Source organism: Momordica charantia (assembly GCF_013281855.1).
Source record: "Momordica charantia cultivar OHB3-1 chromosome 4 unlocalized genomic scaffold, Mcharantia_2.0 BLBB01000004.1, whole genome shotgun sequence".
Classification (NCBI taxonomy): domain Eukaryota; kingdom Viridiplantae; phylum Streptophyta; class Magnoliopsida; order Cucurbitales; family Cucurbitaceae; genus Momordica; species Momordica charantia.
In genome coordinates this window covers 24,795,859-24,935,390 of record NW_028275162.1, presented here as the reverse complement: position 1 = coordinate 24,935,390, position 139,532 = coordinate 24,795,859, and the positions used below count along the sequence as shown (strand labels likewise).

The 139,532-nt window shown below is 34.3% G+C and overlaps 18 protein-coding genes and 3 long non-coding RNA genes across 52 annotated transcripts; 12 read left to right on the top strand and 9 right to left on the bottom strand.

Annotated features, from left to right (window-relative positions):
- Positions 1–4,071: 4,071 nt before the first annotated feature.
- On the top strand, positions 4,072–7,479 carry LOC111006613 (Pentatricopeptide repeat (PPR) superfamily protein). The gene is made up of 2 exons (XM_022278635.2): positions 4,072–6,607; positions 6,936–7,479. Exon 1 carries the CDS (start codon positions 4,313–4,315, stop codon positions 6,206–6,208), a length of 1,896 nt encoding a protein of 631 aa, XP_022134327.1. The 5' UTR covers positions 4,072–4,312; the 3' UTR covers positions 6,209–6,607; positions 6,936–7,479.
- Positions 7,480–8,673: 1,194 nt separating this feature from the next.
- Positions 8,674–10,122, top strand: LOC111006610 (Ribosomal S17 family protein). The gene is made up of 2 exons (XM_022278629.2): positions 8,674–8,831; positions 9,449–10,122. Exon 2 carries the CDS (start codon positions 9,466–9,468, stop codon positions 9,889–9,891), a length of 426 nt encoding a protein of 141 aa, XP_022134321.1. The 5' UTR covers positions 8,674–8,831; positions 9,449–9,465; the 3' UTR covers positions 9,892–10,122.
- A 4,566-nt stretch (positions 10,123–14,688) lies between these two features.
- On the top strand, positions 14,689–17,416 carry LOC111006584 (uncharacterized). The gene is made up of 2 exons (XM_022278592.2): positions 14,689–16,504; positions 16,748–17,416. The coding sequence occupies exons 1-2, from the start codon at positions 16,283–16,285 to the stop codon at positions 17,114–17,116; spliced, it is 591 nt and encodes a 196-aa protein (XP_022134284.1). The 5' UTR covers positions 14,689–16,282; the 3' UTR covers positions 17,117–17,416.
- Positions 17,417–19,927: 2,511 nt separating this feature from the next.
- Positions 19,928–20,812, top strand: LOC111006491 (transcription repressor OFP13). Its single transcript, XM_022278464.2, has one exon. The coding sequence runs from the start codon at positions 20,074–20,076 to the stop codon at positions 20,719–20,721; it is 648 nt and encodes a 215-aa protein (XP_022134156.1). The 5' UTR covers positions 19,928–20,073; the 3' UTR covers positions 20,722–20,812.
- A 2,037-nt stretch (positions 20,813–22,849) lies between these two features.
- LOC111006748 (protein SMAX1-LIKE 3) lies at positions 22,850–26,191 on the top strand. Its single transcript, XM_022278836.2, has 4 exons — positions 22,850–23,595; positions 23,721–24,466; positions 24,579–24,684; positions 24,969–26,191. The coding sequence occupies exons 1-4, from the start codon at positions 23,068–23,070 to the stop codon at positions 25,932–25,934; spliced, it is 2,346 nt and encodes a 781-aa protein (XP_022134528.1). The 5' UTR covers positions 22,850–23,067; the 3' UTR covers positions 25,935–26,191.
- Positions 26,192–30,124: 3,933 nt separating this feature from the next.
- LOC148212058 (uncharacterized) lies at positions 30,125–33,877 on the top strand. The gene is made up of 2 exons (XR_015790429.1): positions 30,125–31,719; positions 31,924–33,877. It is a non-coding gene; the product is annotated as an uncharacterized LOC148212058 (long non-coding RNA).
- Positions 33,756–41,344, bottom strand: LOC111006101 (core-2/I-branching beta-1,6-N-acetylglucosaminyltransferase family protein). Of its 7 annotated transcripts, none has more exons than XR_015790423.1 (3): positions 37,866–41,344; positions 34,587–34,696; positions 33,756–34,171 (listed from the first exon to the last, which is right to left on the bottom strand). XR_015790423.1 is itself a non-coding variant. In XM_088123256.1 (2 exons), the coding sequence occupies exon 1, from the start codon at positions 38,971–38,973 to the stop codon at positions 37,894–37,896; it is 1,080 nt and encodes a 359-aa protein (XP_087979382.1). In that variant the 5' UTR covers positions 38,974–41,344; the 3' UTR covers positions 33,756–34,290; positions 37,866–37,893. The 7 variants fall into 7 exon arrangements, 3 of the variants coding, with proteins under 3 accessions (XP_087979382.1, XP_087979381.1, XP_087979383.1); XR_015790425.1 differs by having other exon boundaries at positions 34,626–34,696; XR_015790424.1 differs by having other exon boundaries at positions 34,587–34,672.
- A 5,407-nt stretch (positions 41,345–46,751) lies between these two features.
- Positions 46,752–53,720, bottom strand: LOC111006197 (uncharacterized). 6 transcript variants are annotated; one of them, XR_015790427.1, is made up of 9 exons: positions 53,076–53,224; positions 52,649–52,937; positions 52,467–52,540; positions 52,264–52,391; positions 48,328–48,462; positions 48,096–48,188; positions 47,244–47,338; positions 46,949–47,017; positions 46,752–46,844 (listed from the first exon to the last, which is right to left on the bottom strand). XR_015790427.1 is itself a non-coding variant. In XM_088123261.1 (9 exons), the coding sequence occupies exons 5-9, from the start codon at positions 48,567–48,569 to the stop codon at positions 46,971–46,973; spliced, it is 327 nt and encodes a 108-aa protein (XP_087979387.1). In that variant the 5' UTR covers positions 48,570–48,588; positions 52,264–52,391; positions 52,467–52,540; positions 52,649–52,937; positions 53,076–53,720; the 3' UTR covers positions 46,752–46,970. The 6 variants fall into 6 exon arrangements, 3 of the variants coding, with proteins under 3 accessions (XP_087979387.1, XP_087979385.1, XP_087979386.1); XM_088123261.1 differs by adding an exon at positions 48,535–48,588 and having other exon boundaries at positions 46,752–47,017; positions 47,244–47,306; positions 48,328–48,416; positions 53,076–53,720; XM_088123259.1 differs by having other exon boundaries at positions 47,244–47,306; positions 48,328–48,416; positions 53,076–53,720.
- A 984-nt stretch (positions 53,721–54,704) lies between these two features.
- LOC111006554 (uncharacterized protein At3g28850) lies at positions 54,705–56,281 on the top strand. Its single transcript, XM_022278560.2, has 2 exons — positions 54,705–54,884; positions 55,049–56,281. The coding sequence occupies exon 2, from the start codon at positions 55,114–55,116 to the stop codon at positions 56,116–56,118; it is 1,005 nt and encodes a 334-aa protein (XP_022134252.1). The 5' UTR covers positions 54,705–54,884; positions 55,049–55,113; the 3' UTR covers positions 56,119–56,281.
- A 713-nt stretch (positions 56,282–56,994) lies between these two features.
- LOC111006555 (Mitochondrial glycoprotein family protein) lies at positions 56,995–60,780 on the bottom strand. Of its 2 annotated transcripts, none has more exons than XM_022278561.2 (4): positions 60,568–60,780; positions 58,660–58,966; positions 58,192–58,529; positions 56,995–57,371 (listed from the first exon to the last, which is right to left on the bottom strand). In XM_022278561.2, the coding sequence occupies exons 2-4, from the start codon at positions 58,831–58,833 to the stop codon at positions 57,191–57,193; spliced, it is 693 nt and encodes a 230-aa protein (XP_022134253.1). In that variant the 5' UTR covers positions 58,834–58,966; positions 60,568–60,780; the 3' UTR covers positions 56,995–57,190. The 2 variants fall into 2 exon arrangements, with proteins under 2 accessions (XP_022134253.1, XP_087979384.1); XM_088123258.1 differs by having other exon boundaries at positions 60,605–60,780.
- A 4,344-nt stretch (positions 60,781–65,124) lies between these two features.
- Positions 65,125–73,668, top strand: LOC111006142 (nuclear pore complex protein NUP1). Its single transcript, XM_022277910.2, has 9 exons — positions 65,125–65,578; positions 67,210–67,256; positions 67,730–67,845; positions 68,161–68,356; positions 68,500–68,787; positions 68,882–68,980; positions 69,065–69,799; positions 69,988–70,679; positions 71,767–73,668. The coding sequence occupies exons 1-9, from the start codon at positions 65,323–65,325 to the stop codon at positions 73,220–73,222; spliced, it is 3,885 nt and encodes a 1,294-aa protein (XP_022133602.1). The 5' UTR covers positions 65,125–65,322; the 3' UTR covers positions 73,223–73,668.
- Positions 73,669–74,313: 645 nt separating this feature from the next.
- LOC111006087 (uncharacterized) lies at positions 74,314–80,550 on the top strand. 7 transcript variants are annotated; one of them, XR_015790542.1, is made up of 10 exons: positions 74,314–74,558; positions 74,658–74,869; positions 75,001–75,085; positions 75,280–75,409; positions 75,637–75,738; positions 76,985–77,024; positions 77,143–77,213; positions 77,465–77,500; positions 77,808–80,097; positions 80,196–80,550. It is a non-coding gene; the product is annotated as an uncharacterized LOC111006087 (long non-coding RNA). The 7 variants fall into 7 exon arrangements; XR_015790544.1 differs by having other exon boundaries at positions 74,398–74,558; positions 77,140–77,213; XR_015790546.1 differs by having other exon boundaries at positions 74,398–74,558; positions 77,126–77,213.
- Positions 80,551–82,448: 1,898 nt separating this feature from the next.
- Positions 82,449–84,651, top strand: LOC111006435 (uncharacterized). Its single transcript, XM_022278383.2, has 2 exons — positions 82,449–82,645; positions 83,468–84,651. Exons 1-2 carry the CDS (start codon positions 82,510–82,512, stop codon positions 84,502–84,504), a joined length of 1,173 nt encoding a protein of 390 aa, XP_022134075.1. The 5' UTR covers positions 82,449–82,509; the 3' UTR covers positions 84,505–84,651.
- A 1,981-nt stretch (positions 84,652–86,632) lies between these two features.
- Positions 86,633–93,661, top strand: NOL (NYC1-like protein). Its single transcript, XM_022278579.2, has 14 exons — positions 86,633–86,950; positions 88,044–88,112; positions 89,019–89,080; positions 89,234–89,320; positions 90,182–90,249; positions 90,336–90,384; positions 90,470–90,555; positions 91,000–91,057; positions 92,069–92,119; positions 92,432–92,482; positions 92,569–92,610; positions 93,001–93,111; positions 93,222–93,299; positions 93,388–93,661. Exons 1-13 carry the CDS (start codon positions 86,677–86,679, stop codon positions 93,267–93,269), a joined length of 1,056 nt encoding a protein of 351 aa, XP_022134271.1. The 5' UTR covers positions 86,633–86,676; the 3' UTR covers positions 93,270–93,299; positions 93,388–93,661.
- A 2,601-nt stretch (positions 93,662–96,262) lies between these two features.
- On the top strand, positions 96,263–101,857 carry LOC111006277 (putative inactive leucine-rich repeat receptor-like protein kinase At3g03770). Of its 10 annotated transcripts, none has more exons than XR_015790144.1 (10): positions 96,263–97,889; positions 98,344–98,474; positions 99,092–99,332; positions 99,477–99,679; positions 99,777–99,829; positions 100,167–100,278; positions 100,472–100,751; positions 101,115–101,161; positions 101,274–101,327; positions 101,433–101,857. XR_015790144.1 is itself a non-coding variant. In XM_022278114.2 (7 exons), exons 1-7 carry the CDS (start codon positions 96,539–96,541, stop codon positions 100,736–100,738), a joined length of 2,358 nt encoding a protein of 785 aa, XP_022133806.1. In that variant the 5' UTR covers positions 96,264–96,538; the 3' UTR covers positions 100,739–101,064. The 10 variants fall into 10 exon arrangements, 1 of the variants encoding a protein (XP_022133806.1); XR_015790140.1 differs by having other exon boundaries at positions 101,115–101,165; XR_015790142.1 differs by having other exon boundaries at positions 101,115–101,197.
- An 842-nt stretch (positions 101,858–102,699) lies between these two features.
- On the bottom strand, positions 102,700–107,556 carry SD3 (import inner membrane translocase subunit). Its single transcript, XM_022278113.2, has 9 exons — positions 107,306–107,556; positions 106,936–107,046; positions 106,245–106,310; positions 106,141–106,159; positions 105,620–105,780; positions 104,747–104,925; positions 104,578–104,626; positions 103,521–103,640; positions 102,700–103,334 (listed from the first exon to the last, which is right to left on the bottom strand). The coding sequence occupies exons 1-9, from the start codon at positions 107,417–107,419 to the stop codon at positions 103,176–103,178; spliced, it is 978 nt and encodes a 325-aa protein (XP_022133805.1). The 5' UTR covers positions 107,420–107,556; the 3' UTR covers positions 102,700–103,175.
- A 1,617-nt stretch (positions 107,557–109,173) lies between these two features.
- Positions 109,174–114,119, bottom strand: LOC111006275 (phospholipid-transporting ATPase 1). The gene is made up of 7 exons (XM_022278112.2): positions 112,069–114,119; positions 111,646–111,952; positions 110,816–111,524; positions 110,610–110,733; positions 110,286–110,505; positions 109,700–110,158; positions 109,174–109,610 (listed from the first exon to the last, which is right to left on the bottom strand). The coding sequence occupies exons 1-7, from the start codon at positions 113,690–113,692 to the stop codon at positions 109,388–109,390; spliced, it is 3,666 nt and encodes a 1,221-aa protein (XP_022133804.1). The 5' UTR covers positions 113,693–114,119; the 3' UTR covers positions 109,174–109,387.
- An 8,690-nt stretch (positions 114,120–122,809) lies between these two features.
- LOC111006285 (phospholipid-transporting ATPase 1-like) lies at positions 122,810–125,569 on the bottom strand. Of its 4 annotated transcripts, none has more exons than XM_088123061.1 (7): positions 125,296–125,569; positions 124,947–125,163; positions 124,599–124,827; positions 124,320–124,470; positions 123,964–124,188; positions 123,362–123,820; positions 122,810–123,170 (listed from the first exon to the last, which is right to left on the bottom strand). In XM_088123061.1, exons 1-3 carry the CDS (start codon positions 125,544–125,546, stop codon positions 124,822–124,824), a joined length of 474 nt encoding a protein of 157 aa, XP_087979187.1. In that variant the 5' UTR covers positions 125,547–125,569; the 3' UTR covers positions 122,810–123,170; positions 123,362–123,820; positions 123,964–124,188; positions 124,320–124,470; positions 124,599–124,821. The 4 variants fall into 4 exon arrangements, with proteins under 4 accessions (XP_087979187.1, XP_022133817.2, XP_087979188.1 ...); XM_022278125.2 differs by having other exon boundaries at positions 124,320–124,447; XM_088123062.1 differs by having other exon boundaries at positions 124,320–124,447; positions 124,599–124,824.
- Positions 125,570–125,615: 46 nt separating this feature from the next.
- On the bottom strand, positions 125,616–129,418 carry LOC148212057 (phospholipid-transporting ATPase 1-like). The gene is given in 7 exon segments (XM_088123064.1): positions 125,616–125,754; positions 125,921–126,141; positions 126,280–126,403; positions 126,486–126,796; positions 126,799–127,193; positions 127,371–127,683; positions 127,803–129,418. Coding segments are annotated over 7 exon segments (2,904 nt in total). The 5' UTR covers positions 129,289–129,418; the 3' UTR covers positions 125,616–125,700.
- A 2,435-nt stretch (positions 129,419–131,853) lies between these two features.
- Positions 131,854–133,109, bottom strand: LOC111006560 (uncharacterized). The gene is made up of 2 exons (XR_002600877.2): positions 132,474–133,109; positions 131,854–132,354 (listed from the first exon to the last, which is right to left on the bottom strand). It is a non-coding gene; the product is annotated as an uncharacterized LOC111006560 (long non-coding RNA).
- A 324-nt stretch (positions 133,110–133,433) lies between these two features.
- On the bottom strand, positions 133,434–138,796 carry NUFIP (GATA zinc finger protein). Of its 2 annotated transcripts, none has more exons than XM_022278552.2 (8): positions 138,635–138,796; positions 137,757–138,551; positions 137,218–137,309; positions 137,054–137,130; positions 136,441–136,510; positions 135,947–136,037; positions 135,782–135,844; positions 133,434–134,290 (listed from the first exon to the last, which is right to left on the bottom strand). In XM_022278552.2, the coding sequence occupies exons 1-8, from the start codon at positions 138,668–138,670 to the stop codon at positions 133,631–133,633; spliced, it is 1,884 nt and encodes a 627-aa protein (XP_022134244.1). In that variant the 5' UTR covers positions 138,671–138,796; the 3' UTR covers positions 133,434–133,630. The 2 variants fall into 2 exon arrangements, with proteins under 2 accessions (XP_022134244.1, XP_022134245.1); XM_022278553.2 differs by having other exon boundaries at positions 137,757–138,528; positions 138,635–138,791.
- Between the last annotated feature and the right edge of the window lie 736 nt (positions 138,797–139,532).

Below are 139,532 nucleotides of genomic sequence, written 5' to 3'. Positions count from 1 at the left end.
GTCTGTTGTACTATTCAATTTGCCAATTCAATTTCTCTCTTTTTGTGCATCTAATCACTTTCAAACCTTTCACCCACTCAAATTTGCCTTTAATTAATAATAATATTATTATCTATTTATTTTAATTTTTTCCATCCTCCTCTCTTATCCTTCCACAAACATAATTGGTCAAAATACCAACAATTTTTTAGAGGGAGAGAGAGAAAACCCACAAGATCTTCCCTCAGTGAATCTAATGGCTTTCCCTACTACTTAGCTTCTAATTCACAAGATTCTAATTTAATTGGAGAATTTTGACTTTCACTTTTTGCACGCTTCATAGTTGATGGACGATAGACTTGTGATTGAGTTCTAAGATGCTCGTTGATAATATGTTTATATTCTTTAGGACCATCTTTTCTTATATAATATTTGTACGGTTATTCTACACAAAAATCTTTATCTTTTGATTTAAATAACTGAATTGTTTTATTTTTATTTTTTTAATGCAATTCTTTCATTCTCTATCCAATCATATATTCGTAGTTCTATCAGAAGTATTAAAAATGAGTTTTTAATTGACTCCAATACTTTGGTCTAAAGTTCGTTTCTTTGGCCAGTAAAAAGTTCTTTGATTTTGTTCCGATTCAAATTTTGGTATCCCTTTTGACTTTATAGTTTGAAAACTATAGACTAAGGAATTATTTTGAAGAGTTGTGAAGTGGGTTTATTTAAATTTTAACATATTCCTAAGGGTAAAATTTAGAATATGAAAGTGATTTTAGATCAAGTAGATGAAATTATACTCCAAAAGCACACTGAAAAAAGCTTGATGCTCTGATGCTTAAGTACAAGTGGACTTCAACTGATGGCACCATTGGATTCCAAGTCAGAGAATTAAATAAGGTCATAAAATCACTAATTTCAATAATAATAATAATAATAATAATAATAGACTTTACTTTTTTTTCCTTTAATCTTGCTTTCATCTAAATTTCTATTTGGGAATAATTATCACTCAAATTACAATTTGAATCTGGATTAGGTCATATCATGTCATTGGTAGTAATCACATGATTTTTCTTTTAATATATAGTTTCATTTATGACTTTTTCCAGAAAATACCCGTCGTTTTTTTAACCATTCTTAATCGCAATAGGTTAATATTTCACCATCAATAAAATTAAAACCCGAGTTGTCTTTTCATTTTGTGGGATTGACACGAAATCTCCAATAATGTTGCATCAAAATTCATTTAGAGAAATGAAAGTTAGTAACGTGTAAAAGAATAATTAGCTTTTCTTCTATTTTAATTTAGTCTTTTCTAAGTCCCTTTTAGCGTCATTTTGTCGATTTGATTTAGGGATAAACAAGATTAGATATTTGATTAGCATTTTGCTTGGGCAAAAAAGTAAAAAGAGATACCATTGCTATTGCTTTCACTTTGTTGCTAGTGATTTAGAGAAGAAAGGCTCCTAATACCATTGCTTTAGCATGCCTTTTTGCACTCCTATTAAGTTCACCAAATGGTGTGTGATGTTACATTATAGTTATCCAATGAATTGACATCTTGATGTGCAAAATTATTATATAATATTTTCCAACTAGTATAAATGTACCTTAAATTATGATTAGTGTCCCGAATCTTGTCTGGTCTTTTAAAAGTCATTGTCGGTATACATGTTTAGACCTTTTTAAAAAGGTATCTATATGTGATCTTTCGAAATACATGTCGTTTTTAATTCATAAATTTCACTTGTATCTTTAACCAATGATTTCATTATAGGTAATCCAAAGAAATCCAGGTAACAAGTTTGTCATGACTCTGTTTTTAATTCATAAATTATGTTTATATATTTTTAACCCAAGAAAAATTTTGACATAACAAGTTGTTCCTGTTTTTATACAAGAAAAATACGCCTGACAAATATGTGATCAGGAGTTACATTAAACTCCAAAATCCAAAATCCAACGTCACAAAAGTGATTTAATCTTTCACTATACACATACAAAAGAAGACAAAAAAAAAAAATCCCCTTTTAATTTTTGTTCAAAATATTTTAAGTGGTTTTTTATTTTATTATTATTATTATTATTTTTTAATTTCACTTGTATTTTTAATACGGTTTAATTATAAGGTAATTTAAAGGAATCCAAATAACAAGCTCTATTTTTAATTCATAAATTCGAGTTATATATTTTTAATCAAAGAAAAATTTGAAGTGTAAGCAAGTTGTTGTTATTCTTATACAAGAGAAACGCGTGTGACAAATATGTTATTAGGAGTTACATTAAACTCCAAAATCCAACGTGACAAAAGTGACTTAACCTTCCTCTATACACATATAAAAAGACCGAAAAAAGGGAAAGAGATTCCCCTTTAATTTTTGTTCGAAATATTTGAAGTTTGTATATTTCATTTATATTTTTAATCAATATTCGAATCCAATAACAAATTATCAAAGCTCAATTTATACTTAGATAAATTTCATTTATATACTTTTAACAAAGAGAAATTTAAAGTAACAAATCGTTGTTGTTCTTATACAATTGAAATACGCATGACGAAGATGTGATTAGGATTTACATTAAACTTCAGAATCTAACATCACAAAAGTGACTTAGCCTTTCGGGATACAAAGGGAAAAATAAAAAACAAAAAAAACTTTTCCTTTAATATTTTTTCAAAATATTTTAAGTGATTTTTTTTGGGTAATTTTGTCTATTTGGGCAAACCCTTTTCTCTATGGAGCAAAGTGGGATGTCTTTGTCAAAATGAAGTAGGACCCATGTGAAAATGTTCTCTCTCTCATCACAATGCCCAAAAACCCACTAAAAGCCAATTCAGATTTTTCCCACCACAATTTGCAATCTCTCTTTCTCTGACTTTGTTTTGTTAATGAGAAAAAAATAAAATAAAATAAATAAAAAAAGTACAAGCCAAAAAGTGAAGATGAGGATACCAACATGATGAGAGGAGGCAAAGAAGAAGGTTTTGGATATCTTTTATTTTGGGTTTTTTTTTTTTTTTTTTTTTCACTTTCGGTTGGATCAAAAGCTTATTGGTGATTTGATCCTTCAACAAAATCATAACCCAACTTGTGAAAAGCACAAATCTAAAAAAAAAAAAATTGTGTGCAAGTGGGGTATGAGAGAATATATGTAGGGAGGAGTATTTGCAAGTGAGATTTGAAAATGAAAATTATAATATATGATATTGCAAATACGAGATTTGGAGATTATAACCTTGAGTGGTGGGAAATGATACTAATACTTTAACCAATTAAGTTACGAGTTTAAAATGGTGAAAACGAAGCTTTTAAATTCAAGAGAGGATTGGATTTGTTATGGGATTTTGGTCACATTTTACTGATGGTCAAAATGTGACGACTTTGATTGTTGATGAAGGATTTGGATCTAGATTTCAATGTCGAATACTTCGACGAATACTTGCACGCACAAGAGATTTACATACCAGCGTGGTACTAAACTCATTACTCTTAGATTCTTTAGTCAGACAAAATGGTATAATTGAGAGTAATAAAGAGTATACGGTGATGAAAAATATCCATAACTCTCCAGGTCTTTCTGACAGAGAAAGTCTCCTCGAATTGGCTCGGGTAGACTAAGTTGAGTCAAGTCTAGTATGATTTGGTAGTTTGGCCTGGTCACTTGACTTAGACGGTTCAAATCACATCACTCATGTGACCTCACTCAGACACACTTGGTACATTTCATCCGTAACATTGATCACAACAACCAACAAATACAAAAATAGTCAACTTGCATAAAACTCGTAGTTAATAGATATAACTTGACAAAAAAAATATGAGTTTGAATCCTCTGTATACTGTTGTACTAAACCAAAGAAAAATAAATAAATAAAAAATATATATATATAAACTTGTATCCTCGGTAAATAGCTCCTCTTTATCTTTTTTTGGGTTTGTTTTTAGTCAATAAAAAATATTAAGGTAGCTCTATTTACATTTTCAGACAAGTTTTATTCATGAAATAAAATTTAAAAAGTTTGTTATTAAATTCGATTGTATTATTATATACAGAAAATGGATAAAAATGATGAATTATCCATCTTCGAATCGAGCTGATTATTAACGATCCATTTCCCTGATCCATTATTAACGATCCATTTCCTCTGATCCAGTAATTATTTTGCAAAGGTTCAGACTGTGGACTCTTTGAAGAGTGCTTATTCTTTTTAAAACCAGAGCAGAAAAAGATTCAAACAACAGTTCTTCATCTACACAGTAATTTGTTGTATCGATAGCTCTGGGGCAGCTGCCTGAGATGTTCTGTTCTTCGGAGCAATTTAATGGGATTTCTCCATGTTCGCAATTTCGCAGCAAATTCAGGAAGAAACAGAGAGAGGCGGCTCTTTTTACTTCTCAGAGTTCGTCTTCGCACCTGCCAATTTTCTGCAGCATCATCATTCATTGTTGAATCTGGGAAAGGAACCTCAGAGGATTTCTACGCTACCCATTTCTCGTATGTGCACGAGCTACTGAAATTATGTGCCGAAAGAAGATTGCCCATACAAGGGAAGGCTTGCCATGCCCAAATTCTGCTTATGGGGTTGCAGAAAGACACTTCAACGTCAAACATTCTTATCAACATGTACTCGAAATGTGGGTTAGTTGACTTTGCCCGCAAGGTGTTTGATGAAATGCCCAACCGAAATTTGGTATCGTGGAGCACCATGATTGGGTCGCTTACACAGAACGGAGAGGAGAATCAGGCTCTTGGTCTTTTGGTTCAGATGAAAAGAGAAGGAATCCCTTTTAGTGAGTTCACCATTTCGAGTGTTCTTTGTGCCTGTGCGGCAAAATGTGCTCTCTATGAATGCCAGCTGCTCCATGCCTTTGCTATTAAGGCCGCGATGAATCTGAATGTTTTTGTTGCAACTGCATTGCTTGATGTTTATGCAAAATGTGGTTTGATGAACGATGCGGCTCGTGTTTTCGAGTCCATGCCTGAGAGGAGTGCTGTCACGTGGAGTTCGATGGCGGCGGGGTACGTGCAGAATGAGCTATATGAGGAAGCTTTGGCATTGTTTCGCAAAGCTCAGGGAATCGGGTTGAGACAGGACCAGTTTTTTATGTCATCTTTGGTTTGTGCTTGTGCTAGATTGGCAGCCATGATTGAAGGGAACCAGGTGAATGCTTTGCTATCTAAATCTGGTTTTTGTTCAAATATTTTTGTTGCTTCTTCTCTTATTGATATGTATGCAAAATGTGGTGGCATTGAGGAAGCTTATAAAGTGTTTCGAGATGTAGAAGAGAGAAATGTTGTTTTGTGGAATGCTATGATATCTGGCCTATCAAGACACGCTCGTTCGCTTGAGGTGATGATTTTATTCGAGAAAATGCAGCAGATGGGCTTGAGTCCAAATGATGTAACTTTTGTTTCTGTCTTGTCTGCTTGTGGTCATATGGGTTTGGTTGAAAAAGGACAGAAATATTTTGACCTGATGATAAAAGAGCATCATTTGTCACCAAATGTCCTTCACTATTCTTGCATGGTGGACACTCTTAGTCGGGCGGGGCAGACCTTCAAGGCTTATGATTTGATGAGTAATATGGCCTTTAATGCCACTGCTTCTATGTGGGGTTCCCTTTTGGCTTCTTGTAGGACCCATGGGAATCTTGAACTTGCTGAGGTTGCTGCAAGAAATTTGTTTGAGATTGAACCACACAATGCGGGAAACTATTTGTTGCTGTCGAACATGTATGCAGCACACGGGAAGTGGGACGAAGTGGCAAAGGCAAGGAAGCTCCTTAAAGAAAGTGATGTGAAGAAAGAGAGGGGCAAGAGTTGGATTGAGATCAAGGACAAGGTTCACTCGTTTATGGTTGGAGAGAGGAATCATCCTAAGATTTCTGAAATTTACTCAAAATTGAATGAGTTGATTGAAGAGTTACAGAAACTTGGTTACAAGGCGGAGACCGAGCACGACCTTCATCAAGTGGGAGAGAGTAGAAAACAAGTACTTCTGAGGCACCACAGCGAGAAGCTTGCTCTTACTATGGGGTTACTGTTTTTATCTCCCAATGCACCTATTAGGATTATGAAAAACCTTAGAATATGTGGAGACTGCCACTCTTTTATGAAGCTTGCATCGAGATTTGTTCGGAGGGATGTCATAGTCAGGGACACCAACCGATTTCACCATTTTAAGAATGGGAGTTGTTCTTGCGGGGATTTTTGGTGAATTCAGATTCTTTTGAAGTGCACCTATTCCTCTTTTAGTTTGTCAAACGTGCAAGTGCAGTAAAAAGCTTTGGAAGTTTAGAGTTTAAACTCTCTCTCCCTAATGTCAACCTCAATGCATTTGATCATCCAAACTCATCCTTGAAGATTGACCCCTGCCACCAGTTTCTTGCTCATAGCACGACGAAATTCTCAGATTGTGGTCCGACATGCTGCGTCGATGGCTCGATATGACCAGCTCTACTAACTTTTATGTACCATCCAGTTTGCAACCCCTACTACAACCACTCGCAAGACCTTCGTAACTAAATTTATTTTTATCATTCAAGCCTTATGTTTAAGCTACTGCAGGATTGATAAGATGTGGAAATGGTGATAAATCCTACAAGATTCTTTCCAGGTAAGTTGATCCCATTTTATAGTTGATTAGTTTCTTTGATATCACAAGCTAGAGTAAGTCGAGTTGCGCCCCAAAGGTTGTGCGGGAGCGTGATTTAATATTTTGGGGGATGCTCTTATCAAAATATTGCTGATTCATGAGGTACGCAATTGGTTTAGCGCCAATTGCTAGATTCTATTACTATCCCAGAAATATAGGAGCCATTCCATAGATTTTGGACTGAATCTTTGAGGTTGTACCGAGCAAAAAATCTTGGTATAAACCAAGAAAACTTGCAACTTAAAAGATACTGTTGTTCTGTTATGAAGAGTGCTTTTTTCATTTTCAGAGCATCTGACTACTTGATCTGCACTGGGTTTTAAGCTCACCAGATCCCACTTTCAGTCAAGACTGGTTGGGGCTCTAGAAAGGAAGAATTTACATCGATCACGATGCGAGCACAAGGACATATTGTCATTTGTAAATGCACTAAGAAGAAGAAATGAAGCCAAGCCAAACTTTTCCGACTATTCCCCATCAAGTACTTGTTGTTCAATATCTTGGCTAGTTCCATCAAGTACTTGTTGTTCAATATCTTGGCTATCAAAAAGTTGAACTAGCAGCTCCTACCCAACCCAAAGTGGATTGATGGAGAAGGGAAGGGCAGGTAGAGCCTCACCTGACTGAGAGAAAGCGAATACGAATAGCACACCTTGTCTAGTATATGTTAGGCTCCGCTTGAAGAGGTGAGTCCAACGTAGAGAAAGACATTACGTGCTAGCTTAGTTAGCTAGCATTTTTCAACTGGTTGTTTTGTTACTTGTAGTGGACATAAAATGTTCGTCCATGAAAATATTACTTCTCTTACACAAAAGTCCTTTAAGTTTCACTTATTTAACTCGACGCATATACGGGAAGCTAGGATATGCATGCTATCGTCTTTCTAATATCCTTCTAATATCCTTGGAAAGATTTGAGAGAAATCATGAAACCAGCCTTCATAGGGAAGATGTTTTAGATCTGCTTCTTATACCAATCTGAAGCATACACGAACATGAACATCAGTATTTGCTTCAACTTTTCTTCAGGTTTTGCTTATTGACTCCCCTTGGACATATTGAAGTAACATCACTATTTGCTTATAATAGGTTAGCAAATACTGATGTTTCTAACTTTAAAATATGTTATTAAATATATTTATTATTTTTAACTATAAGTAAATATTTAACGTGACAACAGCAAGTTTAAAATTGATTGATATGACGTTAAAATAATTTGAAAAAAACTTATATACTTTAATTCAATGAAAGATACGTATCCACCCACAAAATTAAAAAATCTTCCATAACATATTGTGTAATATCTTACCTTTTTTACCAAGTCCAAAACTGATTGAAAATAGATAAATTAAGAACGATATTATATAGGTAACCAACAATTTTATTAATTTGTTTTTAAATTCACAATGACAATTACAGACTTAAATTTTAAAAAAGTTTGGCTATATATATATTTTGAATGTTTTTTTTCCTTCAATTTAGTCCAATTATTTAAAAAGTTTCAATTTAGTCATTTATATTTTAAAAGTTATTTCTTTTTTAATAAAATACTATTGACGAATATGAAAATGAGTTAGTGATAAACTTATATAACATAATAGTTTATGAATTGGTGAAAATTTAAAGAAAGAAAATATCATCTGATAAACACAACACACAACATGGACTAAAACACTTATTTAACCCAAATTTTAAATGCATAAAAGATGAAATTAAATACTTAAATAAAAGAAATTAAATCTTTAAAAAGATTTAAAGATAAATTAAAAGACAGCATAGTTAAGATTTTTTTTTAGTACGACGTAATTAAGAATTAAATTATATATTTAGTCTTTTTTTCCCTTTTCCTATATAAATGTAAATCGTAAATAAAGAAAGAGGTAGCACTAAAAATATGTATATAAAGAAAGAAAGAAAGAAAGAAAGAAAGAGGGAAAGAATAAAATGAACTGTGAACCGTTAGATGCAAATCAGAGTTCAAGAGTGATGAGGTGGCGGAATCCGAACGGAGGAATATATTAAAACCTCATATAAATGACCACACAGAATCATTCCTCCATTGGCAAGAAACCCTAAGTAACCCTTCTCTTATATCTCCGTCTCTCATATTAGGTTTTTCTCTCAAGTCGCAGCGGCAGCAAACTCGCGCTCTCTGGTACTTCACAACCCTCTCGTCTTCCCTTCAGGTGAGTTCTTCTAATTAGGGTCTCTTAATTTTCTTGTTGATCGGCCGTGTTATGTAATGGTATGATCATTTCAATGTCGAGTTTCAGTTATGGAGTTTGTTAGACTCTATTTTGTATTTCCACAGGCTTTTTCGGCCAATTAAATAGATGATTGATTGATTGATTGATTTTACCTCTTGCCCTTTGTACCGTTTTCGATCATTTGTCGAGGGGTTTTATTAATCTGTTTAGTGGTTGATGAATAAGAGAAGTCTCTGTCGTGTATTGTTTGTGAAGATCGGTCACTTGTAAGCTTGTAGCTACCTGATATCGAATATACATTTTCGAAATATATACATATGCATACGCGCACAATATTTTCTTCGAGACATAGGGTTGAATAACCGGTGATTTTAATTTAATGATAATGCGGGAAGAATGAAAAGGAAAAGTTAGGGCTATTTTAGTTGTTGTGTATGGGAAAGCACCTTCCAGATTCAAAGGGTTTTGAACTGAGTGGATTGGTTTGGATAGTTTCTATGATCTTGTTTGACACAGTCATGTCTCTTCCTTGGTTGCTATGCTAAAGTGGTGTAATTTAGGTTAGGTTGTTTTTTCTCATTCTTTTTTTTTTTCAGGTAAGTTTCGGTAGAAAATGGGTCGTGTTCGCACGAAGACTGTGAAGAAATCTTCACGCCAGGTGATTGAGAGGTACTACTCTCGAATGACTCTGGATTTCCACACAAACAAGAAGATCTTGGAAGAGGTTGCCATCATCCCCTCAAAGAGGCTGCGGAACAAGATTGCTGGTTTCTCAACCCACTTGATGAAGAGAATTCAGAAGGGTCCAGTCAGGGGCATCTCATTGAAGCTGCAAGAAGAAGAGCGTGAGCGTCGTATGGACTTCGTGCCAGATGAATCAGCTATTAAGATTGACGAAATTAAGGTTGACAAGGAGACACTTGATATGCTTGCTGCTTTTGGCATGTCAGACATTCCTGGACTTGTTGAGGTTGAGCCACAGGCTATGATTCCACCCCAAGCTTTCGGCAGGGGTGCAGTTGGCCCAAGGAGATACTAAGGTAGTCGAGACTACGCATCGTATGGCCATGGTTGTTGGTAGTTATTTTCAGTTTATTAATTAAATGTGGTACTTTTCTTGTTAGTTTCAATTTTGAATGGATGTTTAAATCATTTTGGACATGGATAGTTATACCTTTGTTCCAAGTGTTGGAGATCTCTGAAGTTGAATGGTTTTGCTATTAGTCAAATTTCATAACTTCGAATGCAGTTTTCTGAGTTTGCCCTGTTATGAGTGATATCTTTTGATGAACCATTTGGATGATGATTATCCAAATGGTATTGGTCTTAGTGTGCCATTTACCATATTATCCCAAGCAAATGGCTGTATTTACTTTTGAATCATAGTAATATATACATTGAGTTGCTTTCAAGGGGCACCTTTCTGTCAGTATGACCTAGACGTCTTAGGTTCGAGCCTTGTGGTGAGTGTGGGCCTCGATAGCTATTTGCTCTGACTCCCAATTATGAAAAAACAAGAATTATGTACAATGAGTTACTATGATCTAGGCTTAATCTTATTAATTTTGAACCTTCAAAGTTATTTTAGATTTGGTTCTATTTGGAACTTCAGGAGAATTTTAAAATTGTGTTGCATAGGTTTTGATATTATGATGCTTTTATTCAGGACTATATATAAGAACCAGAGTGAATGTAGGAAGGTGGGTCGGGTTGGGCTCGCCTAGTAATTTTATGAGAAATTTCACCACAATCATGATTCTTTTCTAAATGATGTTTTGCTTTTAACTAGGTTAATTTTAAAAATTATTTTTCACTACAATATTATTTCTTTGAATATTTGGAACTTGAGATATATATTTAATTGAATAATAAAAGACATGGTTGTGAAATTGTAATTGAATGAGGCCAAGATTAGTGTTGCTGTAACTGATTAATCTTGTAAGGTTTTGAATTCTGATTTGTGTTTCCTGATACCTAATGTTTGATTGTCTATGATAATAAAAGAAAGGTATGATTGTAATGTAATCAAAAGGTATGATTGTAATTTTTTTAATAATATAGTTTGAGTTCATTTGTTAATACACTATTTTACCATTTAAATGTAATAAAAACAACCATTTTTGTTGGTTGTTACAAAAAAATTCCGACTATTAAGCTATAACTTTAAAAAAGTATTTTTTTATTCGTTTAATTTGTCTTTATTGTTATTATTTTAAAAAGTAATTGGGCAAACTAATGTCAATCCAATTAAAATCTCAAGAACATAGCTTAAAGTAACCCTTTCGGATGTTGAAAAAAAAGCAACCTTTCGTGAGGTTATGAATTCAAATTTTCAGCTCATTAATAAAAGATAAAAAGAAAAATAAAGTTAATCAAAATTGATAAAAGATACTAGGAACAATTTGATTGATCAAATAATTTCACTCACACATAGATTAAATTAAGTTGGTTGGAGTTGTTTTCCCTTTTATTTTGAGATAACCTATAGAAAAACTTATTTTAAATTTAATTATCAATAAACTTGTTTGTTTTTTATAATAGTTAAATGTAAATAATAAAAGACTTCGAGGGAATGAGTTCAAACCATGGTGGTCACCTACCTAAGATTTAATATCCTACGACTTTCCTTGTCAACCAAATGTAATAAGGGTCAGTCGGTTGATCCGTGAATAGTCGAGATGCGCGCGAATATAAAAAAAAAAAGTTAAATGAGAAGTTTATGTGACTGTTTGAGAAGTATATTAAAAGAACAAGTAATTCTAGTTTTGGTCCAACTTAAATGATGCAAAATGTAACTTCGTCTTTATAGATATATTTCATTTTATCCAATTGTTTTTAATAAATTATCAAAACAAAGATATTATATTCATCTTAATTGTTCAAATAAATAACCAAATCTTTGCTCTCAACTCATCGATATTATCTTTATTATAAAAAGCACAATATTAAGCGATATCTTTTGCATGAAAATTACGTTGAACCAATATGACGATATAGTAATAGTTATTTTATTTATGCTCTTAATTGTCTTTCAATGTAATGCACGTTTTTTTTTTTGATACAATGTAATGCACGTTGATACTCAGAAAAATGATGGCTCTAAATTATTGTATTGTTTTGGCATGAGAAATTTGGCTGAAAATATAAAAGAGACACTTTTTTTTCGTACTTGAAGAAAAAAGAGTGTCATTTAGCATTTATCGATTTTATTAATCACAAATTTCCGGATCCCAATCTGGGGTTTGCGGCGAAATGGGTACTTTTAGCGGCAATCTCAACACTGTCCTCTTTCCCACTCTCTCCTTCCATTTTGCTCATCAAATTGCCTGCAATCGCTCTGGAAACGAAAATGGAAGTGGAGAAATCCATGAAAGGAACAATCGGATTGTCTTTTATTCCGATTTCTGCCAATGGGTTCGCGATTCTTTTACCCATAGATTATCTCTATGAATTCTGGGTCATCGGCGTATATGGCTTATCGACGGCAGTCAAGTCGGCGAGGAGGGGAGGGCTATGGTGCTATGGCCGGCGACCTCTTGATTGCGTTTTGTAGACGATCAGGAAGGTACTGCCCCTTGAAAACATCGTTTCTTTTGATCATGAGTATATATTTTTTTGGAGTAACTTTTTGATCATGAGTATGGTAATATTTGGATTCTGGAGTTTGTCTTAATGTTGCTGAACTTTTGGGTGAGAGATATGAACTTATGGAATCGTGGGTGGAGGATTATTAGAATAGAACAGTTGGATTCAAGCTATTGATTTGATTAAAGCTTTTGATGACTAGAGTTTAGCGAGATGTTAATGCTGGTTTTGTTGTTTTTAAGAGCTCCAAGAATGTTAGAGACCCACCTTAATTGACAATTATTCTATTAGGTTCTCTTATGAATAACTTTAAAACATGTAACCTCGATTATAGCTTCTGGAGAATGCAAATAGGTGGGTGGTTTGAATCTTTGATTATGTAATCTTTTTTGGAACGACATTAAAGTTTTACCTTCCTGCTGCCAGATCTAAAAGCATGAATGTAAATCATAGGGGTCAGAGAAAAGGAAAAGGAAAGAAGGATAATGCAACTTTTGAATGTACATGAGAAAGTTAAGATTCAAATAGCCGCTAGTAAGCTATTAGTTCATACAAATACGGGTGATGGGAACCTTCATTTGACTTTTGGGGTAAATGCTAAATTAAGATGATTAAATAATATTTACCTTTTGGCTCCAATCGATATCTTTTTTTAATGATGACATGTGGGGAAGATTTGTAATGTCTTGAGGATTATTACTGGTTTTGAGACAGAGAGTAGGCATATGCCATAAATGAAGGCTTGAAACAATATGTAGAAAGTGAATGGAAGTTCAAGATCATTTAGCCTTCAGTCAACTCATATGTTATGGAGTACAAAAGCGATGGTGCCTATCATCCCCAGCTATAGATATATGACACTTATATAATGGACTCCATAGCTTGACAAACAAATTATATAAACTTAAAAATTATTTGTGGAGTTACTGATGACATTATATTTAATGTGTTAGCATCTACTACATGGTGTTTCACCTGTTACAAATTTAGTACAGAAAATAACATATCTTGTCATTAACAACTTTTATGTATATTGTATATATGTACATGTTAGCATCTACTATGTAGCCTCTCATCCTCTTCAAAATCAATGGTTCTTTAAAACACTCATTAAGATTCAAGAAGTTTTAAGATGTAGGATTTAATTTCTTGATTCAACTTAATGTAAAATTTAGTGTTGTGTGATTCAGTTCTTAAGTTTTGTTGATAATGAATGTAAACATGATGTTGTATAGCATTGCTTTTTCATGTTATGAACTTGTGATACACAAACGGATATCAAGAGATGGGCATAACTGAGTATAGAATAACCCAAATGCTAGTTAGTTTCTAACTTTGATTTTTAATATGGAATATATTTGCATTATGAAACTTGTACTTTGTATTACTTAAATAATTGCTATTGTCAGGATATTATTGAGTATTTTACGTGTAGTATCAGAACTTTTACTAATTATCCATCATAATAACTGGAAGTTGGATATTGAACTCGGTTAACCTTTATCCAAACAATCAGACTGGCTAATTACAAGAAAATGATGGGTCCTAAATATGCTTTAATCTCGTGACTTTAGTTGACATCTGCATGTGATCTATCTAGGTTTGAATTTATAATCATGAAACATTGAATCAATAGGTTGGCTTAGTGGTCATTGGGGCAAATGAACAAAGTAAAGAACTTTGGGATATAGGTTCAAACCCATGGTCACCTTTCAAAGATATTAAATTTCTACCAGTTTTCTAATAGTCAAATATTTTAGGGTTAGGATCGCGTTGGGAAATTAGTTGAGGTATGCATAAACTGGCTTAAAAACTCGTGTAATCAGAAAAAAATCTATGAAGTCTCAGGCCTGGGAAATTTATCCGTTCTAAGGGAATGATCCAAACTACCTTAAATTATATTATTTCTCAATGCTGCCCAGTGCTTATTGAGCAATACTAAAGACAATTCTGAGATTTAATATTCAAGAAATGAATGTATCTTTCTAGGACATACATACGGTGATATGGCTGTCGTCATTTTTTTTTGGCCATGATTGTTGATATTATTCTTATTACTATCAATTTCTTTTATTCGGTTTCTATTTTATTCTGGGTGCTTCGGTAAAGTCATTTTACTTTCCTTTTTTTTTTTGGTTGAATTTTGAAGATATGTTTTCCTAATCAAGTTTTTCTTTCTAAGGTTTTCTCTCTGTTATTATGAAGCCGAACAAGGAAAAACCTAGATGAAGAACTTCTCTTCTTGGTAACAATCTTATCTCTATTGTTTTGTGCTTCAAGAGGTTAAGTAGCATTCACTACTAGAAGACAAAGCTATTAATTATAATTCTACCAAACAATAATGGCACCAGATTGGCTCCTATATTTGCACCAAAGGAATCACTTCTTTTTTGTACATAGTTTAAATGGTGCAACGGTTACTAAAATCTTCATGCCATTAACCTTGTGGATTTCATTGAAGTACTAAATTACAGAATCTGTTGAAGCATTTTCCTAAAAACGGCTTGTTATACTTCTACTTCCATTCATTAGTCTCCTTCTCCTTTTGGTTTTACCTTTAGTATCTTGAGTTTAACAAATATACTGTAACAGTGTAATTGTTGGTTGATAAATTCTGGAGAATCATATATTTGGCTGCAAGATTTTCAGTTTGATTCTTATTTAAATTCATAGTTATAAATAGTTTAGATTAGATTTAAGTTTTTTCTTGACATCTGATATCAATTGAATTAGAAGCGAAGTACTAAATAAAGCTCCTGACTGTTTATGCTTACTACAATGTGTGATCTTTCTCTCTCTTGTTTACTTGTATTAATTGAACTTTACTTCTATTAATGTTCTTGCCAGGACTTCAAACATAAAGAAGCCTTAGTTTCCATATTGTGTATTGAAATTTATTATCTATACCACTTCACTCTTATGCATACAAATGATGGGTAGAGATTTATCCTTCTCAAACGGAACAAATAAATATTCCAAATGTTCCCACGCATAAATGCTCCTGCTAATCTTTTAATACATACCATATCATGTATAGTTGCTTCTGTTCATCATATTGCCATCATTTTTATTATTTCCATGTTATTGCTTTTGTTATCGAATATTTAAGTTTTATATTTTACAAACTTTTGTATAGGCAGCATCTATATTACTAATATTATAATTGTTTAGAAATTTAATTTATTGTTCTAACGTTTCGTTTGTTAGCATCTCGACTTCGAGAAAAACTTAAATGATAGCTTCTTTTCTTGGTAATCAATTTCATCTATTTTGGAATGCTCTTAAAGAGGCTAACTTCCATCTACTTGTACAACTCAGAGTGTTTAATTTCAGTAATCAAAATCGACTTAGTGGTAATGGTAACAGATATTCCGACTTTTACATTTTATAAATTTCTATTATCACTTTATTCTCTAACATTGTAACGGTTACTAAATTCGACGTGACTATCCACGCAGGCTTGCATTTTAAAATTAATTGTGCAGACTCTGTTTAACACTTACCTAAATACAGCTTAACCGTGACGGTTCGCTTTCCTCTCCCAACATTTAAGACCTCGACAATTTTTTTTTTTTATGAAACCATATCTCCAGTGTACAGATTTCAGTTGAGCATCTATGTATACTGGTACCGATCTGCATCTAAGCATTGATTTTACTATAAGTTCTTCTGTTTTTATTTTCAAAATTGCACAATCTTACATTTTGAATTGATTCAATTAATTTTTTAAGGCAAGTTCTAGATCCGACTTCACCTTATGAATCAGTGTACTGAAAAAACCACACTCCTTTTATATAAATTGAGGAAATTTGTGGAAACTAGTAGTCACCTCTCTTGTTTCTGCTATGGCTTCAATACCTCAGGAAACCACTAAATATCTGGTGCATGCTACTGGTGACACAGAAAGCCTTGTTCATAGCCTCGAGGAGTTCTACTCAAGCGTGGATCAACTCAATCAAGACTTTGACAAATCTCTCATTCTTAAAAGTTTGTTGGCTTATTCGTCCCCAGTTGAATTAATCGAGAGTTCGAATCTGACCATGAAGCAGTCAGGAGTTCCTGATAAGGTATAATTCTTCTCCAACTTGTAAAGATCATAATCTGTGTTTTAGATTTTTTCCCTAAATGATTTTGGTAGTCTTGTTTTGATCTTTATTTTTTTTCCCTTTCCAAGAAGATTAGGATCTCTTTCCTTTCCCCACATAAATTTTTTTGCCTATTAAGGAAAAATCTAGACATGATCTAGGCATATTTGGGTGAATGCTAATATGTTTCTTATTTCTTGTGGGGTGTGGGGTGGTTCTTGGAAGAAATTCCAAAAGAAGGAAACTAAAAGAAGGTATGCTGTGGAAATGGGAATGACTCCTAATGAAAACGATGCATATTTGGATCTCAAACTGTCACCTCCAGGGCTCTACTTAAGAGGTAAATCGTCTGATGAATCAAAATCTTCATCCCCAAGATCTCAAGACTCGTGCGTGTCTGCGGAGGTCGAGTCAATTGCCAACTCGGAGAATAACCTTCGAGTCGAAGGTTCATCGTTGATTGCAATGGGATGTACTTTTTGCCTGATTTACGTGATGGTGACGGATGCAGATCCCAGATGCCCTAAATGCAAAAATCCTGGCTTGCTGGACATTTTCCGTGGAAATCAGGCAAAGAGATCTAGAAAGAACTAGTTTTCTCTCAAGAAGCTAACATGGTGGATGGCTTCTAATTGTTCCAGTATGCTCTGAACTGATCCACCCTCTGCTTTTTTTCTTAGTGTTCTAAACTGTCTTCCTTGCTGCTGATTCTGCTGCTGCATGCACCATCTTTTTACTTAGAGAGTCAGAATAGTTATCTTCAATAAACATTATAGTTTATGCTTCTGGTTTGCTCTGTAGTTTTTCCTGCCTGTCTTGCCCTTCTATTGAGAAGACAAATTTCTTTTGGTCTTCATCAAAACAGGTTTTTATATAACATATTAGTTACAGTGAGCCAGTTCTTAAAGATAGTTAAAATTTTCCTTTCTTTAGGCAAATCACAGGGAGTTTGTTTCTTTTTCTGTGCATTCACTCTGTTGAAGACCTTTTTCTGTGCATTTTGTTGTTGTTAAAAGAATAGGATGGGAAGAGAAAACTGTGGTTGTTTTGGTGGCTTGTCTGGGCGGTAAGACAAGGCACGGTGAATCGTCTTTCCCGAGTTCAAATCCGGGGTGCTGTGACCCTCTAATCGCCCCAAGCTCATAAACTAGTACATCATTCAGAAGAACAAAGAATTCAATAATTTACTGGGTGAGCCTGTGCTGGGTATCTGTCTTCACCTTTTTACCATATATATATGCTTGTTTTGAGGAATTTTGAGAAGTTACAAACATAGTATTGTAACTCTAGATCTCGACATTTGATTTTTATTTGTTTATTTTCCTTCGAATGAGGGGCGGGGTTAAAAGTATTCTTAAGGAGGAGTAAAATCTTACCTTCTAACTTTATATGTATATAGTATTTCAATTCTAAAAATTTAGGCGACAAATTATGGAGGAAATTTTTCAATCTTAATTTTTTAAACCTGAGACGAATTAGCAGAGGGTAATTGTGTGCCCCTTGTTTCTTCTTCGCTCTGCCCCTACTTCCAAGTATATGAATACTGGGTAAGTAAATGTACACATAAGGAATTATGAAAATGAATTAATGTGGCTTGTTCTGTAACTAATTGTCCACTTAATAATGGTTTATAACATTAAATCAATATTTGACTACTGTTTTGCCCATAATTACAGGTTAATTGGTGATTAACAGAAGGTACAAAATATCATTTATGTAATTGTCCACTTAATAAGAAGTTAATTAGATCTTCATTTCAAGAAGAAAATCTATTTTCTTTTGATGGTAGTTTTATATTAAAGTCAAATGGGTCCCTTTTGGGTTCAATTTGTGAGTAAATTGAAAAGAAAAATGATGGATTATTTATTAATCCACCTCAAAATCTTCGGGATATAGCAAAATAGGTCAGAATAGATTGAAATGGCTTTAAGTTCCAATATTTAATGAGGAGTGTAATGTATAAAAATACTAAATTATAGGGATGTAAAAATATTAAAAAAAAAAACAGAAACAAAATAAGGTTAAGAAAAAGAAAATTAAAAACTAAGATTAAAAAGGCAACACTGTTGGTTCATAATTGGTTTAATGTATGAAGAGAAGTGCACGATTATTAAAATGAAAATATTCTTCATGTTGGTTAATTTGTATTTTTAAAACAAATTTTTTTGATATGTTTTTTTAGTACGAAGTAGAGATTCAAACCCACAATTTTTCGAAAGAGGATAGATGTTTTAACCTATTGAATTATGCTTACCTTCGATATGTTTGATTGATGCATGTATTTGAACCAGTTGATTTTAATTGAATCGTCCACATTATTTAATTCTAAAATTATATATATAATAAACTTAAATTTTTGTATTAGAGGATATGTGGACATTAGAATAAAAATGATAATTAAAATTTTGTTTATAATTAGGGGATGTCCAAACCCACTCATATTTCTTAAGAAAAAAGAGAGAAATATGATAGAGATGAAGATTAAGAATCTCCCTAAGGTTGAAGACAAAAAGAAGACATCTCTAACTTTGGTCACATTTTGTTGTTATTCGTTCTCTTAAGATGATTAGGTATTATAATCATTGGTCGATCTAGTTTTTTAATTCTCGAATTAAGGCTTAATAATCACATTTAGGTCGCCATTAAAAAGGGTCAACTAAGCATGTGCAACCACATAGGAGCTCATATTTTATATCCCATAAAACTTGGTTGGTAGGGGACAATAGGCCTTATAATAAATACTTAGAAAATGATCAACAAATTAAGGGCATGATTTGAAACATAAAGATCTTTTATTTCAAATGCCATAAGATTTTTCATCAATTCTTTTTTTGGGAAGTTGATATTCCTCATTTATTATTTTATGAGCCATTCATTAGCATATATGAATCTTTAGAAAATTCAATGAACTTTTTTGGTAGCTTTCCTATGCATATTAAAAATTAGGTTCAATCATTCCCAAAAATGTATATATTATTCTTATGCTTTAGAGACATTAATGTGTCTTGATTGACATGACGCTCGTTCAGTCAATATATTTTTAACGTCCATTAGAAAAATCATCTAGATTTATAGATTAAAATACGAGAATGACAAAAATGTGAAAGTACAAGAGTGAAAAGTAAAAATTACATAAACAAACATAATCGAGCATGCTGACTCAACTGCACTGTGTCAATTTAGCCAAATTTTATATAACAAATATATTTCTTCATTGTTTCGTCAATTTTGGACTAAAAAATATTAACGATATTCATGTATCTTCTACTGACCACCGTTAAAAAATTGACAACTAAAATAGATGTATACATAAAGAAAGAGAGAAGAAAATAAAGATAAATAGCATGATGATTTTTTAACATGGTGAGTAAAGAAGATAGTTATTCATGAATAAATACCTAAATATTATTTAAATAATACCGGAATTTTATTTATTTAATTTTTTTTATAAGAAGTATTTTTCATGTGCTACTATATATACTATATATAGAGCAGAGAAGGAAGCAGAGTTGGGAGTTGCAGAGGGAGGGTTTTCAATTTCCATAGAACAAATGGGGAAGAAGATGAAGTTTCTTCCTTCTTTTTTCAAGAGTAGAGAATCACCGGAGCGGCCATGGCAATGGCCGATATGCGGAAACTCCAGAACTCCTTCCTTCAGAGCCGCTGGCGATGAGATTTTCAAGACGGTAAACTCCGTCTTCTTCGACAATCTTCTTTCCGATCCGATCCAATTCCAAACGCCTGACTCTTGGTTTACGAATTCCTCGATCTTCGACTCCGACGACGAGTTCGAGGTTGTGGTGCGAGGCGCGAAATCAGAGAGGCTGATCTTCGAGCCTGGCGAGACGGATTCGATTTTGCAGAAATCGACGGACGGAGGAGATCACCGCGAGGCGATTCGATTCGAAGGAAGCGTGGTTCTGGCGATGGAATCAGAGGATCCGTACCTGGATTTCCGAAGATCCATGGAGGAGATGGTGGAGAGTCATGGAATTAGAGATTGGGAGTGTTTGGAAGCGCTGCTGAATTGGTACTTGAGAGTGAATCGGACCAAGAATCATGGATACATTTTAGGTGCTTTTGTCGATTTGCTGGTTGATCTCGGCGGCGACGGCGGCGGCGATGGCGCTTCTACGGATTCCACTTCCATTTTTTCCGATGAATTGGTCATTGAGACTTCTCCATCATCGATTGCGTAAATTAAACCTTGGTTATTGAAGCAGCGGCGGAATCGCGTCTGAAAGATGCGATTATTTTGTGAATATATAATAATATATATTTTTTGTTCCATTTGAAATTTATTTTTATTATTAGATCAAAAAAAGAAACAATAATAATAATTCCCATTAATCTATAGACAAAAACTTAAAATTATGAGTATTATCCGGTAATTATCCAATTATCCATAGTTTATAATGTAATATTAAACATTTATTTAAAATTTTACCATTATCACACCGTTCAACATGAACATCTATTTCAATAAAATAAAATAAAAAAAGAAAAAAAAAACATGAACACGATACAAGGGTTAAAAGTACTTGAAATTTTTACTTCTAGTCTACTACCAACATTTTACCATCTTTAAAGTTAAAATTTTGGGAAGATTACATTTGTCAAACTGAAAATAATAATAATAAATCACGGTGCTCTCAGTCTCAGCATTTTGGAGGTTCATGATCATCAACTAAGCCCAAAAAGAAACAGGGCTCAGGAAATTTGGGCTGAAGCCCAAAAATTATTTAAAAATGAGATCGGCCCATATGAAGGCTGGGCCCGTATATGTTGCAACGGACTATTTGGGCTGGACTGGAGATAGGGTTGAATCATTATGGGCTTCCGACGTTGGATCAGAAAAGTTGTTGCCTATATATAATATATAGATACCCTTTGCAGAAAGATGTATAGATACCTTTCCAATTATACCCTCATAAAAAAAAAAAAGGTAAAAAGATACATATAGATACCTTTCCAATTATATCCTCACAAAAAAAAAGTTAAATAAAATTGTTGGGTCTATTTAATTTTATAATTTTACAAAATCTTAATTTTGTCATTCACTTATTCTAATAAGTCACACTGACGAGCAATGATGTGATATAAAAGAATATGTCAACTAGATAAATATAAAGACAGATATACCAAAAGATTTATTGGGAGCAAAAGAATTCACTTATTCTAATAAGTCACACTGACGAGTGATGATGTGACATAAAAAAATATGTCAACTAGATAAATATAAAGGCAGATATACCAAAAGATTTATTTGGAGTAAAAGAATATATTTTTCATGATGAAAATATATTTGTTTAGGATGATGATTTAGTTGATCATCCTACTCTTTCCTTCTATCCAGTAACTAGGGGTTAAAATCTCTTTGATAGTTTATAGAAGTTAGTGTAAATTATGACAAGTCACTCATGATTTATAGAGCCTGTTATTGTACCAATGTCTATATTCCATCCTAAGAATAAAGTTGATCCATTATATTACTATGACTAGTTGAGCGTAGTGATTGCTGCCTTGTGTTTAAGGGCATATTGAAGCTTTCAATGTTTTGTATAAAAGTAAGTACCTCATTAGCATTATGCAACAACACGAAAAGAACTCGAAATACTAAAATACTCAAAGAAATAACTTTTGAAATCATTTCAATATGTTGTAAAAAACAAACCGATATATACAAATATAATTAAAGATGTAAGAGCTTCACAAATACATAATCTTGATTTATAAGAAAGATAGTTGTCAAAATCAACAGCCTCCAATTTGAAATCAAAGAAAAGAGAGCCTTAAAAGAATAAAGACAACTTTATGGGATGGATGAAAGAGTGAGAAGAATGTTTTGTTTCCATTCCATATGGATTGCCGATGTAAATGGTTTTTTTTTTTCTTTTTCTTTCACTTTTTCTTTTTCTTTTTCATTGATATTGTTGTGATCTATTTTGCAATCAATCCTAAAAAGGGCACAAAATGAAAATATTATTCCCATTTCTTTAAGAAGAAAAGAGAAAGAGGAGGCAAGCTCCACAGTTCCCAATCACTTCAAATGGACAGATAGTCCTACTTCTCTTTTCACTTTAAGCCCTTTATAAATTATAATTGCCAGAATTGCCCTCCCTCTCTCTCTCTTTTTCTTTTTTCAAACTTTTTCTTTTCTCTCATTTGTCTTTGATCTTATTCTTAACAAAAGTTTAAGCCTCCTACTTTTGATTATCCTCATACTTTGTTTTGTGAGAGAGAAAGTTTTGCATTATCACATGCAAACCACTTTTGTTTTTGTGTTTTTTTACCCTTCACCCCCACATCTTATTAAAGCCAACAATTTTCCCTCACTAACAAGAAAGGCACAAACATACTCTCCTATATTACTCAACAACCCTCTCTTCATCTTCATCCTTCAAATATAACCTCTTCTTTTTCTTATAACTGCTATATCTCTCGTGTCTTGCTTGTCTGTATAAGAGTACGAGTAGAAAAGAGAGAGAGGGAAACAAGTTCAAACCAAGGAGAGGAGAAGAGAGAAAGAGAGAAGATTTACGAAGATGAGAGCTGGAATTTGTACTATACAGCTCCAGGCTCTGAGCATTGAGGCTGAAGCCACGGTGAAGCAAGCGGTTGGCCTCGCACGGCGACGAGGCCACGCCCATGTCACCCCGCTCCATGTGGCTAGTGCCATGCTCGCTTCCTCCTCCGGCCTTCTTCGGAGAGCTTGCCTCCATTGCCACTCCCACCCTCTGCAATGCAAAGCTCTCGAGCTTTGCTTCAACGTCGCCCTCAACCGTCTCCCGACGTTGACGCCAAGCCCGCTTTTCGGGCCACAGTATCCAAACCCTTGCCTTTCCAACGCATTGGTTGCCGCCTTCAAGCGGGCCCAGGCGCACCAACGCCGCGGCTCGATTGAGAACCCGCAGCAGCAACAGCAACAACAGCCCATTCTAGCTTTGAAAATTGAGTTGGAGCAGCTCATCATCTCCATCTTAGATGACCCAAGCGTTAGCAGAGTGATGAGAGAAGCTGGTTTCTCAAGCACACAAGTCAAAAACAGGGTGGAGAAAGCTGTTTCCTTGGAGGTTTGTGAGACTTCATTTAATGCAATCAATTACACAATAATCAAAAAAGTATGTTTCCCAACCCACAATTATATTTCTCACAACAACAATCACTAACACATAATTTTCCCCCTTGTTCATTACAGGAGTGCAACAATGATAGACAATACTTTTATGACAAAAAGTGGAACTTCCTACCCACCAACACTCCATTAATCCACAAGCCTCACTTTCAAGATTCCAAATTAGAAACCACCAAATCCCCAAATCTTGGCCTTTTCAGCCATTTTGGACTCATGTCTCCCACCACAAAACTGTTTGACAATGTCCCCAATGAAGAAGATGTAACAAGTGTTCTTGAAGAGCTATCAAACAGAACCCAAAGAAGAAGCAGCAACACAGTGATTGTAGGGGAGAATTTAGGCACAGCTGAAGCTGTGGTTAGAGGAGTAATGGAGAAATTTGAAAAGGGAGATGTTCCAAAAGAGCTGAGACATGTGGAATTCCTAAGCCTTCCTCTGTTCTCCTTGAGGAGCCTCTCAAAGGAGGAGATTGAGCAGAAGCTTTTGGAGCTGAGATGCATAGTAAAAAGCAGCCTGGGCAAAAGGGTCATTTTCTATTTGGGAGATCTCAAATGGGTGTCTGAGTTTTGGTCAAATTATGGAGAGCAGAGGAGCCATTACAGCCCTGTGGAGCAGATAATAATGGAGATCAAGAGAATGTTATTCCATGGAAATGGTGAAATCTATGGAAGATTTTGGGTTCTGGGAATTGCAACTTTTCAGATTTATATGAGATGTAAAGCTGGCCATCCTTCTTTGGAGTCACTTTGGTCACTTCATCCTCTTACAGTTCCTGTGGGCAGCCTCAGTCTAAGTCTCAACTTTGAAAGGTAAAAAACTCAGACACAAACACACAAATTATTAATTACTTTTTACTGTTTTTCCATTGAATCTCACACCCTTTTTTTTTCTTTTCTTTTGTTTTAATCTCAACTATTTCAGCAAAGAATGTGATTTTCCGACCAATTCTGCCATGGGTTTCCCTTTATGTCTCCAACAGTACAAGGAGGATGCAAGAAAAAGTGCTGTAATTTCCAATAACCAACAGGTTTGTTTCTCAAAATCTACCATCTCAGCAGACAAAATGTTAAAATCTTTCAATTTTGCTAATTAATTAAAACCCGTTTGATCGCTATTTTGTTTTTAGTTTTGTCGTTGAAAAGTAAGCCTAAAACCACTATTTCTCGTCCTTTTATCGACTTTTATCCAAGCTAAATTTTGAAAACAAAAAGGAGTAGTTTCCAAAAACTTGTGAAAGACATGCTAAAACAAGCATAATTAGCATAATAATGGGGTTTAAAGTTTAATATTTGATGTGTTTCTCTTAAACAGGATGATCAGTGGCTAAGTTCAACACAAAAAGGAGTAAACTTTGTAGATAAATCTACAAACTTTTCTCCTCCTTCAGATTTCTGCCACCATTTTCTTAGCCCCAAACACAAACAGTCCCCAAAAGAGTACCAATTCTGGGCCACAGAAGAGAAAGAGGCAGAACAAAACGGTGTCGTTTCAAAGCCAGAACTCCTCTCAAACCCCAACTCAAGCCCCAACTCAGCCTCCTCAAGTGAAGTGGAAGAGGACAACTCAGGGGATCCCCAAAACCATCACTTGAAAGAATTCAATCCCCAAAACTTGAAGCTAATTTCTGAAGTACTTCTAAAAACAGTCCCAAATTGCCCAAAACACAAGGCCTCTGAAATCTCAGCCACAATCCTCCATTGCAGGTCACAGAGAAGCCAAAAGCAGCAGCAAAGTTGCAGCCTTTTGTTCATGGGCAATGAGCAGAAGCAAGAGGCCAAGGAGAGGACTGCAAGGGAATTGGCCAAGCTCTTCTTTGGGTCACAGACAAGGGTGATTTCCATTGGATTGAGCAGCTTCAAAGATGAGGAATTTGGGAAGAAGAGGGGGAGAAATGAAATGGGGTGCAGTTATTTGCAGAGATTTGCAGAGGCAGTGAATGAAAATCCCCATAGAGTGTTCTTGATGGAAGAATTTGAGCAAATTGATTACTGTTCCTTGAAGGGTCTGAAAGAGGCAATTGAAAAGGGGAGGGTGAGGCTTGCAGATGGAGAGCTTTGCCCTTTGAAAGATGCCATTGTCATCTTCAATGGAGAAAGGCAGATTGTAAAACAGGAACTGAAGAATGAAGAAGAAGAAGAAGAAGAAGAAGAAGAAAATGAAGAAGAAAACAGAGGATTTGTTTCACTGGATTTGAACATAGCCATTGTTGAAGATGGAAATGGGGACAGAATCAGATCAATTGTGGAATGTGTGGATGGGAAAATTTTATTTTCATAGTTAAACAGCTTTGATTTTTAGAGTTTTTCTTCTTCAATGGTGGGTGGGTGACACTTTTTTTTTTTGGGTGGGGGAAAAAATCTCTTGTTTGATAGGGAGGGATGGAGGGGTTGGGTGATAGTTTTTTTTTTGGGGGTTTTTTTTTCTTTTTCTTATGAGCACTTTTTGAGAATGGGAAATGTAGAATTTGGGAGTAGTTTAGTCGTAGGAATGTAAATGTGTAAATTAATGCATATCTCTGTTGGGGTTTTCAATTATATGTTAGCTTGATCCGGTTGGGTAATGTTTTTGCTTCTTGTTTCTATTTTTTCATTTTAAATGAAGAAAAATAAAATTGCATATCTCTAACACTCGTAGATTTAAGAATGATAAAATAATATTTTTATTTATGTTTTGGAACAAGTTGAGAATGAGAATAAGAAACAAAAAAATTGTTTTTGTTGTTTTCAAGATTTCTATACAATTTTGGGAATCTTTAAAAAATGAGAAGCAAGAAACATAAATAGTTTCTAAAATGCTTAGGTTTCTCAATAAAATTAGAAATGAGAAATAAAAACGAAAATGTTATCAAACGGGTTCTAATGACTTTCTTTATACCATTTTTCTTAGATGAGAAGGGTTTTTAACGGATTAATCTAAACATAGTTCAATTATTTAAGATATGTATCTCTGACTAAAAGATCGGAGATTCAAATCTTCATCTTCATATATTGTTGCACTAGAAAAAGAATTTTAATTGAAGTGCTTATGCCTCTGTTCGAAGACGATAATGAAAATTTAAACTAAATTATTCAAGAGAGATATAATAATTTTGTTGAACAAAAGAAATGATAATGTGTTATGATCCAAAGGCTTGAAGTGTTAGCATAATGGCGACGTGATTCCTTTTGCATGGGAAGCATGGCAATGGCAAGACAACAACAAAAAAGGGTAATGTTCTGTAAGAAACTCATTTTAATAAGCTGTTATTTTCTAACATAATCAAATCTCATTCACATGGGCAAAAAATAAAATAATAATAATAATAAAAAATAAATAATTGAAGACTAGTATCCTATTTTATAGTAACATGTCATTTAGATGAGTCATTTATCGTACATTGAAATATATACGACTCGAAATGTGACAAAATTACTTTCTCTCGCTACCTTAAATGTGGTGGGTTTTGTGCCAAAACGAGCATAGCTCAGCGGTAATTGACATATATCTCCAATCAAGAGGATGTGAGTTCGATTCTCACCCCAACCTATTGGATTTAGTCCGAGAATCTGGTGATAAAAAAATTTATTTGGGTGTTTTGAATTTTCTAATTATCTGTTATATTTCACTTTTATAATAGCCATTATTTTACTCCTAGCTTATATTTCATCAAGTTCCTTTTTTTTAGAGTACAAAGTATTTGATTTTCTCTTATTCTATTTTCTACTAATATAATTTTGTGCTCCTACTCACCTTGAGGATTTAGAAGTATTATAATAAGTTTGGTAATCAAGATTAATTAGATCATAATATTATCTAAATACCTTTCAATTAATTTCTAACACCATTTTTTCTTTGATTCCATTTTTCATTGTTATTTGGAGAAGTATTCAAATATTCTATCATGATGAAACCTTATCATAGAATAAATTTTCTAAGAAGCTTTTATCACATTCGGATTCTTAAAAAAAGTTAAATGAAAGAAGACAAAGAAATGACTATAATATATAATATATAATATATAGTATGTGATATTATTAACAACTAGGATATAGGATAAATCAAGTTAGGAGTAAGGAAATAAGAAATTTCATTGTAAATTTATTTTTTTAATATTAAAGAAGTTATAAAATATAATATTTTCTTTGTAGCCCATCTCTATATATCACTAAACTAACTGACTAGATTATTATAGTCTATTTATTTTAAATCATTAATTTACATAATCGATTATTGGTTTTGAAAAAAGAAATGTTGATATGCTATACAACAATGAAAATAATATTGCTTTGCTATGCTACAACAACGTCGTTTTTAGTTAGTGCTTAAAATGAGTCATCAAACGGCAGCGTCTTCGACTGCGACATAATTTTATTTCATTATAAATACTAAAAAATAAATACATACCTGTTAAGGATCCCACATTGATAGATATGGACTAATCCTCTCATTGCCAATTGGTTTTGAGATGAAACCCATGAATATTAATAATACCATATTTTGTTTATTTGCAATGTTTATGTATTTTGTCGCAGAACTTGGATGTAATCCTTTTACCTCCTCGCATCATATTTAAGACATTACATTTTCACACTACAATTTTTATGCAGTTATATAAATTAGAAGCGTCGTTGCTGTGCAAAACCGTCACAAGGGTTCATGTACAAGGAACAGTCAAACCCTTATGGGTTATATCCGAATACATAGAAAGGGATGTTTTTATGTGGAGCCCAAACTCATGGAATTATTAATCTTGTAGCAATTGAATAAAAAATAACAGGGATTTCACGCAAAAATCCAAAATTTGATATTTTATCTTCTCACCGAGGGTTAATAAAATATTTTCTATTACCACTTATACTAATTTTCGTCTCATAAAGTTAAATTTGTCGCATAATTATAGTCCTAATCTAAGAAGCAAGTTGGTACAAAAAATATTGAAAAGGAACACAAAAAGTTACTGTTGATCCCACTTTTTCCAAAATGGAAAAGGATGAAATTGAATTTCTTTATAATATAAATACATATCTATAATTTTGAAATCTCTCTCAACTTTGAAAAGTAATGGCGCGGATGATTAGGAATCTAAAAGTACAAAAAAGAAAAAAAAACATGAAAAAGAATTAAGAAGCATCCAAATCTTTATTTCATAAAGATATTCTTACTTTTACAATCACAAAAGGAATAATAAATGCTTATTATTATACCCTTAATTTCACTCTTTTATTTCAAATTTTTATAGAATGGATTAACCATTATTATTCATCAGCTCAATTAAATATATATATATATATATATATATATATAAAAACCTAAATTTTAAGGCTAGTTTGGTATTGTTTTTGGTTATTTATTTCCATTGAAAAAAAAAGATACATGTTTTGTAACTCTTTTCTTGTTTCTAGTCCTCTGTAATTTTAAATTTTAAAAAACTTTATTTTTTAATTAAATATTCAAAATTTTACATTTTATTTATTTTTAAATATTATAATAAAATAATACTTTTATTTATGTTTTGAAGAAAAAAACATAAACAAAAAACAAGAAACAAAAGCTTACATTTTAAAAAAATTAGAAATAATAAACAGGAATGTTATCAAACAAAACCTAATTCTATTTAGCCCGATCCAAAAAGTGAAAGCAAAAGAAAAAAGAATTGAGGTCTATAGTGACAATAGGGAGCGATATTGACTGATATCGTTTATTATTTAGGTTCAAATTAGGAGTTTTCTTTTTTCTTTTTTTTTCTTTTTGTAAAGATTAAGAAAAAAAAGGATGAGAAAGAAAAAAAAAAAGAGTTTGGGCTCTCAAAAATTGAGAAAGTTTGATTGTTTTGGAAGGTTAAAATATGCCTTCCTCTGCCAACAAGAAACCCAAACTAAAGCAATACATCAAAGTGAGAAAGTTCAATTAAAGAATTATAGAGTCAATAAAACATTGGGATGGCTTCTTCCTCATGCTATATATATTTTTATATCTATTAATTTATAAATAATATCAAAATAAAAACCATTATAAAGAGAAAAAAAAAAGTGTTCAAATTTGTCAAATAAAGACAGGACCTCGAGCTATGTTCCCATTAGAGAATAAAGGACAAAATTCTCTCTCTCTTCTCTTCTAGCCTTTAGTTCTAATTCCTAAATCTTTCTTAAAAGAATAATAGGGTCTTAATTACATTTATAAAATGCTGTTTGTGGTTAATTACTTACCTCATTAATTAGAAGTCAAACCCTACTTCTCAAAAAAGTTTTAGTGGGTAGATGAGAACAAAAAGGGAAAAAAATAAAATAGGAGTCATCAAAATGTCTTGTTGAGAGTTTGAAATTGGGACCCAAAAAGAAAAATGAAAAAACTATATATATAAATAATGTTACTCTTCAAAAATTATATAATTACATTGTCACATCAAAACTACACCTTGTAGCAAATAGAATGTCTTAAAAAAAGAAAAAAGAAAAAAATACATATAAATATATAAATAGCCAGAAAACTCAATATTTGACTATGGGTTGGACGTATATCTAAACTTAATTCAGTAAATAATAATTCCTGCTTGAAAAATAAATGGATAGTAAGTTGAATCCACTAGAGAGTTTTTTTTTCTTTTTCTTTTTTGAGTACAATATGTGGGAATGAGAGATCGTACATACCAATTACCACGAAACAATACCCACTTTTGATAAGAAAGAAGAGACAATGCGTAATAATCCCACCATATTTTAAGTAGTAATTTTTTATTGAACATTGATTCAGAGATTTTATTTTTTCGAAAGCATCGATTTTACCAATCACATGAGGTTATTGTATCCCATCTCTAAACTCACTAATAAACCAAACATTGATCATATAATAAAATCCATTCATGCACAAACAAAATTTACCATATGTATAATAATATGTGGTTTTTATTATCCCAAAGTCTAAAGTTCAAACTTAAAGATCTAAGTCAGTATGACCAAAATACCCCAACTGCCTCTTCGGAGCTCTTATACATTTACTTTTACAAATTATAAATATATGACGACAAACCAAATATGAGCTACAATATAATGAAGCTCGTTCATGCAAATCCTGAACATATACCATACAATAAATTCAAACTCTCTAGCTTTTAACTAAAAAGAACCAACCAACACACTGACCACACATAAATTCATTCATACAAAGAAATTTTATTAATTTACTTCTCTCAATCCCATGAATTACACAAACCTAAAGTTATTAATATGTCATAACCCATCTTATTTTCACGAACAGATTACAAACACCCACAAAGTCGTACAGACCAAGTACCGACAAGACAACATCGAAAGTCCAAAACTCATCCGTGAAAATCCCAGAGCATATGTTATACAACAAACCAGACATTCTAATGAACCACTCTAATAATACATCCAATCATAAGACAGTTGGTGGCATAAATTGACAGACAGTAAAACTCTGAAAATGGACACATGGGTAATCTTTAAAGGTAAAAAAATTAGTTTGATGGCAAACCCAAGGAATGGGACCATGAGTTGAAAGTTGGTTTAGGATGAGAGATGAAAAGAAACATATAGTAATGAAGGAATTAAAGCAAAATGGATATATTTGGGGGAGGAAAAATGATTGATTATTGGATTGGACATCGATCCCGAGGAGCAAAGGATTCTTTTGGAGAAATGATGATGGGATGGATCGATCGGATCCATGGGATCTTAAAATATACGATCTAGAAAACGATCATTGCAGAGTTTACAAAAAGAAAAAGGAAAGTAGGCATGAAGGAGAGTGTCTGGTTTCTATTCTTTTGAGGATGTCCTTAAAAGCATTCAAAATGCAAATAATTTCCAAAGGGGTGGTATTGCTTTTTTCTAGCTTTTCTCTGCAATTCTGTCTCACTGGAGAGGAAACCCATCTCATGCATCTCTGAAGAACTCTGCCAACTTAAAACAAACAATGGTGGGTTGGGTTCTAGAGAGAGAAACAGAAGAAAGATTATTAAAGGAGTGGCGATGGGAGAGAGAGAGAGCGAGAGAGAGAGAGAGAGAGAGAGACAAAGTTTCCACACAGCCTGAGCTTTTGCAGTGTCTTTAGGAGAAGAAAGGTAAAGCTAAATTGTGCAGCGTTTTTTATAAACGCCAGCCCCTCCAATTAAAGCACTTTCTTTTCTGCTTTATGAGTGTGAACTTTGCATGAAAGTAAGGGATTTCTTGGATCTCCCACCCCTTTCAATAATCACTGAATAATTAACCATCTTTCTCTCTCTCTCTCTCTCTCTCTCTCTCTCTCTCTCTCTCTCTCTCTACAGGATTTGAACACAGCTAGGCTAAGTTTTAAAGGCAAAGGAGGGGTAGAGAGAGAGAGAGAGGTGGGTTGGTTTAAAGGGGGAAAGGAAAGGAGGAGGAGACTGTGGAAGACCAGTCAAAAGAAGGATGAAGTATGAAAGTTAACAAGAATAAATTTACGAGTGATCCAATGCTACCATCATGTTGTTTTCAATCATTGTTTGGTCGCTATCTTTTATTCATCCCACTTTGTTTTCTTGCTTTCTTTCCCTTCCAAAAGAATAAATGAAATAAAGTAAAGTAAATATTACCTAACCAATCAACGGCAAAAGATTCTTGGGTACTCCCATTGTACCATTTATACTACTTCCATTAACATTTAGTTGAAAAAATGGCATCAGATTCTTCTCCAAGAGAGGCAGTAAAAAAATACAAAGAGGAAATGGTAAAAAAAGATACCTGATTCACCTGTTATTAGCATTTGGTAAATAATTGATTAGCTACTGAACGTGCAAATATATAGAAACATGATAATTCTGCACTGTTGACTAATAATTAATTGTCATGTAATAACAGTGAGGTAACAAATAACAAGACAGTCATAATAATGAACATTAATAGAGAAGTAAAGACAAAATGATACAGGCAAAAAAAAAAACGTGTCAACTAGTTTAGTTAGTGACAAACTATTACTAATAAATATTATATCTTCTTTAACTATATGTTATTTTAACAATATAAATACTACAAATGAGAAAAGAGGATTGAAATCTATAAACTCTAAGAGAAGACGCCGGTACCCCAGTCATTTAAACTATTCTCAGATCACTACCTAGAGACATGCTAAAAACCTAGACCTACCCGACTATAACTATTTTAAACTTTAGGTAGTGGAGTATGGATGATTTAATCCAAACCATATATACCTTTTTTTTTCCACTGAAGTTCAAAAATTGGAAGTTTCACATTCACATCTACGAGTTTCAACCATGAAATTGTTAAGGATTTGATGACTGCTGTCCCAATGGAGTTGCAATATCCTATAAAAGAGATTTATAAGAAGGATTTAAGAGTCAATACCAACTAATACGAAGGTGTACTCAGTCAATTATTTTGAACAAACAGAACAATTTTTTTATTCGAAGATCATTGTATTGAAGGAAGGTAGCAACAACCTTTATTGCCTTTGTTCTTTAAAGTTTGCTCTAGTGGCTTTTGTCTTCTCTTATATTGAAGATTCCACATCGTACAACTTCGACTTTCAACATCTATTGATCGATAGAGAAATTCCTGATATATCTTTTCTACTTTCTTTGTTGGATAAGTTTCATTGTCACGATAGGGTTATGATGGAAGCCCTCCCTTTTATGTTATCTTCATCCTCTTGTCCTCTCACCATTTCAATATGTTGTTGGGTTCACATTGGTGCGTGTTATGTATAAGAGTACTTGTCATAGAGAATGTCATCTAAAGTTTGAATGGTGCCTAATAGATCTCGTCATTCAATGATGAAGGTGTTGTTCCATCTGCTGCTGTTCTTGAGACAAGAAGAATTCTTCGGTGTGCAACTCGAGAAAAATGTGTACTTTTTAGAAGGCTTGAAAGCCCAAAGGGCAAGGTGTGGGCTATGACTAAGTTTTGTGACCCCCTAAGGTGTTGGCATCTATTTTTTACTCTCTACCTATCAGTCACAACAACTGAAACTGAAGCCCATTTTAGGTTGTCTCCTATATATGGGCTCCTTTGGAAGTGGGCTTTTGTTTTCCATGAATATTTTTCATTTTTCTTTCAAAAAGCAACCTACAAGACCCATAAAAATAGAACCATCATTCCAGTATGAATAACATCAACACCATATGGGAATTGGGAAGTATATTGAGCTTCTCTGGGTTGTTCCAGATGAAACCAACTAGAAATTGAAATTTTCATGTACATTACATAGAGAAAAATGAAAAAAAAAAAAAAAAAAAAAGGAAAGAGATGAACAAAAGCCAGTGATTCTTCACACTGCTTTTTCCTCTACCCTCAACTCCAGAATCACCAACACTCCCCCCTCCATTTACATTTTGAACGAGGAAAAAAAAAAAAAAGATGTACAATTATTCAACTGGAAAGCTATGAACTAACTATACAGAAAACACGGTACAAACTATAGAGTTATAAGAAGCTCACTTTCGGGTTGGGTTGTGGCCTTCTTTCCACGCTTCAACCATTTAAGGGTTTCCCCAAAGAAAAAAAATCTCCCCAGAATCAGAGGACAGCCTTCAGTCCCTGCCACCAGACACCACCGGTCAGCATCAAGAGAAGAAAAATTTGCCAACTTTAGTAGTCTCTGTCTCAGTTAATCGTTTCACATGGTAGTTCCATAAACTATGTTGATGTAAACTTACCTAACCAAGTAAAGTTACAGAACAGGTTGTTCAACATTCCAATTCACAGCAATAAATTCCACTTGAATCAATGGATGTTGTTTAGCAATCAAACACCATCACCCAATGCTTTCATGTTTTGTCAATAAAATTTAAAGACTAACATATGATCGTCCTTCATTTATACAATGATTTAAAACATCAAATAGTCTGTAAGATCAGCTAACAATGTATAACATACAGCTTGACAATAGACTAGCTCATTTCCCAACCACCTAAAGACTGTACTTGAGTACTTCATGGAGGATAAAACTAACCGTTTTTAACATAAATGGAAGTATGAAAGAGAGGACTACCAACAGATGTCCAAAGGCTCAAGAGTCCACTATCCACATGCTAGTCACTGGGCTTTGGTTAAAGAGGAACTCTATGTAAGAAGGAGAACAAGACGAGTAAATGCAAAAGTATTCGACAAAGAAAATGGGTCTCTTTCCAAATGAAAATTGCAGGAAAAGGAGAATCATCATCATCATCGTCGTATATATACACATATATATGTATATATAAAAGAAAAAAAAATGGTTCTAGAAGCCAAAAGACAAATTATGGAGGGAATCAGTGCAAATCCAGTGATCTTACCAGAATAAAAAGCAATATCTAATAGAAAATTTTAATGAGTTATTGCAACACAGGATAAAATGGGAGATGTTTTCCAAGGGCTCTGAATGTGGCTTTAATCACAACAAAGGTAATGCGCCCAACAAACTGGCAAGTGGCAACCACACACTTGATCATAACAAGTATCAAGCTAGAGAAAAGCACCACAGCCATTAGTCAGGAGGGGAAAGTTCTTGCTCGCCACCTAACAAGCTAAGACCTTCCATACTCAAGTCCTTCCCACAAACAAATCTTCATAATCTTTCCCAATTCAGGACTACTGGATGAGCGATTCCTGAACAACGAAAGGAAATAGATAGGGATCCCATTAGGGACCAACTGAATTAATTTTAATCTCCCACCCCTAGGGAAAAAAGGTTTAGATATTGTATTTGTACAAATTTAATTTCGGCCACCTGCTTTCAAATAAAGAAATTTCACACGTCTCTTCTTTGATCACCCTACTCGTGTTTTCATCTAGGTCTATGATATTTGTTTACGTAGTCACAATCCTTTGAGTGGGTTTTCTTTTGCTCCTGTTACTCTATCTTCTGTGGTTCTCTTAATCAGAAACTCTCTCTGTTTCCCTGAAGAAGGCAAGATTCACTGTTTGAAAACTCTTACCATGAAGGATTAATACTATTAGTTATACTTAAAATGGATTCTTCCATGTTGCCTCAGAGGTGTATTTCGTCCAAAAACACTTCAAAGAGTTGGGACTTTGTGCCTCGAATATGTAACTATCGGCAATAACCTGACTATTGGGATACTTTTTTGGAAACCTTTGGTGTGCTTTTGGCACATAACGGATTGTGTCGCTCAAAGTTAGAGGAGGTGTTGTTCCATCCGCCATTTAGGGACAAGGGTTGCCTTCTGGATGGTAGCTTTTCTTGCTATCTTGTGGAACATTTGGCTTGAGGGAAATATGATAATTGTTAGAAGGGTGGAGAATCTTTTGAGAGGTGTGGACTGCGACAAGGTTCAACACTTCCCTATGGGTGCTTGTGACCTAAGAGTTCTGCAACTATCTTTTGTCTCTTATCCTCAATAATCAGAATCCGTTTTTTCTATTTCCTTTACATGAACCAAATAAAACTCAAAAAGCTTTTTCAATCTAAAAACAAAGAGAAATAGTTTTAAAATATTAGTTAATTTTAAAAAACAGTTCTATAGACTCACTCAAAAAGCCATGTTTTTTTAAATAAATAATTCATCTTAATTTCAGTTGAGCAATTAGCTTAGCCTTTCACTATGTAGCATCAAGGTCAAGGATTTAAAGAAGAAAAAAGGAGGAAAAGAGGATAAATATATGCTTTAAGAATACGGAATCAAAGAAGTAGAGGACCAGAAGAGTAGGGTCACATGGGAATGAAAAGAAAAGGCAGCAATGGGGTCACATGAGATATGGGGAAAACCAAGAAAACATTAAGCAGGGGCAGCTCCCGTAAAAAAACCCAGCATTAAGCATAAACAGCAGCAGGTAGAATGTTTAAATATTAATATTCCTTGAAGCTATTCAAAAAGAGTCCACTTGAGGCTAAGGGGGTCGGGGCCTACCATTAATAATATAACATAACATGCGCCTGCCCTGCCCTGAAGTGCAATCCTGCAGACGCGGTTTGTTGGGTTTCGTGAGGCTGTTTTGGTTTGTTTATAAGAAAACGACAAAACGGTTCTTATATCCCACTCCTCTCACCTAACCCACTCCACTCAACCCCAGGATAGGAAAACTTTCACCGCTCAAGAAGTATAGATGCTATCTTCATTTATTATTTGTAAAAGAAAGTCCACTAACATTAAAAGAAAAATTAGTCGGACTAACATTAAAAGAAAAATTATAGCCCAACAGCCATCCAGATGGATTTTTAGATATGTCAAGTTCAAACCTTTTTGTAAGCTTAATATAAAAAATATTTAATGTCTCCCGCGTCCGGACTATCGGAAAGGCGCGGGTACCAGAAAAGCTCCGACGGCTAGTTATAAAAAAAAACACTAAAAGAAAATTTATGGAATAAACACAGGGAGTAAGCAAGCATTCACGTGGTACTAAAATTTTATAGGGTACTCACATCCATTTAGCAGAAAATTTCTGTAATACTTCTATTTATTGTCAATCATGTGACATTATTTTAAAATAAAATGGCCCAGTAGCACTATTTAAGAATGAGATAGAATCTAACAAAATTAAAAAATAATGTCTGAAGGAAAATTCCTTATGTGAGTTAAGCACTTAACCAGTCCAGTACCCATTCACTCAATAAAAATCTAAGAACTAGTCTGAGGATGCAATTAACATTTTTAAACCAAATACGTGGCTTTGATTTTTCGAGAATTTAGATCAATTTCCCGTTTCTTGTCAGTTTAGTCAAACTTTGTCCTTTTCTGTCCCATTTGTGGATTGAGGACAATCAATTTCATTCACACCTTTCCTTTTCTTAATCAATATTAAATAAAGATTATAATTGCATTTTCATCCTTCCACTTTTATATCTATTCTAATGCGACATTTATACTTCCTAATGCTCGAATATCTTTAATTAGTTTTCAAATTTTATATAAAATCGAAGGAATCTAATTAAAGCTAAAGCACGCAGGAGAGTACCCACAATCAACAATTTCTATGAAAGCAAACCAATCAACATCTTTTACCCAACCTACTTCATTCAATAGATTTAATTAGCTAATTGTATTTTAGGGTTTACTAAAAGGTTAGTAGTTCAATTCATCCTCCATTTTGACAAATTTAAGAAAAATGAAATCCCACGAAAAAATTTCAATTTTATATTTTGTGAATCCAGATCGACGATTTTTCCAGCTTTGATTTCTACCCTAATTTTTACCCAACCTAAAGATCAGACATAGTATATGAACCTAAAACAAAATTTGAGCTTAATAAAAAAGTAATAACGAAATTATAAGGAAGGATGAATAATGCTTACCCGTTGGAGAAAACAACAGGCAGACGCTTCAGTCCCGGAAAATGACGTCATCGGCGATTTGCATCAACGGCGTCAAGGATTCCGGCGAGAACTTCCTGGCAAATAAGTAAGAGTAGCTGGAATTCGATTGCCTCAACGTGTGTATGAGCGCCGGCGAGACCTCCTCCGGCGTGTACAAGTGTGGATGCCCGTCCCAACAACCCGTCCAATTAACCCTAGTCAGGGTGTAATGGCTGCAACCTTCCGGATCCGCCATGGACAGCAAAGTCGGGAAGTAATGCTCCTCGGGGTAACACGGTTCCTCGTCCAAGCACGGCAGCTTGAACTTCCTCCATAGTTTCCTTTCCTTCACCACCAGCACCGCGTGCTTCCGAGTCAAAATGAAGAACTGCGATCCCACTCTGAATCGCTCGAACGGCACTTCGGGGAGCATCGCGGTGGCGCCGCGGGCGACGTATCGCGCGTACAGATTCGGCTCGTCGGAGAGGATTTCGATGTAGCTTTTGTAGTTAGATTTCAAAGAGAAGGATCGGAGCGAAGTAATAGAATTTGTAAACAAGAAATTGTAGATGAAATCGAAGGAATGGATAGGGATACAGCGTTGGGAGACGAGGGCAAAGTAGAGGTTCAGAGGATCGTCGATGACCGCACGAGCGAGAAGCCTACGCGCGGCGGAGATGAGTGTCGGCGACGCACGCGCAGTCTTCCCGGCCCGAATGAATCGGCCTTCGAAGACACCGCCGGGAGGGTTGATTTCGACGGAGGGATCGGCGTGGATGTAGATGTTGAAGAGCAATCCATGGCCGCGGAAGAACCGTTCCCACAACGGGGCGAAGAATAGATCGGAGTTAGTGAGGAAGAGAAACGCAATCTTGGGCTTAGGGTTTCGAATAGTACCTAATCGCGAAACGGAAGAAATGCCGCCGCCGCCGCCACCGGCACCGCCACCACCGCCGGCATGGGATGACTGTAGAGTGGCTCTGTGGAAGAGAGCGATGTCCTGGAGATCGCCGAAGAAGGAGAATTGGGATTGCTTGAGAGGGAAGACGAAGAGAAGGCCAAAGGAAAGAAAAATTGCAAATGGAAGAACAAATGGGAACGAAACCATGGCCAGAAACAAACCCAACAACGCCAACGAACAGAGATTGAAACAGAGACAGATTTTGGGGTTTATTCTTTTTTGTGTTCTTCAGGGCTGAAACTGGATAATGAGATTTTTCTGAGATGGGTATGTTTGGGAAGTGGGAAAATGGACGAAATTGGTGTTTGGATGGTGGGGAAATGATGGAAAGTGAGGGAGAAAAGATGAGTGAGATGATTTTTCAGAGTGGAGGAGGAGTGAGAAGCAAGAAAGAAATTGCTAATCAAATATATCTCTGGTGGAGTGGAGTGTTCTATTAGTGGGCTTTCACTTTTGCTGCCCCTCAAATTTTATTACCATTTTATAATCGACTAAATTAAATTTTGGAAGATATTTTCGTGATACTTCCTTATTATTATTAATATCGACCTAATATCAATACTAATAACTTTTAATTTATTTGAAACTAGTGAAATATTTGTATTATTTTCAAATGTTTGTTACAGTCAAAGCGGTTCAACAGTAATTTCCTACCCAATCAATACAAAATTGCAAATATTATAATAAAATTTAGTCCCTCTTGGTAACAAAATGAAAGCATATCGTGGTAGATAAGACAGGTGATTATTATTTTAAAGGTGTACCTTCAATCTCCTTCACCTTACAAGTGTTGTAGGCTTAATTCACATCATCTGTCTGCACTGTGGTATTAAAAAATTGGCAAAATAAAAACTATAACTGATAAATTTTAGTTGGTAGATTTTAGAATAGGGAGTGATTAGGAAATTATTAGTATGCCAAAAAAATGATCGATTGGTCTATTGAATTAATTTTTAGTTTTAAAAATAGATAAAAATACAAGTCTATATAGAATACGAAAAAATTGGCTGCAGAATGGGAAATAGGAATCCCACTTACCTTATCACTTAGCAAATATATCCACGCGCTTACCATATTTAGTGCATCCAGAAAAAGACATTTATGGTCAGAAATATTAGCTGCTATAATTTAGAATTACCAAACCGTAAATTGTGTAATTACTTTAGACACAGCTTTGTCGTCGTCTTATAATTATTGTTTTGTAAGAACTTTGACAATACACGTGGATGAATCCACAGGTGTCAGAGGGTTCAAGGCCCAATATTACTAAATGGGCCAAGGAGGGTGAGCCCATGCGTTCAAACGCTCTACTTTTCTTGAGCAAAGTTCTTCTAACGAGATATCCATTCACTTTTCTCAAGTATGAATACGATCTCACAGGTCTACTGTCAAAGTCAGTGAAGAATCTTCTATCACTACGACCTAGATTGTTTGGAGCACATTTTCCCATCTTATCATTTATTGAAATATGAGTCAAACCCTTTTCAAACATAGGTAATATCTTGCATCTAACTTTTTACTATCTCCTTCGCTCTTCCAAACTGAGTAATGACTAGGGGTGTTCACGGGTTGGGTATGGTCAAGTTCAGGACATTTTTTGGACCAACTCGAAATTTCGAGTTGGACTGTTTCCCCACCCGATGGAATCGACTATACTAGCCAACCCAACCCAACCCTATATTTTTCAGGTTGGGTCGGTTCAGATCATCGGATTGCTCTACATTTTGTTCTTTCTTTTCAAATGAGGGTTTGGACGATGGAACGGGTAGCAGACGAGAAGGAACGACTAACAACAATAAACAGTAGCAGACTGAAGGATGCAAACGACGACAAATAGAGGCAAACAGATGCAAAGGGTCACAAACAGAGGTGAAGGGCTGCGAACAGAGGCAAATGGCTGAAAAATATGCCAACAGTGAACAGAGCAAACATATGCAAACGACTGTCAACAGATGCGAACAATAACCATGAACGGCAAGAAACGAGACTTGAGATGGTGAGATTGAGAGAGGTGGGATGATATTGTGAGATATGGGATGAGATTGAAAGGAAGATTGAGAGAAATGGGATGAGATTAAGAAAGAGATGAGAGATGGAGGTGAAGAGGCGACTTGAGAGGGAGATTGAGAGATGAGAGGCAAAGAGGTGGCTAGCAAAACCCTAGAAAACTTAATACATGCATATATACGATTAAATCCGATTCGGTTCGGGTTAAACTAATTTTTTTTTCTCCTAACCCAAGAACCGAACCAAACTGATTGGTTCTTAAAATCTTAAACCCAACCCGAACCAGACATTTACTTAACCCAACCCAACCCTCACGGTTTGGGTTGGGTTCTTCGGGTTACCGGATTATTTGAACACCCCTAGTAATGACTTAAGTTTCATAATACACTAAGCAGAGCACTTAGTGCAGAGTTCAATTTTGGAAATATCTTGCACGTAAAGAGTCTGCCACGTTAGCACAACTAGATTTCAAACATCAACCATTATTAATATTAGTACTAGTAGTACAACAACTACGAAGTAGATATTTTTATGATATATTAAGTTACAGTTACCTAATCTATTTGAGCAAGTTGGAATTTATCAACATTTAAAAGATGAATCATCCATTTACGTAAATAATTGCATATAGATGTATATACCAAAGATTAACCAAGAAGGTAGACATTAAAATCTAATGCAACTTAATACATTTTATCAATTTATTTTTTTACAATTAGTTTATTAAAAATATCTTAAAAGTTCCTCTTAGCGTTGTTGTATAATTAAAATCAATTTCTATTTTAACAACATATAATGGCTTCTTCTAAATAAATGTTTTGTATAAAATTTAGCTTAATAAAAATTAAATTATTTTACTAGTTTGCATCAAATATCTCTATAATATTTCTGCATCATATATCATACGTATCTACAAGTGTCAGTTTTCAACTAAAATTGAGTCCCACGTTTCCTTTTATTTTAATTGAATTGAATTGAATTTTTGGTACAATGCCTATTTTAATTCAATAATAGGTAGGAGTGGACAGGGGAAGATCCACGTGCCTCTGGATTTTAGTTAAATATAATGTAGATTATTTCACTATAAACAAAATTCCATTTGGCAGTCCCTGAAAAAAAAAGCCATTTGGCCGGGTGTTTTCCCTTCCAAAGTTCAAATCTCAACTCTTTGCAACTTTTGTTTTTCTTCTTTAGCGATTTACTCTGTATTTAATTTTATTTTTCTTTTCTAAATATATTATTTGGCCGGGTATTCTCCCTTCCTCCGGACTTTTCCGACCTAGGTTTGATTCATGGCTAGCGCAATCTTTTCAAGGGCATTTTTCTCTCCTTTTATTTAACGAATTTACTTTATCTTAAATTTTCTTTTTTAAATATATTTTTATCGTGATGTGACTGAATGCAAACCTATCTTGATTTTGAAATATTGTTTTTTAGCCAAATGTATTTATCATTTAAAATAAATAATTTTAACTTATGTCTAATTAATTTTTTTAATAAATGTAAATGCATAATCATAATTTTGTATAAATTTCATAATTTTATCCCTAAATATTCAATAAAAAAATCTACAAAAGCTCACTAATTTAATAAGAACCAAGTAAATTGATTAGTATACAAAATCTAGTATTAAATAACTTTGCCAAAACTTACAAATTTAAGCTAAAAAAATCAACTATAATGTCAATTTTTTTAAAAATTCTATCAATTATTTAATACCAAAAACTTTCTTTTTTATTTGACACATGAGAATATTTTTCAACAAATTTTCAAGTGAAAATTGCAACAAATTTAAAATTTATATTTTTTTCATTAGGTTTATATGTAATCTCAAACATACTTGCTACTTCTAAATCCTATATATAACGAGTATGTTTGAAATTACAAAAACTGTTAAAAAAATAGGTAGAGATATAAATTTATTTGAAAAAGAGAACAAATTTATAGGGGACCACTTTAAAATTATATATTAAATTCTAAGCATGATCAGAGTAAAAAGTTAGAGAGGACAAAATATTTTAATTCAGAAAATTTATAAAATGGGACAAAATTTGAGAATAAATTTATGTCTACCTTTTTATTCATCTTATAAAATATTTTGAAAGTTGCAAGTAAATTAAAAAAAAATATTTGACAGAGCTGGAGTGAACAATTTTGGAGAACACAAGTTTAAAGAGAGAAAAAAAACTTATAAAAAGGAGGGGCAGATTTTAAAAAGAGATTTCTTTCGGGGAAGAATGGTTTTAGACAGGTAGAAATTTTTAGAGATTAAAAAAAAAAACTAGAGAATTATAGACAAATTTTGGAGATTTAACCGCATATTTACTAGTTTTTTTTTTTAATAATACTATTTTCAAAACTAATTTCTAAAATATTTATTATAGCTTTCAAACACGAAAGAGAGAATAATGAGAGGGAAGGCGGGGTACACGACTACATCTATCTTATGGAAAGAAAAAGAGCAAGATAAAGACAACCACCAACGAACAACTACAAACACGGACACAAACATTATGTAACTAATTTCTCGCAACAAGAAATGCAAGAATATCAAAGACCAAAAAATTTAAAAGTTTAAACATCTATCATATGGAATGGAAAAGAGCAAGATAAAGATGACCACCAAAACCGAAAAACAAACAACATAAAGACACAAACATAAATAGATGTTTAACAAACACGGACACAAACATTATGTAACTAATTTCTCGCGATAAGAAATGCAAGAATACCAAAGATAAAAAAGTTTAAAAGTTTAAACATCTATCATATGGAAAGGAAAAGAGCAAGAGAAAACCGATAAACAAACATAAAGTCACAAACATAAATAAATGTTTAACAAACACAACCATAAACACGGACACAAATATTATGTAACTAATTTATCGCGACAAGAAATGCAAGAATATCAAAGACCAAAAAGTTTCAAAGTTTAAACATCTATCATATGGAAAGGAAAAGAGCAAGATAAAGACGACCACCAAAACCGAAAAACAAACAACATAAAGACATAGACATAAACAGATGTTTAAAAAACACCACAACCATAAACACGGACACAAACATTATGTAACTAATTTCTCGCGACAAAAAATGCAAGAATATCAAAAGATCAAAAAGTTTAAAAGTTTAAAAATGTCGGGATCTCCTTGCACCAATCAGGTTACCTATGTTATTTTGAAACTCACCATTGTAATTTATGAAGAATAATAATAGTAATATGTACCAGAACAAGCCAACTATGACTAAATCTATCTAATTAAACAAACAGAATTAATAACAAATAATATTGGAACACAATCCTCAAGCGAGGGAGGAAGAAACGGGGGGGGGGGGGGGGGGGGGGGGGGGGGGGGGGGGGGGGGGGAAAGAAAATAGAAGGGAAGAGAGACAACACCAAAGACCAAGTACTCCCTCCAAATAATAACAATAAATTATATGAAAGCCAACCGCACTACAAATAATAGTAATATGTACGATAACAATAAATGGAGAAAGATATTACGTATTTCTACCCCCAAAACAAAAAATTCAGACCTCATATAGACTCTATGAAAACCAACTGCTGTATAAATAATAATAGTAACATGTACTAGAACGATAAATAGAGAAAAATGTTTACGTATTTCTAATCGAAAACAAAAGATTTAGACCTTATATAAAGACTATGAAAGCCAACTACTCCACAAATAGTAATCCTAACCAAAACAGCTAACCACTACTAAATCTACTTAATTCAATAAATACAAACATTGAAACATGATACTCAAATAATAGGAAGGGAGGGAAAAAGGAGGAGAGGAGCGGAAAGGAAACGGGGAAGAGAGAAAAAGGAAAGAGAGAGGAGGAGGAGACAGGTAGAAGGGAGAGAGAGGAAAGACAGAGAGGAGAAAAAGGGATGGAGAAAGAGAACCAACCACAAATTAGTTTAAGAGAACCCAGTAAACCAGAGCAATCAACAAACCAACCACAAATGTAAAAACAGAGAGGAGATAGGTATTAGAACAATAAATGGAGAAAAAATATTCATATAATTCTCATCTAAAACAAAAAATACAAATACAAGCCTTGAATAATAATCGTAACCAAATAAGAAATCATTCTAACAAAAACAAATCCTCCTAACCAAATAACATTGAAACACAAATCCTTAGATAATACACAAATAGGAGTGGAAGGAGGGAGGGAGAGAGGGAGAGTGAGAGAGAGGCAGAAAGGGACGATGCTGGGGAGAGAAAGTGAGGAAAAAAGAAAGGGATGAAGATAGGGAAGAGGGAGGGACAAAAGACATAACAAAAACCAACTGGAGAAAAATAAATGGAGAAAAATATTACGTATTTATAACCCAAAACAAAAAATTCAGATCATATAGACCATATGAAAACCAACTGCTGTATAAATAATAATAGTAACATGTACTAGAACGATAAATGGAGAAAACTGTTTACCTATTTCTAATTCAAAACAAAAAATTAAGACCTTATATATAGACCATATGAAGCCAACTACTCTATAAATAATAATCCTAACTAAAACAGCTAACTACTACTAAATTTACTTAATTCAATAAATACAAACATTGAAACACGATACTCAAATAATAGGAATGAGGGAAAAAGAGGGAGGGGGAGAGAGGAAAGGAGGAAGAGATGGATAGGGAGAGAGGGAAGAAGGAAGATGGATTGGGAGAGAGGGAAGAAGGAAAAGGGATAGGAGAGGAGAGGGGAAGGAAGAGAGAAAAATGAAGAAACAGAGAGAGAGACACGATAAAAATCTCATGACTATAAGTATTAAATCCAAGCAATCAACAAACCAACCACAAGTGAAGAAACAGAGAGGAGATAGGTATTAGAACAATAAATGGATAGAAAAATATTCATATAATTCTCGTCTAAAAAAATACAAATACAAGCCTTGAATAATAATCATACCAAATAAGAAACACATTGAAACACAAATCCTCAAATAATACACAAATAGGAGTGGAAGGAGGGGGGGAGAGAGGGAGAGTGTGAGAGAGGCAGAAAGAGACAGATGGAGGGGGACGAGAAAGAGAGAGACGAGATAGGGAAGAGGGAGGGACAAAAGACATATAACAAAAACACTCAACTATAAAGAAGAAGCAGGAACAAGAAGCTAGAAGACTGTAGCTATATGAAGACCTTTCACACTCACTAGATGAAGACCTTTCGTAACAAATGAAGAATAACAAAAACAGTCAATGTCTGTAATGAAGCAAGAACAATAATTGTAGCTATGGACTATATGAAGAACTTTCACACTCACACTGTAGAATAGAAGCTGCAACCCTCCCCACATCCCCTCCTCCCTCAAAAAAATAATAATTTAACAGACATGTAGACAAAAGGAGTGAGAGAAAGAGGAGATAAGGAAGAAGGCAGGAGGGGAATAGAAAGAGAAAGGGAGGAAAAGTGGATTCAATAGCTTGGTTGCTATTCAAAGAGATTTTGGCAAGACACCTCGACATAGAGAAGCCACTAAACAAGCAATCAACAAACAAACCAACCACAAATAAAGATAGAGACAGAGAGAGGAGATAGGTATTAGAACAATAAATGGAAAGAAAATATTCATATCATTCTCATCTAAAACCGAATATACAAGCCTTGAATAATAATCATAACCAACAAAGGTACAATTATAACCAAAAAAATCCTCCTAACCAAATAACATTTAAACACAATACTCTAACACTCGGGTAACAGGAATGGAAGGAGGGAGGGAGGGAGAGAGGAGGGAGAAAGAGAGGAAGAAGGAGAGGTAGAGTGAGAGGAAGAAAGAGAGGGAGAGGGAAAGGGAAATAAAGATGGGAGCAGGGGAGCGAGAAAAAGGGAGGAAAAAAGAGAGGGAGGGAGGACGAGGAGAAAGAGAAAGGAGTAGGGAAGGAATGAGGGAGCTTACTGGTATTCCATGCATATATATATATATATAAATTATGTAAAATTTCCATGTTTGCCAAATCAATTAGGAGTTTGAGCACTCACCAAAGTCTGCAAAGGGATCAAAACAAAGTTTTGGGCAATGAATTGTGAAAAACCACTGATCTGAGTAATTGAAGGAAATAGATCTTTGTGCCAGAGTATTATCACTTCACCTTCAAATCGACTTCAAGAAATTCAGTCATAAGAACATAATCTTTCCACAGTCCTTAGAAGTTGCATTCCTGAAAGAATAAGGCAATCATTAACACGTAGGAGTATGTTTTGCTTTATGTGTTGCTTTAAAAACAATGGCTAGTTTGCTATGGATTTTCGTCATTTATCTATTTTTGCCACTACGCTTTTGGGTTTCTTTATTAGTAAGAAACTGAGAAAACCCCTCCACAGTAAGTTCGTTAAACTCGATTATATTGCAATGATAAATGAAAACTTTGGCTACATCAAACCTACCATTAGGGCATAGGTGACGCACGACAGTTCCCAAGAAAGAAACATAAGATGCATAGTGTTGAACTGCAAAAAGTATTAGAACTTTTCAACGATGCCTATGAGACAATTAGAAAAGAGAATTTGATTAAATTGTGAAATAGTAATTAGGCTCGAACCAAAAAAATAATCATGTTTTGATATAGGAAAGAAAATATACACTCAACGCAAAAGTAACCATATGAACATCATTATAGGAATTAAAAATCCCAAAATACCATGCTGCAGAAGTAATATGAAATTGTATGGAAATTATTGTAGAAAAATAGAATTATTTTCTTTCTTCAATCGACGTTTGAAGAAATGGAAAAAAGTGAAACATACTTTCAACTTAGCCAATACTACTACTCCTAGAAAAGAAATGAAACATACTTTTCAACAATGCATATGAGACTATTATAAAAGAGAGTTTGATTAAATAGTATAATAGTAAAACAAAAAAAATCATATTTTGAAATACGAAAGAAAAAGATAATACTCAAAGCCAAAATAATCAGATAAACAAACATTATAGGCAATTAAAAATAAAAAAATACCATGCTTCAGAAGTAATATGAAATTGTATGGAAATTATTGTAGAAAAATAGAAAACTAGTATAATGACACTTTTAATTTCATAAAGTTATTTTCCTTCTTTAATCAATGTTTAAAGAAATGAAAAATACTCCTACTCCTAGTATCTCCCACCAGCAAGTTGGATTGGAAAACGTAGATGCGATGAGAACAGAGTAAATGCAAAAACTTTTTTAAAATGTCCCTTTTAAGTTTATAACATTCTTTAATAAATGTTTGATGAAAATAAAGCCAAGGATATACCCTTAAACTCACTGCCAATATTCCTAGCATTTTTTAGCTCGCTGTCATTCTCAAAGCAGTGCAGAATTCCCCCGCAAGCTGAGTTCAAACAACCTAAATGCAATAAAAACAGGGAGTATAAAACTTTTTTTCTCTGGAGGAAGGGGCAAAAAGTAACTTCGATACCTTATAATAAAGTTTGCATGCAATGAAAACAATAAAATAATACAGCCAACTGGGAAGAGTTGCATACTGATCCATTTGCCTAATTGACTCCCAATTATTTGTAATTTTAAGAAGCACTCAAACTGCAACAGATCTCGAACATAATAATCTTGTTCCCTGAACATGAAGCACCAGTAGGTTTGTTTATTCAACCATCATCCATCTGAAACATAATGTTAAAAGTTAAGACGTATCATATAAAACTAAACTAATGGTAAATTAGAAAAGAAATAACTTCGTTCCCCGAACACGAAGCACCGGCAAGTTCATTTATTCAACCATCATCCATCTGAAACACAACGTTAAAAGCTAAGACGTATCATATAAAACTAAACAAATGGTAAATCTGATTGCGAGAATGTAAAAATCTCATTTGTCGACATGAAAAATAAAAATTAAAAAATAAAAAAGAATCTCCAAACACTCTTATATAAAACAAAAAGCTACTGGAAACAACCACTTCTAATTGCAGAAAAAGATAAAACTCCCCTGCTGGAAACCACCACTTCTAATTACAGAAAAAGATCACAATCCAGTGCCACCAACAATAATGCTATAATAGAAAATACCCTTCTTCCTAAATATGTTCGTCTATGGGTTTTTGAACCTTCAATTGTAGAAATACTTGTAGGATGTCAACAGAACTTTCTAGACCTGCACAAGAGAAGTTAATTCCTAGGCTCATCCATGCCTATTCTACTAGATCGCCAACAACAATAATGCTCCAATAGAAAATATCTTTTCCTCCAAAATATGTTCATCCATGGGCTTTTGAACCCCCACAAGTTTTGGGAAAAAATAAAAGAGTGAAAAATATTTTAGGGAAAGAGAGGTAAAATTGTTAATAGAGAGAAGAAAGGCTGAGCCAGAGAAAAAAAAGTTTGAAAGATGGAGAGGATTAAAAAACAAAATTTTTGTAGAAAAATCATAATTCTTAAAATATTTATTAAATTGTAAGTATATTCATTAAAAAAAAGGAATTGGAAAGTTTGAGGAAATGAATTTAAAAAGAAAAGATGTTAGGAAATTGACCTATAAAGGAAAATTTTAACTTTCAAAAAAATTAATGTACGCAATAAGGTGAAATAGGAAAATTTCCGGTCAATTAATTTTCCTAAACTCACCTCACATCTACTACTCCAAAAATCATTTTGAAAATCGCTTTCAAATGTAAGAGATAAAAAATACTTGAAAGTACAATAAATTTGGAAAACAAGTATCATTTTCGAAAATTACTTTTCAAAATCGGAAGAGGAAAAATTCTTCAAGAGAACAGTTTAAGAAATGGACAAAATTTTGAAGGGAGAAAAGAGGCTGGAATGGTAAACTTAAGAGAGTGAAATAAAAATTTTGCAGAAAAAATGTTTTGAGGAATGAATAACATGCTACCTTAGAAATCTTTAAAACCAACAACGTGCAAAAGAGAAAGCTCAAAACAGACGAAAAGATTTAACCGAAATGAATAACATGCTACCTTGACTGAGTAACTTCGAAGTAGAAAATAAATATATAAACATCCCTCATATTTATCATATACAAATAAGACTGTAACCAAACTTCAATTGGTAAATAAATTTGGAAGGAAGAAAAAAAGTGCATCTGCTCGTATGAATTTCGAGACATTGAAGAATATTGAAATGGACACAATTTGAAACATAAGAGAAAACAGAGATTTGGGATAAGAAAAAAGTACATTTGCTCATACAAATACAAGGGAGATGACGAACATGGAAAATGAAACATACTAAAGGAAAGTATACTTGTTGACATGACAATGTAAGTAGGTTTTTGCATAGGTTCTGGTCTATTTTTGAATGTTTCCTAAACATCTCTTATAGAGGAGTCTTCTTGGTCTTAACAGGATCGGGTGTAAAGTGGAATCCTTCCCTTTTAGCTACTTGGGATTTCGCCTTGGTGGTAATAAAAAATTTAGGCCTCCTTCCCAAAGGAGGAAGGTTAACCCTCGTGCAAGCGATTCTTAATAGTATTTCCCATCTATTTTTTCTCCCTAATGAAAGCCCTGGTTGAAGTAACTCAACAGGTCAACAAAATGATGAGGAATTTTATAACTAAGAAACAGGTGAACAAACCACCCTCTAGGAAATTCATACTATTTGGTTAAAGGCAAATTTCATGGGTTAAAGATTCCTAATGTAACCTATTGGTGGATCTCAAATTGGGTGGATTTTTTATATGAATTGAAGATCATCTTCCGCTAATCTTCATACTCTACAAAAAATCTATTCAATATGAGATCATCCTAGGGGTTACATTAGAAATCTTTAACACATGGAAAGTTTAACTCTCCAAGAAAAAAATGGATTCCATGAAGAGAATGGAATATTATCTCCCATTAACCTTCAAATTCTAAAAAGTTCACTCAATTAGATGACAAACTCCCGAAGAAGATTAGGCAATAAATCTTAAACTGATGGCAAAACCGTGTCCAACCCAATGACATGAACTTCATAATGAATTGAAGACTTCATAATGAATTGAAGACTTCATAATGAATTGAAGACTATAACCAACAAATCTTTAAACCTTATAAAAGATCCACTCTCAAGAAAATTCATACTATTCGATTAAAGACAAATTTTCCACGGGTTAAAGATTCCTAATGTAACCTAAAGGTGAATCTCAAATTGGATGGATTTTTTCTATGAATTGAAGATCATCTTCCGCTAATCTTCATACCCTACAAAAAATCCATTCAATATGAGATCAACCTAGGGGTTACGTTAGAAATCTTTAAGACACGGAAAATTTGACTCTCTCCAAAAAGTATGGATTCCATAAAGAGAATTGAAGATTATCTCTCACTAACCTTCAAACTCTAGAAAGTTCACTCATTTATATGACAAACCCCTAAAGATTAGGCAATAAATCCTAAACCGATGGCAAAACTATGTCCAATCCAATGACACAAACTTCATAAGGAATTGAAGACTATAACCCACGGATCTTTAAACCCCATAAAATATCCGCTCTCTAGGAAATTCATACTATTTGGTTTAAGACAAATTATTCATGGGTTGAAGATTCCTACTGTAACCTAGAGGTGGATCTCAAATTGGCTGGATTTTTTCTATGAATTGAAGATCATCTTCCGCTAATCTTCATACCCTACAAAAAATCCATTCAATATGAGAGCAACCTAGGGGTTACATTATAAATCTTTAATAACCCATGAAGATTAGGCAATAAATCATAATCCGATGGCAAAACTACGTCCAACCCAATGACACGAACTTCATAAGGAATTGAAGACTATAACCCACTGATCTTTAAACCCCATAAAATACCGCTCTCTAGGAAATTCATACTATTTGGTTTAAGACAAATTTTTCATGGGTTGAAGATTCCTAGTGTAACCTAAAGGTGAATCTCAAGTTGGCTGGATTTTTTCTATGAATTGAAGATCATCTTCCGCTAATCTTCATACCCTACAAAAAATCCATTCAATATGAGATCAACCTACAGGTTACATTAGAAATCTTTAAGACACGGAAAATTTGACTCTCTCCAAAAATTATGGATTCCATAAAGAGAATTGAATTAATTATCTCCCGCTAACCTTCAAACTCTAGAAAGTTCACTCATTTAGATGACAAACCCCTGAAGATTAGGCAATAAATCATAAACCGATGGCAAAACTACGTCCAACCCAATGACATGAACTTCATAAGGAATTGAAAACAATAACCCACGGTCTTTAAACCCATAAATGCAACAAAGAAAACAGGTTAACCAATGAAATACCTTCTATTTTCGTGAATCCGAAAATGATTTCTATAGTATGTTGAGAAAACAGGATTTTATTTGTCTAACTTCTAACTATATTTCAATGCAATTAGTAGAGTTAACTTGGATTCAAGATTACTGATCCCGAAAAGTTGGGGAAAACAAGAAAAACAAAAATAATTAAAACAGAACAAAAAGGAAGCTGAAATTGAAAACAAACCAGCACAGCAGCAGCAAGTCCGAAGCATATTTTCCGAGATCCCGAGGCAGGAAGGTAACTGTCCACAACCATAACACGAAAAAACTATTTCGTGTGGCTTCGATCCAATGTCCACTCACAAAACCCATCTGTGCAACCCAACAATAATCATAATGCGGTTGCCTCAAAGAAAATAAAAGAATAATCTAAGTGGAGCAACATACCGATTGACAAATCCACAATCTTCGGTCTTTCTTAACTGGATTCGATTATGGGTCCTCTCTCTGAATCTACCAACCTAAATAATAATAATAATAAATAGAAAAGACATCGCCATGGACATGCAACCCTAAAATCAAACAATAATCTAAATCCTCTCAACTTGAAATCAAAGACAGAAACAAACCTCCTGTGTGGAACGATCTGAGGATGACGGCTGCGCCCTGGGATGGCGGTGATGGAATTTGTCTCCGACGGTAGAAATTTTAATCATTCGTCAGATGCCGTCGAGGTAGGATCGAACACTTCCACTACGTCGACATCTCATCGTGGGTGATCGAGGGTCTGACTCAGTTGGATCTAACGAAGAGAACGATTTAAAGTTCCATAGGGATGTGATCAAATGAACAATTTAGGGTTCTGGCAGGATCTGATCGACCAGAGGATTTAGGGCTTCGAAGACAGAGACGATGGAACTGGAAGGCAAACAGAGAAAAATAACGGATTATTCAATCAAGGACAAAGAGAACAATTTAGAGTTTCATCGGGATCAGATCAAAAGAACAAATTAGGGTTCCGTAAGAATCTAATGATTTAGGGTTTCGAAGACAGACCTGAGGAAAGGAGAGAGACGCTGGAAATTGAAGGCGAACAGAGAAAAATCGAAGAGGAAATTTTGTTTATCATCGGAGAAAAGTTCCGAAGGAGCAACGGAAACAAAATAGCGGGAAAGTTCAAATGAGAAGTTGCGTGCTCAAAACGATATCTATCTTTATTAATATAATAATAAAATAAGTGTAACAGTAACAAAATAGCGGACGCGGGAAAAAGAAGTTGCGTACTCAAAACGATATCTCCGATTCTTCATATGTAATATTATTAATAATAATGATATTGATAAAATAAGTGTAAAGGCTTGAAGTGGCCCATTTCTTTATTTTGCAAAGGGCCGTGGCCCATTTTGCTGAAAAAATGAGCCCAAGCCGACCGATTATACGATTAAATTTTTCAAAAAAACATTAAAAAGAAAAAGGACAATTTCATAGTGACGGAGCAAGTTACCGTTGGAGGGACAACTAATTTACAGCTAATTAATTAAATCGCTTTATTTCTTCCGCAATTTCCGGGATTTTTTCAGTTCTATTAACAAACCTTCATTTAAAACAAGTGTACAACAATTTGGTTTTTATTACTATATTCTTCATTAAATTTTGATTTTATTAGAAATTTATAAGTCACCCATCAATTTTGTATACTAATTGAACATAATTTTTGGAAATTTTATCATTTTGTTGAGTTAATTGGCATCTGTATTTTACAAAGAGTTCTGAATCCTCCAACTTGTGGTACTACCAAAAAAAAAATTCACAATTGATGTAATTTTAATTTTAAAATTAAATTTAATAATGTATGAATTTTATATATAGAAATACAAGTTTATATAGAATACAAAAAAATTGACGGCACAATAGGAAATAGCAAATATATCGACGCACTTGGCAAATTTAGTGCATCCAGAAAAATACATCCATGGTCAGAAATGTTAATTGTGTAATTGCTAATTATTGTTGTTCAAGGCCCAATTTGAACTCAACGGGCCGAGGAGGGAGAACCCATATGTCCAGCCCGTCCACTTTTTTTTCTTTTTCTTTTTATAGAGTTCTCCTTGTAGGATATCTGCTGACATTCGACCGTACGATCTCGTGGGTTAGAGTATTCTCAAAGTCAGTGAAAAATCTTCTCTGTCTGACATTTACAGCCTGGATTTTTCGATGCACGTCTTTAAAATTAGAGGATAGTAGAGCGGAGGGAGAGGGAGAAAGCATACCGGAGCGAAGTAATAGAGTTTCTAAACAAGAAATTGTAGATGAAATCGAAGGATTGGACAGGGATACAGCGTTGAGAGACGAGGGCAAAGTAGAGATTCTGAGGATCGTCGATGACAGCACGCGCGTTGTCGGAGATGGTCTTCCCCGCCGGAATGAATCGGCCTTCGAAGACACCGCCGGGAAGGTTGAATTCGACAGAGGGATCGGCGTCATTGAAGAGCAATCCATGGCCGCGGAAGAAAGGACGAAGAAGAGAAACGCAATCTTGGGCAACGGTAAAACGAAGCAGCGTGGAGATTAGGCAACTAAATTAAAATATCTATAAAATAAAGTAAAAAACAAATGGGCCGAGCCTAATTAATGTGGATGGCCCAACAAATAAAATATTTACTCAATGTTATATAATATATATATATAAACTGTTATAAAGAGTGATAATTAAAAACAATCCCATCCGGTTCGGTTCGGGTCGAGTCGGTTTTAACCAAGAAAACAGAAACCCTAGAGCAATGAAGGCGGCAAAAAAGAACCGAACATTTATCCACGTGGTGCTCTCAGATTTCCAAAGACACGTGACACCACGAGCTTATCATGGTACGGCAACACAGGATTACACTTCCCTCTCAACGTTCTTCAAATTTTTCTAAAAAGAACTTTCTAGCCGTTTGAATTCCATTGTTAGAGCCTTTTTCACTCTCTCTCTCTTTCTCCACTGGGAAATTCTGAACAGTTTTTTTTTATTTTCATTTTCTTCTCAGAAATCTAAACCCTTGAGCTTTGAATATCCCCTCCTCGGCCACATCAGAGAAGAAAGGGAAAAAAAATGAATGGGGTCAAAGGAAAATTCCTGAAGAAGCTCAAATCCATCAAACACGATCGGATTCTCCAGGCCTTTTCTCCAGATGGGTACTCAGATTTCTTCTCCAGGAACGAAAATCTCAAAGCCAATCTCAAGAACACGAACGAGAAGATCGATTCGCCGAAGAGAAAGAAAAACCCAGTTGGCGTTGGAGATGAAGAAACAGAAACAGACACAGAGATCCATTTCGAGATTGAAGATAAAGAGAACATCGAACCGCTCAGAAAAGGTAATGTGTATGGGAATTCCAAGTGTTTAAGAACTCGAAATTGCTCGTCGGATTCTGGGCAGGAAAATTGTACACCATTGTTGGAAATTGACATCTCGTCTTTCAGGCCGCCGGACATGAACTCCGGCAGCCTCTTCGACCCCAATTTACTGGCGGTTTTCCACCAAGTAGTAGTGGAACATATGAAATTAAGAGAGGCTGAGATCAAAAGCAGAACCAAAATTCAAGAGAAAGAGGAGGAGGAAGAAGAAGAGAATCCTCTGTTTGGCTTCCAAGAAAATTGCCCACCAGAGGGATCAGATTCAGTGATTCTCTACACAACAACTCTTAGAGGAATCAGGAAAACTTTTGAGAATTGCAACAGCATAAGATTTCTATTAGAAACTTTCAGAGTGAAATTCTACGAGCGGGACATTTCAATGCATAAGGAGTTCAAGGAAGAGCTATGGAGAGTTTTGGATTCAAAGGCATTACCTCCAAAGCTCTTCATCAGAGGAAGGTACATTGGCGGAGCAGAGGAGGTGTTGGGGCTGCACGAGCAGGGGAGGCTCCGGGTGCTCTTCGATGGGGTTCCAATCGACCATCTCGCCGGGAACCCGTGCGATGGGTGTGGCGGAATCCGATTTGTGCTCTGTTTCAACTGCAATGGGAGCCATAAAATTGTTGGTGAGGATGATGAACAGAGGATATGTCCAGAATGTAATGAGAATGGACTCATTCTGTGTCCCTATTGCTGCTAAAATTATGGATTTATTGTTGATTCTTTGATTTTGTAAATTGGGTTTTGATTCTGTCCCATATTCAATTATGTAAGATTCATTCATACAGAAGTTCAACAAGATTTTGAGGAGTTTCCCACGTTCATTTTGCAACATATGTAATTAATGCAATACTTTTTCAGATCTGTATCCCTTCATTTATAAGTATATTCTGGGTCATACAAATTTCTGTTAATGTGCATAACATATTGCATACTCATTTGTTTAAAACAGTATTAAATGAAAACTTTCTCAAATATCCTCTTTTGACATCTTTTAACATATCGAAAATCGCTTCTTAAAAAGGTTAAATTATGTGTACATTTACCGTCGTGTTAAGCCATACTAGATCTGAACAATTCCCCATCTCAAAACGAAACGTTCAAACCCATCATTTTTAGAAGCAAAATTAGTAGGATGATATGAAGAGGAGGATTCCGGTGGCAGCAGTAATGGTGTTAGTTACCATTTAACAAGCAGCTGCTGCAGGAGATGAATCTCCTCCACCCCCACCCCCACTGCTTCCATCTTCACCTCCTCCAGCCTCACTGCTTCCATTTGATAAAAATGTATTCATTCAAGAACCTGAATCCTCAGACTGTGAAAGTGTTCACAATTTGAAGATATCACTGGATGTTACAAATGTAAAGAGAGATATAAGGAATTATAAGAGGTGGGGAGGTTCTAATTTCTCTAAATCTGAAACTTTCTTCTGTAAAACCCAAATAGTCCCCAAATTAGAGTACACCTTGCAGAAGCATTCCCTCCCAGTGGGATGGATCATGGAATCAATAAACATAGACATGATTCTGAATAAAGAAGAGTTTTATAGACAAGAAGTTAGCAACAGAGCCCACAGAAATCAAACTACAATATATAGTAATTGATTTGTGAATTCAATGTTAATCACTTTTGCAAGAAAAAAAATCATCAGCTAGGGGCTTACAAAATTGTATAATTAAAATGAACTAGGACCATTTACCTAATACACCTAACCAATTATGGAGATGGAACCATGAATCCACGAAATCTAGCATTTGGACTAACTCTTGTATCAATTCTCTTTAGCACCCTTGCGTTCATTGATGAATGAACCAGCTGATCTGAACCACCGCATGAGATTTCGATGTTCTTTAACATAAAGCCATGCTTGAAGAAATGGAAAGAGAGACTCATTTACACCTCGCTCATCTATATAATTGTGAAGCACATCTCGCATCTTTTCATCTAGATCTCTGTTGTTTAGAGACAAAGAAATGTAAGTTTCTTATGACATATTTTGACATCAACAGTAAATTGGTAAAGTTTGTCAATATATGGAAATGATAAAGGCAGAAAACATCACAAACCCACAAGCAAATAAAACTTACAGATATAAATTGGCATACATTAAAGGCTATGAAAAGAAAAACTAACATCATGACCATTAGACACCAACATATTGCATAAAATCCAGGCCAAACACAATTCTTTAATAAGAGATAGCACTCACAAAATGAAATAAAAGGATGAATTGGTAAGCAACCAACAGAGCCACAAAAAGAATTACAAGAAAGGGTACAAATTATTCCAAATCTTATGATGCTAGGTGCCGCCTGTAAGTATCTAAAGTGAGGAAATAACATGATGATATGAGGGTTTCAATCAACAGCAAGTTAAGACATTATAATCAGCAAACACAAAGTCTGAGTATGCGAGCAAAGAAAAGAAATCAATGGCAGCAAGTGAATGAACAAAAGTAATAGCTACAAATGAAGAATTCAAATACAGCAACTGCAAACTCATACTTTAATCAACAATGAATACTTGAAAAAAGGTAAACAGAGAAGATACAGAAACAATATGTTCGTCAGCTGTAAACGAACAAAGCATGAGGTTCTTTCTTATCAGCCCTAGCCTACAGAGATCTTATACTTCTTTGATAAACTGGTTACGATACTGTTAGTTGATAACACTAAAAATTTAGACACAGAATCTAAATTATACTTCCTTGCCCTAAAATCCTTCAAAATAAAATTGGTTTCATTCTCTGCGGATAAAAGAATTAGAACTTACTCGAACACTGGACCATTATAGCCCGATGGAACAACAAGGAATCCCGAGGATTCGGCTCTGGGTCTCATGGAGACGGAATGAATACCTAACGCGTCAGGATACAGCCCACAAAGGAAATGTAAATTATCCCTCTGCTCTGGCTTCGACACAGTCACGTGAAGAAACAACTGGTTTATTTCCTCATCTCCGTCGTCGTCTCCGCCGCCTCCAGGGACGATATTGGCCAATCGCATAACTGAAATGTTAACCTCTTCTTCACCGAAGTTCCTCGTAAGCACTGGACCATTGCTATCTAGTGCGCCTTTAATGATCGAAAACGGTGAAGGAGGGCTCACCTTCTGCAAACACCGGAAACAAAAAGGTAAAGTAAAAACAATTTGCCGAGTGACAAAACAAGCAATCGTTGTCTGCACTAAACCCTAACTCTAGGGTTTGGTGATCGAAGTCAGAGGGCAGGAGAAACCATACCGGAGGAGGCGTCATTCTGGAGATCTCGAGATAGTGTTCTTTGAGGGAGCGGAGCAGTAAGGAGTTGACGGCGGAGGAAACAGAGGTTGAATGGCGGCGGCAAGTGGTCATGAGAGACGGCCGGCGGCGACTTTGCAGCGCCTCCGCAGCGACGGCGATTAGTTTCTTCATCATTTTTTTTTTTCTCGATGTAAATCGTCTCTTCTCTTCGCCGTAGTTTTAAAGCTGAATTTTGCGGTCCACGCGGCCACGGTTTGAGAGGTTCTTGAACGGGATACTTTGTCAATGGGTCCTCTCCTTAGACCGGCTATTGGAAAATAAGCACATATTACTGATATTTTGGATTTTCTTTCCTCGAAAAGAATATTCCGTTTTTAGAATTAAAAGATTTTACAAATATTAAAAAAAGGCTAAATAAAAAATTGTATAATAGAACAGTATTTTTTTTTCACGTTAATTACATCATCTTTTAAGGCATGCTTCCACTTTTTATAAGTTCAAATCTTCACCTATACCCTATACCGATTGTTGTATTAACATTTTTGTCACTAATTTTAATTTTAGTTACAATCTCATAATTATGCTAATTTAAATTCTAATATTAAATGTAGAACTAATTTCTATCAAAGAAAAAATGTGGAACTAATAGAAAACCAACCTGGATCATATAAATCAATTTTATAGTCCCAAAATGATCATTTTTTTTTTTTAAATTAGACAATAGATATTCAAATTCCCACCACCAACTAAAAAAACCCAAGAAGAAACAAGCTACTAATTTTAATCATCATTTAGTTAAATAATTAGAAATTATGTGAGATGGAATGTTTTAATATCAAGATTCATCAATTTCGTCCAGAAGCAAGGAAATAAACGATGGCTTTTTCTCTTTTTTCAAAAGATGAGAAGAAAAGTAGAGGAAAACTTATCAAATGAATCATTATTGACTAACATTTTGAATTTCCTAGCGAGTGCAAATCATTATTGATCATCTCTACAAATAAGTGGCTAAAAATGTAAAAATTCAACCACCTCCAGACTAAAAGTTTCCACAGAATTTACTAAAATGAGACAAATGAAGAACGTACAGAATTCAGCACATAAAGCAAGAAAACAAGAGTGTACAGTATATGTCCATTCTTACACATGAAAGCAAAAACTTGTTAACCACCAAATTAAACCAACACTAACACACTAAAACCTCAAAAGTTCTACACCTTGTAGAAGCATATATCCCCCAAGTGGGCTTCCATAAAACAAAAGAATTGCTCAAATCAAAACCCACAAAAATGAAACTTGAACTCAATATCAATCACATGTCGAAAACAAAAGTCATAGCTTAAAAAGGGGAAAAATAAGTATCACAGACTTAGAAAATGGCATTCTTTTGATCATTGAACAACCGCAAAAGATTTTAATATTCTTCGACATAATAAAAGTCATGCTTCAATAAATGGAAGAAAGAGACTCATTTACCCTTGACTGGTTTATATAATAATTCAAATGCGAAGCACACATCTTGTATCTTCTCATATAGATATTTATTAAACCTGAAGTGATGAAATTAAATCAAATAAAATAGCTGACAGCAAGTAAAGGAACAAAACCTATAAATGCACAATGAAGGATAAGAAATGGTGCAGACTCAAATGATAAGCTCCAAAGAAATGGCTATCATGTGTAACTTCAATCAGATTATAAATTCCACACCTAGACATTAAGTTTTCAGCTATTCCCATCCCACCAGAGACTAAAATTTTTAGAACAACATATTAAAATGAGAATTTGAAAAAACAGTATTCAACAAACGTCTCCATTCGTAGATAAGTAAATATGAACATGATGGCGAAAAGAAAATGCAAAACAAAGTGAAAATGCAAAATAACTTCAATGTACTTTCACACAAACCCATGCTTGAAGGTACATCGAATCTTATGCGAGATACCGTGCTGAGGAAACCGGATCGAAACCATGAGAGATGGCCGTCAACGAATACGCAGCGACGACGAACACTTTCTGAAGAAAGATTTTGAAGGAGAGCGAACCCTGATCTAGGGTTTCACGATCGAAATGCGTAGAAAGAAAACGAGCGGAGTAGGTTGAATGGCGGGAACTGGAAGAAGTGATCGAAATGTCTCTTCTCTCTTCTCTTCTTCGACGTATGTTTTATAGTGTAACTTTAACCGTGTCCAATCCGCGTCCATCCAAAGGTTGACTTGGTCAACGGCCCGCTCCATCCAAACGGCTATGGGACCAAATTTATAAAATATATATATGTGTGTGTGTATGTATGGTAACGTATCTTTCCGCAAAATTACACCATTTTTAGGTAATCCGAATTCTGTGATTTGTGAGATTCTGAAAACAAATTGTGAAATCCTGCTTGAATTTTAATAAATATAACTCATTCCTTTTCTTTTTTTTTTTTTGTTAAAATTAAAACCTGTCAAATATATATAATATATTATAAAATAATAATTATACAAAATTTATAATAAAAATTTTAATTAATATAATTTTAAATTGAAATAAATATTTAGTTAGTAGCGACTACCTCTAGTTTACAAATTTGAAAGACGCCAATACATGTTTAAGAATATTGAAAACGAATAATACAACTCTAATTTTCACTAAAATATTATGTTTTCAGATTTTTGTTGTCGTTGGATTTTGATTTAACCATTTTATGTTTTATATTTTAAAAAACATGAACCATTTACATGCCTTGCACATAAGCATTCCCTAGTGGGTTCAATAAACTAAGTGTTTTTGTTGTCATATATATTTTGCAGCATATTTTAACATCAATGATAAACTTGTATTATATTATGAATATATATGGAGTCGATGAACTAGGTAGTCCACTCTAATCATATCTATTGATGCAAAGATATGCCAAAGTGTCGTGGAGCAGCTTATGTTGGGTCATAGCGAGCTACGAGAGAATACCTGCAAAAAGCAGGTAGAACACTACAACACTCGAATTAGTTTATAATATGAGTTGGATAGATCAGTTTCAGACAAATTCTCTATTTGATTGGGTGAAATGAGGTGTATTTATATTGGGGCAAATGAGCAAATTATTGTCTTACTAATAATAGTTCACTATTACAATATTAGATGATATCCCAGACATTGTGGGTCGTACTGATGACTGGACTCATTATTACCTTAAAGAGATCGACGTCTGTTTGGGGGTAAAACATACCCAGGACACGTGGAGAACTCTTATTAGTGTTTGAAGAAACTGAATAAGTGGGATTGCCAAGATCCACCTCGGCCCAGTCGAGGAGACCGGGTTCGCCCATTATGAAAGACTAAGTATGGGTGTCAAGGTTCGACCTGGCTGGGGTCCGACCTGCTCGGAACCCGACAGGTCCGACATGAGAAAACACATATAACCGCTGGTCGTGTGTACTGTCGGATCCATCGCCTATAAATAGAGGGCTTCATTTCACGCTCAGGTATCGAATCTCACATCGAACTAAATACAGAATCCGATCTATACTGACTTGAGCGTCGGAGTGCTTACCCTCTTGTGCAGGTCCACCCTAGTGTTCAGGTCAGAACCGGATACCGGGTTCGAGCTCGATTCGTGAAGAACCGTTGTGCAAACTCTTGCATAAACAACGTCGTTGCTCACCCTTGTTGCCCGAGGGTTTCATCCCGACCTATTAGCTTGAGGTGTGCCTTCTCTTGGTGAGACAGTTCAACCCTTGATAGTTGGCGTCCCGACCTCCCAATTATATCTAATCCATTTATGTGTGATTATATACGATATGACGTTTGTTCTTTGATTGAGCAAGTGAGCGACGATGGATTAGAGAGAGGTATATGGCCGGTGACAAGCAAGTGGTATCCAATATTCTCTTCAACATTTCAATGTTCTTTATTGATTTGGTATAAAATTGGTAAGACTTTCTTTTTTCTTAGATAATAATATAAGAATTTACCACGGCAATAAAAAATGGTCACTTCAGCAATATTGGTTATTTTTTTTATTTCTTTGGTTTAACTCGTAGATTAAAATGGTCACTTCAAGTTCCATCGCGTTTAAGTTGAGATTAGTACATTAATGAGCTATTTAAAGATCCTAATTACATAAATGTAATGTTATACACATTTGTGATATATCAACCTAGGGTACCATCATATAAATTACTTAAATAGCCTATTGTATTTACAAATTAATTTTAAATTCATTTTAATATGCAAAATTGATTAGTTGGAAGGTTATAATTTAGATCCCATGAGGTTAATGATACTTTCCAAAACAAATTAAAACACCAAAACATAAAAAACAAAACCCTAAATTTCCAAAATTGAAATCATAACCTCCCAAAATATCTCTAAATCCCGTCCAAAAATCTCTCAAATTCGAAATCAATAACTTTTTTCGCTTCATCCATGAGAAGTTTAAAACTTTAATTTTGGAGGATCCTTTCTACATTACTATAAGATATATGCGTTTATATCTTCTTATATACAACTATAAGATATATACACATATACAATATATACCTATATATACGAATATAATCAGGAATACTAAGAATATGAGACATTTAGAACTTCAATTTTCTATACACATAAACAAAATATATCCTCATATATATCAATCTTAACGGAAGACTAATAATTACAAATGGTATGGAGGACCATTTCTACGGAACTATAAGATATATGTATACACATATAAGATATATTCACATATACAATATATACCCATATATACGAATATAATCAGGAATACTAAGACTGTGAGACGTTTTGAACTTCTATTTTCTGTACACATACATAAAATATATTCTCATATATATCAATCTTAACAGAAGACTAATAAGTATCAATGGTAAAAACAGGGGACAGGAGACGAAAAACGCGTTGTCTACGGAAACTTTATTCAGCAACGGAAATGAACGGCGTTGGAAACGTGCAAAAGAAATAAATACCTTGTTCATAAAAGCTTTGAAGATGGAAAATGAAGGTCTGACCGTCGACATCTTTGCACGTTGGAAACGAAGACAATGGTGAACAAAAAACGGTGGTTAATTGGTGAGAGAAAAAAATCTCTTTAGATTTGAGGAATTAAGGTTGAAATTTTGAACGGGGCCAACAAGAATTAAATGAATATAATTACAAATTAAGGATTCAAATCTTTAAAATTTAAAAATTATAATAAAATAAAAAGCAATAAATAAGGATAGAAACGGTATTAAAATAAAATCCTAACTCAAATATCTAAAAGTGTAAATTTTAAAAACTAAATACATTTATGCAATTAAGATTTCAAAATATTCCCCCCAAAATATTATCTCATGGCTCACTTGATTTTAAAATCAAAATGGACTCGGCCCAGCCCATCTATTCTCCCTAACCCAAGCCCAACATAGGGAACAATGAAAGACTGGCCTTCCATAAACCACGGAGGCCCACTCCCATAGGTTTTATCATTACTATTATTTTATAATTTACAAGCCTAATCCAATGTGGCAACATGAGCTTTGTTAACTAGCACCCGTCAATTCTCCACCCAATTTTCTTACACCTAACAAGTATTTACATACAAAAAAAAAAATTTAATATCTCTATAGATTTCAAAACTTTCAAATTTATATCTACAAATTATAAACCCATTCATCATTTTTTCAAATCAACATGACTATTAGATACAAAATTCAAATTTAGATACAACACCTTTAAATTTTGTGTCCAATAGATAAATGAGTCAAATATCTATTACGTACGACTTTTTTTTGTTTCTTTTATCGAAGTATTAGATACGAAATTAAAAGTTTATAATTAACAATTTTTAAATTGAGGACATGTTATAAAGAGAAGTGGTAATTTAATAGTATGTTGTATGTATAGGCTTATTAGATATAGTATATATATATATATTTTTTCTATACAACATGTGGGGTGGAGCTTATTAAATATAGTATTTATAGTATAGAGACTATACATATATTTTTAACTCAGTAAATTAAGTTGTATAAAATAAAACAATATAGTGATAAATGTAGCGTAATAAACATTGTATTATGTAATGTAATGTTAAAACTAGACGCTGCTCTTTCTAGAATGACATATTTAGCCAAATAAAATGTTAACAATATTTTAAATAATTAAATCGAAATAAAATAATTAAAAATTTAAAAGTAAGTCAGAAATCACAATAAAATAAAATATTAATTTAACTTTACGTTTTATTTACTAAATGTGAAAACTGAACAATCACACACAAACACAACTACTTTTTCTGTCATGCCAATGTCGAGCATCACAGTCCAATACTTGGGCACGTTAATCGTAAATATCACAGTACACACGAGTGAACGGCCACGCTTTGCCCGTCACATTAACGGAAAGACAAGGGCTGTCATTTTAGCATCAACCGGGTACCGACTGCCTAAAGAGGTATAAAATGGTATAATTATCCCGTTTTCACAAAAAATAGGGGTAAAAATTTTCTCTCTCTAGAAACAAACTCGATTTTCAAATTTCTCACTCATCCTCTGCATATCTTTCTTTCTCTCTCTTCTTTCTGCGCGTGGCTGATAAAAACCCTAATTTGCTCAATACCTTACTTTCTTTCTTTCTCTCCCTCTCTCTGTTTTCCGCCATTGAAGAGAAGACCTTAACTCTGCGTTGCTTGCGTTTATGGCAACAGAGCGGGAGGAGATTCGCTACGAAGGAGGAAGAGGTGGGAAGTTTCAGAAGAGGCCTGTCAGGAGGTCGCATACGACGCCGTATGATCGGCCGCCGACTGCTCTGAGGAACTCTGCTCGGAAAGGATGGGTCTCCACGCTCGTCGATCCGGCGCAGAAGTTCATCACCTCCAGTGCCCACAGGCTGTTTTCTACTGTGTTTCGTAAACGCCTTCCTCCACCGCCGCCGTCATTGCCACTTTCGCGAGGTTTTGATTTTTTTTTTTAAATTATTTTTTTGATTTCTTACATGTTTCGTACCATTTGGGTTTCAATTGGAAGGCTGTCTAAGCGGTTGTTTAATTTGTTCTGGGTTTTCATTTTGCGCATTTTGATGCTTGTTCGTTTGGAACAATTTTAATTTTGGAGGTGTTGGCTGTAAGACGACATTAAAAAGAGAGATTTTTAATTTTGCCTTTTCCGAGCGAGTCGGGGGTTTCTTTTTCTTTTCGTCTCAGTGGAACCCGGATTTATCATTTGTATGACTCTATTTGTTACTTTCGCTTGTTGAAGCTCATCTATCTGAGTAAAGACTTCCAATTTTTTTAATGTCATTGGTTGGCGTGCTTCTCTGCCGCATTTACTTCAAAGTTCAAATATATCAAATTGCAAGTTTCAAGGCTTGCTAATCGAAAAATAGCGAGTCAGCTTGCAATATTGTTTTGTTGTCGTTGCTTGGATGTCATATACATACATTACAAATATCCTAGAAACATTAGGGGGTTGTCCGAGTGTCATTTCTACAAATTTTTCTAAATTGATATCGCATATAAATTTTACGAATTAGTTTTATTTTTATTTTATAACAAGTTTTGAAAAGATATCATTTGTTCTTGTATACGTGTATTTAAGCTCAAAGCCAAGGCTAAGGCCCTATGTTGCAATGCTATTTTTGCCACCCTTCGGACCATCTGCGAAACAGAAGAATGTTTCTATAGCTCCAGAAGAATTCTTGGAAAGCAAATTCTTTATAGCCGCTTGGTCCCCTGACTCTCAATGTATATGTATATATATTTGTATTTACAGTATTTCCTCATCATAGCCGGTTAGAACTCCTTTCTACTGTTACCCTTTGGCTTAGGCTCTCCTATTTATGTTTTAATCGATGAACGGAATAGTTTTCTTTCCCATAAAAATGCTAATTTGACAGTTGAATATATTTAAAGTAAGTTAAACTTAATAATAGCAAATAGGCATGTATCAACAGTTGTTTTGAAGACAGCTTACAAAACACACGCAAATGGAAGAATAATATATTTTTTCTTATGTTGGTTGTTCGGTGAATTTGTCATTAAAAATTATCTCCCTGAATAAAGATGCTGTTAAATCATTTTTAATATTTAAACCTGAAATATTTTTTAAATATAGCTCTCAAACATCTTGATCTCTCATGCAACTTTCTTTTCCCTCATGAGAGTAACATGTATGATTGGGAACGGTACTGATTTTTATACCCACTCAGGAAGCATGGTGCCATTATTTGATCATTTATTTAGGGGTATTTAATGATGTTTCTTAGTTATACTACAGTATTCGTTCTCAGGAAAAAGTGGAAGGTGCTTAAGAGTGAGTTGATTCTAATCAGTTATAGTCTTCTATTTTCTACCTCAGCATCCCCTTATCTTCTCATAACATTAACAGTTTTCACCCAGTGAATGGTTTCAAATAACTCGGTTTTATAAGTTAACTTTCCTCATTAACTATACTATTGTGCTTGCACTGAATTTTGTTGATACGTAATTAACAGTTGTAGTAGAGCTTACCAGATGTTTTGTGTTCCATAATTTTTAGATTTTTGCTCAATCATTAACTTGTTTGTACATGCAATTGATGCTTCCAGAGGGCAATGATGAGACGGAAAATAAGAATCAGGAAGAAGTTGCAGCTGTAAGTTTTATATCTTATTGGTTTTGTTTATCAAGAGTTAGGTTTAGTAAGATTTTTCAATAACCTGTGCATGTGGTATATCTTTGTTTTTGTTATCCAATTCTGCTATTGACTGAATCATGACAGATTACGACTGTGTTTTTGCCTCTCCGTGTACTTGTTTGGCTTCAGCATTTTCCTGTTGCAGATTTAATAAGACGAACTGATTTTTTTGGTTATTCTTTTTCCTATTTATTTGGCTAATCTTTTATTTTTCTTTCAGATTTGTCCTAAAAAAGTTATTTTCCACCGTTCTTTGAAAAATAAAATAAAAAGGATAACATTAGTAGCACCAAGAGAGCTATTTTATTTTCATGAATCCATTATTTTATTTCACATTGAAGCGAAACTTCTTGCAAAAATCTGATATTTTTCTTGAGCTTTAGTCTGAATTCCTATGTCTTACAATTTGTGAATTTGTAACAATTCTTTAGGATCCTCCTGGCACTCAAGAAGGCACTAATCCTGGTTTTGTTCCAAGCATCAGTTCTAATAACACACACCGGGTGACTGACCTTGAGCAAATTTTGAAGGAGAAGACCTTTACAAGGTAAGATTTTGAGTGTTTGTTGGTCAAGTTATTTTTAGTCACCTATCTCAATTCTTTTAGAAGATTTTTTTGATTTTGGTTGCTGTTAGTTTTCCTATTAAATTTTAATTGAGGGAATTATATGAATTTGAATACGCATATATTACAATTAATAACATGGTAAGAAGGTATAAAATAGTATTATATGCTCTTGAATGAAATGTATAAATCACAATATCGCTATATAATACTAGGTCATTTTATCTTCATTGAGATATCCATTTTTGCAAGATATGGATTTTATATTTAACATATCATGCGCTAACCATTTTACAGATCCGAGATTGATCGCTTGACTGAACTTCTGAATTCAAGAATTGTCGATGTTCCAAGTGGGGTTGAAGAGAGGAAATTTGAACTGGTCCCTTCAACGCCCATTATCAGTTATGGGAGACATGAAGAATCTCAAAAAAGTCCAGCTCAAGATGGAGTTAGCACTCACATGGTTTCAACTCGTGTTATGAGTGCAAATGTAGGAATCTTATGTATAGATTTTTGTTGTGGTTTGGCGCCTGCATTGTTTAATCCTTCATGTTTGTTTTCCATAGGTTGCTAAATCTGACAACTGAACTTTGCACACTTTTGGCCTTATTGTTGTTTGTACAATCATTTCAGGTCCTTGATGAAGATGTCGCTTCACCTGCAGAGATTGCAAAAGCATACATGGGCAGCAGGCCTCCAAAAGCAACTCCATTGAATATGGCGGCAAGTCAAAAACTTGTGGATAGTTTCGCTTCTGGCGATCTTTCGAACTCCTCTACTTTATCTCTTGTGCCAAGGCCCTCTGGCAATGTTGACGTTATTGATAATGGTTTTGTCACTCCAAGACCTCGAGGCAGATCTGCTCTTTATAGTATGGCTCGATTGCCATATTCTAGAGTTCGTGCAACCTCTAGCATAAAGGTCTATTCTCTAATGAGATGCATCTGCTTCATTGATCAATTGTGTGGTAGCATATTTTTTGTATTAATTTTTTCCTCTCTGGCTCGTTCTTCAGAATACTGTAGCCACTACAGATGCTTACAGGGCAGCGCCATCATCATCATCATCTCAATCAGCATGGGAGCAAGGGAGACTTGTGGGGTCTAATCAAGGGGTATTATTTTTTAAAATGCTCTTTTACTATAAATTGTTTATTCAGTAAGTCTCTTAGATTATGTTATTTATTTTTTTTCTGTAGGCTTTAAAACGCAGGAGTTCAGTGTTAGATAATGAAATGGGATCTGTTGGTCCTATTCGCAGAATTCGCCAGAAATCCAATCTTGTTTTCTCAAAAGGTTTGAGTTTACCAATTTCAGGCAGTTCCACATCTATTTCCGTAAGCGGAATTGGTTCTGAGACTGCTCAACGTTTTCAGTCTACAAAGGTTCATCAGTTGCCATCTTCTGCTGGGAAGGCACTTTATTCGAATGAAACCAAGTGTAATTTGTCCAAAATGTCTGCAGAGTTTGAAAATGATATGTCTCCTAGTTCAAGTTTTCCTCGAATTCCCCTCAGGTCAAGTGAGATGGCCTCAAAAATATTGGAGCAGCTTGATAAATTAACCCCTCCAAAGGAAAAATCTTCTGAAGCAAAGCTGTTTGTGAGGAATAACTCACCCATGAAGTTGTCACCATCAATGTTGCATGGGCCAGCTCTTAGAAGCCTGGAAGATGTAGATTCATCGAAGTATTTGGAAAATGTTAAAGGCATTCCGTCTAATGATGCCCAGGATCTTACTTCTCAAAGAAATGACAAGGTTGAGGAAAGTAGTTCGTTAAAATTTAAAGCACCTAAAGATAAATCTATTGCTACAAGTGATGGTATGGTTTCTTCAGTGCCTACCAAGGTTGCCGCATCCAGTTCTGGTCTGCCAGTTTCATCTGTTGCCCCTTCCTCACAAACAAAATGGGCTTTCCAGATGAGTGCACATGAGGTGTGTGGTTTCCTAGTTTCCATTTTTTACAATAGGTCAATCTTGTCATGTTTCTATCTTTTAATTTATCTTCATTCCTGAATAAATGAAAAGAATGTTAACCCACCCAACCCAACCCAACCCCCCCCCCCCCCCCAAAAAAAAAAAAAAAGTTGTAGTATTTATAGATTGTCTCTCTATTTTGTCAGGATTTTGTGGATATGGAGGAGGAAGGATATTCTAATGGGCCAGCAACTGATATATCAAGTGGGAGGCGAGAAAAAGTTGATGGCCCATTAGTGGCGGTGAGCAAACCAAGTGATACTGATACCACTGCCGCAGATAAATCTCAGGCTTCAATTCATGTTAAACCGTCATCTGAAATGAACAAAATCACTGACCTAGGAAAATCTGATGCTCCTGCGACTACTGAAAAGAGCCCCATCTTTTCCTTTTCGGCAGCATCTCCACCTAGTATTACAGCCAGTGTGGTTGATCCTGAATTAGCCTCGAGATCTGAAAAAATTGTTTCATCTGAAATACCAAAAGCAGCTACTGCTCCTTTATTTGGCTTTGGAGATAAGTCGCCAATACAGAAGGAATTGATTACCTCTGCCCCCACCTTTGCGTTTGGAAACAATGTTACCACCCCAACAAATAAACAAAATGTTGTTTCTGATGTGGCTTCTGAAGGCAATGTTGCACCAACTCAACCAGCTCCTGTTTCTACCACATTTAAATTTGGTGATAAAGCTACATTTCCTATTTCAGGAAATGCTGTTACAGAAAATGGAAATAAGAATTCAGGGTCTCCGTTTAAGTTTTCATCACCTCTAGTTGATGAAAAAGAAAGTGCTAAAGTAGGCAGTGCTTCAATTTTTAAAGCAGAGAGTTCTTTCAGGTCAGTTTGCTTGTTTCTGTTGTCACCTTGGACTCTAAGCATGTTTGTTTTGTTTATACCTTTATCTATGTTAGGTTATTTTTTTTATTATTAGCTTACGTGGAATTCATGATAAATAGGATTTTAAATGATCATTATTTCAATTCTGTTCTGAAGATGCGTCATTGGTTTTAATTATTTTTGGGAAACTAGAGCTCCTATTTTCATCTTCTTGTTTTTGTAAAATGCTTGCTATCTAATAAAGTACTTATGAGTGGAGCTGTAGCTAATAAGTCTGTTATTATAATCCCAATCATTTCGTTATGATCCTTTCTTGATTTCTGTCAAATTTGTTAACTTTTAGACTCTTCGGTGATTGCCTTGTAGATTCTTTCCGGAAATACTAAAGCTTATAGTTTTACATGATTGCACCTTTTTCCTGAACTGATTTGATAAAATCTCTGTTGCATTATCCTGTCAGTTTTGTGCACAACATTATATCAAGTATTATTTTTATAAGCTTTTGTGTATTCTATTGGTTTAGAAAAATGTTGCACATCAACTTCGATGTGTTTGTTGGTGTGGATAACAACCTGACGTGTCTGGAACAATGCGTAGCTCTTAAATTTAGATGAACATGATGGTCACATTTGAAATGGAAAGTTTTCTTGTTAGTTCTTCTGGACGGTTTTTAAGTGATATTCAACCTTTGGAGTACAGTTATTACTCCTGTATTTTGGTGAAAAATCCACGTTACTGAATACCCTGTATGATTTTTTGGATTATTGAACGAGTGAATCTTTTTTAATGAGGTTTAAGTCTCGAGGCTCATTTACTTTTCTTGCATATTTTTGACCCCCCATTTGTAGTCTTGGTGTGACATTTTACCCATATGGCATGATATATTCAGCTTTATGCTTTGCTTGGGCCCTGGACATTATGAAATATTGGCATTCTTTTGATTGAAACTTCCCTCATTTACCGTCCAAAGATGAAGTATTGGTATTCCGATCCGTTTAGAATTATATCTTTTTAGTTGTCTGTAGATACTTGTGGTGCTTTGTGGAATTTACTTGGTAACTGATATTTCAGACGGTTTTTATTGCAGCATCCCATCATTTGCAGTTTCAAAAGAATCTATGTCGGATAAAGTCGATAATAAGAGTTTGAGCACTGGCCTGACAGTTAGTACATCTGAAAATGTGTTTCTCTCATCTGTGTCAACCTCAACACCAACTCCGAGTGTATTTTCTTTTAGCTCGCCTAGCACTACTTCAAATCTTAATAATGGATCTCTTGCTCCTACCCCATCTATTTTTTCTTCCCCAGTTACCTCTTTCGCTAATAATATAACAAATCAGAATTCATCCATCAAACCCTCTCTCCCTGCTGCCACTAGCAGTAGTGAAACCATCACCTCTACTGGTCTTTCTACGTCTGCTCCTATGCCTTCTTTTCCAGCTGCACCGATTTTCAAATTTGGAAGCTCTAGTGTTCCTTCAACTTCCACTTCAACTATGTCGGCCCTGACTGGAGTTGGTTCTGTTGAAACCAAAACCACGCAGGTGACAACAACCTTTGGTAATTTAAGTGGCATTCCTCCTAGTGAGACCTTGGCTAAAGCGTCAAGTACTGGAAGTAGTGTTTTTCAATTTGGAGCTGCATCTACTACTTCGGATTCTAATAAACGACCAGAAAATTCAACTTTTCTTCCAGGAAATGTACCTGCATTTGGCGCTGCGGTTTCGTCTGCTACTAGTGGGGTTGCAGCTTCAACTCAGACGCCCGTTATGCAGTTCAGTTCATCATCTACTTCATTTGGATTGGCTGGAAACACAGGCTTGTCTTCTGGCAGTTCTCTGTTTGGTTCTTCAGCTCCAGCATCTAATTTGTTCAGTTCAGGTGCTGGTTTCGGGCTCGCATCCTCAAGTTCTGCTGCTAATAATTCTAATAGCTCTGGTTCTGGTATGAGTTCTAGTTTCTTCAATTGGCAGCCATCCTCCGCTCCATCATTCTCTACAGGGTTCAACTCGACTCCAACGGGAGGATTCTCCTTCGGGCTCACATCATCTTCTGCTGCGTCTAACAGTGCACCTGCGCTCTTTGGATCATCGGCCGGTGCATCAACAGCGGGTATTTTCTCATTTACTTCAGCTGCAACCGCTGCATCATCACAGCCTGCTATTGGTAATTCTAATCATGCCTTTACGTTTGGTTCAACCCCCCCTGCTAATAATGATCAAGCAAGTATGGAGGATAGCATGGCTGAGGATACCGTTCAGGCAGTCGCGCCGACAACGCCGAGTTTCGGTCAACAGCCCCTCACACCACCTCCATCATCAGGGTTTGTGTTTGGTTCAACAACTACTCCATTAGCAGCAAATCCTTTCCAGTTTGGGGGCCAGCAAAATGTACCTACCCCACAAAATCCTTCTCGATTTCAGGCTTCTGGTAGCTTAGACTTCAATGCCAGTGCTGGAGGGAGCTTCTCGTTGGGTGCTGGCGGTGGCGATAAAGCTAACCGGAAATACGTGAAAGTTAAAAGCAAATCGCGAAAGAAGTAGGAGCAACCGAGGCAAAAGGTACTCGGTTTTTTCGTGTTTCTATATCCTGGTTATTTTGATCTATTACCATCTCTGTCCCAACGATGACTAGAAAGAAGAGAGAGCGGAGATATCATTTGTCACCTGGATTGTTCGATTTCAACATATGGGGTAAACGAGGAAGCGTCGAGCCGAGAATTGGTGGTTCTGTTTCCTCATTGGGTTGGCAAAATTTTTCGTGGTATGGCTGGGAAGCATATAAATTCACAAATTTTGTACTAGCTTAGAACAAATTTGGAAGAAAACTTTTGTGTACTAGTATAGTAGTCAGTCTGTCAATGTTTCAGGTAAGATTTGTGTGGTATGGACTCAGTTTTCCTGTAATCTGTTATTTGTAACATAAGAAAGGAAATATATGCTGTTGTCCAAGGAAAGCATCATTTGTTGCTCTCCTCATTCTTCTTTTCCTTCAACTTCCTATTAATTTCCTCAAATTGTTTTTTAAGCTATCATTTTTCACAGGTTTTTCGTTTTAGTCTTAGTTGGATTGAAATATTTGAGATCATAATACTAATGTTTTAATATTGTTTCGATTAGGACATTGAAGATGAGTGCAAGTGTCTTTGGGTATAGAGGAACAAAGCTCTGACTCCTAATTGTATAAATATGACATGCATTGAAGATAATTGAAACGATGTTTGTTGAACGTTTTGTTAAAGTAAAGTATGTTTTTAGTGTCCTGCGATATTGAAAAAAAAATGATTGAGTAGCGCTAAGTGAATTCTCGAATGCTTGTAGAATATTGATTAAGATTGAACAAATTTTTGAAAATCCATAAATTTAAAAAAAAGTCTAGTTTTACTTTGGAGTTCCTATCACCAATTTTATACTAAATATATATGTTTTGTAAATTATTATTATTATTTTTCTAAAATTTATGAATTCATTAAATACATATAATAATATCTTTTTTAACTCATTTTCGAACGGCACTTTATTAGAAATAAATACGGTAACAATTATCAAAATAAAATTTGGTATACCTTGAGAACTTTGGGGTTAAAATAGACTTTTTTTTTTAAATATTTTATTTTTCTTTTTCATAGGCGGTAAAATGAAAGCATTGACCAAGTCAAACTCTGGAACCGCGCGGTTCGGACACGCTAAACTCACACTATAAAATTACGCCCGAAGAGAAGACCCGCGATCACGATCAACACCGTCGGAAAATGCTGAAGAAAGTGTTCGCCGGCGCTCCTTACCCGTCGCCGACCTCCGTCGTCAAATCTTTTCTCCTCTGCTTCCTCAAAGAACAATCGCCATGTATCTCGATATCTCCAGAATGACGCCTCCTCTGGTATGCTTTCGATTTCTCCCTCTGCGTCGTTCTCTCTTTTCAATCTCCAAACCCTAGATTACGGAGTTGTTTTTACCTTGTTGTTTGCGATGTTTGCAGAATGCGAGCCTCCTTCACCCTTTTCTGTCATTAAAGGCGCACGCACTCGACGGCAATGGTCAGTTTTGCGATTGACCAATGTCGTCCTTTAGGTGCGGAGACGACGACGGAGACGGAGACGATGATATAATCTTGTTGTTTCTTCACATCGCCATGTCGAATCCGGAGCAAAGGGATAAACATACATTTTGTATCGTTTCCTGACGCATTAGGTACTCATTTCGTCTCGATGAGTTAGGGTTTAGTTTACGATCCTCGGGGGTTTAGTTTACGATGATTGTTTGTTCTGTTACTCGGCTAGTTGTTTTTTGTTTTTACCTTTTGTTTTATGCTGCTGAAACAGAAAGTGAGCCTCCCCTCCGTCACCGTTTTTCTATCATCAACAAAGTCAAATCCTCGGGTTTCTCATCGTTCCGTCGCACTATTTGGTAACATTCCTATTTTGTTTTTTAATTTTCGAGAAAAATATGCATGATTTTTGGATATTATTCTCTCTCACACATTCCCATATTCTGGTGAAAAGTTAAAAGAATTTGATCTCTTATTTCTTATATCCTCTGTTTTTGGATGGGTCATCAAATAATACAATAATATCTTCAAATTCTGCACACCTTCTAAGCAGGTGGTGAAGAGTAGCTTCATCCATTGGTGCTGCTTGTTCGATGGTAATCAGCACCATAACTGGTTGTTCAGATCCATATTTTCCTTCTAAATTTGCTCCTCAAAATTTCTTTCAAGTCATTGACTCATTGGTAAGACCCAAGTTTATTAGATTAATTACACATCTAAATCCAGGAAAATGAATGTGAAAAACCCAATTTACATAATCAAAGAATTAACAACAAATCAATGGTTTTAGAAGAGGAAGTTCCAAGTTTCAGTAAGAGTAGGGATAGAGGATCAGTCCATTTTTCATTACATTCTTGACATTTTCTCTGTTCATCATTCTCAAGAATAACTTTGTGAACTCCCATTGCAGTTGAAACAAAGCATGAATTGGAATGGGAAAAACTTCTATGGTTCGAAGTCGAAAGTCAAATCCTCTCGTGGTTCCTTTCCTTGTCGTTCCATCGGGCTCTGAGTAAGTTCAATTTCTTCCATCTGGACAGAAACAAAACAATTTTATTTAACTATTGTGTATTCTTTCGCTGTACGGGATAAGGATACTATTTTGAAGGAATTTAGGGCTGTTTTTTGCTTAATGCACTGGATTAAAGAATTGTTCAGTGTGTTTGGGAGTGATTGTTGCTGCCAAAATCACTTTTGACATTATCCAAATCTCTTTCCATCGTGTTTGACAAATTAAAAAATTAATTTTATTTGGTAAATTAATATTTTGATTTTAGATAAGTTTAAAATGACTTTAAATTAATTTTTAAGGTATCAGTTTGAATGTTTGATGATGTTTTTGAAAATTCAATTATACTTGAATTTTTTTTTCCTTCAAAATCACTCACTCATTCTACCATCACTCCCAAAGACACATTTAGTCCCAGCTCTAATTTAGGGTTCTATCTTCATAATTTGTTGGGTCGGATGAGTCTAGTCCATTATTTTACATAGTTTTATTGGCCCGTGTGATAATTTTTTTAGTAATTTTAAACTTTTCTAAAATCAACTTTTTTATTTGTCAAACATGATCAATGTAAAAGGAAGTGATTTTGGCCCCTTCCAAACACACCCTGTTTATTCACTTTAATATTCTGTAAATGGTCATAGTAAAAGTACAAAATTTCAATTCTTTTCGTGAAACAAATGAATGTCTTGTAGAAACTGTGCAGCAATCAATCCATACCAAACTTGTTTTGAATCTTTCTTATTTGATTCTACCTTTTCTTATTTAAAATTAAAGTTAAAAGAAGAGAGGGATGGTAAATGCTGTGATTCAATATGTTGATTGAATTTTAATTGATTTGATTCTACCTTTTCTTATTTAAAATTAAACTTAAATTATAAGTTTAATCTTTCAACTTTTTAATGTTGTTGGTTCGAGAGTGATTTGATGTTTCTGCATGGGTGCCCTTGCCTTACCCTCTTTTAATTCAGATTTGAATTGAATTTATACAACTTCCAAGTATGGAGTAAGTGGGTAAATAGTGTTTTGCTTTTGGTAGATTAGCATTTCATTTAATTTCATATTTTTACCTTTTTTATTTCAATATCTTCCATTTCTTATGCTATCTATTTCTTTTATATTTATATTTTCGCTTCTAGAATTAATAATACCAAAGACAGTACAGATAGAGAGAGAGAGAGAAAATATTAAAATTGTTTGATTTATTTACAATATACTTGTTAAATTGGTATTGATTTGTACCAATGGACAGGGCAATTGGAACGGTAGAAGTAGATGAAGTTCTGCTTTTGGTAAGTAACATTTTATGATTTTGATATAATAGTTGTATTTTTTATGACTTTGGTTCTAATTTGATTATTGATTAATGTTCCTTATTATTAACATTATTTAGAATCATTTTTTTAGTAGAAATATCTGATTTGTTTGGTAATCCAACAAATTGGAATGCAACAAAGTTCAGAAGAAGGTCGTTTTTGCAGGTTCATTTTTTTCTCTTCCACCTTTTCGTTGAACTGTTAATTCATGAATATGTTTGATAGTATGAATTGTGCTTTCAATTTCAAATCTATACATCTTCATCTTTTATACATAAATACTCAATTAAGCAGCTAAGTTCTTGGTAGGTTTTTATTTTATTTTAAGATTCATTTTAATTTTATTAAATAAAATTATATATACATTGTTGACACCATTCTGTGCTTTTCTTTTGGAATAATATTTAATTTTCCAGGTATGCAAAGGAACTGAAAATATTGGATACAAGCAGGTACAAATTTTGGAAATAAGCTCCTATAATTAACCCATAAATACATTTTTCCTAAGTTTACTAGTTGCAATTTTTTTAATGTTTAAATGCTATTTTTTTTTAATTTCTGTCATTTGTTCAAACGACTCAATTATGACTTGGAAGTTTTAAATTAAATGAAATCAGTACTTCAATTTTATGTTTTTAAAAACAATAAATGCTAGGAAAAGAATGAAATTATGATTGGTATATGTAATTGCCAGGCATAGTATTATTCAGAATTGTTTGTTTGTTTTTTTTTTTGTAATATAAATATTTGGTTTGCTAGGTAAGCAATGAAATGTAAGCATGTGGCAAATTCTGGAAAAAAAAAAAGGAGCAAAAAGCGGAAAAAAAAAGGACTGATCTATGCAGGTTCGAACTCCATTCCCTTTTCTCTTGTTTTTTTAACTTGACCCATTAAGCTCAAATAATAATAATAATAATAATATGCCTGACAAAGTAAATTTATTTTTACCATTAACATAAACTAAATTAAAATGAAAAAAATGCTATTTGTTTTACCACCATTAACCCATCAAAATGTTGCTGTTATCATCACAATTTGTTCACTAATGTGCTTGAAAAATTAAATTAATATTTTCCTAAAAATGGTAGTAACATTGTAATTTCATAAAAAATGAGAGAATTAGTTTGATATGTGGCACTGTTTTGAGATTTATTTAAAAACAAAATAGTGTTTAAGTTGAACCTTTTTGGACTAGATATCATCTTTTAAAGAAACTATTTTCGATAAAGCCACATTAATTTCTATGTTGTCATATAACTTTTATTTTATAAATAAAAAATTGGTTTGAGATCAGTTTAACCCAAAATATATATATATTAATATAACACGTAGGGGTGAGGATTGAACTCACGACATCAGTTCCTCTTAGTTGAAGATATATGTCAATTATCACTAACTCGTTTTTGTCACGAAACCTAAATAGAGTTTTGCATTGATTTGTATCATCTAGGATAAAAGAAACTGATTATACTAAAAACAAATTTCTAAGTACAATTTAAAGTTTCACATCAAAGAAGTAAAAAAAGAAAACAATGGTTAAATGTTATTTTGGTATGTACTAAAAACAACTAATTTAGTCTATTTTTGGTTTAGGTTCATTTTAATCTATGTACTTTTACAATATTAATATTGGTACATATATTTTTAATTTTTAATTTTTTTTAGTTATTGTATTTTTAAAACGTTTATTTTAGTTTTGTACTTTTAAAAAGTATCCAATTTAGTTTCTATTTGCAAAAATTTTAACACAAATTTCATAGTAGAAATCCTTTAATACAATTTTATATCTAGATCTCAAGATCAAATGAAATGAGATAGAATTGAAAATGAAAGATTAAAATGATCACTTTTTAAAGTATAAAAATAAAAATGAACATTTTAAAAAGATATAGATGAAATGAACAAAATGCAAAATATTATTTTAAAGTACAATTTAAATATTCACATTAATGAAAGAAATAATAGTTAAATATAGTGGTCTCTCTTGGCTTTTGGTTCATTCTAATTTATATATTTTCAAAACGCTTTCAATTTTTGTAAATGTAAATTATAGTCTTTGTAATTTCACAATATTCATTTTAGTTCTTCTTTTTAAAAGTAACCAAATTTAGTTTCTAGTTACTAAAATTTTAACACAAATTTTATAGAAAATGAAGATTATTTAATGTAAATTTATGGCTAAATTTTAAAACAATAGTGACTAAAATATCACGATAAAAAAATGATAAAAATGAAAATTAAGTGACAAAAGTAATCCTTTTTTAAACCACAAGAATCAAAATATTCCTTTTGCACTAAAAGGAACAAAAGTTGAAAATAACTAAATCAAAAAATGAATTTTTTTTAGTAAGTCAAAATGAACGTTTTGAACCTAAACAAAGACGAATTAGGTAACATTTAATTTAAACAGAACTTTTGTATCCATATAAAAAAAAGTACAACAATTGGAAGAAAACTTAACCATCTTAAATTTAAAGAAACAGAATAATTTTTCCATACAGATCACGACACGAAAATTCGCCTCCAAACTTTAAAGAACCACAATCTTTATTCCCTTTAGAAAAGATAAATAAATGAAAAAGATAGAAAAGAATATTTTAAAAAAGGTAAATCAAAGCATATTTGGCCTCTTGCCAAACTTGGTGGTTTATGTAACTTGTCGTAGAAATTTTGATGAAGCTTTTAACCCATCATTTTGATATATTCCATTTTAAGCACTATCACAAAGCCAGAATTAAAGCAATGGGAAAGGAATAAGAATTCTTGAAAAGAGATTTAAAAAAAAAAAAAAAAAAAAGAACGAGGCCGAGGCTTATATAAACGCTTCTTCTCTTACATATACCAAAACCCAAAGCTCTGTAGAGCCATTTTCCCACACTTTCCCTCATTTTCCCACCTTCCAAACAGAAGCTAGAAAGATTTCCAATGTCGAGTCAGAACGTGTCACGACAAGATTGGAGAAACTTAGCGCAATCAAACCAACCGTTTAATCCACAAGCAACATGGGATACCAGTGGTAATGAAATACAACTGACCATGCAACTTTCAGGTAAATTTTATCTATGGAATTAACTTGATCGCTTTCTTTGATATTTAAATGATCAAATAATTAATTATGTCTTGTTTGGTTCCATTGATTTCGTTTAGGGTTTTCAAGGGATCATTTACGAATCAATTTGAACACGAGTACAAATACTCTTATAGTTGCGGGACAAAAATCCGATGGCTTCAATGTCACTCGTTTGAATGAACGCATACCAATTAATGAAGATTGCTCATTGGATGGAGTCCGTGCAAAATTTCTCAATAACACTCTTACTGTAATATTTAAAAAAAAGAAAAATTAATCTCTATTTCATCCAAATGATCATGATTTACCTGAATAATAAAGTTTCAACTTTTATATATCTGCACCAAAGTCAGCGTGTAGAGAATTTGTATTTAGAATTGTAATCAGATCATGCGTACAAGTTGACAATGTTATTGTATACATTGTACTGTATTGACTTGTATGTATCTCGAAATGAAGAACAATATCGTTTGTTATGTAAAATAAAAACATTTGTGAGAAAGCACTTCAAAAAAAAAAAGGTGTGCCATTCCTTCATTTATTAACAAATAAAAATTGAATTATGCTTTAATTTTAAGAAGTTGAATTATGTTGATGTTCGACCATAGTGTCCAAAATTTGTAAAAGAGATCCTTATTGAAGGATATCACGTTTTAATGGGAAAAATTATTTTATACTACTATATCTAGTTTAATTATTTTTTTTTAAAGTTAACTAATATCTATCTATCTTAAATTATTAGTTTAATAACTTTTAATTTCGTGTTTAATAAGTCTCTGGCCTATTCGACATTCTTTAAAATTTACAAATCTAATCATATGTAAAATACGACTTTATTCTTTTAATTTTATATCTAATAAAATTATGTATATCTAGAAGTGTTAATAGTCAAGTATATATTACACAAAATTGAATGTTTAGAGAGTTGGACACTTTATGAACCTATTAGATTACAACTAATTTAATGATAATTTTGTTTGCTTATTAACAAATTTCATATCCTTTCTTAAATTTTTAAAAAAATCATATTCAATTGATTTAAGGATAATTTAGCTTACATGAACTTAGCTCAGCATAATTAGTACTTGTCTGTGACCAAAAGGTAATGAGTTCGAATCTCCCTACCTCCACTTGTTGTACTAAAAAATAGTTATTATTATTATAAATCACCGTGCTTTTGTAAAAGTAGAAAATCGCTTTCGAAACTTTTTTAAACAAACAAAAATACAGTAAGTCATCTATTTGAACCTCATTCTCCATCCAAGGTCAAAATTATCCCAAACGAATAAAATGAGCAATATGTATTATCTAATGAAGCTCCACTTTAAAACAATAAATATTAACATGCAATGAACTTAGATATATATCTTCGATCCAAAGATGGTTCAAATCCTCGCTTTTATCTTTTGAACTAAAATTAATTAAGGAAACATAACTTCTATTTCATTATTATATATAAGTTGAGAACATAGATTAAATTATAGAAAAAATTTATGAATAATTTACATTTTTTTTAGTACAACACGTGGGATGGTGATCAAACTCACAAACTGTTGGTTTGAGAATATATGCCAATTACCGTTGAGCTATGTTGGCTTTGATGAATTGTTTGCATTTACTTTTCAAAAATTTGCACATTATATATAAATTGGTTTAAATATTAGTTGAATTACTTTCGGCTTTAATTTATTTTTGTCTCGAAATTTTTAACGAAAATTTTTGTTGGTAGATAAAAAGGAAAAAAGCATAATACTTGGAACAACTTGCAGTTGACACTATCAAACCAAATATTCTTAACTTCTTTTGAAGAAAAGAAACATGACCAACTTCTTAGAATCTTTCCATTGATAATTTGCAAAGTTTTAGAGAGATGGAGAACATAGCCAAATCAATAACATTTAATAAATATGTTATTCAAACAAAGTTATACCGAATTCTAATGTTGACGTTTAGTTTAAAGAAGTGGAATGAAAATCAAATCGAAATAAATAAATAAATATAGTTGAATTGATTAAGGTATATATCATGAATTTTAAAGTAAAAATAAATTAGTCAGTTTTATGATCGTTAATTTGGTGTGGTCGAACTTGTTGGTTCGGTTCAATCCAACTCATGAACACCCGACCCTATCAAATAACGGCAACGAGAGGAAGAAAAATTGAATCTTTACCATCGAAGTAAATATAAAATAAATTCCTTTCCACATGTAAGGATAAAGAAAACCCAAAAAAATTGAAGACCAAACAGAGAAAAAAGGAATAGACTTGCCCACAAGAAAATGAAAGCCAAGAACACCCACAATTGCATAAATAAAGTAGTTATAAAATAAAAATCAAAGTGCTGTCTTTTGTTCATTCAACCAAGAAACTAAAAGCACAGCTCAGAAGAACAATGGATTGGTTTGGAAAAGGTTCAAAAGTAGAAGATCAACCAGCCAAAAGTGACATGGAAAGTCTTGGCATAAGATTCGAACCCATCTTATTCTATTCCGAACGTAATGAATACGAGTTGCGCATCGAGCTTCCAGGTTCTAGTATATGTTTCTCGTCTCGAATTTAAAACTCATTTTCTTAGGCTCCGTTTGGTAATTTTTTTATTTCTCGTTTTTTTTTTCAACAAGGAGAAACAAAATTGTATTTCGTAATTATTTCTTTGCTTGGAGAAATAAAATTGTGTTTCTTAATTTTTTTGTTCATTTTTTATTATTAAAAAAAAAAAGACGAAAACATGTATCGTAATTATTTTTTTATCTATAGTTCTAAATAAAAATTTTATTTAAAATTGAAATTTCAATTTTTTACATTACATTCATTCTTTTATATTTATTGTGCGTTTTATAAGTAAAAATAACAAAATAATACTTTTACCTTTGTTTTAGAAAAAAAAAATTAGAAACAAGAAAAAAAAACTTGATTTTGCTGAAAATTTAAAATGAGAACATTATTAAATAAATTCTCAATTACTTCGTATATTCCAAGGATATATTATATTATCATAACTTATAAGAATCTATATTACATTTTTACCAAAATAACATATTTTATATATTTTTCAACATGATAGTTGAAAATTGAAATGTTAATTACCATAGATGTAATATTTATATTTATGGTTTGAATGTACGTTGTGTGACAAAATACTAATGGCTAAAGATCATGTTAAATTTCTTTTTTTAAACACTGTATTTGATAACTATTTTGTTTATTTTTTTTCTAATTATGCGTGTTGGTATATAATTTCATCAATAATTATTTCAACGACCCTTCAAAACATTTTTTTTAGATTAAAAAAAGATAAAAATTTTGGGAAAGTAATGTATTATTTTTTTATTTATTAAATTTATATGCAGGTTGCCCAAAGGATCTGATAAAGGTAACGTACGACCGGTCATTGGGAAAGCTTAAGCTGCAGGGGCAGAAGCACAAAACAAATTTCCACCATCAATTTACGCTTCCCGCCGACTGCTTGCCCACCGGAATCTATGGCAGATTCCGGGGCGATGTTCTTCACATTGTCATCCCCAGATTGCTGTCTGATTGGCCAGCTTCTAAAGATGCCTCTTCGAAGCAAGAAGACGATCATCGAGAGACTTCTTCTGATCAGACAACGACGGATCACGAGGCAGAGGAAAGAGCAGGAAAATGCCACCAAAAATTGCCTCCTACTACTCCGGCGCCACGGCCGCCTGGTCAGAAATCGACCGATGAAGTTAGGGAACGAGAAGGAAAAGATCGCGATAAATTACCGGCTAGGGTTCCGGCGCCACTGCCGTCTGATCAGAAAACGACGGACGACGTAAGGGAACGAGTAGAAACTGAGAGAAAATTACCGTCGAAGGTTTCAGCGCCTCCGACGGAGAAATCGAAGGGAAGAGACGAAGAATTATACCCCGAAATCTCCGCACCGCCACCGCCCGATCGTGAATCGAGCCGCTCAGTAAAGGAACTCAGAGAAAAATACCAAAAGAAACTCTCTGAGATTGCCGCACCACCACCGGTGCCTCCTGCTGCGGCTCCGGCACCGGCAACATCCAATCGGAAAAAATCGACTGATGTCGGAGCAAGAGAAGAATCGGAAGAGCCACCATCTACGGTGGTTCCCGCATCGCCATTGTCAAAATCAGGCACAAAAGTTTCTGAGAACACTAAAATCTTCGCTGAATCGAAGGCTAACGAAACTGAAGAGAAAAAACGAAATGCTGGCGGTGATGAAAAATTAGGGCTCGTTTATACCGTTAAAAAAACCGGCAAGGCGGCGGTGGCGGCGGCGGCGGCGTCGTGGAAGGACGAAAACCGGCGAGTGGTGATGATTGGGGCTGCCGTTTTGGCCATCGTGGTAATTGGAGCTGCTTCCTTGAGGTCCTCCAATAAAAAGTTAAAGAACTAATTAATTAACTCATAACAATGCGCCCTGTATAAATTTACTTTAATTTATGTATATTTTATTTTATATTCAAATAAAGTTGTTGTTGACAAAATATTTCTTTATTTTAATACTTGAATTATGTTATATATATATATATATATTACCTAAGGGTGTGGGTAGTAAAAATAATTCATAAATTTCAAAAAATGTCACCAGCTTTTTAAAATTTCAAATATAACAAAATATTTGAATTTTTATTCTTAGAACTTTTATTTTTAGAATTTTTATTATTTCGATTTTACCCTTATGATATATGATATACATTCAATGTATATATGTATTTGATATAAATTTAATGTATATCTGTATCTGATATACATCGAATCCATAGATGTAACTCTGATATACATTGATGTACCCCTGATATACATTATCATATGTACCAATGATATACATTATCAGATGTATGTATTATACCTCTAATATATATATCTGATGTACCTCTAATTTACAATATACTAAACATATTTGCAATTGATATACTAAATATAAGGTATATCAAATGTTTCATTTTTATTGGTATATCAACAGTTTAAATTATAGTTTACCATTGCAATTTGTTGCTTAATATACTAATATTATCAATGATGTTGATTACTATATCACTAATATTTATTTTATATTAATATTAATTAGATACTAAATATAAAAGATATCAACTGTTTAAATTTATAAAGTATGTCAGATTTCTAACTTGTTTTTTTACGTGCATAATCCACATAAACCTTTTATACAATAACTTTATATTAATTTTTTTTCACCATTGTTTTCATATGAAAACAAATTGGATATAATAGTATTATATAAACACACATGTATCATAATTATAGTAGTATATATCATGATTATATCGGAGGTATATAAGTGGTAAATTATAAACATATTAAGTATATATCAAATATATATCAGTGTTATATTAGTGGTAAATCATATATAATAAGTTATGTCAGTAGTATATTATTTGTATATCGATGGTAAATTATAAACATATATTAGTAATTAGATATATTGCAGATATACTATAAGTGTATATCAGATATATTGTAGGATAAAATTGTAATTTTCAAATTTGACATCCATTTTTTTTAAATGCTATATTTGAAAAAAATTAAATATGGCTACTATTTTACTTATTTTATTAAATATTTTTGCCATATGTACAACCGTCCATTAACTGTAAGGCTTTAACTATATGACCTTGTTTCGTTTTATTTTTTTATATAGTTTTTTCTTTATCTTGTAAATATTTAGAGTTTAGTTTTTATAAATTAATTAAATTTAAAAGTGAGCACCAACATACGTGCTATAAAAGAAACTCAATTAATTACAAATATACCAATAAAGTTTTCAAATATTATATATATATATATATAACTAATCCAAATCTACTATTGAAAATATTAAAATAACTTTTAAATGTCTTTGGTGATAAGTATTATTTTGATAATTGTCTAATAAATTGCATATGATATATGTTTGCTAGATTATATCAGATCCCATAGGTTTGTTTTATCTAAAGAAATATGGGAGATTGTGGGAGTTAACTGGATCGGGGTGTAGTTCTTATTTCTATTATTTTTTCTTATTTCTTATTTCCAGTTTAAGCAAAAAAAATTAATGACAGTAAAATTGAATCTTGTACTCTTGTCATGGGTAACTTTTGTCCTCGTAGAAAAATTGATGACAAGACGACGAGACGCTTTTCTTTTTAGTGGTGGTCATACGATATAAAAATATGAGTAAACTATAGACTATATGATGTAACTACATCTGAGTGGAATCATTAAGATCCAGATAAAAATAATAAAAAAAAATAAAAATATTAGATACTCGATGTAAATGAAATGATTGAATCAGATGTTTAATATCTTATATGTCCAACCCAACTTACTTATTTTCTTCAGTCAAATTGGTATTTTTAAAGACTCGGCATATGTGTTTATGTTATTTCAATATTATTAATTTTTTTTGAAATAATGTTATTTCATATTATTATACTTTAATAATAAATTAATTTATTATTTTTTAAAAAAGTAAATTACCATCTTGACGTTGCTTGAAGAAAAATGAAAAACCAAGAAGTTTTATCCATAAACAAACCAATGAGCTTCCAAAACTTTCTACCGCGCCAAAATGGCTTCCTCTTCATCTTCTTCCCTCCTCTCTCCGTCTCCGTTCCTCTCCCGGAACCATGGCTTCTTCTTCTCTCATCCTTCCGGCCGACGTATATCAATCTGCAAATCGGAGTACAGCTCCAGTCTTCCAGCAGTTCGTTCGCGCCAGATATCCAACATTCCGAGGAATGGCGACGTGAATTCCTATTCTGCATCCATAAAGGCCGAATTATTTCAGCAGAGGGAGCCCATGGTTCCTCCTTATAACGTTTTGATCACCGGCTCTACCAAAGGTCTGGTGTTCTTCGATCTCTTCCGCTTCTTTGATATTTCGTAATGTATTGCTTTCCTTTTGATTCTAGACTATCACTTTCCTGCTGGTTTCTCGTTTGTACTTTGCGTGGAATCACTTGATTTCGCTATTTCTCTAATGGCTTCTGGTATCTGATTTCGTTCTGTGGGTAAGAGCTGCGGAATTGTACTCGCTTAACTGCATTTTAGCTTTTTAACGAAAAAATTGGTGGTAGAATGTGTACTTGTTTGTCTGATTGACTCAAATCTGCGTAGGAATTGAATTTGAGAAACTTCCTGGCTGACTATTTACTCCTACTTTTACTAAGAATCGCAGAACATGTTTAGACATTGATTTCACATGTACAGTAGGAAATTGGATTAGTGAACTTCAGTGTTCCTTTAAGATTCACGAGCTTATATGACTGAAGTCAAATTTATGTTTGAATAGATCGTTGAAAGTTTTCTTAGTTAGGATTGAGCAGCGAGACGGATAAGTCATGTGGTTGGAACCTAATCAATTCAAGTTTGAGCCCTTAAATAGAGTATTTAGATATAATTTGAATTGTCAATTCATAAACCTCACAAATTCGGTTGCATCTTCGAACGCAAATCGTCGCCCATCGGAATGGCCTGAATCAAAGAGATGAATGGAATTCCCCCGATTTTCCTCTGTGCCAAACACAAATTCATTACTCCTGAGCTCCCCGATGTGTAAACTAATTCGTTGATTATCGCCTGCATCGCGGACACCGACGCCGAAAAATTCATAAACCTCACAAGTTAGGCCTTTGGACATATGATGTTTTGAACTGTATTGCTAGGAGGATCAAACAACAATCTTTTTTTCATAGGATATCCATCCGACTCCATGGAAAATGTTTATTATATTTGCACATAATAACCTCAATTCTCTTGATTGTGTAATTTTAGTCATATTCTAATCTACCTACACAGGTCCTTGGGATCGGTGGAGTTTTTCTATGAATGCGTATACAGAATTTGCCGATTCTATCTTATTTGATGCTTTGGTGCTTTTAACTTCCTTATTTCCATTCTTATGGTGTTTTCTACTCATATTTGCAATTTATCTAGGAATAGGATATGCATTGGCTAAACAGTTTCTGAAAGCAGGTGACAATGTTGTAATCTGTTCACGATCAGGTAAAATTTGCACTATGATCATTATGAAACTTTCTTCTTGTCTTTTTTTTTCTCCGCCCGTTCATGCACATTCGTACAGGACTGTGAATGAATCTGTAAAGCACAGTAGAACATTAACTAAAGAATTACCTTTTCTAATACTCTCTCTCACGCACATACACAATAATATAATCATGGCATGTCGAGGTCATTTTCAGTCTTGTCTAGAGTAGGAATTTCCTGAGTTAAATCAATGGAGTTTGACTGCAGATTATTTTGTAGAGTGAAGTGGGTATGGGGTTGTATTTGTAATTTACTTCAGCCATCTTATCAGCTATATGATATTAGACCATATTTGGAGAAGCTCGAGTCTATGGATTCACTATTTGACATCTTTATGAGTTTCTTTCTCCTGAAGAATTTCAGAACTTTCCTTTATTTTTGTATTTGCAAGATACGGGTTCTTATGCGTTTGTAATTTTTTTTATCTTATAGACTCAATAGTCTTATGGGTGGTGCACATTCTCTTTTTCTAACTAATATATTTCTGTTGCCATAAAAAAATGTGTTGATCGATTAGGTATGGATTCTGGTCATTCTCGAGATCTTTTGCACCAAAAAGAAAAAAAAATGTTGAATTTCTTTTCTTCTTTCCGGTGGGAAAGTCTAGGCTTCTCAAATTGCTTGGGATATTGTAATTTTCTTTCTTAATATCAATATTATTTTCTGTTAATTTATATTTTGATTTATGGTTCCTATCGGCATCCTTAGTAGGGTGTGACTTGCACTTGTTAAAGCAGTTTAAGTTTACAATAACCTTAATATACTGAAGCAGTTCAAGTTTCGTCTGTTAATGTAAATCACTAAATTTACAATAACACCACTAAAGCACTTTTGTTTATATTTGCTGAACAAATCTTTTAACAGCTGAGAGGGTAGAATCTTCTGTTCAAAGCCTGAGAGAAGAATTTGGGGAGCAGCATGTGTGGGTACCTCCTGCTAGACTTCTTCATTTTGATTTTTCTTTTCAGAAGTTTATTTACCAATTTTCTGTCGTTTCATTGTTCTCCATGTACTATTTACAATGGGAACAGTTGCTGATACTTCAAGCTCATTGCCCTAAATCTAATTCTCTTCTACAGGGTACTAAATGTGACGTACGAGAAGGAGAGGATGTAAAGAATTTAGTCACATTTGTGCAGAAAAATCTTAAATACATTGACATATGGGTATTTACGTCAAATTCTTCTTTCTCTTCTCCTTCACCTTCTACATGAGGACTGATGAGTATATCTTGATTTCTAGTAACTCGAATAGTTGTCTATTTGGCATCAAAGAGCCTATACGATGTTGAATATAGTAGATTGGTGGCCTCTAAGGTTCGCACTTGAACTAGTAACCTCAAGACCTCAAAAGTTTCAAATTGTCTCTTTTACATTACTGATCAACTCATGGTGGTTAAGATGTAGTTTAACATATCAATTTGATATAAATCTTCAGAAGACTTTTATAGTAGAACATGATATCTGTCCAAGAAATGATCCACATATTACAAGATATATATTCACGTATATCCCTTTCATACTTGAGTAATTAAGTAAACAGTTGGGAACTTGGGAAAGTGATACCAATTATGAAATATTAGCTGTTTAAATGGAAAAAGATTATCAGGTGTATTGATTCTACTGAGATGTCCAACTAATAGAGTGCCTAGACCCAGTTTGTCTTTTTGTCAGATGGTGTGAATAGTTGTATCATGTCATTGAGGTTCTTCATACTATTCTAACACGTATCATATCAGAGAAGTGTTGGCCTAAGATAATTCTTAGATTTTTTGGAACAACATTTTCATAGTTTACTTATTCAACATGCCACTGTCCCCACCCATAGCATGGGAAACTGGGCTTAAAAGAACAAAAATGTTCTATTGTCCACTATTTCAATTGTTGATCAGTTTTAAAGGGAGGCGAATCCGTTGCCTATAAGAGGGATGACGAGTCTCTTAAAAAGTTGATTTATGTCTCATAATTAGCTTGGTGGAATTTTGTTTGTTTCCATTGCTCTTTTAACTTATTTCAAGAACAATGCAGATCAATAATGCAGGATCAAATGCTTATAGCTTTAAGCCTTTGGTTGAGGCTTCAGATGAGGATCTCATGTGAGCTTCCTCCTCCTGATCTTCAAACCTCAATGACATGCAATAGAAATGCTTTTGGTTTATTTCTTGGACACTCTCTATTGCAGTGAAGTTGTCACTACAAATGCTCTTGGTTTGATGATATGTTGCCGAGAGGTATATACTATTTCAATCAGGAACTTCAGGAACTCTTTCATATTTTAGGCTTGTAAATCATGCATAGTTCCTGACTTCTGGTTAGGCAATAAAGATGATGTCAAACCAACCTCGAGGGGGTCATATTTTCAACATTGATGGGGCTGGTTCTGATGGACGACCCACCCCTAGGTGCTGTTCTTTCTCTCTCTTAAGCTGAGTTCGTTTTGATGTTCTCTATCTGATATACAATTGTTTCAAGAAGAATGCAAAAGACATGGGAAAAGTTCTAGAAATCTGTCGTTCATTTGGATTACATGCACATTGTGCTCAATCATATATGATGCAACCGCTTTAGGATATGCAGCAGTGGAACAGCATATGCTAATTCTAATTGCATGGATCATTTTATTGCCATTACTTGAATAGCGGATGGTGCAAATAATTTTATAGTGAAACGTGTGAAGGTTTATACCTCTTAAGCATTTCTCATGAATCTAAGTTATGTTTTCAAGGAGTCTATTCAAGTGAGGTAAGGTTAATTATATGCATTTATTCTGTTTATGTAATAGCCACTTACTCTTGTCACTGGAAAAAAGAGAAATATTGTTTGTAATTCTCTTTGTATTTCCTCAGGTTTGCTGCCTATGGGGCAACCAAAAGAAGTGTTGTTCATTTAACGAAGTCATTACAGGTACGAAGTCATTTATTTAATTCTGTCTTAAATTAAATCATCATTTAGTTTCTGTTATTAATCATAAACTGGCTACCCGACACTACGGTACAAAAATAACGACACTGCAGTAATAATAAACTAGCTACTTGAACTTATTTCTCTCTCTCTCTCTCTCTCTCTCTCTCTCAAATAAATTAGGTGTCAATAGGGATTGTACTTAGCATCGATGTATTCTGCAGCATACTGAATCAGCTCTGTTTGATTCAAATGTAGTAGACATACCGAGGATGATCAATTTTGACCACGTATAAGATTGGGAAAAAAATCTATTAGCATTTGGAGTGCTTATCTGTGATTGTCTCAGTCATATCGATCCCTGGATTGTATTAGTGGGTGAGTGATCATTTCTAGAACTAAACACCACCATAGCCCCACAGTGAAAAAAGTCCGAGGAAAGTCCTTGCCGGCTGCCATCAAGACTCAAGAGTACTAAGGTTTGACTCAGCAATAAAAAATAACTAAAAAGTGCTGGTCATTGGTTCATTAGTCGTTAAAAATAACAAAGAAATCTAATTAACTTGTTCCTCCTCATTCTTACTGTCTCTTCTATTTTTTCTCGTCGTCAATGTTCTCAATTTGAAATCACTTGTACACTTCTTTCGCTTTTTTTTTTCTTTCAATATGATACAAAAATTTTCATTAACGAATAAAAACAAGTAGGCAAGTTCAGAGATACAAATTTTTGAGGAAGTGAAAATATAACAAAGCAAAAAAAGCAAAACGGGAAACAAATAAAAGAACAACAATTAGGGGGGAAAGATAAAAACATCCCAGGAGTCGCAAATAGTGCCGGAAGAACAGTCCTTAAATGGATATGAAATACACCATCACTGAGAAGCTTTAAATTTGGCTACATCAAAACATTCCATCCCATCCTTGCACTTATCATGAAATATCCAATGATTCCTCTTTACACTTCTTTTGCTTTTAGTATTGACGTTTCCATTATTTTTCTTAAATTAATTGCAGGCGGAATTGCGGATGCAGGATGTGAAAAATGTTGTAGTGCACAATCTTTCGGTGTGTTACAACACAATTTTATGCTTTCAACTTGAGTATAAAATTTTCTATCTGAGCCCCTTTGTCAAAACTGCTTGAGAATTTTATTTTTCAGATGTTGATGAGCTGTGATATTTTTGAACCTTGCATAGTTTACATCAATTAGACACTTGACATTGTAATGGAGATATTCATGGATATAGACATATAGTATATTGAAATTGTTAAAATGTTCTACGTTGTAAGGTCCATGTCGTAAGGTTCGTAACACCATGCAATACTTATCTTCCTTTCTTTACCTGAATATGTCATTTCTGTTATTTGGTCTTGCAGCCTGGGATGGTTACAACTGATCTTCTCATGTCTGGTGCTAATACAAAGCAGGTCAATGATGCATTATAGATTCTTTGACAGTATATTTTCTTAATAAATTCACGAATATGAAAAACTAAAACTCTTGGCTTCTGCAGGCGAAATTTTTCATCAATGTCTTGGCAGAACCACCTGAAGTGGTAAATCTCATATTGTCCAAATTGATCTTTTCTTAGTATGCAGTTGACAGTGCCTTTGGTATTCTATGAGTCTCACCTTGATCTGATTGATAAACATATCGTGTGGTTATAATAGACCTAAGAAAAATTCCTCTTTCGATCAAATTCATTTACGATTGTGAGTTTCAGTAAAAATATTTGCTCATTCGTTTGAGTACGAGCACAGTCTAAAACAAGAGGCACTGAAAAGTTAATGTGAAACGTATACTTCTATGCTTTAATCAGTTGATGTGCTAAATAAACTTTCATCAAAATGTTAGCACTCTTCATGGACGTTGCCAACATCATAAATGCTATAATTCTTCGCATCTGCATTTTTCTTCACCTGGCGGTTGATATTTGCGTTTACAGGTCGCAGAATACCTTGTTCCAAACATAAGATCTATCCCAACCAATGGTTCAACAAGGCCCACGTACATTCGTTTCCTCACTGGACTGAAAGCTTATTCCCAGATATTTTCAGTTAATAAATGATTAATGACTGCTCAATTAAGTTGAAATGTCTTTTTTTCCTCCCATTTTCCCTAATTCTTTCCATCAATTAATTGTTTCATGTTTCCCAAATTGTTCAGAGACTTGCCTTTGGTGCAAGAAGAAACAAATATCTTCTAGAAGATTGATAACAACTTTGAAGTACAATCTCCGATCCTGTAAGTTCTGTGTAAAGTTTTCACAATTTGTTATTCTTCACCCAGGGGAATGGTTTATTCACATTTTATATACTGGTTATTGTTGAAGCATGTTGGACCAGTTGGACTGTTCCTAAAAGACGACCCCAGGAAATGATGCCCTGTCCTCTTCGATCTTTTTTCCCTTTTGAAAAACTGTCTTTTATTTGATTTACTCATTAAATGGTTAATTGTAATTTATTATTGATATCTACTTCGAATTGTAGCATTATTATTTTTTACCAGAACCAGCTTTTGTTCCAGAACATTTGCCTTTTCACAAAGGCATAGATGGTTATTTGGCCAACATGGTCGCTCCTAAAAGGTCCTCGTTCTAATCTCCACCTACGGTTTTTTATTTGTGATGTAACGTTGTAAAATAATTGAGATTTAAGCCTTACACGAATTCTTTAGAGCAATTATCTTTGCCAATTCAACACTTTTATAATAATTAGCTTCTATGTATACTTTTTTCAGTATAAGATTAAACTTTCGACCTCAAGGAAGGTAATTAGTGTTTTTTTTACTGTATGCTCGGGATTGACTAGCTTCTATCTATGATATGATGATTAAAATTAACCCCACCAATGTGTAATGTGTAATAGGTAAGATCTTCGTTTATTATTTTACTGCCCAGGACATTTTCCGTTCAGAGAAACACATTTCAAATTTATCAATTCATGCTTATTATAGTATTTTTAGTTTTACCCACTTAGTATAGCAAGTGTACTTACCCTCTACCTTGGGTTTACCACATGGGAAGTCAATCTCACAATTTTTTGATCGGAGGTAGGTGCCTATGTGAGGTTTACAACACGTGGGATTAGAATTCAATCTCACAACTTTTTGATTGGAAGTAAGTGCCTAGACCAAATTTAGTTATCTGTTATGCTCAGATTGGATTGTGGGTTCAAATATTCAATTTTACATTTTTATGTAAAAATTTTGTCAATTGTCTTGTCACAATGGAGTTCATTGATGCTTTCGAGGTTTGATGGTTGTAGGTAGAGATTGTCTCTGCATATTGATTTTCCATGAAAATCAAACCTCGAAAGCTACTTGCAGGTATGGCCTACCGAATTTGGGGTATGTTTCTGGTTGGAGGACTGGAATGAGAATTAGAAATTTAAAAAGAAGAAAAAAATCACTTCCTAAAAAAAAAACAAAAAAAATCACATTATATACTTGCAAATGAGATTTTCTTTTTCCTTTTTCTCTTTACTATATTCAATTATAAGTTAGGAATTTGATGAATTAAAAACTTCGAAATTTTCACTATACTAATACAAATTGAAAGCGCAAACACACGACACCTAAATTTTCGTAATTAGTTTATCTTTTTTGGCCAAGAAAGAAAATCCCATCTCCCGTGGGAGTCTCACATGAGAAAAAATTTAATCCTTTTCGCACATTTCGACTTGAAAAAGAGTGGATTGATATAAAAGACAAAAAGAAGAAAAGAAAAAAAAAAATACCTAAGACAGTAAAACATGAAATCTCCACTACTTTTAAATCTCTACACTTGAAAATAAATTATGTATGAAGCTCTTTAAGCTTTTAACGAAACAGTAGCACTATGGTGAGCAAAAAAAAAGAAGCCCAATAATTTTCTCAATCATTTAACTAAATTCCAAACGGTGCTCCAATAAAGATTCACCCGTGACTAAAGACTTGGGCCCAAATCTGACTCTGCTAAATGCCGAAAATAACAGATGAAATCAGAGGCTTCTGTTATATCGTATTCCAAAATGTTTCTGCTGACGCCAAAAGTGCTTTATACAATAAAAGCCCTTTTTGAATGTTTGATTTGTCAGGCTAAAATGGCTATTTTTGCTCAGCTTCTGTGCTCCCCGTGAACCATATGCATTTGTTTTTAGGAACAAGTCATACCATCATAAAGTCTTCAACAGTGACACCATCTTTTTATATGTACATACACACACATAATCAAAATAAGATTTAGAGTCTTGGACCTTATTTTATCCCTTGACATAAAATCATATGGCATGTTGCATAGTTATTGTTACGTATTTAGTGAAGTAATCGTTCAAGTAGATTGTTAAAGTTTGATCATTATGGCTTTTACATATTTTGGTGGAATAATAATTGTTTATTTGTTTCAAAATACAGCTAGCATATATTAATTACACTATCAAGTACAATTAAGTGAAATAGGATACCGTTCCACTTTGGGACATAAACCTGTCTCCTGACAATTAGCAAATTAAATAATTTTATATTTTTTTCATTGATAAACAGTGTGGCTTGGCTTCTGAATTATATAGCTATACCACACCTGATTATGGCTTAAATCTATATTTGCTTATGTTAATACTTTACTGTATTTTTTTAATTATGTCATCTCTCTCTAGAAATGTATTGATTGTCATCATAATTGTGGAGACTGTTGCTGTAATCACCTATGGTAATTATGTTGTTTTATCAAAGAAGTTTCTTCATTTTATTTCAGATTTCATAGATTTTGTCGGAATATAGATATAATTTTATTTTTGCCACTAAACTGGACTTTCCATATATCAACATTGTAGGTCAAGTTTCAATTACTGTAAGATAAATAAATCCATCTATAAAGTCGTTTTTTTTTCATGGTGAAAATGGAGAGGAAGCTATTGAAAATGTGTATGTAAGCTTCATACCATTTTGATATTAGAGAATTGAAATGCTCGTATTCTACGTCTACTACTGGGCATTAAACATGAAAGAAAAAAAAAATCATACCATCTACTTTGGCAGTCACGTAGCATTTATAGGCATTTTATTTTATTCAGTGCCAAGAATGTGGAGGGGGGGGGGGGGGGGGGGGGGGGGGGGGGGGGGGTCCAAGGACCAAGAGTTTTATGCCATTTTATTTTATGTTAAGCAGTCAGTCTGTAGGTCATGACTAGATTCTAATCCCTTGGGAAAGCGGAAAAGATTTAGCTGGAAAGAGTAGTCTGCCTAATCCCTGATTAATGTAAAAGCCTTTTTGTTTTATTGCAGTCACTGTACTTCTAATGTTGATGTTATGAATTATGAAGGAAATCTCAGCTGGAAAAAGCTTAATGGAGGCGTTCTCTAACAAGCGTGAATCTTTTACCATCCAATACTGAAGAGAGTTTCATTGCTTGTTAATGCCTTTGTCAGCTTCTTTCTTCTCTCTGTAACTTATTTGCTCCCTTCTGGACTATTTAACCGAGCAGCTACTTTACCTCAAAGCTCTAATGGCAAAACTAAAAGCAGTCTGCCATTTCCATCTTCTTCTGTTCATGTTCTTGTTCTCTTTTCATCTTTCAACTCAGCTTCCACCTTCTCAATCCCAAGCCCTTCTGCAAATCCAGAAGCTTCTAAACTACCCTCAAGCTCTAGCCAGCATTGACCATGTCACAGACTTCTGTGACATTGAGTCCACTCCATCTCTTACATTAGCATGCTATGAGGACAATATAACCCAGCTCCACATTGTTGGGGGAACTGGGCACCCCCCATTTCAACAAAATATTTCAACTGACTTTTTATTTTCCTCATTCTCCGAGTTGCCCAATTTGAAAGTACTTACTCTGGTTTCTCTGGGTCTTGAGGGTCCATTGCCTCCAACTGTTGGTAAGCTTTTTTCTCTAGAAATACTCAACATAAGCTCAAATTCATTCTATGGCTCCATTCCGGAGGAGCTTTCTTCTTTGAAAAGCCTCCAGACCCTCATTCTTGACTACAACGATTTCTCTGGTAATATTCCTGGTTGGATTGGTTCACTTCCAGTGTTGAGTACCCTGAGTTTACAGAACAACTCCTTTAATGGGTCCTTGCCAGATTCTATTACCCGTATGGGAAGTCTTCGAGTTCTTACTCTCTCCAAAAATCATCTGTCTGGGAAGGTGCCAGACCTCAGCAACTTAACCAACATGCAAGTCCTTGAGTTGGGGGACAATCTTCTGGGACCTCGGTTCCCTAAATTACCCAAGAGGCTAAGTATACTTGTGCTCAAAAACAACAGATTTCGGTCCGGAATCCCAGCTGAGTTGGGCTTCCTATATCGGCTTGAAAAGCTGGACATATCTTCGAACAAGCTTGTTGGACCGTTTCTGCTATCTCTTTTAGCACTTCCTTCGATTAAGTATCTGAATGTTGGGGGCAACAGATTAACTGGGCTGCTTTACCAGAACATATCTTGCAATAGTGATCTTACTTTTGCAGATTTATCCTCAAATCTTTTGACAGGAGACCTGCCCACATGTCTGCAGCAATTGGGTTCCAAGAACGGTGATATCACTTATGCTGGAAATTGTTTGTCAAATAAAGACCAAGAACAGCACCCCTTAAACTTCTGTCACAATGAAGCTTTGGCGGTGAGGATTGGGCCTCATAATCTGGAGCATAGGAAGGTTCATTCTGAGGTAATGACTTTGTTGCAAATTTTTGGAGGAAGTATTGCTGGAATTATAGTCATTGCTGTGGTGTTCTTAACGATGAGAAGGACATACAGTAAGGGTGTTGTTAAAGAACCTTCTACAAGTACAAGGTTTATAACAGAGAATTCATCTGTAACAGACACGGCCAAGCAGCTGTATGGTGCCAGTAAGATAAATTTACTCTTTTTTCTTTTTCTTTCTGGTTGATGATTTCTTAAACTGGTACTACCTTATCAGAGCAAGAGAACTGAAACGTAGTCAATTTTATTTGTATTATTGCAGTTTCCTCCATAATTATGTATGAATTAGAGCTGTTTAGTCCCTACTGTGAAAGAGCGTCACAAAGCCATGAAGCCTTTCATTTCTACTATAGCCCTTGATAATTTTATATGATCAAGAAATATAGATGCTATGTACATGAAGTTAATTTATTATCTTGCATTTCTTAACTTCCCAGAGGCCAGAGGTCAGAGGTTTGCTTTCTGCATTCTACTAACCCAATAAGTGAATACTGTCAGAAATTGCTTTCTTGATCGCTTACCACATTCTTTTCTAGTAAGTTTTGTTAACTCCCACTACGAGTATGAGTTGCGACATTAAAGTCCTTCATGTACTTGCAGAGTATATTTCTCAGACAATGAAGCTGGGAACTAGTCTTCCTCCTTATCGAACTTTCACCTTGGATGAACTTAAAGAGGCTACCAACAACTTTGATGCTTCGACTTTGATAACTGAAAGTGTGGATGGCCAGGTATCACTTTACAAAGTTAATATATTTTCACCATTCAGCAATTTCTGTATCTCTCTCAGTTTGTGCTGTCTAATCTTACATCTCAGTCACTTTTCTGTATATATTTTTCAAAAAGCATGTCCGAAAAGATATTATTTTTGAAATGGATGTCTATTAAGAACTTACCATCAAAGATAAAAAGTTAACATAAAGATATACGCAACAAGCTCCAGTTGCAAAGATAATATTTTTGGAGAAGGAGATTGATGAGTTAGGAGTACTAGAAAATACAGGACACTTCTGCGGTTCGTTCTACTTGCAGACAAACATACTTTCTTTTCTATTGCACTATTCATGCAAGATATCAGTTACAAGTAGGCGAGTCAAACACGTGCAGAATTAGCTTGTGAAAACGTGATGTATTACCCCAAAATTAAGTTCTTGGAGTTCAATCAACATATTGAAATGTCTGAGCCGAGATTACAGCTAATGATTTAGTGACTTAATCCACATGGTAACTGGTTATTTTGCCTATTCTATCTCTTTGGTGTCTTGAGTACTATTACTACATTAGTCTTGAACTGACTAATGGAACTGACTAATGGGTTCACAAGAAAATTCTCTCTGAACGATAACAGGTATTCAAAGGGATGTTTACAGATGGCAGCGTCGTCGCCATTAGGAGTTTGACTTTGAGAAGGCGGCAAACCCCTCACAGCTACATGCATCAGTTGGAGTTGATATCTAAACTACGACACAGCCATTTGGTCAGCGCTCTTGGACACTGTTACGAGTTCCTTCCAGATGGTTTAACCATCAGCAGAGTATTCCTTATATTCGAGTACTTTCCGTATTGGACACTAAGAAGCCATGTATCTGGTAAAATGATTTTCCTTGGAATAAATCTCAATCCAGCTATGGTATATTTTTTTGTTCATCATAGTACTAAAGGTGCAAAGGATTTAGTAGATGGTGAACTTTTCTGTCTCTGGATATAAGTTTGAAAAAGACTTCATTTTGCAGGGCTACCTGGGCAAAATCTTTCCTGGACAAAAAGATTATCGGCTGCTATCGAAGTGGTGAAGGGTGTGCAGTTCCTACACACCGGAATTGTGCCTGGTGTATACTCAAACAATTTGAAGATTACAGATATTTTACTAGATCAAGATCTCCATGTGAAAATCAGCAGTTATAATTTACCTATCGTAGTCGAACATGGTGGAACGGTATGATACACCTAAGAAGAGTATCTCATATACATGTTTTCTTTGCATAAATAATGTCACAATAATTAATGTAATGATATATTACTTTGCCTTTCAGATGACTTCAGGAGTTTCATTCATTGGTACAAAAGGGAAGCGCCATGCTACGGGGTAAGATTGATTATTATTATTATTATTATTTTTTGGTAATATGATATAAATATTTGGAGTTTAAACTGCATCTCTACCTACGCCAATCTTTGTTTAACATAGAAATGTTTCTGAATGAAAATTTCAGTTTTTATTATCTTCCTTCCACAGCTATCTTTGTTGCTGCAACTCAATTTTAACGACCTCTCGTATCACTCGATTTCTTTTTTCAAGAATTTTCTTTGTGACGCCCTCTCCTATCACACCATAGAAAATGAAAGGAGTAATTTCAAAATGGTACTTTAGGCAAAAAAAAAGTACATAACTTGAATGTTTTTGGCGTTCTATGTGTTTGCAGAGTAAATCATGCAGATAAGAATGATGTCTATGGCATAGGAGTGATATTACTGGAAATAATTTTGGGAAGACAGATCACATCCCAAAATGAAGTTCATGTTTCAAGAGATCTTGTAAGTACATTTTTATCTTGTCATTGCCTCCCAAAGTCACTTTCAAGAACAGGTTGAAATCCTTAAGCACTTAGCAACTATTAATATTTATTGTTTCTTTTTTTAAAAACATTCCCAAAATTATATTGGGTAAAAAGTTGCAAAACTAGAATTTCAGCAATTTAGGGAATTTGATCATGTTCCTCCTCTTCAGCTGCAGGTAAGCCTAAAAACAGATGAAATAGCTCGAAAGAGCATCGCGGATCGAGCAGTACACAAGGGGTGCTCAGATGAATCGTTAAAGACGACGATGGAAATATGCCTAAGATGCCTCCATGAGAAGCCAGCAGATAGACCTTCCGTAGAAGATATCCTTTGGAATTTGCATTTTGCAGGGCAAGTTCAGGACTCAAGCAGAGACCACACTCAGAACAGCCAAGACTCACCTGCAACTGCATCACCATCCCAAGAAATGCTCTAAAAAGGGAAAAACGGTACTCATATTCAACTCCTCCTCATTTCGTGAACTTATAAACCAATTTTTGTTCTTCAAGTTCAGTCTGTTATCTCCTTAGGAAACAACTGTAGCCTGCTCAAATTTCACATTACATTATGTCATTATCTTATCAACTTCAAATTGACCGATTGATAATAGTCGCACACCAAGTTAGATAAAATATAATTGGTGCGGTGTAAAGAATCCTTACATGTAATGTTTGTTTAAGACGAACCTTAAGGTCAAAGGAGAGAATTTGTCCATACTCTTTTTTTCACGCCATTATTTTGTATATATAAATAATTCTCTAATACTGCTTGACTTCGCATTATTTAATGATATTGACGTGGGAATGGAGAAGCCTAGAAGATAACGTGGAAATCGATGTTTCTAGAAGATGCCAAGGGAGTAGGTATCTAATTTATGGTTTTTGATTGTTTCTAGGTAATCATTGAAGGGCATTCTTTTGAGTAACCAACCATTTTATTTTTCAATGTTCTCACACTTTGTCGGTTCTTAGAATGATGGAGTGGATTTTGTCATGAACGTAAAGAACCAAATAACAACCATTATGGTTAGTCTGAAATTACTTTTTTTTTTTAATTATTGGTCGAGCTTTTTTTCAGTTGAAAATAGACAAATGACTGTTGGCATTTTTTTTTCTTCAAAAAAAAAAAAGAATTACGAAAGGCTTTTGGCATAGCGGGCCCCCAACCGGAGGCCCGCACGGTTGGAATCCTGAGCAGACTGTCAGTGATAAGTCGGAGGAAGGTGAGGATGATTGCCCCTTATGCCCTGGACGACACACGTGCTACAATGGCCGGGACAAAGGATCGTGATCCTGAACTTTTGTTTGCACAGTGATAATGGAATTTCACTCGTAGCTTTGCTTTTGCTTGTGGCAACCCCGTCCATTCACTTTTTATTTAAAAATTTCCAGATGTAAAAAAGCCACCTCTGTTTGTAGTTTTTTCCCACATTTTTTTAGCTCTAAATGATGATATTAAGAAGCTACACGCTTTTAGGATTCATTCACTCTCTAGGATTCTCATATGGTTTTGAACAATGGACTGCTATATTTCACTAGATTACATTTGGGCATTATTCATAAACTTTTTAATTTAGTCCCTCTATTCTTGAATTGGCAAAAATTTAGAAGAAAAATATTAAACTCATGACCTCTTGAATAAAGATATATATTAATTACCACTGAGATATATATTAATTGAACTTTCAAGTAATTTTTTCTTAGATTACACTCTTTTTCCCATACTATGCTATTGAAGTTTATCACCAAACCAATGTTAACATTCATTGAGACTAAACTAAAAAATGTAAATACAAAATGACTAAATTAAAATTATTTATAAAAAAAATTGATAAAATATCAAAAATTTTAAAACAGTAAAGATTGGAATTAAAATATATATTTAGTTTCAAATTTTACTAAGGTCCGTCGAACTCTCTACATCACTTTACCAAACTACGATTGTGTTAGCATAAATACTAAAATAACTAATATCAATTCCTTATAAATTTAACTAAAATTATTGATATGTATATTATCCTAGACACTAAAACACTTCATTTGATAATGATTATGTTCCTGATCTAATTTAAAAAAATCATGGTTCACAGTTACTTCCATAAGTTTATCATATTTCTCATCAAACTTATTAGAATTCTTAGCTAAATAACAAGATTTTAAAAACTACCGATCTTTTCTTTTTAGTTTTCAAAATTTAACTTAGATTTGAAAATCATTATTAAAAAGATGGAAGTAAATTTAAAACAAAAGGCTCAAATTTCATATGGAACAATCAGCAGGCCTAAAATGAGAAAAGAAAAAAGAAAAAGCACAAGTTCTTACCACAGAACGAACAATATAAGCTGGCAAAGTGGTACATTGAACACAGCATGCGAACAAGATATATACAGCTAAAGAGGGAACAAATAAATAAGCTTCATACCTTCAACTTTGCAGTTGATTCTTTGAAGTGGCTCCATTACAGTAGGCAAGGCAAGCCCTCACATGACAAAATCTGGGACTTTTGGACAATTGCACACAGACAACAAGACATGTAAACAATAAATGCCCTTTGAAGGGGGTAGTAGCAACTAGCTAGAGAGAATCAAATAATGAGTTGCCAAAAACAGATAACTGCTCATCTATGGCCAAAACTTTCTGATTCTGACTCACTTGTTGGATCAAGTGGAAGCAAATTTAGTAGTGAGTACTTATTGGAACTCTCTTGCTAGTAGGTCATCAGAGATATCGAACTTTATAAAAAGAAATTAGCCTGACTGTGTCGAAAAATATAGATGGGGTGAGAGGAAGGAGAAACTATTATAAACATGAGATGATAATTCTAAACCATGTGTGACTTGGTACAAAATCTTGGGCGAATTTGGTGCCTAAAAGTCAGGCAGGCATATAAGATTCTAGGATCAATTGGGCGGGAGAAGGTGATTTCACCTCGACGATCAAATATGTGAACTTCCACTGCTTGTCCACTTGATCCTTGAACATCTCGGTATAAACTTTACCGGCTCCGTGGGGCCCACGTATATAAAAATTTATCTGCATACGTGTATTTGACAAGGTATGAGGAAAGGAATTCTATTAGCTGATGAAGACAGACTACACAATATGTGTTAATTTCCAGTGAAAAGGGGGGAATGGGGTGCGTTTCAGTAAAACATCTGAGAAACAAATTGTCATGACTAACAACAGAAAGACCTTATCACAATTTAAGACATGAATTACCTCTACTCGCTCTACACCATCTTCATCAGTCCATACCCTATTGGGAATGCGTTGGCGGGCAGCTCGGTTTCTACTTTCTTGCCCATAACCAGTTATAGGAGAACCAATTCTTATCCTAACCTGACAGGAAAGCAAAACCAATCTAATAAAACATTAATTTTCTCAGAGGATAGCTTGAACAATAGAAATAAGTAAAGCCAATTGTTGAGCAGGCTTCAAAAGTCAAATTCTTTGAAATAAAAAAAAAAAGAATTTATTTCAAATAAAATATTCATGAGAGATAATGCGAAGAAAAGAATAAAACATCAACTTACAAAATAGTCTGAATTTAATAGACAGAGAAGAAAATGATGTGCGTGAGATTTATTCCGTTGCCCACATGCCAACCCCCTTGTCTCTATGCCTATTTATTTTCCAATTAACTGAGTTCTATTTTCATGATTAGTGAAGTAACATGAATCATTAAATTCCTTTCCAAGGAATAGAAGATACAACAAGAAAGCCCTTTTTGAAACTAAAAACCATGAAAAAAGTCTGTTTCTGCATCCACAGAAAATCATATTATACTTAACTCAGAAAGAAGAGATGAAATAATATTTAAGATGCTTTCTGGCAGCACATTACTTGTTCAATTATGAACACCATGCTGAAAAAACATGAACTATATCTAATCCATAATAGGTGGAAAAAAGATCGGTCCATCTAGAGAGTACCTTCAATTAAACTGCAAGAGGTCCACTATGTGGTTCTCTTTGTTCTCTTGGTTGGTGATTACCTGAGAATCTGCTGTAGTTAGGTTAGTTCCTCTTTGGTCTCTTGCGGGACTTGTTTTGCTTTCTTTCCAGGTTCCTAGTTTATCTTTCTCAGTCATTTGGTTTTTTTCAGATCTGATTGCCTCGGTTGTGTTAGTTTCATTTAGTATCTTTGTTTTCATGGACATGTTTGTCCTTGTTGAATTATGTTTCTTTAACAAGGCGCCATGAACCCCAAGAGAAAGTATAAGTGTTGACAACATGACACATATAAAATACAAAAGATCGGAGTTAATTTCACTAACCTGGCTATCGTCTTGAATCCTTTTAAGAGCCTTGTCAAAGATCTTATACCTAAAGCAAAAGAATTTACATATCAGAGTGACTAATTAGAGGGAATCACTAGGGTAAATTAAAGCCATGATTCTAGGCAGGTATTCATAATATTAATCTAACTATAAGTTGATTCTTTACTCTTTTGGTTGAAATATAAGCTCCTTAAAGACTGCATATCCAGCAGCAGCTGCAACTCCAAGCCCTGCAAGGATGATAAAACTGTAGGAAGCTCCCTCTGCAAATGTAACAGGCTTCTCTGGTATATTATATGTGGGAGCATCAAAGGGATCTTCCACTGTCGATATTTCTTTTTTTCTCTGATAATAAAATCAACGAAAAGACCAGGTTGATTAATGCATCATTGATCAACAGAAAGGAGCAGCATCATCAGGCCAACGCACATAAATGAGAATACACACAAGAAATTTGGTCAAGAACCTATTTCGCAACGCTCAGTTATGTCTTTTTTCATTTTTACCATCAACATTTGAATGAGATGCCTAGTAAACATAAATTTTGGTACCGTGCAATTATTCTGTGGAAGGTAGGTTTCTCCACAATCTTACTGAGTACATGGATGGAACGAAATAGAAAGGTGTTTCATGGTATAAACAGTCATGGGGAGATGTGTGGTTCGATACTTATTTCTATGCCTCCATTTGGGTATCTAGTAGTAACTTTCTCAGTGATTTTATGATAGAGTATTAGTAAGGTAATATTGAGAACATTACTAGGAAGATTAGTAATGCCATATTTGTAATAACTTAGAAGTTGTTTTTGCATTGACGGTTATAAATAAAGGGAGTGGGTTTTACTTTTGGAGATGTGCACAGATATGCATTCAACAACGTTTAAAAATAAATAAAAAATGATTGATATCCTAATTATCCCAATGTTCTTGCTTTATAAGATCTGAGTTTTATAAGATATGGTCATTGTCGTCTGAGGAATAACTAGTTGTGATCTTCATTATCATTTGAGGATGCATAAATTTGAGATACAAACACAAACCTCAGATGGGGTTTGTCCACGTTGCTCTGAAGCCTTTGATGACATAAATCTAGTGAAGCATGGCACTCCAGCATTTTTATCACATCTTCTGATGCCAACTAATGGTGACAAATTGACAACAGATCCTCTTGCATCCTGCCATCTAGATAAAACAGCAATACCTACAAAAAAATATATTATGGAAGGTTAAAATTGCAAGGGAGAGACGTCCCCCCCAAAAAAAAAATAATAGAAGGACCAATGATAATAGACTCAATTAGTTGCTCCCAACATTAAGCCCCTAGAAGCTTATTTTTCACATGTTAATCCATAACAAAAATTAGAAATTTAGACGATTTGAAAATTCCTTGAGATTCCTTCAGTTTTCATCGCCCTACATGGACCAGAATAGCATCATACAAGATATGCAATCAACCTTATCAGATGAGTCAAATCCATGCATACAATGAGAAAACTTGAACTAACCCCCCGCCCCCGCATAATAACCAAGTTCAAGAAAAGTAGAAGCAATTAAAACCAACCATCAGCTCCAACTGCATCCTGCAAAGTCAATGAATAATAAAATCAGACATTCGATGAATGCTAAGAGAAATCAAAATAAAACAACATAAAATAGTTCTTGCACCTTAGATATATCGCACACGTACCCAGCAGACCGTTTGGCAAAGCCCGACTTTAGTGGACCAAGCAGCTGCATCAATTCCACATCTTAATAGAAATCCCAAATTATAAAATCTTCTGCATTGACTAAGAATCTTGGTAGTTAACGCAAGATCATAATTATAATGAGAGAAGTCTTTCGAGCAATACCTACTTCTATCTTAAAGAGTTCAACATTTATTTTCTTACATTCTTTTGCAAGATGTTTGAAGAGATAAATAAATCAAGTAGCGAGATCTTTTTTCCTTTTCTTTCTATAAACAAGAGTTGCAAAGCTTACTATAAGGTGCCCATGCTCCTATTTGGGTTGATATAATACAGGATGGGAGTAGTCAAAAATGTTTTAAACAAAAGCCCAGAAAAGAAGGAACAAAAAAATATATAATCCCAAACTGAGTGTTCCTTTTCAATGCTTTGAAACGTTCTACTATTCCTCTCTAGCCGAATGTCCCACAAAATCACTTTATGGCTAGAAATCAAAGCTTGTAAAGGTTTTATTTTGTGCATAGTGGAATCTGAGACAGAAACATTTTGATTATTAGATTGTTCTTTGATCCTTTTTCGCAGTTAATAGATCCTGTAATGCAGAAAAATAACCTACATAACCTACACATCTTCTTCTAAACTGATTTACTCCGCCAATATCCAGAACACACCTCTTTTACGGTTGCAAAATTATCCGGTAACGCCCTCTTTGCTTCGTCAAGGGTAGGTACACCAACTCTTTTAGAAACATTCACCCCACTTCTTCTCGCTACCTCAGCTGCCTGATTTCCACGCGAAAGACAGAAAACACTCGAGATATCAAATCATCGAACAATGTTACTATTTCCAAAACGCGCATAAAAATCACATTAAAATAATGCATTCTTGTGCAGTTTAGGTAAACTCAAATGATAATTAAATGACGAAATCAATCCCGACTCCCAACCAAACCAAAGACGATCATGTTCACCGATCGAGCAAGCATTCGATAGTCAGAACTAGTAAAGTAAAGTCGATACCGAAATTGAAATGCAAAGTGACCTGGAGGTGTTCGTGAGCATCGAGACGATGAAATGACGACGGCCTATGCCATTGACGGGGGACGAGAAGAGGACGAGAAGCGAACTTGGTGAGCTTGGTGAACCGATTCGCCATTGATTTGCAGAGGAAATGATCCGTACAGAGAAACCCTAGATCAGAGATGTTAAACCCTGATGAAGCCCTTTTGTTCGGGAGGGCGTTTTGGTCAAAAACCCTGACTGAGAGCTGACACAATGCCGGAGAGTGACGCCATCGTGAGTTTAAATAATTGATATCGAGTTTGTTTATTTATTATTATTTTTAATACACGAAGTCACGAGCTCCCAGTCGAAACGTATATCTTAATCAAACTATTAAATTTTCATTCGATAATTTCATATGACTATGAGTTTGGCATCAACCTGAAAAGTAAATCGATATTCTCAGTATATTAAAAAAATGACAACATATAAACAGCATCATTAGTATAGACATAATAACATTTGATATCCGGAAACACATAGGAATTAATAATTTTTAAGGTAGATGGTCATCTTGATGGTTTAATTTAAATATTTCTTATGAATTTTTTGGTTTTATAACATTTCATAAATATTTATCAACATCGACATTTCTTCATTACTTTTATGAAATTGAGACCTCGAATGTCTGACATTTAAAATATTGACCACAATTGTTTGAGTTATGCTGAGGTGGGAGATTACTCTATAATATATTTTTTAATAGATAATAATAAAAACAAAGTATTTTAATAAATAGTTAATAATATTTTTTTTCCTTCTAAAAAGACCATATGGTTATAATATTTTTTTTTGGTGGGATTCCTAAATTTTAGTCGTAACAATTTAGCATTTTTACTTTCAATTATAAATTTTAGTATTTAATAATTTAGTCCATCATTTTAGCTCCTAAATTTTAGTAGTTAACAATTTAGTCCATGTAGTTTAAAGTTTGTAACAATATAACCCTGGTGAAAAATCTGATAAAAAACTAAGTATCGATTCAATATTTGTAATTTATACAACGATAACTAAATTGTTATATTCTAAAATTCAGGAACTGAATTATTATCAATTTAAAAATATAAAACTAAATCATAAAAATACTAATAAAATACTATTTTGGTCCCCGTATTTTGAAAGTGTTGGTTTTGGTCCATGTACTTTAAACTTTGGTTTAGTCATTGTATTTTGAAAATGTTTATTTTAGTCTCCATACTTTAAAAAAGTGATCATTTTAGTCACTCTATAAAATTTTAACACATATTTTTTACACATAACGACAACTCTTGAGTATAAAGTAATGTTTACATTTGAAGAAATATATTGATTTTAGTGCCACGTTGAAATTGTAATATAGAAAATGAGATTAAGAATAAAATGGTAACTTTTTAAAAGTATAGAGGCTAAAATGTACATTTTGAAAGTACGATGACTAAAATGAACCAAAATTTAAAGTACAACCAAAACGTACACTTTCAAAGTATGGGGACCAAAATGAACAATGGCTGAAAGTACAAGAACCAAACTAGTATTTTAAACTTTGAAATTATTAGGATAGCTATAGATTTCAATTATTAATATTATTATATTATTTTGTAGTCACTATTTCCACGAATCAAATTTTCATTATGTTATATACTTATATTAGCAACACGTCTTTAAAATATATATACACTTTAATTAGGTACAATAATACATTGCCAGCCCACGTTCAGTTCAACACATTTCAAAGGCTTATATTTATTTTATTATTGAAACTCCAAAATTTTATTTTATTTTTCTCCAAAATACCTCTCATCATCAATAATATCAATAGATTTAAAAGTTAGTCACAACCAAAAATGTGCAATTTTGAACTACCCTTAATAATGCACAACAAGAACAAAAAATAAATCTTAAATTAAAAAAAAAAAATTTATATTACAATTCCTATGGATGGAAACTGGCAACAGGAGAATTATTCTGAAGCAGCCTAAAGAATTGTGGTTTTTCTTTACAAGAACATACAAAACTGTGAAGTATAATGAAATGAAATTAAAAAAATAATAATAATAAATAAGTGAACAAAGAGTTGATTTTGTCATACTTGTGAAGGATTGTTGAGGACTGGGATCATCTCTGTTTGTACAACTCCCAGATCTCTCGTCCTTCCAAATTTATCAGCCTCTCTTGCTATCTGGATGTCACATGGCCTGTAATACTGATATAGGTATTTCACGACGAAACGGGGTAGTAATGCTACTACGACGATCGCTAACAAACATAGCCAAAAATCCCCCGTGCCCGCCACGTGATATATCGCCCTGCCATAGTTTCAGAAAACTCGGTCATTTCAGCTGATCAATGGAGATGATTTATAAAACAATCTGAAAAACGGGGTTATATCACATACCAGAAACCAGGAAGCGACAGTATCGAATCGAGAACAATGACACAAATGACAGTTGCGAGAGTGGACCCCCAAATGACGGCGTGGGTGATGGTATACCATCGAATGACGTCCATTGCCAAGTGCAAGTTGACGACGATTACCGTGGCGAGCAGCCAGAGATCTCCGAGGCCCGAAATGTCGATGGTGGTAGCCCAGTATGCAAATAGGGGGATGAAGAAAATAGCAATGCTTTGCCACACAGTGTCAACCATTGTTAACCAAAACAATCTAGAGTTGTAATTCTCCTGTCTATGGCCAGCCCCATAGAGTTGAGGGTGACTAAGAAGAGTCCTTCTTCCTAAGTCCTTGTCAAGAATTCCAACAACAATTGTGGGCAAACAAGTATAGATTATAGAGTAGAGCACACTGCTCCATTGGTTGATCGCCGTCGTCAATGAAAAACCGGTGAAGAGCACGTACCTATGGAAAACACAGGATAATATCAGATGTCTGTGATCAAGAAAGTTGAATGTTTCTTAATCTTCTTTTTTAGTTACTTTCATGATTTGTTTAGTTGTAGTTTGTAATCCGGAGAAAGCCTACTCACCAAAACAAAACAAGCACAAACACTGCATTTCTGTAAAAATTGTACAGGATCATGTAGCCCATCCGCTGGTAATTCCAATGTCCATGGACCAATAGAAGAGGAACCAAGAATCGAAATTGTCCCATGGCAAAATCCGAAGCCATGACAGCTTGTCGACCCTCAAGACCACTGATACCGACACCCACATCCGCCTTTTGGATCATTGACACGTCATTCGCGCCTACAAAATAATGTAATAGGTGCAACTTCTATCAGACCAGACAAAAGCTTGATACATGTTGGGATAGAAAGGAGAAACTAGAAAGCAAAGACATTGAGAATTACCATCACCAATGGCAAGTGTCATGTCAGAAGTCCTTCGCTTGACAAGAGCAACAATTCCAGCTTTCTGCAATGGGGCGACCCGACAACATAACACCACCGAACAGTTACAAGATAGTTGAAAGAGCTGAAACACGAGTGAGTTAGGTAAAACGTCAGACATTCACGAGTATACATGAGATAGAACTTGCAGGTTTAAAAGCATTTACCTGTTTTTCAAGATCATTGTCGAGAATATGAACAAGGCTGCTACCATCAATGATCAACGCAACCGAAGTCGTGACAACTTCAGTGCTTCTTCCACCGTCCACCGTAACTGCAGACATAGTAGCAAGCCTCTTCGACATGATCATTGCATCTTCTAAGCTCCTTCTACATGATTCCACCGAGTTGCTGTTAATTATAATTTGGGTCATCTTGTTTGTTAAGAGCCTAGAGGAGTAACCAATTGATATGGCAGTTTCTTGCTTGTCCCCAGTTAAAACCCATACTTTAATTCCTGCCTTTCTTAAAGCTTCTATGGCTTCTGGCACACCTTTTTGCAACTTATCTTCAATGCCTGAGGCACCCAATATGCACAGATTGTTTTCTATGTTGCTCGCAACCTTGCGAAGCCGGATGGCCCTGCCGACTAGAGCGGTGCTTGCTTCCTCAAACATCAAGTTCCATTTCTCGAAGTCGGAAGGACTGAGTTCTTTCATCCCAATAACCAGTGTCCTGAGACCCTTTGATGAGTACGAATGAAGATTTGCCTTGGTTGCTTGAATGATATCCATGTTTAGAGTTTCACCCATCACCTTGAACATGGAGCTGTCAGCCCCTTTTACAAATACTTTAAAGGTCATATCAGGACATCCGAGTATCACCGACATCCGCTTCCTATCGCTATCAAACTCGTGCATTCCCAAAACGTTATACCTGCAAGCCAGTTTTCAATGAATTCAGAAAGGTGAGAACAGTTCAAATAAAAAGAATCTGAAGTTTGTGCTTGGAGTGCAAATAAATTCTTTCAATAAACCAAAGCTAAAATATGATTTACCTTTGCTGTTCACCATGTATGTCAATAACTATATGGCCAGAAGTTCGTTCGACTAGCATAAAACCATACGCCGCAGCAGCATAAACCAATGCCTGTTCGTCTGGAGACTCCCCTTGGTAGTCAATTAATTGCAGTGAAGGATCGGAAGTTTCGGTAATGAGAGGAACAATGGTATTGCAAGCAGCCAATGCGAGGAAGAAATCATGAATATATCTCCCTTCCCTGGTGTGCCTTCCACTTTTCGATAACTGTAGAAGCTTCGGATCCGTTTTGACTGCCATTTTTGGCCTCAAAACCTTTCCGTTCACTGTTACAACATTCAAAAGATAAGCTAAACCTAAACCAACTTAATCGTCAAATACTTGGTTAAGAGAGCTTGTTTAACAATAGAAAAGAAAAAGAATCCAACAGAACTCTGCTTACCTTGAACAGAGTGTCCAATTTGCTCGCCTAAGGGATCGGTAATTTCGCCTCCATAATCGACTCCCCAGATGCTGGCACATCGAAATTCCATCTTATTCTCAGTAAGGGTACCCGTTTTGTCCGAAAATACATACCTTATTTGTCCTAAATCCTCATTTATGTTCAAAGCACGGCACTGAAATCTTGAATTTGATGTTTCATCATACATTTGGGTGTCCCGGATCATAAAATAAGCCTGGCCAACCCGAACAAGCTCCATTGAAATGTATAGCGAAATAGGGATCATAATCTGAAACACAATGACTGACATGAGGAATACAAAAAACGAATCCAATCCCCATCCATAGTAATTATAGGTTTCAGGTGGGTCTTCTGAGAAATCCTCCTTTCTGAAATAAGGTAAAATGTCCAAATCTTCCCCCTTTCTGATGAACCAAACAGCAGCACAAACACAAACAACTATACACAAAGCAATGAGAAACAAAGAGAGCATAATAATCTCCACATTCATGCGAGTCTCGAGTCGGCTTCTCTTCGATGGAGCTCCGGAACTGTTAAGCATGGCTTTGGTCTCCCGGCCAGCATATACAGCAACACCAACAGCCCAGCTAGTATTCTTGAGCTCACAGCCACGAAGAACTATGTTTGGAGGTCCAAGAGAAAGACGCTTCCCATCAATCTCCATATTAGCATGAAATCCATAGATATTCCTATTGGGTTTCTCACATTTAATCAATCCATCAATCTTCTCCTTGTCGGGCATTTTCGACATTGTCTCTTGTTTCGCGTACCTGGTTTTTAAATTCGATTCCCCATCCAAATTCAGAGTCTGCACATAGGCAACCCCAGTGGAATCACTGGTAGAGAGAAGCACCATATCACAAGGAATTGTACCATTGGCACCAATCTTAATTATCTCACCAACTCTAATATCCTTCCATTTCTTTAGTTGAAACTCACCATTTACCAAAACAGAAGCTAACCTATTGTTCTCAATTTTATCAGAACGATGCCTTCTCCAATCCTCATATGCATCTTTAACTGCTGTAACTAGCAGCACAAAAGCTAAAGGCAAAATGGAGACTCCCCGACCAAAAACGGCAAGCTGGGGAAGTTGATTAAGAACCGCAATAACAAGGAAATATATATAAGCAATTCTATGAAACTGTTCGAACAGATTCCTGGGCAGAAAAGTTATAATCGAATACTTGCCGGTGCGAATCGAATTTCCAGCGAACTCAAACTTCTCGTTCGTCTTTTCAGGATCGTCGACGTAAATCAACCTCGCATCCTCGTCACTGATCTCCTTCTGGGATATGCTCAGTGCTTCAGAATCGGCGCCTCGAGACCCATGACGAACAGGCCTCGATCCGAACTCACTAGAACCCACTTCCCGAATCGAGGACTTCGATTGCAGCGACGATTGACTCCGCCGCGAGAAAGAACGGTAGCCAAGTTCAGCACTCGCCGAGTTTTCATTAGGGCTCCGAGAATCCATGGCGGAGAACGATCCGGACCGCTCGGACTTCGGTTTCGGTAGATCGCGGAGTATAGAATCGGGAGGAAGCTGCTGGGTTTTGGGCGTTCTAGGAGATACAATCAAAAGCGGCCGCTCCGACGCCATGGTTGAACGACCACAGGCCTCCGATTGAGCAGCGCAAACCCAATCACCAACGCATTCATGAAAACCCCAGATAGCAAAACACAAAACCCAGAAGCGTCAGCACGATTGAGACTTAAATGCAGCGATAGCGACGGCGATTGAAAGCAAAGACGGAGCTGGGATCAACACAAAACTGGGTGTGTACCGGAGAATCAGAGCATTGCAGAGGAAAGATTAAGAAGAGAGAGTGTGTAGAGAAGAAGGAAGAAGGAGAGAAGGCGATGGGGGGATTTTGATAAGCGAAAATGGTGGTTGGATAAGCGTGTATGAGGGGAAGAAGGGGAAGAAGAAGAAGAGGAGAGGGAAGTCAAAGCCATCGTAGAGTTAGAGAGAGAAAATGAAGGAGGGAATCTAGAGAGAGAAAGAGAGTGAGAAAGACGATCGTAGCAAGAAACGGGGAAGAAGTCGTAATGGGTGGCGACAGCAAACGGATTCACCGAACCAAAAAAATCGAGGAAAAAATTTCAAAAAAAAAAAACAACCAAACTTTGAATTAAAATTTTGGTTTAAAATATTATCGAAGTGCGAGTTTTTTTAGTAGTAGGGAATCGAACTCACAACCTCTCGCGATATAAGTCAATTACTGTTAACTATATTTGTTTTGACGGGATCTACAAGTTAATCTTAGATCGATCTATTTTATATAATATTTGAAATTAAATTTACGTATACGTGAAGGTAGAATTACATTTGATATTTATAATCGTTGTGCAGTTAAAATAGCTCTTCAGCCACGTCACGTGTTTCGTAAAGAATAGTGGAAATCTAGCATTAGTGAATAATGGAGAGTTGAGAGGCAGTTTTTCTTAATTCGCCTGGTTGACCTTTGCTTTTTGTTGATAGGTCGATTCCTATAGTCAAAGCAAAGGTCCTTATTTTGATATTTCGAGTTTTATTTGTTTAGACTGCTCACATAATCCATGTGGCATGTCATTATTCATCCTCTAACTGTTTTTAAAATTTGTTTATTTTGAATTTGTACTCTGAAAACATCTGTTTTAATCTTCTTATTTACCAACTTTTATGTTATATAGAAATATTTTAATATTAATTTATGATTATATTTCAAAAATTTTAATAAATGAAATGTCATGCAAAAATTATTATCTAAAAATGAGATGAAAATTAAAATGAATAAATTAAAATGATTATTTTTTAAAAATACTATAATTAAAATAGATATTTTAAAAATATAAGAATTAAAATAAAAGAATGGAATCGAAATGACTGAAATAGATCAAGTTAAATACACAAACTAATATTTAATTTTTTTGTTCTGACAGCAATATTTAATTATTTTTGCTACTTGAGGAAAAAGTCATTGTTCTTTGTCTTTCATCCAAAAAGAATGGGAATTTAATTGGATGGTGATGGATTTAATTTTTTTTTTCTTATCATTATTATTTTTGTTCTGTGGGTTGGTCACTGAAGATGGTTCTAGAAGGACTGCTGAAATTAGTTTTATTTTAATTTTTTTAATCATTATTGTTTTTTTTTTCAGGACTGCAGAAATTAGTTTAAGCGAATAAGAAAATGACAGGAAGAAATGGGTGTCCGAACTTGACCGGATTGAATTTCTAATATTTACGGAATTAATGTTATTTTTTAAGATCCATTTTCTGGACTTTTAGGCTTGTTTTATTTTAATTATTGAGTTTTTAATAAATAATTATTTTAGTACCCTCCATCAAAATATCTATTTAAATCAAGTTAAATTACAAATTTTAAATTGATTTGTCTTTAATAGGTGTCTAAAAGTATCTGACGTATTTCTTAACTTTATTTTCGTGTTTAATAGGTTTTTAACTTTAAGTAACCAATAAATTAATTGAATTTTTAATCTTCTGTTTAATAGGTCTTTGATATATTCTACATTTTTCAAATTAATTGTATTTGTATGAGTGCAAGTCCGAGTAATTTGGGAACAAATACCATAAGAAAAAAAAATACTACACATTAGTGTGTGCTAGCTCGATACACTTCGATGGCTAGATCTGAACTTGTGTATGTTAGTGAGAAGTACCTCTCACTATTGAGAATATCATAAGAGAAGCATCTCATGATCGGCTTATTCATAAGATTTTTTTTTTGGAAGTTCAAAAAGACGAGAAGTATACCTTGACCCGTTGAATTATACTATATATTAGTAGGTTTATGATATTTCTACTGTATTTTATAAATAACAATGATTTACTCTTTTTTTCAATCTAATTACAATGAGTCATTTTTTTTGGGTTATAGCAATATTTGACTCTAATTTAGATTATTTGAGCAATTCACGTCATTTTTTATTTGAAATGAATAATGACGCTAAGATTTTCAAGGTTTAGGTCAGGAAAGCATTACATCTGTCTAGTGGAACCATTTCTCTCTTCCGCTCTTGAACAATTATACGGGAGTTGTCTGGTACCGTCTAAACTCCAATAAAAGTTGATATTTTCATAAATAAATGATTGAAGAAGAATGTCTAATTATACGTTTTATTTTCACAAATTTTAACTATTATTAAAATTCAGTTGGGCTATTAAGTTTTAAAATTGATGTATGTTAAAAAAAATTAAGTTGAATTGTACCTCTCTTTTTTCTCCTATTTCACGTTAATAAACTATTATTAATTATTATCTCGTTAATCCATATCAGTTATGTTAAGGGTATATATGGCAAAATAAAGTTGATAAATATAATATTCCATAAACATCACCATCAAAATTCAAAATATTAAATTTGTAGTGAATTATTTTGTCAAATTGTTTTGAAACTAAATTGATAGGAAGTTAGGTATTTTCAATCCTATCTTGAAAAACTACTAATCAATTACATTGCAAATATTTTATTTCGTTATTTTTAAATCTTACAAATGGTAAAATTACTTTAAGATTTTTATACGATCTTCAAATCCTACTCAAACACGTTCCAATATATTTTTCAAACATGACATTCACAAGTTTGTAGAAACTTTAAGGTTAGTTTTAATTATACGCTCTCATCATTTAAAACGTTTTACTTCTATCGTTGACTTTTAAAATCAATTCAAATACACCCATGAACAAATTTATTATCAAAATGAGTGACAAAAACTAACCTGACTACTCGATTGGCTACAACTGTGACTTTTAAAAAAAATAAACGACAAACATGACAAGTGTCAATAATCACTACACGATCATTGACGTGGGTATGGATTAAAAATAAACAAAAATAAAAATATATCTTATTTACTATTCAGTTTTTAAAAGTCGTATATGTTATAGCTCTATTTACAACTTAGCAGTAATGTCAATTTCTTTTAAATATTTTGACAATGAAATTATTCAGAGACATATTTGAATCAATTTTAAAATTCAAGAGTAAAAGTGAAACTTTTTAAATGATAGGAATATAATTCAACCTCGCTTTCAAAATCTCGAATAACTTGTCGAAATTTAGTTTAACCAAAAAAAATGAATAAAATAAAATAAAACTGCCAAATGGTCAATTTTTGAGTTATTAATAATTTTATCAATGGAGGAAGGAGTTGGAAGTTCAATCAATGTAACTGCTCCACTTTTGTTTTTCCTTCATCGTTTTTGTCGCCGTTTGTCTTTCTCTTTTGTTTTCCTTGTTTTTTTTTTATTATTATTTTGTTGGTTAAATTATCTCAGATGAATCATATAAGAAATCTTTCAATGGAATAGCGGGGTTTTTTTTAATATTGTTCCAAATGAAATTTATTTTTAAAATATAGTTGTTTAATTAAAAATATTGTAGGTTTTGAAATTTATTTTAAAAATATTGTACTTTTAAAAAACAGAAGGTTGGTCTCTCTTCAAGAGACGACCATGATCTTCACTTTTTTAAAACTACTATATTTTTTAAAAGAGTTTCAAAACATACCATATTTTAAACATTTTTGATTAAAATACAATATTTTTAAAATAACTTTTATTATTAACATTATTAATAAAAAATCACCCATGGAAAAGATATATCAATCCAAGACGAAGAGAAAAGGTTTATCTATTTTATTTAGTTACTCAGTTGAATCAATGATTCGTTACTGTAACATATAGCAACAACCATTTCACTCGGCATGCGACACGTTTGGATGAACTTCATGATATTCTGCATAATTTCTTCGTTTTTTTCCTTCTCGTTGTTTTTAACTCATCGATTAATTTGTATATACATTTGGTTAAATACTATTTTAGATATTTGATTTAGTTCATTTTGATCGGTATACTTTTAAAACGTCTATTTCAGTGATATTTTAAATTTTTGTTCATTTTAGTATTTATTCTTTCGAAATATCCATTTTAATATATTTACTTTTAAAAAGTGACAATTTTGGTTCATTCATTTTCATTTCTATCTCATTTGGTTCCATCATAATTTTAGTCTCATTAAATTTCTTGAAATTTAACCATAATTTTCTATCATGTATAAAATCTATATTGAAATTTTACAAACAGGAACTAAATTGGTTACTTTTAATAGTACAGGAATGTTTTAAAAGTACAACGATCAAAATAGTATTTAAATTGATATAATTTTAATAAATTTTTAGCCAAATATTAATTGGAAAATCACTTTCCTTTAAATAATATGAAGGAAAAGGAAAATCATTGCCCAATGAATGCTAAGTAAAATAGACCAAGGGTAAATTACCATGTAAAGTATAGGGCAATTAAATTTATACATTTCTCAACCCTAAATCCTAAAGATTGTGTAGGGTTTGTTCATAAATAATTAATATTGCATTGATTCACATTAAATTCAAGCTTAAGTTCAACTGCAACATATGTAATAGATCCTTTACATGCTTGGAATGGAAGCTTTTTTTTTTTTTCCTTTTAATAAGAACATACATGTTTGAAAAATATTATTTTTTTAGGTTTTAAATACTATTTTGTTCCTGTACTTTCAAAATATTTATTTAATTAGTTGTTGTACTCTCAAATTTTGTTTATTTTAATTCATGAATTTCGAAACTTCTATTTATGTTATTGTATTGTTAAAAGTGATAGTTTTGGTCATTATTTACAAAATTTTAACATAAATTCTAGACACATACAAAGATTTTTTCTTTTTTCTTTTACTTTAATGTGTGCTGGAATTGTAATCTAAAAGATTAGATAAAAAAAATACGAATTGACCAAAATGGTAATTTTTAAAAAGTATAGTAAATAAAACGAACATTTTGAAAGTATAGAAACTAAAATAAACAAAAATTGAAAATGCTAGGATCATGAAATAGTATTTAATTCCTAAATAGTATGCAACATAGTGTGTGGGTATATATACGAGCCTATATAAATTAATCTTTTTATTTAAAAATTTCTTCCAATTTCTTTAAAAGTTGAACCATGAATGGAGGATGTATAACTTTTTTTTTCTTTAGGTAGTCTAATTCTTTATCTAAATTTATGTCGAGTATCCTGTCATGTAAGTTTATTTTAAACCTATTTTAATATTTATTGATGGAGAAGATAAAATTGAAAAAAGTTAAACGTAGTAACTAAATTGATATTTTTTTTATAATTTTTTTCAATAATAGGGATGCAATAAAAAGGAAAACACTCTAACCTTAAAATAAAAAAATAATAAAAAACTCAATATTATAGATTAAAACATATAATTAGCCTACTAATAATCAAGGTCAAAGTCACTGTAAAATTTAAAAAAAATGTCAAAAGTTATTGTTAAAATATATGTCAAAGTTGTTGAAAAATATGATTAGATAAAGATAAATCTGACTGAAGCAATTAAGAAATAATGTCTTAAATTATCCTCTCACCTGAAATGTTTGAATTTGTTGCCAACGTCATATTTTTCACCTACTTGAAAATTATCTCACTTTTCTAAATTTATTACTTAAATCTAAATTTAAATACAACTAATTAATTTACCCAATTAAATCAGAAAATACAAACTTATTATCATGTTGATAAAAAATATGTATACACATAAATGACAACACAGATCATGAGATTTGGCTAAAGTATAGAAACAAAATTGAAACCCTATTAAAATTAAAATTAAGCTCAAAATTAGACGATAGAATTAAAACTTTTGATGGGAGCCAAAAAAAAAAAAAAATATATATATATATATATATATTTTATATTATAAATAAAATAATGAATAATAGGGCGACTTATTTATTTGATTTTGATGGGGGAAGGCAGTTTATTGTTGACCGTTGGTAACAAGCTACGTGAATTACACTGCACGTAGGACTGTTCAAGGATCCTTTATAGACCCTGTCAGAGAGAGACTGATAAATGTGCCACGTGGCACGCCACTCATCAAATTCTAATTTTATATATATATAAGCCTATAAAAGCATATTTTGTGAAAACTATTTTAATAATGTAGTGAAGATTGGGAAATATATTCGGATTTTTTTCCCCTTAAAAGTTTGTTGGAATGTTGGTTTTTTTTTTTAATTCACACGATTTGAACCTCCAACTTTTTGGTCATAATCAGTTGAATTATATTCCAATTGACTTTAGAATATGGATGTTGTGATGAAATTCATATGTTTAATTTTAAAGTAATAACGGTAAATTTAAATGAATAAATTGATAATTCTATATCATTTTCAAAAACCTATGTGTAAACAAACGTATAGTAAACCTATTTCAAATTCATCAAACTCGGATAACTTTTCACCAAGTGAGATTTAAAAAAAAGTTTGTAAAATTTTCAATTCAAGTATTTACACTATAGAAATTAACATAAAAATGGTATGCTAATATGATCATAGTTCAATTGCATCAAGGTATATATCGTTGACTAAAAGTATCTATAACCCCACAAATCTCCAACCCAACAAATTATTCAGCAGAAAAAAACACACATAAAAAAGTATCTATGTTTCATCATTAAAAAAAATAAAATTTAAATATTATTTCGGTCTTTGTATTAATATTCATGAAGTTCCATTTTAAAACCAATTGGTATGAAATAAGTAGTTCACTGGGTTTATGAGATCTTTTATATTTTCAATACGAAATCTTAACATTATATACTTCCAACTTTTATTCATTTTTATACACAATGAAAATCATTCCGTACAAATTTATACTTCAAGAAATTAAATGAATTAAGTGTCATGCTAAAATTACAATTAAAAGAAAAGAAATAAAAATGATGATAAAAAATAAAATTGGTCACTTTTGAAAAATATACGAAATCACAAAAGTACAATTACAATGACTAAAATGAACAGAAGTTGAGAGTACCGAAACTAAAATGAACCAAACTTAAGAATACAAAGATAAAAATAGTATTTGAAACTAAGTAATATAGTTTAGAGTCCGGACCAATCAAAACTTCACCGATGAAAGACCACTTTTTTTATGTCAAAATCAACAAAAACGTTCACACTGGACAACAATCCTTCAATATCGTACGTGATGGGAGAAATGACAAACCCTATATTTATTGTCACATAAATCATTTTCAATCATACTCATAAAAAGAGAAAAAGAAATCTAGTCTAAACATAAGTGATAGAAACATGTAATTGACACACATTTCTTATTTCTTCTTTTAAGCTCGGAGGTTCAAACTCCTCCAGGTCTCTCTTTTATTATTATTTTTATAACATTGTCCAATTTTGTTCCTGTTCTAAGAAAAAAAAATTGTTCATATTTTGAAGAAATTTCTCTTGACTTATATCAAATAAAATTTCAAAATATTTTTCTTTGTAATGGAAAAATCCAAAACTTTACTAGTACGGAATACTTGATAAATGATTCTGACTCATGTTAATTTCCATTTTTATAATTAAAACTCGTAATTTAAATAATTACAAAATAAGAAATTTTGTGGTCAGTCAAATTTGGAAGAATATCGTTTAGTTTACCATCTCAAATAAACATAAAATATTTACTTATTTATCCAACGAAGACCGTTATTTTAGGAGGCGTTGACTTTGACTTTGTGAATGACTAATGGTTTTAGATCTTATCATTGAAATTATTTATTACCAAATTACCAATTATAGAATTAATATGGTTTAGCCAATTAATCATAACATTTTAGTCTAAAGCACATTAGGTATAAAGTTGAGATTTACACTTATCTCTGATGATTAACAAAGCTTATTCATTGATGATTAACACTTATCTCTGATTACGAAGCCATGAGTTCGAGAAAAAGGGAAAATTTTTGAAATATGGGGAATAGAGGGAGATGGATGAACAAATTAATGAAAATAATTAACACTACATGGGTTAGAGAAATTATTTATTATTAAAAATGACAAAAAGAGAGACATGCAATTTTATTTATTTATTTATTTAATTTGCGAACCCTATAGATGATGTGTGCACTTTGAACTTTGAAGAAATCAACTTTGAGGTGAAAGAAAATGTTTTATATTATATTATTCTAAAATGCATTCAAGTGTCATGCGTGTGGGGTTATATATATATATATATATATATATATATATATATATATATATTCACTATAATATGGTGGTTTGACTTGAAAAGGAATACTTTGATCTAATAAAAACTTATTGTTACAAATATTATAAACTTATTTTCATTTTTTTTCCCAAAATACCGCTCACCACCATTATTCTTTTTGACATTTCCAAACGTTCGAGAACTTATTATTTTCAGAATTTATTTTAATTATGCACATTGAAATGGATAATTTAAGATCCTATTAGTAATGTTGTTATATGTTTATTTTTTTATTTAGTTACTTCTTTTTTAATAAATAGAAACAACTATCTTTGTAATTATCTCTTGTTTGTTTATTGAAAAGAAAAACATAAATATATTTTGGTAATCATTCATTTTTAAATTTTAAATTAAATATATCTTAGATTTATTTTTTAATATTTAAAATATATTTTAGAAGAAAAAATGATAAAATAATATTTTTATTTATGTTCGGGGAAAAAAAAAATTAAAACTAGAAACGAGAGACTTGATTAATTTTAGAAATGTGAACATTACTAAAAAGATCTTAAAATCATCTCATACATTTTTTTCTTTTTGCATTAATTCTGTTTTAAGATAAAAACGTGAACATTACCGCAGGTTCTTCTCCAAATTTCAAGTTTTTACCACAGGACACTAACCAATAAATATTTACTCATTTAAGAAATAGAAAAATCCAAAAAATGTTCCTTAAATGCACATGAAATTAAAAATCGAAAATTATATTACAATTAATTTGTATGGTAACCGGCAACAGGCCTAAGGAATTGGGATTTTTTTTTCTTTTTTATATGAAGAAAAATACAACACTATGGGATCAAAACAAGTTGAAAATCATCTCTGTTTGTAAATCTTCCAACTCTCCTGTCCTTCCAAATTCATCGGCCTCTCTTGCTATGATGTCACATGGATTGTAATATCAATAAAGGTATTTCACGGCAAAACGGGAAAGTAATGCTACCACGACGATTGCTAACAAACATAGCCAAACGGACGCCCTGCCCACCACGTAATTTTAGAACTTGGTCTTTTTATGATTAAGATGGTGAAGTTTAAAAAAAGCAGTGTTGATCATTGTTAAGATGAGCTACCAAGTATAGGGCAGAATTAGTATCCATATTTCATTCTTTGACAATGCAGATTCAGAAACAGTACGAAATAGGAATGAACATGACAAATAGGAACGTACCGGTAACTGGGAAGTGACAGTAGCAAATCAAGGACAATCACTCAAATGATAGTTGCGACAGCGGTGCCAAATCACAGCATGTGCGATGGAATACAATCGAACGACATCCATTTCCGAGAGCAAGTTGACGACATGACCAAGGCAATTGTCCAGAGATCACCGAGGCTCGAAACGTCGGTGGTGGTAGCCCAGTATGCAAGGAGGGGGATGAAGAAAATAGCAATGCTTTGCCACACAGTGTCGATCATTGTTAAACAAAACAATTCAGAGTTGTAACTCTCCTGTCTGAGGCCAAACCCATAGAGCTGAGGGTAACTAAGAAGAGTTCTTCTTCCTAGGTCTTTGTCAAGAATTCCAACAATAACTGTGGTCAACCCCAAGTATAGATTATAGAGTAGAGCACACTACTCCCATTGGTTGATCCCGGGTGTCGACGAGAAACCGGTAAAGAGCACATACCTGTGGAACACATAATAACATTAGAACTCTAATAAACTGTAATAAGTTGCTTCTTGTGTTAAACTGGCATGTTTTCATTTGCTTCTTTGCAATTACTTTCATGATTGTAGTTGTATTTTGTAATCTAGACAGGTATTACTTACCAAAATAAAACAAGCACAAACACTGCATTTCTGTAAAAGTAGTACAAGATCATGTAGCCCATGCGCTGGTAATTCCAATGTCCATGGACCAATAGAAGAGGAACCAAAAAACTAAATTGCCCCATGGAAAAATCCGATTTGATGCCATGACAGCTTGCCGACCCTACTGACTATTGATACCAACGCCAACATCTGCCTCGGGGATCATTGGCACATCATTAGCACCTACAAAATAATTTAACAGCAACTTCTCGCAGATCGAACATCGAAAACAGATAATAGCTTTATCTAACTCGAGAAAGATAGCTTTTAAAAAGAGGAAGAGGAAGGAGAAACTAGAAAGCAAAGAGGAATACCCCTAATCAAAGTGTGAAGGAGAAGTATGTTGGACAAAGCAGCCTAGCCCCTCCACACCCGAAATAATGGAAGATCGACGTCGATTCTAGGTGGTTCACTGCACATGGAACTTCATTAACACCTGTAACTGGAGCATCAAGGAAAAACGACCTGTCAAAGTTTTGGAAGCAATGACAATATGTGAAGGCTTAAAATCAATCAATGGTGAATGGGAGTTCGATACTCAGGTGGAATCAACCTCCCTTGAGCCCATGCTGCTGAATAGAGAAGAAACTGACCTAACACCGGTTTCCATCTTAATTGAGGAGATGATTCTTCTCGCTGAAGTTTTAGGAATTAGTTCGTTCATCCACATCGGAAGGGAGTGGAAATCGATGGCACATGATCTAGCCAGACACGCAACAATGATTGAAGAAGATGGCATTTGGTAAGAAACTTTCCCCTTTTGGCTTTCAAACTGTTGCTAGTAGCGGATTGATTTGTCAGCTTTTTGCTCTTCTCTTACTGCTAAAAAAATGGCAACAGGTGAGTTAGCAGCATAATGAATTGTGATTTCTCTTTACAATAAAATGAAATGAAAAAAAAGGAAAAAAAGAAAAAAAAAACGAAGAGTTGCTTTGTCATACTTGTGAAGGGTTGTTGAGGCCTGGGATCACCTCTGTTTGTACAACTCCCAACTCTCTTATCGTTCCAAATTTATCTGCCTCCCTTGCTATTTGGATGTCACATGGATTGTAATACTGATACAAGTGTTTTACAACAAAACGAGGAAGTAATGCTACTACGATGATCACTAACAAACATAGCCAAAATGGCATCGTGCCTGCCACATGATATATCGCCCTGTCATAGTTTCAAAAGTTGTTAGTTCTGATATCTATCAGATTAGGATGGCGAAGTTTAAAAGCTTATGATCAATTGAGATTCAGAAACAGTACGAAATAGGATTACTACATAGTTAAAGGAGGACCGCACCAGTAATTGGGAAGTGACGGTACTGAATCAAGTACAATGACACAAATGACAGTTGCGAGAGTGGATCCCCAGATCACAACATGGGTGATGGAATACCATCGAACAACATCCATCGCTAAGTGCAAGTTAACGACTATTACCACGGCAAGTAGCCAGAGATCTCCGAGGCTCGAAGCGTCGATGGTGGTAGCCCAGTATGCAAGGAGGGGGATGAAGAAAATAGCAATACTTTGCCACACAGTATCAATCATTGTTAACCAAAACAATCCAGAGTTGTAACTCTCCTGCCTGTGGCCAGCCCCATAAAGCTGAGGGTAACTAAGAAGAGTCCTTCTACCGAGGTCCTTGTCAAGAATTCCAACAACAATGGTGGGAAAAACAGTATAGATAATAGAGTAGAGCGCATTATTCCATTGGTTGATTGCGGTTATCAACGAGAAACTGGTAAAGAGCACATACCTACGGATGAACATATGACAATTTTAGAAGTTTATGGTAAGCTATAATAAGTTGTGTCTTCCTTTGCTTTCAATTATTTTCATGATTTGTGTAGATATAGTTTGTTATTTGGTTTCTTAGAGAAAAATCAGGAACCAATAATTGTGCATCTAGAGACATTACTCACCAAAATAAGACAAGCACAAATACTGCATTTCTGTAAAAGTTGTACATAAATCATGTAGCCCATCCGCCGGTAATTCCAATGTCCATGGACCAATAGAAGAGGAACCAAGAATCTAAATTGTCCAATGGCAAAATCTGATGCTATGACAGCTTGTTGACCCACCAGACCACTCATACCGACACCCACATCTGCCATTTGGATCATTGACACGTCGTTCCCGCCTGCAGATTAATTTAACAGCAACTTATATCACACAGACCCAGGCATCCAAAACAGAGAAGAGCTTGATCCAACTTAAGATAACTATTAAAAAGAAGAAGACAAAGGAGAAACTCGGAAGCAAAGGCATGGAGAACTACCGTCACTGATGGCAAGTGTCATGTCAGAAGTCCTTCCCTTGACTAGAGCAACCATTGCAGCTTTTTGCAATGGGGCTACCCGACAACATAACACAACTGAACAGATTGACGCTAGTTCGAAAAGCTGAAATAAAAGCGAGTTAGGCAAAATGTCAGACATTCACGAGTACATACAAGACAGAATTTGCAGGACTAGAAGCATTTACCTGTTCCTCGAGATCGCGATTGAGAATATAAACAAGGCTGGTACCATCAATAATCAAGGCAACTGAAGTCGTGACAACTTCAGTGCTTCTTCCACTATCTAAAGTAACCCCTGACACACTAGCAAACTTCTTCAACATGATTATTGCATTTTCTAAAATCCTTCTGCATGATTCTGCCGAGTTGCTATTAATTCTAATTTTGGTCATATTGTTTGTTAAGAGCCTTGAGGAATAACCAATTGATATGGCAGTTTCTTGCTTGTCCCCAGTCAAAACCCATACTTTAATTCCTGCCTTTCTTAAAGCTTCATGGCTTCTGGCACACCTTTTTGCAACTTATCTTCAATGCCTGAGGCACCCAATATGCACAGATTGTTTTCTATGTCGCTTGCAACCTTGCGAAGCTGGATGGCCCTGCCGACTAGAGCGGTGCTTGCTTCCTCAAACATCAAGTGCCATTTCTTGAAGTCAGAAGGACTGAGTTCTTTCATCCCAATAACCAGTGTCCTGAGACCCTTTGATGAGTACGAATGAAGATTTGCTCTAGTTGCTTGAATGATATCCATGTTTGGAGTTTCATCCATCACCTTGAACATGGAGCTGTCGGCACCTTTTACAAATACCTTAAAGGTCATATCAGGACACCCAAGTATCACCGACATCCGCTTCCTCTCGCTATCGAACTCGTGCATTCCCAAAACGTTATACCTGCAAGCCAATTTTCAATGGATTTAAAGAGTCAAAAGGGAGAAAATTGCAACTTGTTCTTTCCTCAAAATTAAACATGGGGCAGATAGTTATGGGATACAAATCAAGCAGCTCTGAAGTTTGTGCTTGGAGTGCAAATAAATTCTATCAGTAAACCAAAGCTAAAATATGATTTACCTTTGCTGTTCACCATGTATGTCAATAACTATATGGCCAGAAGTTCGTTCGACTAGCATAAAACCATACGCCGCAGCAGCATAAACCAATGCCTGTTCGTCTGGAGACTCCCCTTGGTAGTCAATTAATTGCAGTGAAGGATTAGAAGTTTCGGTAATGAGAGGAATGATGGTATTGCAAGCAGCTAATGCGAGGAAGAAATCATGACTATATCTTCCTTCCGTGGTGTGCCTCCCACTTTTCGATAACTGTAGAAGCTTTGAATCCATTTTGACTGCCATTTTTGGCCTCAAAACCTTTCCATTCACTGTTACTACAAAACACTTCAAAAGATGAGCTAAACCAACTCAATCGCCAAATACTTGGTTAAGAGAGCTTATTTAACAATAGAAAGAGAAAAAGGAAAAAAAAATCCAACAGAACTCTGCTTACCTTGAACAGAGTGTCCAATTTGCTCGCCTAGGGGATCGGTAATTTCACCTCCATAATCGACCCCCCAGATGCTGGCACATCGAAATTCCATCTTCTCCTCAGTAAGGGTACCCGTTTTGTCCGAAAATACATACCTTATTTGTCCTAAATCCTCATTTATGTTCAACGGACGGCACTGAAATCTTAAATTTGATGTTTCATCATACATTTGGGTGTCCCGGATCATGAAATAAGCCTGGCCAAGGCGAACAAGCTCCATTGAAATGTACAGTGAAATGGGGATCATGATCTGAAACACAATGACTGACATGAGGAATACAAAAAATACATCCAATCCCCAGCCATGGTAATTATAGGTTTCAGGTGGGTCTTTTGAGAAATCCTTCTTTCTAAAATAAGGTAAAATGTCCAAATCTTGCCCCTTCCTGGAGAACCAAACAGCAGCACAAACACAAACAACTGTACACAAAGCAACAAGAAACAAAGAGAGTATAAAAATCTGCACGTTCATACGGCTCTCGAGTCCGCTTCTTTTCAATGGAGCTTCGGAACTGTTAAGCATGATTTTGGTCTCGCTGCCAGCATATACAGCAACACCAACAGCCCAGCTAGTTTTCTTGAGCTCACAGCCACGAAGAACTACGTTCGCAGGTCCAAGAGAAAGACGCTTCCCATCAATCTCCATATTAGCATGAAATCCATAGATATTCCTATTGGGTTTCTCACATTTAATCAACCCATCAATCTTCTCCTCGTCGGGCATTTTCAACATTGTCTCTTGTTTGGCGTACTTGGTTTTCAAATTTGATTCCCCGTCCAAATTCAGAGTTTGCACAAACGCAACCCCTGTGGAATCTCTGGTAGAGAGAAGCACCATATCACAAGGAATGGTGTCGTCAGCACCAATTTTAATTATCTCACCAACTCTAATATCCTTCCATTTCTTGGGCTGAAAATTACCATTGACCAAAACTGAAGCCAACCGATTGTTCTCAATTTTATCAGTATGATGCCTTCTCCAGTCAAAATATGCATCCTTAACTGCTGTAACTAGCAACACAAGAGCTAAAGGAAAAATAGAGACTCCCCAACCAAAAACAGCAAGCTGGGGAAGTTGATTAAGGACCGCAATAACAAGGAAATAAATATAAGCAACTCTATGAAATTGTTCAAACAGATTCCTGGGCATAAAAGTTAGAATCGAATACTTCCCAAAACGAATCGAATTTCCAGCGAACTCACAATTTCCGTTCGTCTTTTCATGATCACCGATGTAAATCAGCCTCGCATCTATGTCGTTCGTCTCGTTCTGGAGTCCGGAATCGGCACCTCGAGACCGTGGTGGCGCAGGCTTCGATCCAGAATCACTAGAACCCACTTCCTGAATCGAGGACTTGGAGTGCAGCGACGGTTGATTTGGCCCCGGGGAAGTGCAATCAGCGAGTTCGATATTGGCCGAGCTCTCTTTTGGGGTTGGAGAATCCATTTTCAAGCTTCGATTTCGATTGATGGTGCGACATATATATATTTGGGAGAAAATTTAAATGCGTGAAGAAGAACAAGAAAGAAAGGCGCGAGAGTAGAAAAATCCGAAAGTTTATAAAAGCATAAATAAATTCATTAGAACGAGTCAATCTGGTCCATGGTTCTAAATTTTTGCGTCCACGTTGATTTTCCATGGATTTGACATCTATGTAATGGAAATTCGACATTTCAATAAATGGAATACGATAAATATCAACAAAATCTTCCTAATATACACATATATTAATATTAATTATTTTTAACTAATTTATAAATAGAAAATATTTATTTTATTAATTTAAATATTTTTTAATTTTTTTAGCTTTTATCTAAATGTTCATCGACATCGACACTTTATTAATATTTCCATAAAATCGAGACCTCGACATTTAAAATCTTGAATTCTGGTCATGTAAAACTGAAATTTTACATTTTTTCGATACATAAGTTTATAAGTTCATAAGCTAACCAGTAATTTCAACTTCATGCAGGTGAGTTGCAGTCTACAATTCAAACTGCCGAATGGTTACTTTGGATGTGGATCTATCTTTTGCCATTATCTATTAGTCACTTACTGGTAGGATGGTTGTAATCATTTTTCTTTGTAAATTTGTTGAATGTATTGAGATTATTTATTTTGAGATTTTTTTTCCCTTTTCAAAGATTTGAGATGTAATTGTTGCATAGATAAAGAACTCATGTAACCCATTATTTTTGGGTAGAGGATAACCTATCGTGTTTTATACGTGAAATTTTTGTACTCTTTTTATTTGAGAAACATGAAAAAAAGAATGATGCATGATGGAAAATAAACAATTAACAAGTGATGGAAGACATATACCATATGTGAAACACAAGAATGAGTAGTTATATTATCGGTAATTAAAATTGACATGAGCATGACTCAATTAATCAATGTAATATTTGCTTTTCTAAATTTCGACGGTTAAAATGTTTATCTCTTGTTAAATTAAAAAGTAATAATGTAGTGTCAAAGATAAAGTAAAGATAATTTATATCTTACTAATAAAAATTCTTGGTCCCTCCATTTGAATTAATGTCATGTATATTTCGATCATTTCGTGAGGGGCTATCGCTGGAGGATAGGAAATGGGTTCTTTGTTTCTATTGGGATGGATCCGAGGATGCTAAGCGAGGATAATTTGATAAGTAGAATGATGGAAGATAAGTACCAGTTTTATGGAATTAGAGACTAATCTCATTTTGCAAATTAAAAAAAAAAAAAAACGATTTTCTCAGTCAAAAGCGCTTGCAATTTGGGAATGGGGGTGGCCAACATGACGGAGATTGACCAAAGTTCCTCCCAAAATTAGAATATGCTGTTGGAAAATTTTTAACGATATATATATTTTTTATATCCGCGAGTGCCTTTGTCAGTTTAGGCGCACCTCGACTAATCTTACGGGGTAATCGTCTGACTCTACAACATTTGGTGCTGGGAAACCCATAAGAATTACTAATTCCTAAGGTAGTTGGTCATCATTAAAAATATGATATTATTCCACATGAATCCAACTTGCATACAAAAGACATTCTAACAAAAAATACGAAACATCTCACAGGGTAACCGCCTGAGTTGTGTTCTTTGTGGGAAACATGATGAGACGACGAAACATCTCTTCTGGGATTGTCAGGTAACCCAAAATACGTGGGCATATTTTCTAAATTCTAATCCTAGATCTAGTTGCTATGACAGGACAGGATTGTCGATTGCTGATTACTGGGATTGTCTTCTATGGTGATTTTGTGGCAAATATGGCTATGCTAGAGGGATTACAAAGTGTGGATGATGCAAAAGGTGTTGACATTTACCTGAAAACCGACTCTTTAGAAGTCGAACGGATGATTAGTTGAGAAGACGAAGATTTTACTGAAATTTTTTGGCTTGCCGAAGAAATTCGTGCTCTGAGGTCTGAGAAGAATGTCGCTATGGCAAATCCAAAAAATATTCCTTAAATGCACGTGAAATTAAAAATAAAAAATAAAAAATTATATTACAATTCCTTTGTAGGGTAACTGGCAACAGGCCTAAGGAATTGAGATTTTTTTTTTCTTTTTATATGAAGAAACATGTAAAACTGCGAGATCAAAAGATGTTGAAAAAAAGAAAGAAAAAAATTGTCATACTTGTGAGGACTGTTGAGGATTGGTGGATGATCTTTGTTTGTCAATCTCCCCCTTCGCGGGAAGGGAGGATTAAGAAAATCCTATTGATGGCAGCTTTCTCCAAACCTAAGACCTCTGGGAGAAGCATGACAAAAAAAGGCTACAAGTTTCTTTCCTACTGGACCGGAACTCTACTGTCCTTCTAAATTTATCAGCCTGTCTTGCCATCTAGATGTCACATGGATTGTAATATCGGTAAGGTATTTCGCGGCAAAACGGGTAAGTAATGCTACTATGACGATTGCTAACAAACATAGCCAAAAGGGCGCGTGCCTGCCATGTGATATATCGCCCTGGCTTAGTTTTAGAGTTTGGTCATTTTACGGTTAAGATGGTGAAGTTTTAAAAAGCTATTGATGAGCTACTCAGCATATAGCAGAGTTAGCCTCAATATTTCATTATGCGACATTGGAGATTCAGAAACAGTACGAAATAGGAACATACCGGTAACTGGGAAGTGACGGTAGCGAATCAAAGACAATGACCCAAACGACAGTTGCAAAAGTGGTGCCCCAAATCACAGCGAACCATGAACCAGATATCACAAGGCTCGAAACGTCAATGGTGGTAGCCCAGTATGCAAGGAGGGGGATGAAGAAAAGAGCAATTCTTTGCCTGACAGTGTCGATCATTGTTAAACAAAACAATTCAGAGTTGTAAGTCTCCTTTCTGAGGCCAGCCTCATAAAGCTGAGGGTAACTAAGAAGAGTCCTTCCCATGTCTTTATCAAGAATTCCAATAATAACTGTGGGCAACCCCAAGTATAGATTATACAGTAGAGCACACTACTCCCCATTGGTTGATTGTGGGCGTCTATGAGAAACCGGTAAAGAGCACATACCTGGGAACACATGATAACATTAGAAGTCTGATAAACTGTAATAAGTTGCTTCTTGTGTTCTTTGCATTACTTTCATGATTGTTTAGTTGTATTTTGTAATCTAGATAAGGATTACTTACCAAAATAAAACAAGCACAAACACTGCATTTCTGTAAAAGTAGTACATGATCATGTAGCCCATCCGCTGGTAATTCCAATGTCAATGGACCGATGGAAGAGGAACCAAAAATCTAAATTGCCCTATGGAAAAATCCGATTTGATGCCATGATAGCTTGCCAGTTGCCGACCCTACCGACCATTTGATACCAACGCCGACATCTGCCTCATGGATCATTGGCACATCATTAGCACCTACAAATAATTTAACAGCAACTTCTCGCAGATTGAACATCTAAAACAGAGAACAGCATGATCTAACTCGAGAAAGATAGCTTTTAAAAAGAGTAAGAGAAAGGAGAAACTAGAAAGCAAAGAGGAACTATCCCTAATCAGAGTGTGAAGGAGAATTATATTGGCCAAAGCAGCCTAGCCCCTCCACCCCTGAAATAATGGAAGATCGACGTTGGTGCTAGGTGGTTCACTGCACAGGGAACTTCATCAACATCTGTAACTGGAGCATCAAGGAAAAACGAGCTGTCAAAGTTTTGGAAGTAATGGCAATATATTAGGGCTTCAAATCAATCAAGGGTGAATGGGAGTTCGATATTCAGGTGAATCAACCTCCCTTGAGCCCATGCTGCTGAATAGAGAAGAAACTGACCTAAGAGCAGTTTCCATTTTCATTGAGGAGATGATTCTTCTCGCTGAAGTTGTAGGAATCAGTTCATTCATCCACATCGGAAGGGAGAGGAACTCGATGGCCCACGATCTAGCCAGACAAGAAACAATGATGGAAGAAGATGACATTTGGTAAAAAACTTCCCCCTTTTGGCTTTCGAACTGTTGCTAGGAGCTGATTGATTCGTCAGCTTTTTGTTCTTTTCTTACTGCTAAAAAAATGGCAACTGGTGAGTTATTCTGAAGCAGCATAATGGACTGTGATTTCTCTTTACACTAAAATGAAGTGGAAAAAAGGAAAAGAGGAAAAAAACGAAGAGTTGCTTTGTCATAATTGCGAAGGGTTGTTACATAAACAAAGAGTTCCTTTAAACTTGTACATAAAGTTGTTTTCCAAGAATGATCTCCTTTTAATTGGTACGTGTTGCTAAAATTGAGCACAATACAAGCTTTCATAGTACTTTGAAGGAACCCGGTGGGAGCGGTAAAAGAGCAACGCTAATCGATAATTTCTCCTTCTTCCTCTTCGGGTACATGCATTCCACATCCTTTGAACTTCTCGATGTCGTCGTTACCGCTGTTGTCATCATCGTTGTCATTGTGGCTGTTGTCATTGTCGTTGCCAAGTTTTTCAACAATTGAATTGTTTGTCTCTTGGAGAGTGAAATTCACAGAAGACAGAGAGTTGTTCTCATCAACCACATTGATCTCACCTCCATTCTCCTTGATAATAACTGATGGAAACTTCAATGGTTTATTGGGCCATTCTTTGAAGAAAGAATTCATCACCATGAATCTCAAAGCTTGTAACAGTTGGCTTTTTTCTCTCTTCACATCTGTTTTCAAGAGCTTCTGCAATAATGTCGGCTCTCTCTTGATTAATGGCAACACGTTCGCATTCGCGTTCTCGTTCGGTAAATGCCTCTCTGATTTGCCCTTCTTTCTCGGACGACTCTTCTTGTCAGGCCTTCCCCTCTTGTTTGACCTGTTTCGAGATTTCTCTTTCCCTGTCAATGGTCCTTCCGCTTCCTCTCTAGTTAATAGATCTCCGCGTCGCTTTTGATTGTCACGTTTCTCTGAATATGAGAGATACTCTGGTGGTATTTCTGCAACTTCAACTCCCAATTCAGCCTGCTTCGCTAAAATCTCTTTGAGTTCCTGCAAACATGTTTTCAATTCACTTCTTAGTTAATATTCTCACATTGGGTCGCCAAAAATTTTCCTTTACAAGGAAGATTCTTGTATCAGTAACTCTACTCGGCCGTTTCCATGCTTTCTTTCTTGGATAAGAAACGAATTTTCATTAAGACAAATGAAAGAATATACAAGGGCATTAAAAAAGAAGTTGCGCTTACAAAAAGGAGCTCCAATCCATAATATTAACATCTAAGTGATAGTTATAAAACTCTTTTGTAACCGAAACCCACGATGAAGTATTAAATCTACCAAGCTCCCAAGTAGTCTCCACTAACCTCTCTACCCCTCTGAGAACACTATTGTTTCTCTGAAAACTCTACTGTTTTCCTTTACAAGGAAGATTATCGTATCAGTTACTCTACTCGGTCGTTTTCGTACCTAATTCCTTTTTTAGAAGAAAGTTAAAACAGTGTTAGACTAATTCTAGGATAACCATAAATAACATTCATGATTTAATGCAACCGTTAGCACGATCTTTATAATTTAAAAATTATTATTCATAATTATGTGATTTTGATACACGAGTAGGCGCCGGATTTTTTTTTACAAAATTCCTCATATGGTCAGGTGTCATGTCAGCAAAAGGAATTAAGTTACTATTTATCAGACTACACGAGTATAAATAGTCAGTATGATATTCTAAAAAGAAAAAAGAAAGTCAATATGAGAGTCGTGTTTCTATTTTGCAACTGCTTCTGCAACTGCCTCTTTCTAGTTTTATAACCGTTAGCAAGATTCCGAGGATTTTGATCATATCTTATGACGGTGCCAGTATTCCCAAAGAATTTGGGGTTGGTTCTTTGAGTTGGTTGGTATTTCTTGGGCTCGTCACGGAAAGTGAGGTTCGATGGTGGAGGAAGTGATTATGTCCTCTCCTTTCCATGAGAAAGGGAGTTTCCTTTTGCAGGCGGGTTTCTTTGGGATCATGTGGGGGATTTGGTTGGAGAGAAACAATAGAATTTTTAGGGGGGTGGAAAGAGAGTGGGAGTCTGTTTGGGACCTCATAAGGTTTAATGTTTCTTTATGGGGGTCTGTTTCGAAATTGTTTCGTAACTGTCAGTTAGGTCATATTCTTTTGGATTGGAGGCCCTTTCTTTAGTTTGGCTTCCCTCTTTAGGGCTTTGTTTTTGTATGCCCGTGTACATCCGTTTTGTTTTCATTATTCTCAATGAAAAGTTTGGTTTCTTATAAAAAAAAAAAAAAAAATTAGAAAACTTGGTGGACCATTTTGTATTCTTTCGTTTTTCTCAAGGAAATTAAAGCTCTTTCAATCAAAAAAATAAAATTAGAAAACTGTTCTCAATTTTCAAACTCCATTTCTAAACAGAACCCAACTTCTAAATGGATTTTAAGGAAAGAATGTGCCACCTCCCTCGCCCTTATAAGAGGAAAAACAAAGAAAATGACAGAGGAAAAACAAAGAAAATGACAGAGGAAAAACAAGATACGTACTTGTCGCAGAAGGTGAGCCTCCTTATCGACCAATGTGCAGTCAGCTTGTTTTTCAGTGAGTTTCTGGAGGAACGTAAATTTTCAGCACATTGACAACTTGACTAAGCATGAGATCAGACACACACCTGACCATGACCTGAACTTGAATAGGGAAGTAAGTCGAACCTTCCATATGTTGGTTGATGATGGGTAATTCTTTCGGCGTGCTTCACGCCATTGCTGAATTTCTTGCTCCGTGTAGACCGGAGAGAGAGATCTTGTGAAAATATGAACTAAACATGAGACTGGGAGCCACAACAGAAAAGTTTAACTTACAAGAACAAATTGTGGCTTTCACAAACCAATAAAGAAAGCAATACTCTAATTTGAACACAGTCCATGAATTTCCAACAGAGTCGGTAACATTTTGTGATTGGCCATAATCTACTTAAAACCATGATAGAACTATGTAAGCTAATTAAATAAACGTTAATATCATTTCTGAATATTCAATTTCTTTAAACAGCAACATAATATGAAAACTACAAAAGAAAACTAATCCCAAAATGAGGCTATATAAGATGAAAATACTTCCATGAATATGCATAATACACCTCAAGAAAAATTAAGAGTTGAAACAGTTAATGTTATATTTATGCAAGAACAAGAGAGTATCACACCTCTTCTGGTCTTTCACTTGATCTGTAGAACAAGCGCCACCAAATTTGTTCCTCCTATCATTGTGAAAACCTGTTTACATTCTCTATTAATAATGTTTTATAAGTTACAGGGGAAACAAATCATAGTTTCCTTTTAAAATCACAAGAAAAAGAGAATTCAATCTGCACACTCATCATCAGTTCTCAGCCTCAACTAAAACTTAAAAGTGAAGTTAGTACAAAAAGAAAGATAACAAGCAGAAGAATAAGGCACTAAATTCATGATCAACTATGACTTAAATTTGTCGCAAGTGTGATTCCCAAGTCGAAATAAGATTTTAGCAGCCACAACATCAGATACAATCTCAAGAACTTTGAGTTAAACGGGTTGAAGTAATTCAACTGAATACATCAAAAAATTTCAATGACCAATGGAGCAAAGAAATTATACGTCCATGGTGTAAGACCAGCACTTTTATTGCTATGGAGACCTCATCAGGGTAACAAAACCAGTAATCCTAAAGTGATTATTTTAAAAATTTATAAAGCCGATCCTAAAGTGATTATTTTCATCAATGAGAGATGGTATATAATTAAATTTTGCAATAATATGCTTCTGTGTGAAACCACAAACCTTTTCCTTTCTGTCCGCCAGGAAACCCAAACTTTTTCTTCTCATTTTTCATATGATGAATTTGATTCTTCTGAAATCTACATTACATGAGTTGATTGAGAAAACAGACCCTCAAATTCAAAGAACAAATATAAAATAAAAGTTTGACATAACAATTAACATACCCTTTCTTTGAGTTCCTTGTGAAGTTCTTCTGGTCTAAATTTTTCGAAAATGAATTTGGTCCATTTCCACCACCATTTATTGAAGAATTTCCCTGTAATAATCAATAATACTTAGAGATAAGTCGATTGATCGCAGAATGTTCTTTACACCTTGCTACAAATATTTAACTAAAAAAAAGAGCAGTAACGTTTGGCAACACTAAACACCTCATCCCAACACCTTCCCCAATCATTCAACACTACTTAACTATTCTTCCTACACACACAAACATATTTCTCAAAAGGAAAAAACATTGACATTTTGAAGTCGTGAGAATCAATTGGTTCTCAGAAATCCATGCAAATATTAGAACTGCCTCTAAACTTGTTCTTCTCATCTCATGTTCCATGTTCCCTTTAGATGAGACATTTTTCATACTTCCCAAGCATTCAATCAAATACATAACTAGTCATATTTATCAATCAGAGTATAGCATAACTGTTAAGGATGATGAACTAGTCATATTTATCAAATTTACAGTCTGAAATGCAACAAGAACCTGTGACCCAACGACAGCAGGTGACTGCAAGTTCCTAGCTTGTTGTGGTTGAGCCGAAGAGTTAAATGGCATGGTTGAATTCCCTTGCAACGGTTGAGCCGAACCCGGAAACTGTTTCAAGCCAGCTCCACCCATTGCCGGTGGAGTGAAGTTTTGAGGATTCTGGTTAATTTGGTGCATTGCCTGATTGACACCAAAAGGCTGAATTGTAGAAATGGCGGGATTCTGAAGAACCATGGGAACAGCTTGATTTGGACCACCATATGAAGTGTGGGGAGACGGCTGAGGATTAACTTGCGACATATTCAACATCTGCCCAGGAATTACATGCTGATTCATGTTTTGATACGGCAAACAAAACTGCCCATTTGAAAAACCCATGTTCTGATTCAATTGCTGAACTAAATTCGGCATGTTCTGCCCAAACAACTGCGCCAGAGGCAAACACGGGTTCATGTTCATCTGATTCACACCCGGCACCATGTTGAATTGCCCCTGAGCCTGAAAATTAGCAGCTGGGTTCGTGTTGCACCCGTTGTTCTGTAAAGCAAAACCCATATGGCCCGGAGCAAATTGAGCCGCGGCAAGAGGATTATTATGCAACGCCATGAGAGGGTTTGGAAAATTCATCATCAATCCCGGTTGAAACATTGGGGGCGGCATGTTGGGAACGTGGTTGCCATGGACATTGCTCATATGGGGGTTGGGATTGCAGAAGGAACCCTGGTTTTGGGGCTGAATTTGGACGGGATTTTGAAGTCCATTGGCAGAGCTGGCGAGAGATTGATTGGGTAACTACCGATTGAGTAGATGAAGAAATTAAAACTTGAGAGTGATGTAGAGTTAGCAAAAAGACCATGGAATTGAGAGGAATTTACCTGCTGGGAAGAAGAAGAAGCAGGAGGACGAAGCATCTTCACGGCATTGAAATTCGAAGAGGATTTTAGAGACTTTGATTTTTGCAGAGTTCTGAAGAAGGCGAATGTTGAAGAGGGAAAGGTTTATAGGGTTTAAGGCCAGTCCACCACTCAGCTCGGTCAACCTGTATCAAAGACGGTAAATGTTACGAATATATATATATATATATGATTTTTTTTTTTTAAATCCGAATATCCGGATCAACTTGTGCACACCTCGACTAATCATAGGCAAATGCTTGACAAGTTAACTCGTATCCTTTCAATTCCTATTTAAAAAATTCCTTTCGATTTTAATTCATTTTCGTTACATTTTTAAAGTTTGTTTTCATTTTATCCTCTATTTTTAAAAAGAGTCATCTTTGGTCTTTATTTATAAAATGTTAACATAATTTATATACACAGTATAAACTTTTTAATATAAAGTTATAGTTATTTTTTATGCCAATTTTTTAGTAAGATACATGTAGGTGTCATGCGGGTGCCACATTATCGTCTTTGTCTCTAAAAACCTAATGTATACAGACACAAAAACCTTGCACCGATGTTGTGCTCTATGCTCTGATGCTTAATTATAACTCAAGTAGGGCAAACAGGTATGAAGTAGAAATAATACGAGAGCAATAATATCAAGAGTGAAAATTTGCTTAAGAATGTGTATCGAATCATTGCAAAGAGTTATGTAGGGAAAATACGACTTGTTTTGATTAGGGTTGTTATCTTCTATACATACGTATAAAGAGAGTGTTCGAGTGGGAGGTCTCCAACTCCCTTCATCATCCACATGGGAGAGGCATGTCGAGTGCTGAGGGTCCGCGGGGACCACCGACATCTACCTTTTCTCACTCTTCTGTAGATA

Coding starts and splice junctions, on each gene's coding strand:
- LOC111006613 (XM_022278635.2), top strand. CDS start 4,313: ATGGGATTTCTCCATGTTCGCAATTTCGCAGCAAATTCAGGAAGAAAC.
- LOC111006610 (XM_022278629.2), top strand. CDS start 9,466: ATGGGTCGTGTTCGCACGAAGACTGTGAAGAAATCTTCACGCCAGGTG.
- LOC111006584 (XM_022278592.2), top strand. CDS start 16,283: ATGGCTTCAATACCTCAGGAAACCACTAAATATCTGGTGCATGCTACT. Junction 16,505..16,747: donor AGTCAGGAGTTCCTGATAAG/GTATAATTCTTC, acceptor GGTTCTTGGAAG/AAATTCCAAAAGAAGGAAAC.
- LOC111006491 (XM_022278464.2), top strand. CDS start 20,074: ATGGGGAAGAAGATGAAGTTTCTTCCTTCTTTTTTCAAGAGTAGAGAA.
- LOC111006748 (XM_022278836.2), top strand. CDS start 23,068: ATGAGAGCTGGAATTTGTACTATACAGCTCCAGGCTCTGAGCATTGAG. Junction 23,596..23,720: donor AGAAAGCTGTTTCCTTGGAG/GTTTGTGAGACT, acceptor TGTTCATTACAG/GAGTGCAACAATGATAGACA. Junction 24,467..24,578: donor CTAAGTCTCAACTTTGAAAG/GTAAAAAACTCA, acceptor CAACTATTTCAG/CAAAGAATGTGATTTTCCGA.
- LOC111006101 (XM_088123256.1), bottom strand. CDS start 38,973: ATGGTTTCGTTCCCATTTGTTCTTCCATTTGCAATTTTTCTTTCCTTT.
- LOC111006197 (XM_088123259.1), bottom strand. CDS start 52,391: ATGGGTTTTGTGAGTGGACATTGGATCGAAGCCACACGAAATAGTTTT. Junction 48,417..52,263: donor GACTTGCTGCTGCTGTGCTG/GTTTGTTTTCAA, acceptor CTTCATGTTCAG/GGAACAAGATTATTATGTTC. Junction 48,189..48,327: donor TCAATTAGGCAAATGGATCA/GTATGCAACTCT, acceptor TATTGCATTTAG/GTTGTTTGAACTCAGCTTGC.
- LOC111006554 (XM_022278560.2), top strand. CDS start 55,114: ATGAATGGGGTCAAAGGAAAATTCCTGAAGAAGCTCAAATCCATCAAA.
- LOC111006555 (XM_022278561.2), bottom strand. CDS start 58,833: ATGATGAAGAAACTAATCGCCGTCGCTGCGGAGGCGCTGCAAAGTCGC. Junction 58,530..58,659: donor CCAGAATGACGCCTCCTCCG/GTATGGTTTCTC, acceptor CGGTGTTTGCAG/AAGGTGAGCCCTCCTTCACC. Junction 57,372..58,191: donor TATAATGGTCCAGTGTTCGA/GTAAGTTCTAAT, acceptor TCTAAACAACAG/AGATCTAGATGAAAAGATGC.
- LOC111006142 (XM_022277910.2), top strand. CDS start 65,323: ATGGCAACAGAGCGGGAGGAGATTCGCTACGAAGGAGGAAGAGGTGGG. Junction 68,788..68,881: donor GTGCAACCTCTAGCATAAAG/GTCTATTCTCTA, acceptor CTCGTTCTTCAG/AATACTGTAGCCACTACAGA. Junction 69,800..69,987: donor TCCAGATGAGTGCACATGAG/GTGTGTGGTTTC, acceptor CTATTTTGTCAG/GATTTTGTGGATATGGAGGA.
- LOC111006435 (XM_022278383.2), top strand. CDS start 82,510: ATGGATTGGTTTGGAAAAGGTTCAAAAGTAGAAGATCAACCAGCCAAA. Junction 82,646..83,467: donor GTTGCGCATCGAGCTTCCAG/GTTCTAGTATAT, acceptor ATTTATATGCAG/GTTGCCCAAAGGATCTGATA.
- NOL (XM_022278579.2), top strand. CDS start 86,677: ATGGCTTCCTCTTCATCTTCTTCCCTCCTCTCTCCGTCTCCGTTCCTC. Junction 89,321..90,181: donor TTAAATACATTGACATATGG/GTATTTACGTCA, acceptor AGAACAATGCAG/ATCAATAATGCAGGATCAAA. Junction 91,058..92,068: donor ATTTAACGAAGTCATTACAG/GTACGAAGTCAT, acceptor AATTAATTGCAG/GCGGAATTGCGGATGCAGGA.
- LOC111006277 (XM_022278114.2), top strand. CDS start 96,539: ATGGCAAAACTAAAAGCAGTCTGCCATTTCCATCTTCTTCTGTTCATG. Junction 97,890..98,343: donor CAAGCAGCTGTATGGTGCCA/GTAAGATAAATT, acceptor ATGTACTTGCAG/AGTATATTTCTCAGACAATG. Junction 98,475..99,091: donor CTGAAAGTGTGGATGGCCAG/GTATCACTTTAC, acceptor GAACGATAACAG/GTATTCAAAGGGATGTTTAC.
- SD3 (XM_022278113.2), bottom strand. CDS start 107,419: ATGGCGAATCGGTTCACCAAGCTCACCAAGTTCGCTTCTCGTCCTCTT. Junction 104,627..104,746: donor CTTATATTTCAACCAAAAGA/GTAAAGAATCAA, acceptor CTTTTGCTTTAG/GTATAAGATCTTTGACAAGG. Junction 103,641..104,577: donor GGATTCAAGACGATAGCCAG/GTTAGTGAAATT, acceptor CTTTCCTGTCAG/GTTAGGATAAGAATTGGTTC.
- LOC111006275 (XM_022278112.2), bottom strand. CDS start 113,692: ATGGCGTCGGAGCGGCCGCTTTTGATTGTATCTCCTAGAACGCCCAAA. Junction 110,734..110,815: donor ACAATGATCTTGAAAAACAG/GTAAATGCTTTT, acceptor CTCGTGTTTCAG/CTCTTTCAACTATCTTGTAA. Junction 110,506..110,609: donor GACACTTGCCATTGGTGATG/GTAATTCTCAAT, acceptor ATTATTTTGTAG/GCGCGAATGACGTGTCAATG.
- LOC111006285 (XM_088123061.1), bottom strand. CDS start 125,546: ATGATTGATACTGTGTGGCAAAGTATTGCTATTTTCTTCATCCCCCTC. Junction 125,164..125,295: donor CCGTCACTTCCCAATTACTG/GTGCGGTCCTCC, acceptor AAACTATGACAG/GGCGATATATCATGTGGCAG.
- NUFIP (XM_022278552.2), bottom strand. CDS start 138,670: ATGCTTCGTCCTCCTGCTTCTTCTTCTTCCCAGCAG. Junction 136,511..137,053: donor TGGCGGACAGAAAGGAAAAG/GTTTGTGGTTTC, acceptor GAATGTAAACAG/GTTTTCACAATGATAGGAGG. Junction 136,038..136,440: donor CAAGTGAAAGACCAGAAGAG/GTGTGATACTCT, acceptor TATTTTCACAAG/ATCTCTCTCTCCGGTCTACA.